Source organism: Panthera leo, chromosome C1 (genome assembly GCF_018350215.1).
Source record: "Panthera leo isolate Ple1 chromosome C1, P.leo_Ple1_pat1.1, whole genome shotgun sequence".
Lineage (NCBI taxonomy): Eukaryota > Metazoa > Chordata > Mammalia > Carnivora > Felidae > Panthera > Panthera leo.
The window spans coordinates 4,168,035-4,273,262 of record NC_056686.1 but is presented as its reverse complement, the minus strand read 5'-3'; the positions used below and the strand labels follow the sequence as shown (position 1 = coordinate 4,273,262).

At 59.7% G+C, this 105,228-nt stretch overlaps 4 protein-coding genes and 1 long non-coding RNA gene across 15 annotated transcripts; 3 read left to right on the top strand and 2 right to left on the bottom strand.

The window, feature by feature from the left end:
* Nucleotides 1-19,414: 19,414 nt before the first annotated feature.
* LOC122226931 lies at nt 19,415-25,133 on the bottom strand. Its single transcript, XR_006205818.1, has 3 exons — nt 25,083-25,133; nt 22,154-22,437; nt 19,415-19,696 (listed from the first exon to the last, which is right to left on the bottom strand). It is a non-coding gene; the product is annotated as an uncharacterized LOC122226931 (long non-coding RNA).
* Nucleotides 22,972-50,795, top strand: PLEKHG5 (pleckstrin homology and RhoGEF domain containing G5). 5 transcript variants are annotated; one of them, XM_042950927.1, is made up of 22 exons: nt 22,972-23,023; nt 23,890-23,966; nt 39,383-39,512; nt 40,703-40,805; nt 41,183-41,240; nt 41,599-41,690; nt 42,113-42,249; nt 42,530-42,675; nt 43,163-43,357; nt 43,435-43,629; nt 43,918-44,013; nt 44,618-44,668; nt 44,775-44,924; nt 45,229-45,339; nt 45,477-45,626; nt 45,716-45,853; nt 46,028-46,147; nt 47,801-47,933; nt 48,033-48,148; nt 48,231-48,418; nt 49,237-50,013; nt 50,298-50,795. In XM_042950927.1, exons 1-22 carry the CDS (start codon nt 23,020-23,022, stop codon nt 50,305-50,307), a joined length of 3,177 nt encoding a protein of 1,058 aa, XP_042806861.1. In that variant the 5' UTR covers nt 22,972-23,019; the 3' UTR covers nt 50,308-50,795. The 5 variants fall into 5 exon arrangements, with proteins under 5 accessions (XP_042806861.1, XP_042806863.1, XP_042806859.1 ...); XM_042950929.1 differs by lacking the exon at nt 50,298-50,795 and having other exon boundaries at nt 49,237-50,017; XM_042950925.1 differs by lacking the exons at nt 22,972-23,023; nt 23,890-23,966 and adding an exon at nt 33,545-33,658.
* Nucleotides 50,796-51,420: 625 nt separating this feature from the next.
* On the top strand, nt 51,421-55,738 carry TNFRSF25 (TNF receptor superfamily member 25). Of its 3 annotated transcripts, none has more exons than XM_042950937.1 (10): nt 51,421-51,589; nt 52,132-52,252; nt 52,446-52,580; nt 52,949-53,116; nt 53,216-53,294; nt 54,037-54,092; nt 54,188-54,295; nt 54,505-54,542; nt 55,040-55,214; nt 55,407-55,738. In XM_042950937.1, exons 1-10 carry the CDS (start codon nt 51,548-51,550, stop codon nt 55,736-55,738), a joined length of 1,254 nt encoding a protein of 417 aa, XP_042806871.1. In that variant the 5' UTR covers nt 51,421-51,547. The 3 variants fall into 3 exon arrangements, with proteins under 3 accessions (XP_042806871.1, XP_042806872.1, XP_042806870.1); XM_042950938.1 differs by lacking the exon at nt 51,421-51,589 and adding an exon at nt 51,775-52,050; XM_042950936.1 differs by lacking the exon at nt 51,421-51,589 and adding an exon at nt 51,826-52,050 and having other exon boundaries at nt 54,508-54,542.
* Nucleotides 55,739-56,244: 506 nt separating this feature from the next.
* Nucleotides 56,245-87,894, bottom strand: ESPN (espin). Of its 5 annotated transcripts, none has more exons than XM_042950931.1 (15): nt 87,508-87,894; nt 84,402-84,595; nt 73,691-73,877; nt 73,368-73,586; nt 73,087-73,218; nt 70,364-70,565; nt 69,207-69,475; nt 66,400-66,561; nt 66,111-66,309; nt 64,762-64,788; nt 63,428-63,573; nt 63,076-63,345; nt 58,506-58,585; nt 58,397-58,408; nt 56,245-57,151 (listed from the first exon to the last, which is right to left on the bottom strand). In XM_042950931.1, the coding sequence occupies exons 1-15, from the start codon at nt 87,799-87,801 to the stop codon at nt 57,004-57,006; spliced, it is 2,541 nt and encodes an 846-aa protein (XP_042806865.1). In that variant the 5' UTR covers nt 87,802-87,894; the 3' UTR covers nt 56,245-57,003. The 5 variants fall into 5 exon arrangements, with proteins under 5 accessions (XP_042806865.1, XP_042806867.1, XP_042806866.1 ...); XM_042950933.1 differs by having other exon boundaries at nt 73,368-73,550; XM_042950932.1 differs by lacking the exon at nt 64,762-64,788.
* Nucleotides 87,895-93,610: 5,716 nt separating this feature from the next.
* Nucleotides 93,611-94,562, top strand: HES2 (hes family bHLH transcription factor 2). Its single transcript, XM_042949576.1, has 4 exons — nt 93,611-93,678; nt 93,767-93,862; nt 94,127-94,226; nt 94,312-94,562. Exons 1-4 carry the CDS (start codon nt 93,634-93,636, stop codon nt 94,560-94,562), a joined length of 492 nt encoding a protein of 163 aa, XP_042805510.1. The 5' UTR covers nt 93,611-93,633.
* The last annotated feature ends 10,666 nt before the right edge of the window (nt 94,563-105,228 follow it).

The following is a 105,228-nucleotide window of genomic DNA, read 5'->3' as shown; positions in this document are numbered from 1 at the left end:
TTTATCTGATGACTGTAAGCTGAAAAAGTTGCTTTGAAATCCAGGAAACCTTTCCTGTGGCCTCTTTACAACTCTGTCTGTCCTAATTGACTTCTCATCTGAGGTTGAAGACCCACTGTGCACAGAGCTGCACACCAGGCTGTTGGAAGGACGGACAGGGCACCTGTGGGAAGCCCCATCTTGCCTTTGACAGCTGGACCTGAACTCGTATATAAGGACGGACAACTCTGTGTCACGAGCGCTTTCTCCTAGGGGCACTGGAGGCCGGCGATGACGCCGTTCTCCCAGATGGCTTTGGGGAAGATGATGGGAATCCATCCTTTGCCTTCTTCCCGGTTATCCCAGTTCCTGATCCCCCAGGGTTGGAAGTGGTTTCAGTAAACAAGGGTGTCAGGTGGGATCATGTCATTTGTGCACTTAGATCAGTGAGAATCTGATGGAGGTAGCATTTCAAACTAGTCTTGTGAATTCCAGCTTCCTACGGCTCGTGTGGAAGGCTGGTCGTTCCGATGTGAGTTTTAACATCTGTGTTCATCTGTGTTCATCGGTTATCACCATCCTGGTGGCCCCTCGCATCTCGGAGACCCGCACTCACACATTCTCACTGGAACTCTGCCACCCTCCAGGATTGGTTTTGATTCCCTAGACTGTTTAAGGTCTAACTTAGTTGCCTCTTACTTGATTCTAAATTTACCTTGTGTGTGTTTTTCTATCTTGGCCTTGCCAAGAATTTTAACAATCTGCCATCATCAGCTTTCTGCCTCCTTCCCTACTTCCTTGTGTCTTCACGGTGGTCCCCACTGTAGGTCATTGGCAGCAGGTGTCCAGAGGAAGGAAAGTGGGGCCCTGGCACTTGAGTTTTCATTCCATCTAGGCCTGCCTTTGGCCCGATTTCCCTTCTGCTCTTCAGGGCTGTCCATGAGTGACGTAAACAAGCGTTGCCGCTAGAGGGAGCTGCCAGCCACCGGTCAGATGGCCATCGGGCTAGCACGGGCCCAGGAACCTGCCTGGGACATTCTGGAGGCTGAGACCCTGGGGACTTGGCTCTCTGGCCAGCTCAGTGGGCCTGCTCAGACTGGCAGTGGTGCCATCCGCCCCGGATGTCAGTCCCTTTGTCAGTGTCAGCAGTATGGTAGGAAGTTCTATACTAGAGTTATTCTCAACACAAACTCCGTGTGTGTGTGTGTGTGTGTGTGTGTGTGTGTGTGTGTGTGTGTGTGTGTGATTCCATGCTTATTTAAGAAAAAGAAATAATGTGACTCAGAACTTGAAACCCCTAGTTGCTCCTTTTGCGGTTGTTTTAATGAGATTCCTCTACAGGAAAGATAGATGTGAAAATAGATAACAAGATTCTTGGATCCTGGGGTTTTATTTTGTAAACAAAGTTCAGCTCCCAGCTCTCCTCTGTTAGGCCTGGGGGCGGAAGCGGTGACCCCCCCCCCCCCCCAGAGCCGGCCATGGAAACGAGGTCTGAGAAAGGGGAGAGGGCCAGTTGAGCTGGCCCTTCAGGTGCCTTGAATGTTTGCGAAATCGGTCTGGAAGAGGCCTGCGGGGGTGGGGGGCCCTGGGCTGGGTGGACGGAGCCCAGCCCTCTGCTGGGACCCCTGTGACAGGTGGCTGCTTACCTGCCGGACTCGGGTTTCTGCCCAGCCGCGTGAGCACCAGAGGACACGGGAGCAGGTTCCTTCCGTTGTGCCAGACGGTGATTTTTTTTGTTTTTAATTGTCCGATTGCTAGCTTCCTTCCTTAGGCTTCGATGTGGCCGTATAGTGGGTAAGGCGGCAGGCTTTGATGTCCGAGCTGAGTTGGAATCCCAAGGGGCCACGGGCCAGCCGAGGAACTTTGCAAGAGATATTTGACCTCAGCCTGTTTACTTCTGAGATGGGTTGGTGGCTGTTCCCTCGGGTGCCTGTGCGTGGGGTGCATGAGACTTGTCTATACGTGGCGGGGCAGTGTAGACAGGGACCAAGATCGTGTTCCTTACGGTCACACTGGGTCGAAGAAACTAAATGTTTAAATCCACAGCTGTCTTCCCTTTCTAGCCAAGTATACTGTTGTCACAACCAGGGACGTGGGTTCCATACCCTCCACTGAGTCCCCGTTCCTAGAAGTTCTTCATAGACTTCCACTGAACCGCTTTTCAAGTTGTATGAACACGTCACACGTGTGGAACGTGGCTTTAGCCACACCACGTGGGTGATCACTGTCTCGTCTGGTGTTTTTCTAAACGGCACGTGTGTTCTACAGAATTGGGTTCCTGCCATATGTATGGTTTTCTATGCAGCTCTTTTCGGTTAACACGTGAACTTCTGTATCATTAAAGATTTTTGAGAACATGAGTTTAATTGTGTACTTTTATTACGTATGCACAGATAGACCATTTTACTCCAGGGAGTTATTTGAACGCAGGAGACGTTGTGACGAACACTGGGGAGAATAAAGCATTGGGACGTGGGATCTGGATGCCAGAGCAGGGAAGACAGAAAATCCTAGCAGATGCCGGTGCCCTTTTCCAGCACAATATTGAGCGCAGTGGGAGTTTAAGTTTTGTTTGGGCCCGAGGATGTAAGTTAAGAGAAGACGCTATGTCCTTTCCGCCCCATCTCCGAGAGTGTGTTGCTGCCGGAGAGGTTCGAAAAGAGGAAAACCAGCCTGGGGTCTGTGCCTGAGCGCAGTGATGCGAGCCCAGCAACTCCCAACTGTGTCCTCGCTGTCCCCACACTGGCCTGGCGGAGGGGAGGAGCCTGGGCCGACCAGCGGAGCCCGAACCAGGGAGCCAACTGCTGTAAGGGGGAAGGAGTCCTTTTCAGAGAGGCTTTGCCTGGGAAAGTGGGGCAGGGGGTAGCTGCGGGCAGTCACCAAGACCCACTTGGAGGTGAGGGGTGGCAGGTCCGATCTGGGAATGCCGGGAGCTGAGGAAGCAAAGTCTTGGGAGTCAGCAGATAGAGCTGAGCCGGCTGGGAAGCCAAGGGTTGCCATGGCGACAGGCCCTGATGCCACTGTGGTGCTCAGCCGACCGTGGTGTGGGTTTTCCCGAGGCTTTGGAAGGTGGGCTGTGAACGTCTGTCGGGTGGGGAGAGGCCACCAAACTGAGAATTTCCTCTCAAGGAGGCCGGCCAGCTGCTGGCTGTTGGGATTGCGAGATGAAGGTCTTCGTGGAGTTGCTTTCCAGGAAAGGAGGGAAGGCACCCGGCGAGGCAGCCGGCACCGCGAGAGCCCTTTTCCAGGGAGCAGATGCGTACTTGGGAATGGGAAGGGAGAAAACCAGCAAGGAGCCGGTGTGAACCATGGCCACAAAGTCCATACCATCAAATACGCAGCACCCAGGGGGCCTGCGTCCAAGGCGAAGCAGGTTGGCGGGGCTGAAAGCTCTGGTTTTCTGTGCAGACGATTCAGTTGGACAGATTCAGCCTGGGGCTGAGTCTGGGAGAAGCCCTCTGGTGTTGGCTCTAGGTGGGCAGAGACGTGTGTGTGTGTGTGTGTGTGTGTGTGCGCGCGCGCATGTGTCTGACACGTGGCTCGAGGGCCAGGCAAGGTGCCACCAGAGGGCAAGTGTGAATCCAGTCCTGCCAGAACGTGGGTTCTGGCTCAGCCTCCGCCCAGGAAGTGGTGTTTTCTGCCTCTTTGTCCAACAAGGGTTGACGACCCAGAGCAAGAAGAGGAGGCTTTGAGGCTTTCCGGGTCTCAGAGGGGCCACCACCCCACGCTTGCGGAATTAGTCTGAGCCCTGGAAGAAGCTCTCGGGGCTGGGCACTTCTGTCCTTGTTAATTGGTGAGATGATGAACTGAGAACATGGAAGGCGGGGGTTGTCCAGCCAGTTTTAGCCGCCAGCTTTGATTTATGGCTGCAGGTAACGTCCTGTCTTCTGAGAAGGCGGGAAGGGGAGGCTTTCTGTCTCAGCCATCCAACTCCTGGCAGGGCGCCTGGGTGGCTCAGTCGGTCAAGCATCCGACTTTGGCTCAGGTCATGATCTCCTGGTTCGTGGGTTCGAGACCCCCGTCTGGCTCTGTGCTGACAGCTCAGAGCCTGGAGCCTGCTTCGGATTCTGTGCCTCCCTCTCTCTCTCTCTCTTTCTGCCCCTCCCCTGATCACACTATGTCTCTCTCTCTCAAAAATAAATAAACATTAAAAAAAAATTAGTAGTGGGGCTCCTGGGTGGCTCAGTCGGTTAAGTGTCCAGACTCTTGGTTTTGGCTCAGGTCACGATCTCACGGTTTGTGAGTTCGAGCCCCGCATCTGGCTCTGCGCTGACAGTGTAGAGCCTGGTTGGGATTCTCTTCTCTCTCTCTGCCCCTCCCTTGCTCACTCGCTCTCTCTCTCTTTCTCAAAAATAAGTAAACATGAAAAAAAAATGCTCTTGTGGCAGAACTGACAAGTTGCCTCAGAAGGGCCAACGGTGACGGATGGTTATCCAGCTTCCTCTGTGCGAGATGGAAGGTGGGGGGTAAATATGCTCCAAGACCCTCCAAACTGCCACGTTTTGTGCATTACAGTTGTGTCCCCACTGCTAGAATGGTCTGGCCCAGGTTCCTGGGCCTGGTCTTTGAAGCTCTCAAGAAAGGCCTTGAAAGTCCTCTTAAACCATCAATATCTTTAAGTACTCTTTTGATACACGCCGTGACACATTTTGGCAGCGGGGGTCAGGACTGTGAGCGTGGAACCAAATAGCATTCCAGAACCCCAGAGCCGGAGCCCTGGCCCGGGAAACACCCCGTTCCTGGCCAAAGAGAAACGGCCCGGGGACACGTTGGCCACTGACTTCCGCGTGCTCAGATGAGAGCACCCGTTCTGGCCCCCGACCCCTGTCGCACCCTTGGCTGGCCCGAGGCAGGTTTATGAAGCAGGCCGTCGTGGACAATTGCCCCTAATACCTACGTAGGCCCTTCATCGCAGGGTATCCCCTACTAGGAAGGGGTCTGCACTGCTGACGTTTCCTTCGTCCGGCTCAACCCCGCAGCAAAACTCCCCTATCGTGGCTGGTGTCTCTGCTGGGGGGGCAGCCAGAGAATAAAATACAAGCGTGCCGGCCACGTTAGCAGGTCTATCATACTGATATACGAGTCCCGGTGACTGATGTCCAGTGAGCTCAAGGTCCATCACCGCTTTCTCATGAAGGAGATTATCTCCAGGCATGAGTGAAATGTAGGCTACAGGCCATATGCAGTGTCCCCCACATCATACCTGCCACACACGGACGGCAGAGAACGGCCCCCTTTTCTGCCTCAGGGTACTCTTGATCGTGCCTTTAAGCCCTTTAAAATTGTTTTCCCTTTGGGGAAACCCTTTGGGTCGCTCAGTCAGTTAAGCATCTGACTCTTGATTTTGGCTCAGGTCATGATCTCCTGGTTTGTGGGTTTGAGCCCCACCTCACACTCTGTGCTGACAGTGCAGAGCCTGCTTGGGATCCTCCCTGGCCCTCTCTCTCTCTCTCTACACCTCCCCTCCTGGAAATAAATTAACTTAAAAAAATGCTGATACATAAAAATTCTACCTCGTTCTTTTTAGTGGCGTCCTGATATATATTGGCTATACCTTGATTTTAATTTTTTTTTATTTAAAAAAATTTTTTTTAACGTTTATTTATTTTTGAGACAGAGAGAGACAGAGCATGAATGGGGGGGGAGGGTCACAGAGAGAGGGAGACACAGAATCTGAAACAGGCTCCAGGCTCTGAGCTGTCAGCACAGAGCCCGACGCGGGGCTCGAACTCACGGACCGCGAGATCATGACCTGAGCCGAAGTCGGACGCTTAACCAACCGAGCCACCCAGGCGCCCCTATACCTTGATTTTTAAACTGGCCTTTTGTGAGAGCACATTTGGAGTGGTTTCCAATGTTTCACCCCTGTAAATGACACCATAGTGGACGTCCTTCCACCTGTATCTCTGTGCGCTTGTGAAAGACTATAGCAGCTCCTGGAGGGGAATCGCTGGGTGGTAGGGTGTGAGCATTGGCACTGTAATGCCTGTTTCCAGACTGTCACCCAGAAAGCGACTTGTTCTCTCCTTGGTGGAGTATTTTGGTTCTTCATCTGCTCCCACGTGCGTTCATCATCCTCCAAGAACCTGTCCCTGACGCGTGAGGGCAGGTGGCCGGGCAGGTGTCCCTTTGTGTGGTCCCGGGCACGTCTGTTCTTTGTTCCCTCCCATGATGGAGATGCTGTGGCTCTTAGCCGTGGCACAAGGTCAGCTTTAGGCTCTGTCCTTGTGCCTCTAGGACTCTCTGAGGAGAGCACAGAAGGCACATCGGGCATGATTCCTTTCTCCTCAGTTTTCCTTTCTTTTTTTAAAGATTTTATTTAAAAAAAAATTAATGTTTATTTATTTTTGAGAGAGAGAGAGAGACTGTGAGCAGGGGTGGGGGAGGGGTAGAGAGGAAAACAGAATCCAAAGCAGCTCCAGGCTCTGAGCTGTCAGCACAGAGCCCGATGCCGGGCTCGAACTCACGAACCCTGAGATCGTGACTGTGCCACCCAGGTGCCCCTAAGATTTTATTTTAAAATGATCTCTGCACCCAATGTGGGGCTTGAACCTACAACCCCAAGATCAAGAGTTGCAGGCTCCACCGACTGAGGCAGCCAGGCACCCCTCATTAGTTTTCCCTTCTAAGGACCCTCTGACGTGGTGAGTTTTTAGGGACACAGATGAGAGGCAACTGACCCGTGCTGAACTACACCCCTCTAGTGGGGTGATGACCTTCGGCAAGTCCCTAGCCTCCACACCTCCATTTCATGATCTTCAAAGTGGGGGTAATAGTTGTGTCTACCACCCAGAGCTATTGTGGAGACCAGATAAGGAGGTATTTGAGTCAGTGTCTGATAATTCCAGTATTTCGAGTTTTTGTGGGTTTCTGGTGGTTTTCAACCATGGAGCCTTTTTTCCTTCTGTGCCTCGTTATCCTTGATTCTGTATTGGACATTGTATTTTTAAAATTATTTGTAGGAAAAATTTGAGGTCTAGGCAGAGAGAGGATTTTCGTGCAATTCTGCTATATGCCTGTGGACAACGCCAGTCTGGGATGCCCTTACTCTAAATTCAAGTTGAAGATTCTCTTCAACTTTGTTCCCCAGACCCCATATGGCCATTAAAAGTGAAGTGCAGTTCCCCAGCTTTTTTTTTTTTTTTTTTTTTTTTTTTCATAAATAACCTGAGGGTAAGACCATCTGATTTGACTTCCCTAGATCCTTCCTTCTCTTCTGAGTTTCAGCTGGGTTGATGTTTTTAAGATTAAAATATCTTAAAAAAAGTTTTTTTAATGTTTATTTTATTTGAGAGAGAGAGAGAGAGAGAGAGAGAAACAGAGACAGAGCACGAGCAGGGAGGGGCAGAGAGACAGGGAGACACAGAATCCGAAGCAGGCTCCGGGCTCTGAGCTGTCAGCACAGAGCCCGACGTGGGGCTCGAACTCACGAATGGCGAGATCATAACCTGAGCCGAAGTCAGTTGCTTAACCGACTGCGCCACCCAGGCGCCCCTAAAATGTCTTTGTTTTAATTCACCTTTTTCTTTGTCCCGAGTGGGAAGGATGATCTAATTTATCTAATCCACTGTTGTAGGAAGCAGAGTCCCCCCTGTACCCCCTAGGGTCCCCACAATTACTTCTGTGACAACAGCCTTTTAACTAAGTCAGATCACATCCCTCCTCTGTTAAAGAACAAAAACAACAACACAACTCTTATGGCTTTTGTCTCATAATAAAAGACAAAGTCCTCACGGGTCTTCATGGGACCTGATGCCCCGTCATGTGTCTGGCTTTATCTCCTCCCCCCTCCCCTGCTCCAGCCACACTGGCCTCCCTGAGGCTCCCTAGCTAGGGTGACCAACTCATCCTGCTTTTAATACTCAAAGTGCAGGGAATCCTCTCTGCCTGGGGCAAACTGGAGGAGTTGGTCATTTTAGCTTGAACCCAGGATACGTCCCTATCTGGGGGCCTTTGGCTTGCTGTTCTCTCAGCCTGAGATGCTCCTTCCTCGATATCTGCATGGCTAGCTTGCTCATATCATTCCAATCTCTGCTCAAAGTCACCTTCCTCAGAGAGGGAGACTGTAAAATAATGTGCATGTACCCCCCCCCCCCCGCCACTCTCTCTATTACCTGCTTTGTATTTCTTAGATACCAGTGAACAGGACCCAGGCAGAACCTCTCCAGCTCCATATGGAAGGCTCTTGAACACCAGCATCTGCTACAGAGCCAAGACAGCCTAAGACCCAGCAGCTGCCCTGCCCAGAAATTGCCTGTGTAGGCTGGGCTCGTATCCCGGGCTCCGAGGAAGGAGGGGTCCTTAGCCTCCATGGGCCAAAAAGGAGACAAGGCCTGTCCGAGGCAGCCTGAGTCACTGCTGGGGATGTGCAAGGGGGCAGTAATGATAGTTTCCAACCATCAGGATCGGTGTTTCAACGATGGACTAGATATTTTGAAATCCCAGCTGTCCTGGAAGTCTGGCCGGTCTTTTCTGCGGTTGGGAACCTGGCCCAGAAGCCTTTGTTCCTTGGACAGACTTGGCCCTTGAGAGGGCCCAGCCTCTCGGTCTGTCTGGCCAGGTTTAGCAGTCTGCAGTGGCCAGCGGCCGGCAGTGAGACTGGAATGTGGCCATCCTGCCAGGGCCACAGACAGCCCTGGCAATTCAGGCCCCCAGCTCCTCCTCTTCCCCCTTCCCAGGCCGGGAAAACCCTGGCACCCCAGCTGCCCGAGCTCCTGGGTCCAGCAGGGTCTCAGCTCCTCCCAGGGGGTAGCCGGATCTGACCCCAGGCTGGGTGTCCCAAGCCTGCAGGCTACCCTCTGAGCTGGGGTCTTCCTGTGAGGAGCCCTGCCGCCTTAACCTTGGAAGATGAGCTGGAGCCCAGCTGGACCAAACTTTGAGGAATTCAGATGTTGGCCCCAGAGAGAGATGGTTGACTGTGAATCGATCCAAGTCCCAATCAATAAGCATTTCCCTGGCACCTTTTCTGGGCCAGGCTGGGCCCGGGCCCCGCATCTGGGGGAGAAGGAAGCCAGTGGTGGCTTCAAGGGGCTCCCAGTCTAGATGGAGCCTGGTTTCCACCATTCTGGTGTGGTCACGTGCTACGGGGACAGGAGTAGGAGCCAGCCCGGCAGCTGGGGGACGGTACCATCGGCTCGACAGGGAGCAGTGGGTGGGGTGGGTCTGGAGGGTCAGAGTGGCCATGTGGGGGAGGGTGGCCTCGCCCCACAGGTGAGAGGAGCAGGCTTTTAATCAAAGCAGTGGCATTTTCAGATCTGCGGCCTGTTCTCATCGTGACTGAAAGTCAGTGTCCACAGAGCCCATGCCAGGAATGGAGCCTGAGTGTGAAGGCCGCTCTCCTGGATTAACTCACTTAACGCCCACAGCACCCCCACGAGATAGTGCTATGAATACCCCTGCTATCTGGGTGAGGGAACTGAGGCCCAGAGAGGCTAAGCAACTTTCCCAACGTTCCACAGCTGCAGGAGCTGGGATCTGGAAGCCAACTAGGAGGGGGTAGAGCGAGGCAGGGAACCAAGACTGGATGGGGGGGCCTGAGCGGGGCCAGGGCATTCCAGGGGCAGAGCTTAGAGTGGTGTGGGCACCTGGTCCATGACCAGCCCGGACTGGGCTCGACGCCAGGCTACAGTGGGCGGACAAGTGGGTGGTGACGGTTGGGCCAGATGCTGGACAGTGACTGGACCTCCCCTCCCATCACCTCTGGGGAGTGGCCCGGGTCAGAGAAGCCTGTTGTCTGCCTGTCTCCCCCACACTTGGGAGCCGAGTGAGGGACACGCCTCCGTTCAGGCCTGTGGCCAGTGGGCTCAAAGGTCAGGGAGGCTTGTCCCAGCCTGAGGTCCTCCCAGAGTCCCGAGGCAGGGTGCATCCGGGGCAGGAAGGGCCTCAGGACTCAAGTCACCCAGGACAGGTCCACCGGAGTCCCCGTGGCTTGGGGCTTGGCCTAGGGTGCTGAGCAGCAGTGGGCAGGAGGGGCCGTTAACTAGATCCTGGCAGCATGTGGAAGTTGAATGTCTTGGCCGTGGAGGGAGCAGCAGGTGGCCTGGAAGGTCATAGGGAAACGGGTGGCATCCCCCATCCAGCCCCTGGCTGACCTGGGCAGGTCTCTAGGCCCCTCTGAGCCTCGGCTTCTTGCTCTGCAAAATGGGCGTGATGTTGGCACAATGACAGGATCCTTAGGCAGATTGAGGGGCACCCAGCCCCCGTGGCTCTCGTCCAGAGAGCCTACCACACAGGTGTTCGCCAGGTGTTCGTGTCCCTGTGTGAGCTGGGCCCGGAGCTAGAGACAGAGGGACTGAAAGAGGGGCTCCAGCTGAGCAGGAGCCTCTGCCTCTGAGGGGTCTGTGTGGAGCACCTGAGCGAGAGCAGCACAGGCTTCCCTGGCCCTGGCCACGCGGGTCCAGCCTCTCCCGTGCCTGGCACGGGGCTCCCTGACAGCAGAATCTGTCCCCAGGCCGTGGCGATGGGTCACGCCCATTCACATCCCTGAGTGTCAGGGCTGCTCGGCTCAGGGGGTAATGTTGACCATCAGCAGCCTGCCGTGCCCACCCTGGGGACGAAGTGGAGACCCCCTGCATTGTTCTGCCCGTCTCGGTGCTGGGCTCTGCAAACCCTCCTGGGCCTGGACAGCAACTCACGTGTCACAGTCCCAGCTGCTGGGTTCCCCGGGGATTGGAGAAAGGGGTGTGTGGGGAGCAAAAGAGGGTGGCGGTCACCTCTTAGAGCCCTCCTGTCATGGTGAGGGCAGCGTGCCCTGGTGGGCAGTGTCCCACGAGGCTGTGGGCCACGAGAAGGTGTTCTGGGAGAGGGCATGGGGCTGGGGCCGGGTCGAGGCTCAAGGGCAGGACTGGCTTGTGGCCAGGTGGCCGTGCCCCAGCTTTCCACCAGAACCTCCCACATCGACGGGACATGGACGACTGAAGCTTCAGGCACACGTGTCCAGGCTTCGGAATGGTTTACTCTGCAGGGGACAGTGTATGCTGCTCATGCCAGAGACCCCACTGTTTCACCCCTCCTGCAGCTGCCAGACTGGATGACGGGGGGGGGGGGGCACTGCCTCCTGGCCAGGGGTTGGCTCCCATCATACCCTGGGGCCACCCCACCAGGGAGTGGTCCTGAAGGGTCCTTGGCCTGGGCCACCGGCAAGCGTGGACAGATTCTTGTCTTTACCTGGAGCTGGAGGTCCAGTGGGGGGGGGGGAGGGTGGTCATGCGAAGCATCTCCTCTCAGAGCTGGCTGATGGGGCAGAAACAGAATGGCGGAGGGCCGGGAGGTGGCCAGCGCCAGCCCCCCACTGGGTTATGTAATGGGCCTCCGGCTGGCTGGCCTGACTTAATTCCTAACAGGCTCTGCAGCCCGAACTGAGAGCACTTATGCAGGACACGGCCCACGAGGCCACTTCTCACGAGAGCCGGGTGGCTGGCCCTGGCACGGCCCCGGGGCACTAGCTCTATTCCCGGCCACCTCCACCAGCCCACACATCTGGCACTCACTCCTGGGCTGCCCTGGGGGTCCAGAGAGGCCTCCCCAAATGCCAGAGGAGGAGGGAGGGATGTGATCCCCTGCTTCTGGGGGGGGGCTTAAGGGACTACAGAGTGTCATAATGGATCTTGCCTGGGAAGGGGGAGAGGCAGGGCCCGTCAGCAGAATGCAGGGACCCTCCGTCCCTGTGGGGCTCTGTGCCAGACTCCTTGCTTAGTCCTATGCGGGCAGGATGTCATGGAGACAACACTGTGGGGGCCTCTTTCCTTAACCCATTTCACAGATGTGGAATCTCAGGAAGTATGTCTGGGGCTGCCTGGCTCTTGAGGCAGAGGCGGGACCTCGAACCAGTCCTACCTCTTAGGGAGCGGCCCTCAGGGAGCTGCAGGGCCTAGCACAGCGGGGAAAGGGATCAGCCGGGGTGGCTGAGGGGGAGGGGACATCTAGGGCCCAGGGACCACCCCTCCGCCCCCAGTCTGCTAGCTGAGGCAGGGAAGATAACTCCAAAGCCAAGGTCTCTGTTTGGCCAGGGCCTGCTGGGAGGTGGCCAGGGTGGGAGCTGATGGCTGGTTTGGGCCACCTGCCCTTCTTCCTCTTTCACTCCCTTACTCAGCGGGCCTGCGGGCCACTCAGGGTTCCTGCTTGGATCCTCACGTGGCACTTCTGCTCTCCAGGAAACGGCTGCAGTTTGCAGAGGGCTTAACCCTTTCCCACATCCAAGGCCATTGCCAGGCACTGGATGGAGCAGCCCCCAAACCAGCAACTTGTCCCTCTGTCCGTCCTGGCCCCCGCCCCTGGTCACGGGAGCCTCCCAGTGGTGGGGACAAGAGGCACACCTCTGGGTTCTCCCTGCCTGGGGCTGAGGCTCCAGCCCCAACGGGGCATCTTGAGAGAAGAGCATGAACCATTGGTCTCCTGGCTCTCCTCGGACTGTCCTGCCCAGAGGTCGTGAGGTTCCCGCAGGGTGGGCCTGGAGAGGTGGGCCTGGGACTTCGGGAGGACAGGCTTCCAGCTTGGGACTGTCCTGCCTCCCTCTGGGCCTCAGGCTGCCTGCCTATAACATGCGGTAACCGTGTTGCCAAGGGTCAGGCCGAGCAGACCAGGGGTGAGATGACAGCTCTGGGGTTCGTCCCCCTCCCACTTGACCTCTTCCAGCTCCGTGTGACCCCTGGGCAAGTTACTGGCCCCTGGCCTCAGCTTCTCCAGCCCCATTGTGGTGACAATGGCACCTGCCTCATGGGCGGCCGGGAGACCTAGGGGAGAGAGCATATGAGGGATGCTCAGCTCGGCATCTGGCCTACGGTCAGTGTGGCCGTCCCCACTCCTGACCTTCCTCGGGCTGGAACACAGCAGCATGCGAGACAGACGTGCCGTACCCCAGCTGTTTTGGAAGCCACGGCAAACCCCCACGTTTATAAGCAGCGTCACCAGCCATCTATTGTCCTGGCTGCCCCCAGACTGAGTAACAGGCCCAGATGTGTTGGTCCACCGCTGCCACTGACACCGACTGCCCCTCGGAGGTGGGGGCTGGTGCGGCGCCTGGAACACTGTGGGGGCTCTTTCCCCAGCCCGGGGCTCCCTCGTGCCCTCCTGCTTGGGGAGGATGGACGTGAGGCTGGGGATGCGGGCCTCTGGCCTGGACAGAAAGGGTGTCGATGGGGCGATGCTCCATGGGAGCCAGAGAGGACATCCAGGTGGAGAGGTGCGAAGCATGGACACATCTGGGGACAGAGAGAACCTGGAGAATGACGTTGAATGTGCCCTGGACAGCGGGAGAGGGAGGTCCAATCTCTCTGCAGCATCAGAGGCCTGAACACAAACAGCCGCCCAGTGGGGCCTCTGCAGGGAGTGGGGACTCCTTGAGCTGAGGGTGGGAAGAAATCCCCCCGCCCTGCCGGGTAGGGCCACTTTGAGGCTGCCTGTTCTGAAACCAGAACCAAGTGTGGCCCCCGCCAGGCCCGAAAGCAGAGGGATCTGGACCGGGTAACTGCTCCGTGACCATCCCCACTCTGTAGCCCTGGCCTCTGCCGGGTGGTCCCTGAGACCCGCCATGGCTGCTGGGGACAGGTTGTTTCACTCCCCTGAGCTTGACCTGATACCACACACCGGCCACCTGCTCGTCAACACGAGCTGGGCCGGGCGCCCCCAACCTCCTGTGCGCCCAGGCCTGGTGGGTGCCAGTGATAGAGGACCAAGGGGACCCAGATTTGTCTGTCCCTGGCCCTTTGCCAGAGGAGGAGGAGGGGAGGGGGGGCAGGCGGGCAAGCATATGGTTTGAATTACTAGAGCTGCCTCTTGGCACCTCAGCCCTCAGCTGGGGGCGTGCGGGCTGCTCGGACGGCCACCCCTACCACCGTCTCACCAGACACAGCCCTGGAGTGACACCCCCCACCCTCGAAAGCAGAGCCTTCTGCTGACAGCTGTGTTCCAGCTCTGCAACCCCCCGGGGCTAGCTCCTTCTCCGTCCTGTCGGCCTGGGGAGCCAGGGGAGGCTCAGAAAGGGAGGCTCGGCAACACGGCAGAGGCAGGCGGGGGCGCCCAGCACCGTGTCCTTCCCTCTCCCGTCGGGATTTCCGAGGGGCTGCCCCACCCCCCCAGGTGGCCGTCCAGGTCCCTAAGCTGGCTCTGAAGCCATACAGTCCTGGGTTCAAATCCAAGTTCTGCACCTTGTTAGCTGAGTCCCAGTCTCCTCATCTGGACCACGGGGTTTAATCCCACCTCCACGGGGAGAACCGAAATGACCAGGGAGGCACGGCTTTCCTGGATATGAGGGCAGAGGACTCTCCCCAGGAGGGCGACCATAGGTTTTGGTTTTGATTTTCTAATTAGATAAAAATGTACAAGTTTCACGGGGCTCCAGAATAACTGGGCCGGGGACCTTCATCTTCTGCGTAGCTGGTTTTTTCTCTTTCTCATGGTTCTCCTTGCGGGTGGCTCGGTGCCCCCAGCTCCTCCGCCCCCCCACACCCCCACCCTTCCAACCTCCTCGATGCACCCACCCCGGAGCCCACCTGTGCCGGGGGCAGTGAAGCTCCGTGATGACAGCAAAGCCTCTTTGGGTTTGGCCCACCCAGGGCTCTATGCGTGGTGCTGCCATTAGCGTGGGTGACCGACATATAGTCCAAGAAGGGAGTCGGGGTGGGTAGGCAGCCTGGTGAAGTGTGGCCAGCCCAAGGAGGGGAGAGGCCCTTGGGGAGAGCCCAGAGGGCAGAGTTTGGGCCTCACTGGCACCCTGGGGCTCAGGCTTGCCCAGCGGCTCCTGCCCTCTGGCCCCTGGATGCCCCCTTCAGGCCTTTGCTTGGTGGAGACAGGCCTGGAGCTTCCTGGGGGAGGGGACCCAGTCGGGCAGCTGAAGCAGCTCTGGGAGCCGTCCCATAGCACCCCCATGGGTGCTTGCACTCCTCATTGAGAGATCCTACGGGCCCCAGCTAGGGCTGGGAGCTGGGGTCAGAAGTCAGGGGTGGGGGGGGCTGGAATTGCTTCTGGGGCAGCACATTTTTCTCCTCTGAAAATTTATCTTCGCAAAGAGACCACGGAACAATTGCAGTCTTTTCCGGGCTTCTGCCGTCCCCAGACGGCCTGCCCATCCCCTTGGTGGGGGCTCCGAGGGGGCCGGGAAGTTGAAATTTGTAAAATGTCTGTAGGAGGGGAAGAAAGGCGCTTTGTGTGGGGCCGGGGCCCTGGCCATTGGTCAGCTCCAAGGCCCCCAGATGCTCCCAGCATGCTCCCTTCCCAGGGGAGGGCCGTGCTTGCCGGCCCAAGGCCAGCCCAGGGTCCCTGCAGCCCCTCCACAGCCCCTGTACTCGCTGTGTCCAGGCCTCGGGGACCTGGGTCCCCGGGGCCACCCAGCCTCTGAGGGCACGGGCCTGGTGGGGGAGCCCCCTCGGGCCTCAGCATGTTTCTCTACTGGAAGAAGCGGGGCGCCTACGAGCTGGAGGCCCTGCCTGGTGCCCTGGCCGAGCTGGAGCTGGGGGCCGCGGAGCGTTTCTCCTGGAGCTCCACCCTGGACATCATTGAAGACCTCGGGGGTAGGTACGGGCCCCCACTTTCCCGGGAGGGCTTTCGGGAGCCTCTGACACCCGATCCACCTGGCCACCTCCCTCTGGTCAGGGCCTGTGGCCCGCTTACCACGTACATGTTACTCTTGGTCACGTACTCGGCAGTGGTGTGGAGGCCAGAGCCCCTCCTGAGAGCCGCCGCTGGTGGAGGAGAGGGGCCCGAGGACCCTGGGAGCCATAGGAGAGGTGAGGGCGGGCCAAGGAGCTTCTCCTTCCTGGGGGCTTGCCTGACAGGCACGTGGGCCCCACGCCTGGGCCTGGAGCAGGGCAGCTAGAGCTGAGGACAGCAGTGACCAGTGCCGGCCTTCGAGCCTGGGTTCTGCTTCTGTCCTCTGCCTCCGAGATCAAGGCCATGTGGTAGGATGAATCCTTCTGGAATTTGTATGGTCAAGGCCCCAGGACATGTGTCCACGCAGACGAGGAAAAGAAGCAGAGAGAGATTAAGCTTCCCAAGAGACAGGACAGGTAGTGGGGGTGCTGGGCCCCACAGCCTGCGCTCGGATGCCCACATGGCCACTTCCTTTCTCAGAAGTGAGATGTCAAGAAAGCCCTATGAGTGGGATGATGACGCCAGTGGCACCGTGGAGTGGCCGACGGGTGGTACGCACGGAGCACTTCAAAGCTCCGTGTGGCCCAGGTCAAGGGCACCATTACCTGCTGTTATTATTGCCCTTGTTTTATCAGAGCTCAACTAATCAGAGGTCCAGAAGAATATTCAGCTTCCGGGTGGCGACTCCAGTTCTGTGGGGTCTGGCCTACAAAAGCCGGGCCTCATCTCGGGCCCCACGTGGTGGCCTCCCCAGGCCACGGGCCCAGAGGAGCATGGGGAGTGATGGGCAGGCCTGTGGTCCACCGCAGAAGACCACATGGGGCGTGGGTTCCACAAAGCTCGCTGGGAAATGCTCCTCCCAGAGAGCGGATGTCTGGTGGGTATACATGACAGGTGTCCCGTGTGTTATCAGCCCCCTTACTGCTTCCAGTCCCACCAGCCGAAATGGATAGTGGCGGCTTGGAGGGGAGGGGCAAGGACTGCCCACCCAGACCCCGGGAGCACCGGGTACCTTCGGGGCACGTGCAGGAGACCGAGGGGGCAGGACAGTGTGAGGGAGAGCTTGTGCCACGAGGCAGGGTGTGGAGCAGGAGGTGGGGCAGGCAGTGTGTGGTTGTGGGCCAGCCTAGAGGCAAGCCCCCCTTTTCTTTCAGTCAGGCACTGGCTGTGGGAGTCCTGTCTGCTTGTACTGACTCACCTGGCAAGTTCCCATCCACCTGAGGCAGGTAAAGTGGCCGAGGTCCCAACAAGGGCTGGAGATGTGCCTGAGCTCAAACCGCCTGTTCCGGGCACAAGCCAGGCAAACCCAGCAGGGACTGTGTCCCCCACTCCTATTTGTTCCCTCTGTCCCCGTCTTAGAGAGGAGCCCAGACTTTGCTGCTGCTGGGGACCTCTGCCTGGGATGCCCTCGCCACTCAGCGTGGCTCCGCGGCACCGTCTGCGAAGCCCGCCCTCCCCGTGCCCGCCCCAGGCAGACCACCCCTCCCGCCTCCGGGATTCCATAGCCCACCGCAGCGCCCATCTGCTTCCAGCTCTGAGCCCCAGCAGCTAACACTTAGAGGGGACCTGCTCCTGGCTTCTTCATGAGTACCCTTTGGGGCAGGGATGATTCTTTTTTTTTTTTTTTTTAACATTTATTTTTGAGAGACAGAGAGAGGCAGAGCATGAGCAGGGGAGGGAGAGAGAGACACACACAGAGAATCCGAAGGAGGCTCCAGGCTCTGAGCTGTTTGTTAGCACAGAGCCCGACACGGGGCCCGAACTCACGAACCGAACCGCAAGATCATGACCTGAGCCGAAGTCGGACGCTCAACCACCCAGGCGCCCCAGGGCAGGGATGATTCTTGATGTCCCCTTTACTCTGGAAGCAGGGTCCTGAGTGGCGGGGGTTGGGGGTGGGGGTGGGGGGCGGGCACACAAGTCCCGCCCTCACACAAGGCCTGCTCACAGCTGGGAGGGCGGCCCTGGCACACAGTGGGTGGTTCGAGGCGCGTGAGCAGACGTCGGGAGTGAGCCGAGGCAGGCTGGGTGGGTGAGCGGGCACACAGCTGTCTGTGTGGGCTCTGTCCTCTGCAGCCAGCTGGCCCCTGGCCTGAGCCCATCAGGGTGGGTGGTGAGCCGGGCGCCAGAACCGCCCCGTGATGGGGGTGGGGCTCAGGCACGGAGTGTGACCGTCCTGAATTGGAACCTCAAACGGGGTTCTGCAGCCCCGCTCCGATTTCTCCTCGGTCGCTCTCGGTTCCTCCAAGTCCGTGGTGGGCAAATGGGCAGGTGCCCACAGCAGCCTCAGCCGGAGGAAGTGGCTGGTGGCTCCAGGCCTGCGTGTTCTGTCCACATGGTTTCTCTGGCCCCAGAAAGGAATTCTGAGTGGGTCCTCCCACCCCTTCTCACTGAGCCTGAGGAGTGTGGGCGCGCCCGACAATGGTTGGGGTCTCCGGACTCCAGGAGATGAGGCCATCGATGGTTCTGGGCTTCAGGCAGGGGCAGCGTCGGAGGCCACGGTCCATGCTCCTTCCTCCAGCTGGGTCCCCACTTGACCGCCCGACACCAAAATGCTCCACGGGGCTTTGGGGAGGACACCACATGTCTTTCCTGGGCCACCTGTGATGCTCTGACCAGGGTAGGGAGTGACAGATGGTTTCTGGGGCCAGAAGCCAGGTGCCCGGGACATGCCCTCTGGCTCTAAGCCAGCTTTGGGCCAGATCAGGCCCTTCCACAGGCTGCCTGGTGAGGGGGCTTTATGCAGCCTATGGCGGCTGCCCCAGCAAGGACAGGCTCCCAAGAGGGCTGGGTCTGCGTGGGAGCGGGCATTTAAGGTCACAGCTGCTTCCTGGGAGGGGCAGCCTCTGCAGGGCCAGGCCTGGGTTTGGGAGGTGGTGGGCAGGAAAGGCATGGCCTCCTTGGGGCCGAAGCGTTCATTGAAGTGGGGGCTCACAGTGAGGGGTGTCTCTGAGGAATGAAAAAAAGGTGGTTTCTTATATCCTCAGGTCAGCCTGGGGCCAGCTGGGAAAGGGGGCACTTATGTGACAACGGGGGCATGAATTCATGTGTGCCAGGTGCCATGGGGGCACCCTGGGGCAGTGCTGCCTAATGGTTAGAAGTCAAGACTTTGAGTCTTGAGCCTTACCACCCACACAGCTGTGTGACCTTGGGCGAGTCTCCCGATCCTCTGAGCCTCAGTTGCCCCATCTGTAAAACGGGCAAATGATCGTACCTCCCTCTCCATTGTTTAAAACAGTGCTCTCCAGGGGCGCCTGGGTGGCTCAGTCCGTTAAGCGTCCAACTTCGGCTCAGGTCATGATCTCGCAGTTTGTGAGTTCAAGCCCCTTGTTGGGCTCTGTGCTGACAGCCGGGAGGAGCCTGGAGCCTGCTTCAGATTCGGTGTCTCCCTCCCTCTCTGCCCCTCCCCGACTCGTGCTCTCTCTCTCTCTCTCTCTCTCAAAAATAAATGAACATTAAAAAATTAAAAAAAAAAAAAGAGCAGTGCTCTCCAATAGAGCTTCCATTGTTGCAAGTTTCTTTTTTTATTAAAAAAACCTCTTTTAACATTTATTTATTTTTGAGAGAGAAAGAGAGACAGAGTGCGAGTAAGGGAGGGGCAGAGAAAGAGGGAGACACAGAACCCAAAGCAGGCTCCAGGCTCTGAGCTGTCCGCACAGAGCCCCATGTGGGGCTCGAACCCACGAACCACGAGATCATGACCTGAGCCAAAGTTAGACACTTAACGGAGTGAGCCACAGAGGCGCCCCATCATTACAGTTTTCTAATAGCCACGCTAAAAAGCAAAACAAAGACTAAAAACCAACAACCAAAATTAAGTTTAATGATCTTTTCATTTAACCCAGTGCATTCCAAACATTACCATCACAGCTTGTAATCAACGTAAAAAATCATCAATGAGATTTTACACTCTTTTTCTTCCCCCCGTGGAGTCTTCCAAGTCTGGTGTGTTTCACACGTACAGCGCATCTCAACCTGGACTGGCCTCGTTGCAGGTGCCCGGGAGGCACAGACCGTGTGGCTGCCATTTGGGGTTAGATCACACCGCAGAGGGCTGGACAGTGAAAGGAGACCAGGTCTGGAAAGCCAAGAGCGCTGAGCAAGTCAGAGAGCCCTGTGTGGGCAGTTGCTCCTAAAGCCATCGGGTGGGGAGGAGAGGTCAAAAGTAATAGGTCATTTCAGAAGCCCATCCCGGGATTGTAGGATCTAGCAGGCAGAGAGTCATCTGCAATTTGGATATGTTGAGACACAGAGGCCTTGGAGAGTGGGGGGGACATCAGTAGACAGTGATGTGAAGGACGTGGCAGGGGGCAGAGGGAAAGAACCAGGAAGGGCCGGGCTGGGGTCAAAGCTCAGTTCCCTTGGGGTGGGGGGTGGGGGGCGCTGCTGTGAGGTCATAGGGAGTGGTAGCGGTGGGGGTGGGGGGTGGAAGGGTGGGTGCCTGTTTAAGGCACATGCAGCTCGGGTCCTGGAGCCGTCAGGGATATGGGTCCAGAGCTGCCAGACTCCTCTGGTTTGTCCATAGAAGCCAGAAATCCGGATTTTTATGTGAAATCTGACTTTTCAAAGCTGGCAACCAATTCAAATTCTTTTGAGGCACCGTGCTTGGCCAAACAAAACATGTCTGCCGGCCGGCTTCTGCCCAGGCGCCCTGTCGGCCAGTTGTGGTAGAGATCATGTTGGGAGAGACGCAAAGGCGGCATCTCATGACTAAGATAGGAGGTGGGGGGAGGGCTGGAGGGTGGGCCTGTCTGCCTGGCCGAGGGGGCCCCTGACTTTCCAGGACGGAGGGAGCTGGAGGGGCCAGGAGGGCTGCTGGGCTGTCTCACACCCAGGGGGGCAGCCTCTGGCACCCTGGGTGTGGGGGGCAAGTTCAGGGCTCCACGTCTGCCTGAGGTTTGGCTCAGGAATCGCAGCCAGACACCCACTCAGGTTAACTCAAATCAGAGGGGATCCTACAGGAGCAGGCGGTGGAGATAGGCCCCCGGGAGCTGTCCCACAGTCACAGGGCTGTCTTCTCCCCTCCTTTTCTGCTTTAGGGTCCTCCCCACTGACCAGCTGCTTCTATGGGTCCCCTCATTCTTGCTCTTTAACAATTACAGGGCTCTGCACCCATGCACACTGACTTCCCACGATCGCAGGGCTGCAGGGCTGCAGGGCCCCATGGGTATTGCCCGTCTCGATTCAAATTCTCAAGAGAGCAAACCCAATTGAATGGGCTAGGCCAGGTGGCCACCTCTGGCCTGATCTATGTCCAGGGTATGATGTTACCTGGTACAGTGTCCCCCTCACCAGGCCGACCCTTCCTCCAGGCTGTAAATGGGCTGGCTTGCTGGGAGAGGAGCTCCCAGCAAGCCTGTGGTGGGGATGGCCTATGCCCGTGCTGAGCCCTCCCCGGGCCCCAGAAGCCCCTCTTACCGGGACCTTCACTGATTTTCCTGTGTTTGGGGTCTCTGGGAGAGAGAAGCACACCCACAGACCCCAGGAGGTTGCAGCTTTAGCACAGAGAAAGCTAGCCCCCAGGGGGGTGAAGAGCAAGCAGTCCAGAGAGGGGGTCTAGAAAACAGATGGAGCATCTCAAGAGAGCTGAAACTGGGGGCTCAGAGGCTAGAGAGTTCAGCCAGGTAGAGCTCCAGCGCCTGGAAGAACCAGGACAAAGAACTCCAGAACCACAAGTCAACAACTCAGCGGCAGCTGCGGGCGGATCAGGCTGTGCAGGGGCTGTGGCCTGACCCAGTCATGGCAGGACATAGAGAGCTGGGAAAGCAGTTCCAGAACGTTGTGGTGGAGGAAATAGCCCAGAGCCCCCAGAATTTAGAGCCAGAACCCAGAAGTCTTGGGGTCTAAAGGTGTTAGAGCCTGACTCCAGAAGTCTAAAGGTGTTAGAGCCTGACCCCAGGCCTAGAGTTATGACCCAGGGGACCTGAATTTGAGAACTCCCTTACAGGGCACAGGGGAAATAACCCCCAGTCCCCAATATGGCTGAGGGCCCCAGGTCCCCATGGAAACCCAGAGGGCAGAGGGGGGTGGGCAGGGCCCTCGGGACCCCTGACCCCCAGGGACCCTGTCAGGACAGGCCTTACTGGCCCTTTGTACAGCTGAGGCCACAGAGCTTCTGATGGGGAAACCAGAACTGTGTGCTTCTGGGAACGGAGTGAGCAGCACAGGCCTCAGCGCCCTGAGAATTATGGCAGGCGGGCCTGGCCCTCCTCAGAAGCCCCAGCTTCAACTGCACCAAGAGGAAACTGAGGCCCGTATGTCATTGGCGCCCTCACCCAAAAGCCTCAGGGCACCAGTTAAGCCCTCAGGATAGATGCTTCCGGACGTAATCCCTCAGCCTCTTCCGGGAGAGCCCCCTCCCCACTGCATGCAGATGAACTATCCCTCAAAGGGCCCACGGGAGCTCCCCAAGGCTTGTCAGGGTCACTGATGGGTCCCCAGTGCCCAGCCTGGGGCTTGGCATGTGGTGGCCCCTCAGGGGACTCTCGATGTGTATTTGCTGAGTGAATCTAGAGAACCCAGAAGACCTGGACCGATCACACTTTCCTCTGCCAGGAGTCCTCGAGGGCAGGGGCTGGGTTCTGGTCACCTGTGGGTCCCCAGGGCTGGCCCACGTAAGGGATACATGCAGGAAGGCAGTACCCCACTCTGGCTGAGATGAGATGAGATGAGATGAGATGAGATGAGACGAGAGGCCAGGGGAGCCTTTGGGAGAGGGAATCCCAGCCCCACCAGAAACCGGATCTTCCACTCCTGGGTCGCATCCACGGAGGGCCTCCTGGGACTATCTAGCCCATGGGGTGGGGTCTAGACAGGCTTGGGAGCACCTTCAGTCCCTCGGGGCAGTGCTGGCCACCTCCCGAGGCTCCATTTCTGTAGTGCAAAGTGTTTTGTAACCATTAAAGTGCTGTCCAGGTATCGAGTGATGCCATTTACATAAAGTACAAGACCAGGCAAAACTAACCGATGCAGCTAGAAGTCAGGACAGTGTCCTCCCCTTGTGGGGAGTTCCTGGCAGCCCCGCGGGGTGGGGGGTTGGGGGAAGGGATGGGACGTCTGGGGGGCTGGTGATGCTCTGCTTCTTGAGCTGGGTATTGGTTATTTTGTGAAAATACATCCATCTTTGACACCCCGCGTGGCAGGGTGCAGGCGCGGCTCAGCCAGGCGCGGAGTAAGCATCGCAGGGCGGGAGACGCGGGAGGCGGGGCGCGGCGCACAGGGGCGGGACGGCCCGCGGAGCCACGCCCCACGCAGGCGGGGTCTCCCGTCGGGCTCCTCCTGCCGCCCACCTGCCCCGCCCCGCCTCCCGCCGCCGAGGGTCCCGCGGCGGCGGCGCTCCGGCCTTTCCCCCGGCACCCGGCTGGCGCCCGTCCCCCGCCGCCGTCGCCCGCCCCGCCGGCCGGCCCGTGGCGCCCCCCGCCCCGCCCGCCTCCCCGGCCGCTCGGCGCCTCCTCCATGGGTGAGTGCGGGGCCCCGGCCCGGCCCCGCCGAGCAGGCCTGCCGGTCGGCTGCCTCCGCGCCGGCTCGAGGAGGGGCGCGGGCGGGGGGCGCCGCGCGCAGGCGGGCCGGGCGGGGGGAGCGGGGGGGGGGGGGTGGGCAGGGCGCGCTCCTTCCCCTGCTCTGGGTAAGGCCTGCTCCCGGTGGGAGGTGGACGCCGGCCTCGGAATCAGGGCGGTGGGGTTCCAAACTCTGTCCCCTTGTTGGGGCCCGCTTTAGCAGCACCCCTTCCCCTGGCCCTGCACGCTGGCTGGCGCGGGCAGCCTGTCTGCCCCTTCCCTGCCCCCTCCGCTGCTGCACCCCAGCCCCTAGGAAGAGAGGCAGCTTGGAGGGGGCCAAATTCTGGGTCAAAGATGGACCGCGGGGTAAAGGGGACACCCCCGGCCTTTGAAGAGGAGTCCATCCACAGAGGCAGTGATGTGGAGGTCAGGGGGTCAGAAGGGACCGCGGACCCGGCAGCCTTCTGGGGATCCCCCAGGAAATCTGGAGCCCCGCAAGGTCACTGAGCTACCCCGCCCCCCACTAGTGGGACAGAGGGAGGGAGCAGCTCATTTCCAAAGACGTTTTCTCCCCGTGGAATCTGGATAATTTCCCTGGGGAACTGCAACAAGAAAAGGGCTCTGCAAACAGATTCCCGTACAGATAAGTTGGCATTTAAAAGAGAAAGGGACACTGACCTCCTTTGAAGGGAGGATTGAGGAGACAGCTCCACCCATCCTCTAGTCTGGAGGCCACTGGGGCCCCAGGGCCCTCCTGGGTGCCCTGGCCTGGGGCGCAGCCTCCCTGGACCCCGCCCGACTGATAACCCTCTGCTTCTCTCCTCTGCAGATGACCAGAGCCTGGCGGAGGAAAAGGGACTGCGCTGTCAGAACCCCAACTGCATGGACAAGGGGCGGGCAGCCAAGGTAGGGAGGCTGGAGGGCCTGGGTTGCCGGGGGCAGAGAGGACAGGGCTCCAACCCTCTCTCTATTCAGGCATGGATACCCACAGTGTCTTCTGGGTTCAAGGGTGGGCAGGGCCGCAGGGCGGCTTGTTTAAGAGGCCAAGGGGCCGCCCTTGGCTCAGAAACAGCAAAATGGAGGGGACTTCTGTAAGAACAGGGAGCAGGGGTACACCAAAGCCCTTTCCTGCACTGCAGTCCTTGTGGCCACCCTGAGGTGACAGGAGCTGTGGCCCCATGTCACAGAAGAGGAAGCTGAGACCCAGGAAGAGAAAGGGCGCCCCTCCCTCCCCCCCCCCCCCCCAGCTCAGGCTGTGTTCCAGTGCCCAGCTGGCCCCCTTCCTGGAGCACTGGATCACTCTTCAGGCCTGGGCATGGGTCAGGGACACTTTGGAACTTGGTGAGAGTGAGGGTGCCATGGGAATGATAGAGGGAAGAAGGGACAAATTGGTCCTGAAGCGCCAGGCCTTGGGAGCCAGCAGCAGGGCAGAACAAGAGGGAGAATGATAAATATCGTCGCCGGGCACCTCTGTCCATTATGCGCCGGGCTTTGTGCCACATGCTCTCTGTGCCTTATGTGCTGTTTGTGGCAGCTCTGTTGGGCCGGCCTGCGTGCCCCCTTTTCCAGATGAAGATAGCAAGGTTCAGAGAGGTCCTGTGACTTGGCTGAGGCCCCACAGCTCATGAGAGACCAAGCCAGGGCTCAAACCCAAGCGTGGCCCCTTCCAGCACGCATTTGAGTGACCATGGTAATGACTGCCAGCTCTTACTGTGTCAAGCTGGGGAGCTGAGGACTCGCTGTCTCCTCCTTCTGGCCTTCTGAGATCTGTCCTGTCGTTATTATTTATAGATGAGGAAACTGAGGCTCAGGGAGCTAATGGCTCACCCAAGGACACATGGCCAGGATATAGTAGAGCTGGGATTCGAACCCAGAGCCCAGCTCTGTGTAACGTCGGAACCTGTGTTCCTAACCACCGTGTAGCTCAGCTCTGCCAGCTGCAGGAAATTAAAAATGCCACCCTCCCACCCCCCCACCCCAGCTCCCTCTCCCACCCCCCTCCGCCCAGACACATGCTCATACATTCTGCACAGGAAGACCAGGTTAGAAGGAACACGGAGGACTGTTCTGGGGGCGGAGACAGGAGGGGGAGGCTTTCAGTTGCCGTGGTCACCGGGCAGGGGGGTGGCTGTGATGTCAGACACAATCTGCTGGCACGGATGGTGCCTGGCATTGGGGCTCTGGTGTTGGCTGGTTGCCTCTTTCCCAGATGGGGGCTCCTGGCAACAAACTGGCCTCAGCTACCCCCAACATACATCCTGCCAGGGGCCTGCAGAGCCCTGGGGCCCCTCCTTGGGTAGTTGCTCCTGGGGCAAGTCCCCAGGCTGCTGCAGGCAGGGGCAAGGGTAGGAGGGCTCGGACCATGCAGAGGTGAGGCCTATGAGTTGAGAGCTGGTCTCAGCAAGTGGGGGCCCTCTGCAGCCTCCCGGTCCTAGCTCCAGCCCAGCCCCGGCCTGCCTGGAACTCAGCATGACTGCCATGGGCCAGAGGGTCACCCAGACTGCCGTGGGAGACACCAGGCCCTGGCACTCATAGGACCCACTTTAGGACAAATGGCACAGACTCACTTTGGGGCCAGGGATGCCTGAGTGATCAGAGAGGCAGGGGGGCCAGTCTTGCCAAGGGGTCGAGCAGGCTGAAGCAGAGAGCGAGAGAAGAGGCAAATGACATCCTGCTTTGCCGAGGAAGAGGAACAAAGAATGTCCTTGATGGTGACAATCACCACCACCGACCAAACGCACTTGTGCCCTAGGTGGGGTGTCAGGCCCTGATGCTTGTGTCACTGAACCCTCGAGAGGTCAGGAGGAAAGCGTTATTCTCGCATGACGTGAGGGAAATGAGGCTCAGGGAGGAAAGAGCTTTTGCCCACCTTGCACAGCATGGCCAGCAGAGCTGTTTCCGGAGGGGGATCAAGGGCCTCATTCTTGTTCCTCCCCAGCCACGCTCAGAAGGCTAGCAGGGTAGGACTAGCTTTTTATTTATTTATTTATTTATTTATTTATTTATTTTATTTTATTTTATTTTATTTTTAATTTTTTTTGATGTTTTTATTTATTTCTGAGACAGAGAGAGACAGAGCATGAGCAGGGGAGGGGCAGAGAGAGAGGGAGACACAGAATCCGAAGCAGGCTCCAGGCTATGAGTTGTTGGCACAGAGCCCGACGTGGGGCTCGAACTCACGAGCTGTGAGATCATGACCTGAGCTGATGTCGGACGCCCAACCAACTGAGCCACCCAGATGTCCCAGGACTAGCTTTTTAAAGGAGATGATGTCATTCATTCGTTCACCAAATGAGCTTATAGCGTCTGCTGTGCAGGGCCCACTTCTAGGCCCAGGACCTCCTGGAGCGGACATCCTAGGAGGGGAGAAGTCAGCACTTGGGTTTGACAAGCCCGTCTCCAGGCTTTTTAAATTTCAGCCTGTCGTGGGTGCTGGGGCTTCTGAGATGAAGCAGCCGCCCCGCCCCTACCTCCTGCCCTGGGGGTTCTGGGGCACAGGCTCCTGGAGGAGGCTGCTGGCGTCCTGAGGAACGAGGAGGTGTGGAGATGGAGGGAAGCTGAGTGAGCAGAGGGGCAGGAGCCCCCCGAAGTCAGGGCCTCGGAGATCACAGGAGAGAAGTTGTACCCCTGCCCCTGCTCTGGATGAGGATGTGTAGAGTGGCTCCAAGGTCAAAGCCTACTCCTTTCCAGCTGTGTGACCCTGGGCAAGTCACTATACCTCTCTGATCTCCGTTTCTTCATCTGCAGACTGAGGCTTCTTGAGTTGTGGGTAGGATTAAACAGGGCTCAGATGTGAAGTGCTTGGCGTGGAGTGTGGCATGATGTAGGTTCAAGAGAATGCTAGCTGTTCATCCGCCATGGAAGGGGAGAGAAACCCCTAGGCTTTGGGCGTGCCCTCCTTCCCCTCCCTGAGATCTGAGACCTCCCCAGATTCCAGCCCAGACCCCAGCCAACCCCACCCAGCATGGCAAATGTTTATGGCACATCTGTCCTGTCCCCAGGGCAGGTGGAGCTTGGAGTCTTGGGAGGGGTGGAGATGAAGGGAGTGTTTGTTCCCTCTCTCAAGGGGGGCCTGGTGATGATATAGTGAGTATCCAGCCCTCCTGCAGAGTAACCACAGGACAGATGGTGTCCGGACTCCCCAACTCCTCGCCGGGCCCCCTTGAGCTGGGTGATCTGGTCAAAGTCTGCAGGGCACTCCAGGTCACAAGGGGACATGGTGGAGGGCTTTCGCTGGCCCAGGGGACATTGGACCATCACTTCAGAGGGAACTGAAGACTCAAGGGTATTTATCCTGGAGATGGGACCCTCAGGGCATCATCATTCTCAAAGGTGATGCTTCTAGCAGCCACCACTCATGTATTCAGCACCTACTGTGTGCCAGGCCCTGCTTTCTATGTCTCCCCAAAGGGACCTCCTCTGTCCTCACACCCTCCCTATGCCATAGGGACCACCCCATCTCCACATGAGCGATAGGATCCCATGAAGCAGGGGGGTAAGTGACTCACCAAGGCAAGGCCAGGACTTAAACCAGACCTGTCTGTCCTCAGAGCCTCCCATTTCTAAGGAGCTATCAGGAGGAAAGGGAGGTGACTTTTTCTGCTTGGCTCCAAGGGCCCAGGCAGGATGGGAAGTTTCCAACAGCTGAAGCTGCTCCCCAGTGTACAGGTTGTGAGCACCCCATTCCTATAAGCATTCAAGCAGAGTGGACGTTGGATTTGATGACCTTAGAGTTCCCTGCCGGTTTAACAACAGGTTGTGAGGTGGCAGGGATGAGTCAGGGGGAGGTGTGTCTAGGGGAGTGGTGGCCAGCTGAAGACCAGCGGACACAGGGCAGAGGAAGGGGCGGACTTGAGATCCTTGTGGGGAAAGAATGGGCAGGATGTAGTGAATAATGGGAGAGGGAGTCACCTATTCTCCAGGGTGGTGCTCTGGGAGTGCGAGGTGGGAGGCCAGGGTGCCCTTGAGAGTGGCCAGATTCTGGGGATTTCTGGGGGTGACTTTTAGATGCTGGTCAGCTGTAGGCAGGTGGCAGTCCAGTCTGCAGCTGGAGGAAGCGGCAGAACCAGAGTAGCAGGGCAAACGGAAGTCCTGGGCTTTGGCTAAGTAATTCTGGGGGCGGTGGGTGACGGCATGGGGCGCCAGGCCCAAGAGGCAGGGACAGAGGATCCACCATGTGTGATGTGGCCAAGATGAGCCGTCCTGGAGTGGACCCAGCCCCAGTGAGGTCAGTGCTGCCAAAGAGGGCAGAGCCTGCTAGGAAAGAGAACCGGCAGCCTAGAGGCCTTGGCCTGGTGACCGGCTTGTGGGAGGGGGTTCTAGGTTTGGAAAAACGCTGGTGCGCCTGAGCCCAAGATCGGCCCCAGGCCCGCCACTAGTAGTGATAATTAGGGAAGGGGGTTGGTGTGCTGGGGCCAGTTCCTCTCGCAATACTCCTGTATCCTCGCCGGTGTCCTCGTGCACTCCCCGCAACCCCCGTGCCCAGCGCGGAGTTATTCTGAACTTAGGCAGCCGGGAGAGGGAAGCTGGGAAGCACCAAAGGGCCGAATGGCCCCCTTTTCAGCCATGCCAGGCACGGGCTAGGGAAAAGGAGGGGGCACAGAGATAGGCGGGCCCGTTTCTCAGGCGCCGTGGACGGCACAGTTCAGAATCCAGCGGAAGCGAGCCTGGCTTGGGGCGATGCCCGGCCGGGCTCGGCCTGAGGGTCTCTGCGCCTGGACCCCCCGGGGCCTCCCTCTCTCAGGCCGGGACTGCTTCCCGCCGCGGGCCCTCGCCGGGGACCGGCGACCTCCCGTCTTCAAGCCCAGGTTAAAGCCTAGGGACTTGGAACTTCCCGCACATTTGTGAAGAGCCAGCCCCCTCGGGGACAGTGACGACCCCTCCCTCCCGGCCCCGCAGCCCGGACCCTAGATTACCCCCCAGCGCCGGCCGCGCTTCCTTCCCGGGCTCCCCGCGCTCCCCCTCGCCAGCCGGGCGCGCCGATGGTACGTCCCGGCCCGCCCAGGTGGTAGCGCCCGCGCCGGCCTACCGTAATTCCCCTACGTCCCGCGCCCTACGCCGGCTCAGAGCCGACTGAGCCCGCCCCGCGGCTCCGGTCCCCCTGGCTCTGCGCGCCCCTCGGGGCTTTGGCAGCCTTGCCCGAGCCCCAGCCACAGGGGAGGAGACTCGTGTCCCTAAGGTGAGTCTCAAGGGGAAGCTGGGGACGAGACGGGGCTGGGATCGGGACGGCTGTGGTTCCGGCGTCCAGGACTCCCCCCGAATTAATGGACAGAACCGGGAGTAAAGGGACCGACGCAGTCCCAGGGCTGCGGGGGGGGGGGGGGGTATCGATGGGCTCCACTGGCTCTACCTCCATTTACTTGAAGGTGGAATGGGCTCAAGCTCCCGCCCCCACCCCAATGATTCTAGGGTGGGGTTGGCTCGGCGCTAGGGCAGTGTGGAGCCAATGGGGACCCCTCTCCGGTGTGAGGATTGTTGACTGGGCGAGAGGATCCTGGAGTGGGGCTTGGCGCGGGGTGGCTGGGAGGCTCGGGCGACCCTGCCCAATCTGGGCGTCCGAGAGTTGGTCCGAGGCGGAAAGTCGTTTCGAGGCCGGCAGGGGGCGCGCGAGTCTGAGCCTCAGGCAGTCTGGGCCGGCTGGGACCCGATTGGGGGAGGGGAGAGGGAGAAGACCCATGAACCTGGAGAGGCCTTGGCTTGCCATGATGAAAGACGAAGAAATGGAGACCGAGGGGGTCCTGGGCCCTACAGATTCCCCAGTAACCTTCCCCAGGTTTGTGGGGCCGTAGGAGGATTTTACTGTTCTTGTGCCCCTTGGCCAGGGTCCAGGCACATATTAAGGCCCAGGAGCCATCCCTAGGTAGAATATTCTAGAGAACTGGCCAGTGCCCTCTTTGCACAGATGGGCAAGGGCAGGGGTAGGTGGGACCCAGAAGCAGGTCTTCTGTAGCCCAGGCATGTGCCTTCTTCCTCATTCCCTCCCAGGGAGACTTTTATACAGTGCTGGAGAGAGAGGTATCAGGAGAAGACACTGGCTTCGATGCTGGCATCTGGGGCTCCAGGACCTGGCACATTCGTGCAGGGACTGGGCAGGGGGTGAGGTTCACTGACCACAGCCTCTGCCTCTGTCCCTAAAACTGGGTCCCAGCTGGACTGCTCCCTGGGGTGGTAGGGGCCTTGCTGACTTCTGGGGCCCACGTGGTTAGCTGGGCCTGCAGAGAGGTTCCCTGCATCCATCCAGCACAGGGCAGGGCCTCAGGGCAGGCTCTGCCTCCAGGTGGGCCCCAGAATCCAAGGACAAGGGGTGAGGCCCAGGCCTAGGGGAAGGGAGGGGCTGGGTGGGCTGTTTGGAGAGAAGCCTGGCAGAGTTGGCCCCACCCTGGCCGACCTGCTCAAACATGCAGCCTCCACCCTTGGATCTCCAAGGAGCTAGATGGGGCCTTGGGGCCAGTAGGCTCCCAGGGGAGCTCAGCCCGGATGGGGAGCCCCTGGGCAGTGGTGTCCCTCTAGCCAAGGTGCTCCAGGCCGGTTGTTGTGGGCAGAACATGGAGCTGGCCCCAGATCTATGGTCTCTCCTCCTAGACAGGGAGCTCCTCTGTCTCACCGAAGACCAGGCCGGGTCCCCCACCTGCTGTGGGGGTGGACTGCCCACAGTCCCCTGCTTTTCTGGGTTTGGGAGATGGTGCTGCGGCGGGGGAGCGGAAGGGGGGCTTCTGCCTTGGAGACTCCATTATTCATCAGCCCCAGCATCTGGTTTCTGGGTATCAGTTTCAACAAGCCAGTCCTGACTCATGAGCCTGGAGCTGGGGCTGGGCTGGAGAGGGGCCCCCTCCCCAGGGAGCCAGGGCCGAGGACTTCTTTGTCCTGGGCATGGGCTATTTCAGCTCCCTCCTCTAGAGGAAGTGGGGACCCAGGAGACTGCTGAGGCCTTCTCCCTCTCCTGGCGCGAGGGCCAGGGGCTCCTTTCCTCCCCTGACTCTGCAGCTTCCTTGACCCTCCTTCCCTCTCGGCCCTGGGGCACTAGGGCCCTGGCCTTCTGAGGAGCAGGCCCTCTGCCGTGGCTGGAGGAAGCAAGCAGCAGCATGACTGGGGAATGGCCAGGGCCTGGTCACTCAGGTGACCTCCGGTGACCTACCTGGCCCAGCCCCCGAGGTTTCTGCTTGATGTGACCTGCTAACCCCAGGCCAGTAGGATCCCCCTGAACTGGCTTTGGGACCTGCCCTGTTCCCAAGCCGGTAGAACTCAAGGCCCTGCTGTTAAACCACCACTTAGCTGGTCTCCATGCCCCCCACCCTGCCTGAGGCCCCTGGATAGTGGTCCAAAGCACAGGCATTCTTCTGTTTCCCCACTTTGCACCCGGGGCAAGCCACTTAACTTTTCCAAGCCTCAGTGTCCCCATCTGTTAAGTGGAGATGGTAACCGTGCCTCTTCCTTTGAGAGTAGTGAACAGGATACTGGCACAGGCCTGGCATTTGGGAGTGCTCAGCTGTCAGCCTGTAGGGCAGCAAGAACAGAGAATTTGTGGTAGAAACCACCGCCCAGGCCAGCAGGCCCGAGGTCACGTTTGCTAGCAAAAAGAAGCAATCCTACGGTCAGGCAGTGGGGAGGGTTTTGTCGACCAGTGGCAGCAGGAAGGGACACCCTGGCAGAGATCTTCCCTGCCCTCGTGGCCTTCTCTGGCATGAAGACCCTTCCTCTGCTTTCATCCATTTGTTCTCCTAGTCTACACTGACCACCTGCTGGGTGGAGGGCGCCGTGTGGGCCAGACAGCTAAGGACCCTGGGCTCTGGAGAGGATATTCAAGTGGGGAGGGGTGGTCATCAAGAAGTGAACAAGGAAGTCAAACAATTTCAGGTAGTTTTAAATGCTTAGGAGGAAAGAGTTTAGTTTAAGAGGATTGGAAGTGAGACATGTAAGGGGCTACTTATTTTGAGAGGAGGTTAAAGCCTTGTTGAGGAGGTGGCATTGAAGCCGGGATCCAGTGCCAGCCGTGGCAAGATCAGGGGCCCAGGGTTCCAGACAGAGAACACAGAGGTGCGGGTGCTGAGCTTGGTGAGTCGTGGGGACGGACGAGGCAGGCTAGCATGGAGACCACCGTGAGGGACCTGCCGGGAGGTGAGGTCGGGGCTAGCCATGTTGGGATTTTATTCCAAATTCCTGGAAGGTTTTAAGGGAGGAGCGAGGTGTTCGGGTTTTAGTTTTCAAAAGATCTATCTGCCTGTGGTGTGGACAGTGGATGGCTTGGGCTTTGGGAGTGGAGGTGGTCCTTGAAACCTCCTGATTGGAGTAAACTGCTACCTCCTCAGAGCCATCTTCAGAGACCCTGCCCTGTTCCCCTCCCCCCCCCCCCATGGAGGAGGAGCTGTGTAGGGGATGGGTAGGGTGATGACATCATGTCCCCCCTGCAGCACCAGAGGTACTGAGATGGGGTCCCAAGGAGGCCATTCCAGAACAACAGAGTCAGGACTGGGTTTCAGTCCTGCCTGTAGACTTTTGAGTCACTCCATAGTTGTGCCCGCCCCCCACCTCTTGGGAGTGAGTGTAATCTACGGCGGGGACCCCACCATCACCCTCCACCCCCCCCCCCCCCCCCCCCCCCCCCCCGCCCAATCCTGGTCCCTCTAATCTAGGGCTCTGAAGAGCGCCTCCCTGGCCGTGGGGCTGGTGGAAGGGACCCAGCCTGGAGCAGCAGAGATCTGGGGGGAAAGCCGAGTTGGGCTCCCAGGTTTTCCCGATGCTCCGTCTCACCCAACTCCTGGGGGCTCCGGAAGATCTACCATCACTGCCCTTTCCACCCACGTGCCTGCCTATCGCCTGCCGCCTCCACCAGTGGTCGCCTGGAGCCCTCCGCTCCTCTGCCTTCACCGCTGGCCTGGGCAGTGGGAGCAGGGTCCCCCAGGCCCAGGCTCTGAGGCTGGGGTCTCGAGGACTGTGCGCGGGCGCCAGGGTGACTCCCCGGAGGGGCTCTGAGCGCTGGATGTGTGGCCCGGCCAGTTGGAGGTCAGAGCAGAGACAGGTGTCCCCGTTCTGCCCCCCACCCCCTTCTGCCACCAGCTTTCGGAGGGCTCCCTTGGGAGAGGGAGAAAGCGTCCCGGAGTTGAGGTTCTGAGGCGGGGTCTCCAGGACTGAAGGGAGGGGCCTTTGGGCCCCAGACGTCGGCGTTGGGGGTGGGGTGGAGGGCCGGGCGGAGCGGGGCGCCCGCGGGGCTGGGCGGGGGGTCGGGGCTCCGCAGCCGGGGCGGGCCCGGCCCGGGCGCCCTCGTCCTGGGAGCTCCCCGAGGCCCAGAGCAGGTCCGACGGGGACGCCCGAGCCCCGAACCTTTGCGCCGGGGGCGGGGCTGGGGTCGCAGCGGAGCCGCCCCGGGATGGCCGAGGCGGGCGGGGGCCCCGGGGTCCCGGCGCGCTCGGCCGGGGGCGGGCGCGGCCGCACAATGGCAGGAAGCGGAGCCCCGCGCTTTGTCCGGCGGGCGGCGCAGACCGCCGCTTCCTCCGGCCGCCATGGGGACGGGCCCCGGCGTCTCCGGGCGCCGCGCGGCCTCCAGGCCGGGCCCCGGGCTGCCCTGTCCGGCGGAGGGTCGCGCCCGCGACGGCGAAGGCCAGGTACGGGGCGTGGGCGGCGGGGCGGGGGTGCGCGCGACCGCTCGCCCCTGGGGATGTTTCCCCACCCTGCGACCGAAGGGCCCCGGGGCGGCGAGGTGGCCCGCCAGCCCTTAGCCTTTTGTGTCTGGGGCTGCCTCCCGACTCACCTGTGGGTGCCAGGCCCTGCGCTGGGGCCCCAGCTCCCTGTCCTTCCTCCGTCCAGGCCCTGCCCACCCTCCCCCCATCCCCGCTCCAGCCTCTGGCTGGTGTGTGAGTGGGGAAGTCTGACTTCTGGTGCCCCATCCCCACCGTGCTCCCCAACGGGCCCCCTCTGTTATTCGTAAAGCTGGGGTCCATTCGCTGCCTTTGGAGGTGCTGGGTGATCTGGCTGTTCCATCCGGTGGGCTCTCCTCTCGGTGGGTTGAGTCCCGGGAACTTTTTTCCTGGGACCCTGCTGCCCCTCCCCCACTGGCAGGGGTGGTGCCGCTCTCAGAGGGTGGCCGTGGTGGGCAACAAGGAGGTGGAGAATAGGCACCTCGGTCTGAGAGAAGGTCCAAGAGTCTGGCTTTGGGAAGGGGCTGCCCTGTTTTAGCGCAGGGGAGACCCTCGCTCCCAGAGGGAGCTGCGGACATCCAGCAGTTTGGTGGGGATGGAGGTACCAGAAGGGGTGGGGGAGCAGATTCAGAGCAAGGGGCCTCTGCTCACCCCAGTCTGAGCCTCCCAGTTGGGCTTGTGGTTCTCTCTGGGGGCTCCTGGAAGCCGTCATCAACCAGACTCGTTGAATTAAGTAAAGAAACACCCACCTGGTTCAGATCCTGGGCCTGACCCTCACATGCCCCTGGTGTCCCTGAGCCTGGGGGCTGCTGGGGGGATGGAAGCAGAACAGATCACCATGGCGGAGGGGCACTGGCTCCCATCACCATTAGTAGTGGTAGTAGTTAGTAGTAACGGGAGGAGGAGCGGTGGTGGTGTTCACCAGAGCCCAGCACAGAGCTGGGAAGTGAATCCTCCTGAGCCTCAGGGAGACCAGTGCCTCCACAGGGCGGGCGCCTAGTAGGTGCTCAATAAATGTTTGCGGAATGCTGAATCTGCTATCGGGAGTGACTCTGTGTACAATCTGCCGCCCTTACGTTAGATTGGTTTAAAAACAGGATTGTGGCAGAGAGCCAGGGACTTGGGCTGGAGGGGTCCCGGAGGCCCTCCGCAGGACTCTTCGAACCTCGCATGGCCCCTGCCATGTCACCTCCCACCCACTATGAGACTAGGGCCTGGGTAACCCGCAGGTCCGCAGTCCCACCGCTCTGTGCCTGGGCGCCAGCAAAATGAAGCCAGCGGGGAAATCACAAGAGGCCTGGAAGGGGTGGGAGGGGCCATCTGTGCCAGGCCGGCTGCCAGGCTGGATGCAGAGGCGGGGGATGGCCGCCTGGCTGGCAGACTGCGGGGCTCCTCGGGAAGAAGGGGCTGAAGTGGGGTGGGTGCCTTCCCCCCGAGTCATTGTCAAGAGGAGATGCTTGCAGCTGGTGGGGGGAGGGGCGGGGGAGGGGGGTCCAGAATCTGCAAAGCCAGGGCTGATGTCTGTCGGCCATGCAGGCAGAGCCATGGCGGAGGATAGCGGTTTTCACACTGTTTGGGAGTAGGTGAAGTGAAGGTAGAAACAGCTGCGCTGGCTGAGGGGCGCCCCTCACCCCTGCCCAAAGCCCCACGGACACACTTGAAGACCGCTGAGAAGGATGTGGGAGTTGGGCGCATGTGGCGCTCAGGCTGCCTTCGGGAGTCTGGGCCATCATGTCCACGCCCCGCCGCTCACCCGGGGCCCAGGCCTGGAAACGTCAGACCCCCTGGAGCCAGAGGAGTCCCCAGTCTGCCCCCTGCTGGCTGTCGTTTCTCTGCCCACGTTTTTTGGGTGTTCTTGTTTTGTTTTGTTTTCTCTCTGACGGAGGCCTAGGAGGCCACAGGAGCCCAAGCAGGCAGCATCAAACTATGACTGCTTCCCTCTTCTCTCTGTAGCACTCCCCCACCGGCCGCCCGACTGCTGCCCCCGGGCCGGCTTCCCCCGCTCCTCTCTCCCTTCTTAGCCACCCAAGAGATAGACGGTATGAATATGCTGGACATCTAGGCACTGGAGCTACACACGCTGGGCTCAAGTCCCGGCTTCGCTGGCTGTGTGACGCCCAACAAGTACCTCGCAACCTCCCTGAGTCCCACTTTCCTCCTCTGTAAAATAGGGGCAGTCGTAGCTCCTGCCTCCTCGGGGGAGGGGCCCTCTGTGCGGCCCCAGGCACACGGTGACCCCGAGTTGCAGCGATCAGACTTGTTCTTCCTCCCTTTGATTACTTTCTCTGCTGTCTGTCCTCACCCTGTCTGTCACCTTGAAAATCTCTGATGGGGCTCTCCCCAGACAAAACTCTTCAGTGACCCTGCATCACCCTGATTAGTAGACCGAACAAGTATTCACTGAGTGGCTAGGACCTGAGCTAGGGCAGTGAGTCGGACAGACTAAAATCACTGTCCTTGCAGGGCTGGCGAGCTGGAGAGGCACCAAAGTGAAACAGGCTGGTCCACCGCGGAAAGGACACCGAGGGGACAGAGAGTGTGGAGGGGCATTGACTTTAAAGCACTGTTGTTGTTTCTTAAGTTTATTTATTTATTTTTGAGAGAGAGAGAGCAAGAGCATTCCAGCCGAGCGAGTGGCAGATGGTCAGGGCTCAGAGGCAGCGAGTCGGGGTCGCCAGGGGGCGGTGGGGAGCAGGGTGAGCCAGGACGGGAGGGCAGGGCAGGGGGGCCCCTGCAGTCACCATACGGGACTCTGCCCTTTCCTGGAGTGAGATGGGAAGCCATCGAGGGTTCTGAGGAGGTGAATGTGACTCCTGGTTGAGCAGGGGCCACTCTGGCTGCTCACGGAGATGATGCTCAGGGCAGGTGGAAGCAGGGAGACCGGTTATGAGGTCACTGTTGGAATCCCACTGGGAGGTGACCGGGACGGCCACCGGGGGCAGCAGTGGGCTAATGAGCCTGGCCGGGTTGAAGCCACAGCTATTGAAGGGAGAGCCGCAAGCGTCGTCCCGTCGTTCCATCGACTGGATGGGGGTGTAACAGAACGGTCAGAGGTGACCCCAGGGATTTGGGCCTAATGTATTCATTCCCTAGGGCTGTGGTGACAGTGAACCCCGATTGCGTGGGAAGTTTATTCTCCACATATGGAGAGCCACACAGTGTAGTCTAAGCCAGTTGCCTCATTCCCACGTGTCCCTGTTTCTGTCTCTCCTCTTCTTGTGTGAGGACCCCAGTCACAGGATTACCCCATACGCCGCTTGGTGACAGACTCCAGCATGACCTCATCTTAACTAAAGGCATCTGCAATAACCCTATTTCTAAATAAGGTCACATTCTGAGGGACCCGGGGTTAGGCCTTGACCTGTTTGAGGGACGCAATTCAGCCCATACTCCCATGCAGCTGGAAGGCACTGCCATTGACTGCGGTGCAGGGAGGTGCAGGTGGCAGTCTGGCAGCACACGAGAGGACGTGGGCAGTGGGAGGCGCTTCTCGGAACCCAAGGGGGGCATGGAGAAGGTTGGTCTGGTGTCCTGGGTGAGGACCTGACTGAAGATTTACCTCCGGGAGCCCTCGGCACGTAGATGGCTTTTCGGGTCACGAGACTGGCTGAGTCCCCAGGGGTATGGGATGCGGATAAACGTGAGCAGGAGGCAGGCAAGGGAGCCGAATGCTGCGGGGGAAGCCGCAGAACATGGGGTCCTGGGGCCCACGGAGGAGACGGTGTGCAAGAGACCACCTGTGGCAGTGCTGGGTCCTACGCGTGGACTTAGAAACATGGTGGGGGGGAGGGAGCGCTCCTGGGTGTTGGTTAAGTGTCCAACTTCAGCTCAGGTCGTGATCTCACGGTGTGTGGGTTTGAGCCCCGCATCAGGCTCTGCGCCTGCTTGGGGTTCTCTCTCAATCTCTCTCTCTCTCCCCCCACCCCAAATAAATAAATAAACTAAAAACAAACAAACAAAAAAAAACCCAGTTATTAAAAAAAAGAAAACATGGTGGGGGCCCAAGATGGGAGAGGGTCTGAGAGAGAAGGGAAGAATTAGAAAATCTTCAGTTGCAACCGTCGTAGTCATGTTTGATTTAGGTAGACGTCACCAGTGGATGTGAAAACCCTGGAGTGTGAGATTGCCGGGAACAGGATGTCTCGAAGTTATCTCCCCATGGGCTGCTTATTCATTACAGAGAGAAAAAGGGCCTTTACGCAGTACCGCGAGGCCCCCAAGGGATCCAGCCACACTGATGGGCGCACTGACGAGGGCACAGTCCACTCTCTCGTGTCGTTGCCCCAAATGCTCAGCCCGAAACCATCCAAGGACCTCCAGAAAGATCCCCGTGGAGGGGCTTTCTCCCAGACTGCTGGCTTGAATGCTTCAAAAACGTCAGTGTGATGAAAGAAAAAACAAAAAGGACAGAGAACTGTTTCTTAAAGGGATAAACAGATACAAACGAACGCATGCGCGAATCCTGAATTGGCTCCCATATGGGGAAAAAAGCTATAAAGGCCATTGTTCAGACAGCGGACCTTAGACGGATCATATACCAGCGTTCAGTTTCCCGAGGGTGCCCATTGTTTTGGGGGTTTGTAGGAGAACGCCCGCGCCCTTCGCCAGGGGAGAGGTAGGTGACAGAGAAGGCCAGTGTGACAAAATGTTCGTGACCGGGGAAGGTAGAAGGGTGTGTGGATGTCATTGTACCGTTCTTACAGTTTTCTGTAGGTTTGAAACATTTAAAAATGGAAAGTCAGGGAAAATAAGGTAACAAGTACTGGGAGGGAAAAGTAGGAAGTGGTCAGGATGGAGACCTGTTTCACCGGGCTTTGCAGAAAGGGAACGGGGAACGGGGAAAGGGAGCCTCAGATGGGAAAGAACCTGTCTTGAGCCAATAGACGCGGAGCCTGACACTATAGGGGAGGGGAGGGCTCGCTGGGAGGTGGCTGGGACCGGAGCACGGTGACGCCCCCAGTGTGGGGCAGGCGGGTGGACGTGTTGGGCTGGGGTGGGGGCAGGGGACAAGGAAAGTAGGAAGCGGAGGGGTCAGAGGTAGGCTGTGGGAGCCGGAGGGCAGAGGAGAAAATGGGACAGTTATCCACAGGGATGGGGGAGAACGTGTACAGGGTGATACGGTAAATACAGTAAATACTGGTGTGTGCGGGGGGAGGGGTACTGCCTGATCACCCAGACTGCCAGCACCTGTCCCTAAGTCCCCTAGAACCCCCTTCGTCCCATGTGAGGTTGGCCATGCAGGGGCCAGACAGGTCATAGAACTAGAGCAGAGGGTCTGGAGGGGAGGACAGGAAGGGCTTGCCGTTTCCAACACTGAGCTGGCAGAAGCAAATGGCAGCCTTGAGCATTTTGGGGTGCCCTTCCTGCCTGCACCCCAGGAAGAGACCCTGGTAGCAACAGCCTCGTGGTTCCTTACAGGAAGTCTCCCCTCCACGATCTGTTCCTCGAGGGCAGGGATCTGCTTTTCTCTGCACCCCTCAGAATGGAACCACGGTGGAGTTTGGGAAAGGTCTGCAGAGTGAATTCGTCAGCACAGGGCACCCTGTGGGGAATGGACGGTTGGAAAATGAAGAGCAGCCCTCGGACGGACCGCAACCCCACTTGTGCACTGCAGTGGTCGGGCCACAGGCCCGCCTGCCTGACCCTCTAAGGGGGCCCAGCCCGACCCACCTTTCCCTCCTTCCCCACAAGGTATGCCACCACGCTGACTGCCAGCAGCTGCACCGCCGGGGGCCCCTCAACCTCTGCGAGGCCTGTGACAGCAAGTTCCACAGCGCCATGCATTATGATGGGCACGTCCGCTTCGACCTGCCTCCCCAAGGTGAGCGTGGGTAGGGACTCCAGCCGGGCGCATAGGGTTCCCAGAGCAGCCCTGAACTCCCTGTTTAGGGGCACGGTGTCTTGGTAGCTGTTGGAGCTGTGACGGGCCATCAGAAGGACAAGAGTTGGGGCACCCGGGTGGCTCAGTTGGTTAAGCGGCCGACTTGACTCAGGTCATGACCTCACGGTCTGTGAGTTTGAGCCCCACGTCGGGCTCTGTGGTGATGGCTCAGAGCCTGGTGCCTGCTTTGGATTCTGTGCCTCCCTCTCTCTCCACACCTCCCCTGCTCGCACTCTCTCTCTCTCTCTCTCGAAAATAAATAAACATAAGAAAAAGAAGAACAAGAGTTAACTGTAAATCATGAAACCGAAGTACGTTGTGGCTCCTTCTGTGCTACAAGTTTTTAAACAAGAGAAAAGGTTGGGGGACTGTGCCCCATGTTGAGAGCAGGCCTGTCTCTTCCGGGTTCTGGGTCCTTGTTGTTGGGTCTGCACATCCCATACCTGCTCCTGCCTTTCGCCCCGGGCCAGCATGGAAAAGGCCCCTTTCTTTTCCTCAGGGTAGGGGACTGCTGGGCAAATCCTCCAGCCAGGCTGCTGGCGAGCAGGGGCCGTGGGGGTGGGTGTGGGCAGGTCAGAAGGAGCTTGTAGAAAGGAACCAGAAACCCTCCTGCTGAGTGGGGACCTGGCCCAGGCCCAGCACCAACTGGCTGTGCTGGGGTGACTTACAGGCATCTGAGCCTGGCCAGAAATGCCAACCCTGTGTCTCCATTTTTAGCTGGTCAGATGGACAGAAGGACTCTCCCCCTCTGCCAAGGCCCCCTGGGACTCTGGGTGTGTTCACAGTGGTGGGGAGGTTGTGTGGAGAGGAGGCCTGAGAGAAGGAGCCGTAGACTTTGGTTCCTTCCTGCAACAATCCCAGAGGCAGAGCTTCCTTATCCCTATTTTATAGAAGGGTAGACTGAGGCCACAGGTTTGGGGGCAGGGCATCACCTGGGGTGTCATCCCAGGGTGCTTGTGTCTTTTTGAGTCTAGGGATGGATGGGTGATCAGCAGTGACTGAGCCCCTCTCTGCACAGACCTGAAGGGCCCTAGTTTGTTGGGGGTGGGGGGTTCCCAGGACTGGTAGCAGGCTAAGAAGACAGCCAGGGAGGGAATAGGCATGACCTTTCCTCCCACTTTACCCCAAAGGCTCTGTTCTGGCCAGAAACGTGTCTACCCGGTCATGCCCCCCACGCACCAGCCCTGCAGCGGACTTGGAGGAGGAAGAGGAAAGCTCTCTGGATGGCAAAGGGTAGGTGGGCAAAGCGGACACCTGAGGGATCCCAAGGCTGGATCTCAGATCCGAGATCCAGGGACAAGAGGCTTCAGAACACCCGACTGGAGACCCCTCCGTGCCCCTGTGGATGCCCTGATTCCTGGAGGAAGCTGCCCAGCCTGGGCCAGCCTCCAGCCTGGCGCAGCAGACTCCTGTCTAGGTACCACTGGGTGTGGCTCCTCGGTTGACCACCAGAGGGCACTCAGCCCCTTGTGGGCCCTGGCCTGCCTGAGCTGCACCTGAGTTAGTTATCTGATCGCCTGGGGTGAGCAGAGAGTGGGCAGCCGGGGCCTGTTCACATCCCGCCCTGGTGAGGGCCTACCCGTGCCTCCAACCTCTGCCCTGTCCTGCAGGGACCGGAAGAGCACAGGCCTGAAACTCTCCAAGAAGGCAAGGAGGAGACACACAGATGTAAGGAGCCCCTGGGCTGTCAGGGGGGTTCCTGTCAGCCTTCCTGGGCCCTTTCCTTTCCATCCCCAAGACTGGGCCTGTCTGCTCTGAGCTCCAGGACCAGGAACGGGGCCTGGAGTGAGTGGGTCCCTCCCTGCCCACCCTGCCCTGCCGCCCACTACTATCCACCTTAGCTGGATGGGAGATGCCACAGGAACACCTCCCTTGGGCAAGAGGGACACTGGGCACCTCCTTGGGACCGAGGCAGGCTGGGGAGATCCCTGGGTTCACTCCCATGCTGGGGTTCCCATCCTGCACCCTGGTAGCGGGGGAGGCGCCGAGACAAGGGGTGCAGAAGCTGAGACCCACACCCTTTCAGGACCCCAGCAAGGAGTGCTTCACCCTGAAGTTTGACCTGAATGTAGACATTGAGACAGAGATCGTACCAGCCATGAAGAAGAAGTCGCTGGGGTAGGGCTTGGTGGGGCCGAGGCAGGGGGAGTGGGGCCGGGGGTGCGGGTGGCTCCTTGCAGGCGTAACTGTGTGTGTCTGTGTGGTGGCCGGTGAGTGAGCGGACCCACCCATGGATTTCAACACGTGTGCGCATGGCCCAGTTCCTGGATGTGGACCAGCACGTGACAGTGTCCACCCTGGTGGCAGACACGGAAGCGGGAGGGCATGGGAGCACTGGTTTGTGTGTCGACCCATGTGGGAGCGTGCGAACCTCTGTAGGCAGCTGTGTGTGCACGCACACCTGTGTGTCCTCGTACCTGTGTGTGATCCTGCGGGTGGCTCCCTTTCCCACTGGTAAGGTGGGGTGGAGCTGGAGCTGGGCATAGGGTGGGGGTTCGTGTGCCTGCCCCCTAACGGCCACCCCTCCCATCCTGGGGCAGGGAGGTGCTGCTGCCGGTATTTGAAAGGAAGGGCATCACGCTGGGCAAGGTGGATATCTACCTGGACCAATCCAACACGCCCCTGTCCCTCACCTTTGAGGCCTACAGGTTCGGGGGACACTACCTGCGGGTCAAAGGTGAGCAGTTAACCTGGCAGGTGGGGCGGCTGGGGCCTGACCGGGCCTCCCGGAGATGGCCGCTTCTTCCCAGGCTCAGATTCCCATCGGCCATGGCCCTGAGCTGGCTCATTACCATACAGGTGTCTCTGCTGGGCCCTGGCAATGGGTGCTGGCAGGGCGGGGCCTCAGGGGAGGGCAGCTAGGCCTTGGTTGGGATCCAGGAGAGAGAGGTCTTGGGTTCCCTTCTCCACCGGGCCTGGATGCTGAGGACCTCTCCTTGCCCCTACTGCTGCCCCAGCCAAACCGGGGGACGAGGGGAAGGTGGAACAGGGAGTGAAGGACTCCAAATCCCTGAGTCTGCCAATCCTGCGGCCAGCCAGGGCCGGGCCCCCCTCCTTGGAGCGCGTGGAACCCCAGAGCCGCCGGGAGAGCCTGGATATCCTGGTGAGGGGCTGTGTCAGGGCTGGGGGCGGGGAGGGACCTTAGAGGGGAGGTCAGCTGGGCCCCTCGCCTCTTGGGATTTAATTTCCCCTTCTAGAAAATAGGGGTGGCTCTGAGGATAGGGAGCCCCAAGAGAATGGGTCTTGTCTCTGAGAGTCTGCTAATGCCTGAGGAGTGTGTGTGTGTGTGTGTGTGTGTGTGTGTGTGTGTGTGTATCCATTTGGAGCTGTGTTTATAAGCTGTGCATCTAAGTGTGCCTGTGACTGTGTGGTGCTTGGGGCTGGGGGCTGGGCGGTGGTCCAGCTACACCTGTGCCTGGATCTTCAGCCCCCAGAGCATCTACGGGTCCTAGAAGAGGTGGCATCCCAGGGCGGGGGTGCAGAGACCCTCCCACGTCTCAGCTTCCCCGAGGTCCAGGAAACCCACCGTGGGGTAGGGGGGGGTGTCAGGGTCAGGGGGGCCCTGGCCTTGATCGCCCTCTCCCGGCCAGGCCCCTGGCCGCCGCCGAAAGAACATGTCGGAGTTCCTGGGGGAGACGAGCATCCCTGGGCAGGAGGCCCCCACGCCTTCCAGCTGCTCTCTGCCCAGTGGTAGCAGTGGTGGCAGCGACAGCTGGAAGAACCGGGCGGCCAGTCGCTTCAGTGGCTTCTTCAGCTCGAGCCCCAGCACCAGCGCTTTGGGCCGGGTATGTGGTCCCGTGGGCCCTGGGGCAGGGTGGCTGGCGAGCCCGTCCCCTGACCCCAGCTGTGGGTCTCCTTCCAGGAGGTAGACAAGATGGAGCAGCTGGAGGGCAAGCTGCACGCCTACAGCCTCTTTGGGCTGCCGCGGCTGCCCCGCAGGCTGCGCTTCGACCACGACTCATGGGAGGAGGAGGGGGACGAGGAGGAGGAGGAGGAGGAGGAGGACGCCTGTCTGCGGCTGGAAGACAGCTGGCGGGAGCTCATTGATGGGCCTGAGGTGGGTACAGCCGCGGCCCTTCCTCCCTTCCCTTCAGGGCAAGGGGACACTTCCAAGGACCCAGTGACAAGGTGCTCTACAAGGTGTTCCCCACCAGGCTGTGGGGAAACTGAGGCGAGGAACATGCGGTGTGCCGCTTGGCTGTTTTAGTGGTGGAGGAGGGTGCAGAACTTGGGGGACCTCATGTTTCCACGGGGAAAAGGAGGTTGCCTGCAAGGTGGCTCACCCCCTCCCGGGTCATCCGGGCACCCTCTGGGACTCCTGGCCAACCTCCTGCACTTCCCACAGAAGCTGTCCCGGAGGCAGTGCCACCAGCAGGAGGCGGTGTGGGAGCTCCTGCACACAGAAGCCTCCTACATTAAGAAACTGAGGGTGATCACCAACGTGAGTGTGGGTCCGCACCCTGCCTCCCTGCCCCCCAGGGCCTCCCTCTGGGGGCCCCTGAACAGAGTTTGGGGCTTTGCAGAAGAACAGGGGAAAGAAAGCTTTGGGCAAGTTTGCCAAGTTAGCTGAGCACTAGGCTCACTCTTGCACTCGTTCATTCAGCCACTGTCTCTGAACACCTGCTGTGTGCCAGGTGCCCAGCAGCCCACACCCGGCCTGTGGAAGTGGAGTGTGAGAGTGTGTGTGTGTGTGTGTGTGTGTGTACTTCACCCTGGGGAGAGCACCTATCTTTGGCTTGGGGTTCAGGAAGAACTCCTTAGCTGAAACTTGGGGCCGAGCCAGGACAGAGCTGGAGGAGAGAGTTCCAGGTGTCACTGCAAGGCCAGTCTCCCAGAGCTTTCCCTCCAGGTGGGGACGAGGCAGGATGAACCCCCGGTGGGCCGTGGAGGTCGGGCCTTTTCTGAAGGGGTGAACCGTCTCTGTCCCAAGCTGTTTCAGGGCTTCCTGGGAGGGGTAAGGGGTAGAGGGGAGCCTAACAGCCTGGGGGCGGGGGGGCGTCGGGACTGGGACGCCCCCCCAGCTGCAGCGCCCCCTGCCCCCACAGCTGTTCCTCTGCTGCCTCCTGAACCTGCAAGAATCCGGGCTGCTGTGTGAGGTGAGGTGTGGCCCCGGGGGGCGGGGCGGGGGCGGGACACAAGGATGGAGCCGGAGGGGCGGGGCCCGGCCGGGGGCGGGGCCGAGCGCACCTCCCGCCCCTTCAGGTGGAGGCCGAGCGCCTGTTCAGCAACATCCCCGAGATCGTGCGGCTGCACCGCGGACTGTGGGGCAGCGTGATGGTGCCGGTGCTGGAGAAGGCGCGGCGCACGCGGGCGCTGCTGCAGCCCGGGGACTTCCTCAGAGGCTTCAAGATGGTACGGGCCGGGCCGGACACAGGGGGGGGGACACCGCGGCAGGGCTAGGGCGCCGATCCCGTCTGCCCACCACCCCAGCCTCCCCGCGACCCTGGCGCCCCGTGACCCCTAGTGGTCGGAGGCAAGGAATTCCGAGGCGGTCGCCCGGGTTTGAACCCCACCTGGCCATCTGCCCTTTCTGTCTGGCGGAAGTTCAGCCTGGGGTGGTCGCGAAAGTGCGGTGAGGGAGGGCTCGTGAGGCTCCCGGCGCAGGGCCTGGCCGCGGAGAGCGCGCAGTAACCGTGCCTGTTCCGTCCCGGGCCAGTTCGGCTCCCTCTTCAAGCCCTACATCCGATACTGCATGGAGGAGGAGGGCTGCATGGAGTACATGCGCGGCCTGCTGCGCGACAACGACCTCTTCCGGGCATACGTCACGGTGAGGAAGGGCCGGGGCGCAGGACAGTTGGGCCCACCGGGGCAGCAGGTGCACTGGGGGCGGGGGGCGGGCGGCGGGCGTGACCTGGGACCCGGGGGCGGGGCGCGCCCTGAGCCGCGTCCCCGCCTGCGCCGCAGTGGGCCGAGAAGCATCAGCAGTGCCAGCGGCTGAAGCTGAGCGACATGCTGGCCAAGCCCCACCAGCGGCTCACCAAGTACCCGCTGCTGCTCAAGTCAGTGTTGAGGAAGACCGACGAGCCGCGCGCCAAGGAGGCCGTCGTCACCATGGTAACCGGGGAGGCGCGCGGGTCCCTCCGCAGCTCGCGGCCGCCCCCAGACCCTGGCCCTGAACCTGCCATCGCCTGCCCGCCCTGCAGATCGACTCGGTGGAGCGCTTCATCCACCACGTGAACGCGTGCATGCGGCAGCGGCAAGAGCGGCAGCGGCTGGCGGCCGTGGTGAGCCGCATCGACGCCTACGAGGTGGTGGAGGGCAGCAACGACGAGGTGGACAAGGTGGGAGGCTGCCTGTGCGGGGGACCCTGGCCCCGCGGGAATGGAGGAGGGGCCACCCTGGCAGACAGGCGCCTAGGCCGGGAATCTTTCGCGCGGACTTCCAGTGGAGAAGGGGAGTCAGACCGTGACCTCCCTACACGTGCCCCCCCCCCCTGCCCCGCCCCCAATCACCAGCTCCTGAAGGAATTTCTGCATCTGGACCTGACAGCACCCATCCCTGGCGCCTCCCCCGAGGAGACACGACAGCTGCTGCTGGAGGGGAGCCTGAGGATGAAGGAGGGGAAGGACAGCAAGGTGAGTCTAGGGACCACCTCACGCCCGGGGCCCCTTCCGCACCCCCTCTTCCCCTGTGCGTTTGGACCACCCTTTCCTGGGGACCTTCTGGGCCCTATTTAGTGGTTCTCAGCTGCCCTGGCAGTTGGGTGGCAATTCAAGAAAGGATGACTTTGTGGTCACACGAGGGCTGATGATCTGCCTGCCATTTACTCTTTACAGATATGGCAGCAACCACACAGCCCGTGGGGTGCTGGTCTTGCCCACTTGCTGGTGCCATGTGGGTTCCTGGTGGGAGGGAGGGGGCCCATTCCAAGAGCAGGCCAGGAACAACCCGGAGCCTCGCTCCTGAGCTATTAATCCCAGGTGCTTAACCCAGAGCCTGCAAATTGTGGTTTTAAAATCACTTCCCTCTTTCTCTTTAATGTAAACCTTTTTTTTTTTTTTTTTATAACTAAGGTACAGTTTATTGTAATAACACCTATAAACAAAAATAACAGGCACATAGTATTGTTTTTGAGAACAAACTGAACTAATCTCTGAAAATACTTACAATCTAAACTACTACCATAGGAGATTCTAGAAAGTACAAAAATACACAAGCAGAAGTCCATTAGCCATCACAATGATATCATCACATGTCCTGTAGCCTCTGGAAAGCTCTGCTTTTTCACTTCTGAGGGGATCAAAGTAAAAAATACAAATAATATCTTAATATTATAAACATAATTTTTTTTAAAGGAATTATTTGGTACACCTGAGTGGCTCAGTCGGTTGAGCATCTGACTCTTGATTTCAGCTCAGATCTTGATCCCTGAGTTGTGAGATCGAGCCCTGCACGAGACTCTGTGCTGACCCTGGAGCCTGCTTGGGATCCTCTCTCTTCCTCTGCCCCTCCCTGTTTTCTCTCACACAGGCACGCACTTTTTCTCTAAAATAATAATTAATTAAAACAAAATAATTTGTTTTTATTACATTTGTTTATTTTTGAGAGGCAGAGAGAAATGGAGCGTGAGCGGGAGAGGGGCAGAGAGAGAGGGAGACACAGAATCTGAAGCAGGTTCCAGGCTCTGACCTGTTGGCACAGAGCCCGATGCGGGGCTCAAACCCACAGACCACGAGATCATGACCTGAGCTGAAGTCGGACGCTCAACCGACTGAGCCACCCAGGCGCCCCTTAAAAAGAATAATTTTTATACTGTGGACTATCTAAAAGTGAACACTTTCAGCACTGCTGCCCTGGACCCCTTAATTGTTGGCTGATAGTCACTTAAGCCTCAAAATCTTCAGACATGCTTTGAACCACCCAAATGGAAGCAGTCTTTGAGCCTCGTTCAGTTATTCTCTATCATTTTAGAATATTATAATTTCTTGTGGTTTACCAATTTCTGGAATTATTTTTAAATTATAATGTAAACCTTTAATTGAAATAAATGACAAGTATGTTAGCTCCACCTTGCTTTTCATCTTAATTGTATTCCCAGATTCATGGGGGGCAGGGAGCAGGGAAGGCGTTTGACCAAACCCGGGTGCCCCCAGCAACATCACCAAAGCGCAGGCAGGAAGGGGCCCAGCCCAGGAGAGGGCGTCGCGGCAGATAGGCTGAGGTCCCAAGACCCTGGCCCTGATCCCGGGCCTGGCCTGCTCCCCTTGCTCCCCCCACCCCCACTCCAGATGGACGTGTACTGCTTCCTCTTCACGGACCTACTCTTGGTGACCAAGGCGGTGAAGAAGGCCGAGAGGACCAAGGTCATCCGGCCGCCACTGCTGGTGGACAAGATTGTGTGCCGAGAGCTTCGAGACCCCGGTGCGGAGGCCGGCCCTGCTCCCGGTGGGGTGGGGAGGGGGCCCTGATGGACAGGGGCTGTGGTCCTAGCTGGCACTGATGGGAGCCCCTCCTCACCAGGCTCCTTTCTCCTCATCTACCTGAACGAGTTCCACAGCGCTGTGGGGGCCTACACGTTCCAGGCCAGCGGCCAGGCTCTGTGCCGTGGCTGGGTGGACGCCATTTACAACGCCCAGGTGAGAGCCGGGTGGTGGGCGGGTGGGTGGCCAGGGTGGCCCGTCGGGGGGAGCCGCTCACCACCCCCTCCCCCACCCGCAGAACCAACTGCAGCAGCTGCGCACCCAGGAGCAGCCAGGCAGCCAGCCGCACCTGCAGAGCCTGGAAGAGGAGGAGGACGAAGAGGACGAGGACGAGGACGAGGAGGAAGCGGGGGAGAGTAGCGCTTCTGCCGCCAGCTCCCCCACCATCCTGCGCAGGAGCAGCAACAGTCTCAACTCCCAGCACTGGTATGCTCGCCCGGGGCCGCTCTGCGAGCCAGAGCAGGGCAGGTGCTGCGGCCCAGCCCTCCTGACCCCGAGCAGGGCCCTCTTGACCCTGAGCAGGGCCCTCCTGACCCCAGGGCCGCTGACCCCGAGCGGGGCCCTCCTGACCCCAGGGCCGCTGACACCGGGCAGGGCCCAGACTCCCCACCTTCCTCCGAATGGCTTCGTGCTGTGACCACAACGTGAGGGAGAGGGCTCTGTCTCCCACCAGAGTCCCGGCGGGGATGGCAAAAGGTTTTGACCTTGAGCGCGGACTCTGATCCCCCAGTGCCAGTGGGGTGGAGCTGAGCGGAAGATTCTTTTTTTTTTTTTTTTTTTTTAATGTTTGTTTATTCTTGAGAGAGAGAGAGAGAGAGAGCGTGAGCAAGCAAGTGGGGGAGAGGCAGAGAGAGATGAAGACAGAGAATCCCAAGCAGGCTCCCTTCGCACTGCCAGCGCAGAGCCTGACACGGGGCTCAACCTCACGAGCCATGAGGTCACGACCTCAGCCGAGATCAAGAGTCAGACGCTCAACCAACTGACCCACCCGGCATCCCTGAGCTGAGGATTGTTGCACTGTGTCCAGCTGGAGGGAGGAGCGTGGTGGTGACAGACACCATTATGGGCGTCTGTGTTGTAGGCCCAGGTTGGGAGCTCTGGCTCACGGGCCACATGCCTTTGCCATCTCTGAGCCTCAGGTCGGGAGGGTGGAGGCTGTGGACCTCTGCGTTGCCAAGCACTGGCTGTACCAGGCCATCTGGGCCTCCTGAGGCTGGGCTGACTGTCCTCTCCCGGCCCCACAGCGCCTCAGATGGCTCCACGGAGACCCTGGCCATGGTTGTGGTGGAGCCTGGGGAGCCGCTGTCCTCTCCCGAGTTCGAGGGTGGCCCCTTCAGCTCCCAGTCGGACGAGACCTCTCTCGGCACCACTGCCTCATCTGTCACGCCCACCAGCGAGCTGCTGCCCCTGGGGCCCGTGGACGGCCGCTCCTGCTCCATGGACTCTGCCTACGGCACCCTGTCCCCCACCTCCCTGCGAGACTTTGTGGCCCCAGCCCCTGCGGTGGAGCCAGCGCCCCGGCCCCCGGAGTTACCACAGGCCCCTTCACCCCCACCCTCACCCCGTCTCCGCCGCCGCACCCCTGTCCAGCTGCTGCCCCGCCCGCCCCACCTGCTCAAGTCCAAATCTGAGGCTAGCCTCCTCCAGCTGCTATCAGGGGCCACTGCCCGTGGAGCGCCCCCGGCCCCCAGCCGCAGTCTGTCAGAACTCTGCTTGGCCGTTACGGTCTCTGGCACGAGGACTCAGGGCTCCCCTCAGGAAGCCGGGCCCAGCTGGGTTCACCGGGGGGCACCCAGCCCTGGCAGTGGCCCCAAGCCATCAGAGCTGGAGGGCAGAACCAGGTGCCCAGCTGGGGCGCCCGAAAGACCCACCAGGAGGAGCAGAGAGCTGTCCTTGGGGGCCTCACCCAGGGTGCAGCCCGAGCCCCACCCAGGGATCTCTGCCCAGCACCGGAAGCTGACGCTGGCCCAACTGTACCGAATCAGGACCACCCTGCTGCTTAACTCCACGCTCACTGCCTCGTGAGTGGCCTGGGGAAGAGGGCTTATGGCCCAGTGTGTTGGCCTTGGGGGCACTGAGCCCTGGGAATGGGTAGGGGCACTGTCATGACGGAGCAGATGGCATTAGGAGGTGGGGATGGGAGAAGGGAGCCTGAGACCTGCTTCAGAGCCTGAATGGCAGTGTCTATAGAGGGTGGTGGGGAAGGGGCCTAAGGAGTCTGGTGGGGCAGGAAGGGTGACCAGAGCCCCCTCTGGAAGTGGCATCAGCCAAGGAAGGACTGTCTGTCCCTTCCCTTCTCTTGCAGGGAGGTCTGAGCAGAGGGAGGCCCCCGAGGGTGCCACTGACCAAGAGACAGCAAACAGCATGCCTCCTGGGGCATCCGGGTCCCTGCTCCGGCTGCTGCCTGCACAGTAGCCAGAGCGCCGGGCAGGACCCCCGATTTGCACTTTGCCAGACTGGATGGAAGTGGAGGAGGGCTCAGCAGAGCTCCAGGCCCAGGCCGCAGTACTTCCTCAGGACTCCCCCCAAGGCCACCCCCACTAACCTGTCCACCCGACCCCTGCAGGGTCCCTTGTTCGCTGCTCCCTGAAGTCACCAGCTCCAATCCTGGGGTGGGCTCCAGGGCGGCCTTTCCCACCTCCACCCTCATCCGGCCCCAAACGGGATGTTTGCTCTCCTGTCCTTGCCTCCCCCTCTCCCAGGCCCACTGGCCACCCCAGGCTCGGGTTGGGCTCTGTGTAAAGTTGCATATTTATTGAGCTTTTGATTCTTTTATAAAGACTTGTATATACTACCAGAAGAAGTTCTTTGCTTTTGGAACCAGCCCCTTTCCTGACTCAGGTGCACTTGAGCCGGGGGGGGGGGCAGGGGCCTCTCACTCCTGTCGCCCTCTGTCTGTGGTAGGGCACCCCCGGAGGAGACTGTGGAGAAGCATTAGTGAATTAACAGGACAGAGGTGACCAGACCAGCACCCCCAAGATCACCCCCCATCCCCTGCCTCAGCCACGAGGGCTACCCAGGAGCCCCCCATGAAGTTCTCCCTCCCACGAGGTGCCTCACGGGCCCTGCCCTGGGTGGTCCCCGTAAACTTATGCCAGGGCGGGCGATGCGTCTCAGGCTCTACTGAGAATGCCCGCTGGGACTCCCCTGCAGGGGCGGGGCCCCTGTACCCACACCCAGGCAGTATTGGGGAGGCTGGGTCTCCCAGCTGCGTCGCTGTCGCTGTGGCCCAACCTCTCATGGCTGAGGGAGGGCTCTGAGGCCCAAAGGAGGGAAGTCACTTCACCTGGAAGTTGTAGTCTCAGGGCCGGGGCCAGAACCCAGGCGGGGGGACCTGGATGCTGCCCTGTCCTGCGTACGCCTTGCTGCCCCCAGGCCACCTCAGGTGAGCTCAGGTGCGCAGGGGCAGGCTGCGTGGGCTGGGGGCCCCGCCCTGGCCCCCACCCCTGAGGCGGGCTCCCCCGGGGCTGGCTTGGGGCAGAGCGGGCGGAGCGGGGGAAGCCCCCGGGCTGGCGCACGCCTGTCATCCGAGGGCCCAGCAAGGCGCCAGGAGCCATGGAGTTGCGGCCGGGGGGCTGCACGGCAGCGGTGGCTGCGGTGAGTGGGAGCACGGTGGAGGGGGGCGGGCAGCCTGGAGCCTGACCTCAGGCCTGGGTCGCTGCGCTAAGAACCATGGGGCCCCACTTCGCGGGGAAGTGTGCCAGCACCACCACCAACCCCTCTCCACTTAGAGACTCCGCTAGTTAGAGCCTCAGCCGGGCGGGGCCCTTCCGCTGAGAGGAAACCCCCGCCCCGGGGGCCAGAAGGGTCTAGGGGCCCCAGGCAGAGGAGGATCCGGGTCCTCCACCTTACACAAGCCAGGAGTGGGGACGGGGCCCCCCGGTGCCTGCCCTGGTGCCCTGGCAGAGGGAAACGTGTGTGGGGGGCCGGCTGGAGACCTCGCTCTGCCTCTCCTGAGCCTGCTCTGTGCACGGGGGGAGGGAAGCTCGTCTTACCCCACATCCATGGCACCTCCCGCCCAAGAACCTGAGAAGAGGGCCTCTCTGAGGGCAAACGCGGTGGGGGGCTCGGAAGGGGGGGAGGCCGGGGAGGGCCCGCACGGCCAGCCCTGTCACAACCAACAGCCACCTGTCTTCCAGGTCCTGCTCCTTGCGCTGCTGGGCGCCCAGGGCCAGGGCGGCACACCCAGTCCAAAGTGTGACTGTGCCTCCAACTTCCAGAAGAGGAGCGGTCTGTTCTGTTGCAAGGGCTGTCCAGCCGGTGAGCAGCCGAAGGGGTGGGAGGGATGTGGAGGGGAAGTGAGGGCAGACAGAGGGAGATGGGGTTCAGGCGGGGTCAGGAGACAGGGGAGGTGGGCAGGGCTGGGGAGGAAGTAGGGAGCCAGAGATAGGAGAGGAGGGAGGGGAAAGAGGGAACCCTCTTTGACTGTCTGACCCGGGTCTGGTTTCCACAGGGCACTACCTGAAGGCCCCCTGCCCAAAGCCTTGTGGTGCCTCTACCTGCCTCCCGTGCCCCCGCGGCACCTTCCTGGCCCGGGAGAACCACCATGAGACCCGCTGTACCCGCTGCCAGGCCTGTGATGAAGAGGGTGAGGGGCCTAGTGCTCAGTGGGGGGACTCCTGAGGACAGGCCATGGCCAGGCTGTTTCTGAAGGAGGTGGCTGGCTTGGGCTTAACCTCTGGTGTGACAGCCCTGTGTCCACCCATCCCAGGCCCCTCCCCCCTCGATCCCACCCTAGGATTCCCTTGCCCCCTCACTTCCCGATGACCCTCCCATCTCTATATATGCCTCAGCCTCTGATCTGGGGCGATCTCCATGCTCCTCTCCCTTTGGGGGTGGCCCCGTCTTTGGCTGCCCCCATCTCCATTCTCCAGGGGATCTGCCCAGGGTCCCCGCGGGGGGGTCTCTGGCCCTGATGGCCTCCACTCTCCCCAACTCCCTGAACACTCTTGCCAGTTTCCCAGGTGGCCCTGACGAACTGCTCAGCAGTGGCAGATGCCCACTGTGGCTGTGACCCGGGCTGGTTCCCCGAGTGCTTGGTCAAGTCCTGCAGGGACGGCTCCCCCTTCCGCTGCCACCCGTGCTCAGACTGCAGGGCCCTGCACCGCCACACACGGGTGCCCTGTGAGTACTCCCGCTCTGGGCTGTCTACCCCTCCACACCCCCCCTCTCCCTAACTCCCGCTCTCCCTTCCTGACACACAAGCCATCTCCTGGACTGCAGGTTCCGTCAGAGACACCGACTGTGGGACCTGCCTGCCTGGCTTCTATGAATATGGCAACAGCTGTGTGTCCTGCCCCACGTAATGTCCTGGCTGCCCTGGGACAGGGAGGGGGTTCTGGGAGCAGAGTGGGGATCCCGGGAAGGTGGAGGGAGCTCGGTCCTGTGGTGGGTGGGCGCCATTTCAGGCAGACATTGGATACTGAAGGGAAATCTGCATTCACCTTATGCCAGATAAATAAGGGGTTGTGTCCTTTAGTAATCTTTCCAGCTGTAGGTTAAGGAAGCATAGGATTTGGCCGTTTATAGAGAGTCAGGTTGATACAATTTCAAAACTATGATCTGCCACTCATTCTCTGGGAGATCTTGGGCAAGTGACGTCACCACTCTGATCTGTGGCTTCTCCATGTGCCGATGTTAGCAGGTTCTGCCCCCCTATCCCCGGGGCACAGGTTAAGGGGTAAAACACTTTATCCATTCATTTGCTCTGCAAGTGTTTATTAAGCATCTACTATTTTCCAGAGATGTTCTAGGTGCTGGGGATCCAACAGGGAACAATGTAGGCAAATCCTGGTCCTCATGGAGCTGACATTCTAGTGACCCTCAATCTAGTCTAGAAAAAGCTCCATAAATAGCGGTTGTTGCTGTTGTTTCTGGGGACACCAGTGAAGTTTCAGCAGTCCTTTGGGAACATTCCAGGGTACTGTGGTGCCCAGGGAAGAGACCTGGGGAGGGCAGGGCCTCCAGGATGGAGAGGACGGGGAACCTCTCCTGGTGTCTAGTCCCTCACGCCCCCCACCCCACCCCACCCCCTCTTCTTGCAGGAGCACCCTCGGGAGCTGCCCTGAGCCCTGTGTGACTGTTTGTGGCTGGAGGCAGAGTAGGTGGTGTGCTGGGAATTTGGGCAGGATTATTGGGATGGTTGGGGAGGCTGGGGTGTGGCTCCTATCCACCACCCACCGGCTGTTCTTTCAGTGTTCTGGGTGCAGGTGCTCCTGGCTGGCCTGGTGGTCCCACTCCTGCTCGGTGCCACCCTGACCTACACGTACCACCGCTGCCAGCCGTGCAAGCCCACGGTTCCTAGTAAGTACACGCACGCGCACACACGCACATTTCTAGGGGCATCGGGTCCGCACGGGTAGCCCAGAGCCCACTCACCCCTGATGCAGAGGGGGGAAACTGAGGGAGAGAGTGCTGGGGGCAGGGGTGGCACAGGAACCCAAGAGGAGCTGGACCAGCACCCAGGTCTAGGAGTCTTGCCTGGTTGCTAACGAGATGCTCTTGTCTCTCAGCAGATGAAGCTGGGTTGGAGGCCCTGACTCCCCTGCAGGTAAGAATATTAGTAATATTCAGGGAAGAGAGTGAGCAAGAACCCAGGCCTCAGCCTTCTGGAGCTGAGAGGCTGGGCCGTATTATAACTCATGGTCCCCCACACGGGGCACAGTGGCTGGCAGGCACAGAGTAGGCCTAATGAACACATGTGAATTCCCTGAGTAGTCGGTGAATGAGAGCAGCAAGGCACCTGTCTCTTAAGTGGCTTTCAGTCTGGTGGGATCCAGACAGGTAAACAGAAGACAGTTCAGTGGGATGAGTGTCACCATAGGGAGGCCTCCGGCAGGGTTGGGGCCACAGGGGAGGGCAGCCAGGACAGGGGTATTTCAGGCAGAGGAAATAGTTCTTCTGGGCCACCCAGTGAGAGATGAGGGGGGACTTCGGGAGGCAGCCTTGAAGAATGTTTGCTGACTGATCCAGGGAATGGCCACTCCCGGCCAGAGACCCCAGGAAGGAGTGACCCCAGGCTGACCTGGGGCCTCTCTTGGCTTCCAGGCCACCCACCTCTCGCCCAGGGACAGCACCCTTCTAGCTCCAGCCAGCAGTATCGAGAAGGTCCGTGCTACCCATTTGGTAGGCAATGGCTGGGCCCTTGGCTCCCCTCAGATCCAGGAGGCGCCCTGCGCGGAGGTGACGTGGTCCTGGGACCAGCTGCGCAGCAGAGCCCTCGGTAAGAGACCTCACTGGCCTTGACCCCATTCTCCTGAGCCTGAGATGAGAAGTAATGGTTTCCTGAGGCACCACCTGCCCACTTCCCGTCCCAGGCGGACGGGGTGCACCCCCCTGGTCCCCCGCTCTGCCCGCGGTCCCGCCTCTGGCCTCCGTTCTTGTTCCCCACCGACTCTCTCTGGCCCGTCTCCAGACCCGCCGCCGCCCACGCCCACGCCTTCGCCAGCGCCCCCTGCGGGCTCCGCGGCAGCCACGCTCCAGCCCGGCCCGCAGCTCTACGACGTGATGGACGCGGTGCCCGCGCGGCGCTGGAAGGAGTTCGTGCGCACACTGGGGCTGCGCGAAGCGGAGATCGAGGCCGTGGAGGTGGAGGTCGGCCGCTTCCGCGACCAGCAGTACGAGATGCTCAAGCGCTGGCGTCAGCAACAGCCCGCCGGCTTGGGCGCCGTCTACGCGGCGCTGGAGCGCATGGGGCTGGACGGCTGCGCCGAGGACCTGCGCAGCCGCCTGCAGCGCGGCCCGTGACGCGGGGGCGGGGGCCCACACCGGGCGCCTCTGGGCTCCGGCGGCCCTTGCAGAAGCCCTAAGTACGGTTACTTATGCGTGTAGACATCTTATGTCACTTAATAAGCTCCTGGCACGGCCCTGCGTAGCAGCGCCTGCCGCGCGCCCCCTGGGGTTCTGGTTGAGGCCAAGCGGCATCGACAGATATCGGGAGGGGGCAGGAGATGGCTCAGCAGTGTCTCGGCCCGACTTTGGCCGAGGCCTGGGTATTAAATCTGTGAAGAAAAGCTACTGCTTGGTGCTTCCGAGGGGCTGTGGTGTTAAGTGGCCCCGGCTTCGTTTCCTGGGCGGCGTCGTCGAAAGGCCCGGAAGTCTTAGCGCCCCTGGGTCGGGGACCCACGGTGGAACCCAGTGTGGCCCCTGGCGCCCGGGCCGCCCCCGCGCCCCGCTCCCGCCCGGCCGCGGCCTAGTTACCCGACGGAGAGAGGAAGTCGTGGCGACAGCGCGAGAGAGTGCACGTCAGCCGCGGCGGCTGAGAGAGCTTTAATGGGGGTGCGGGATGGCGGGGACGGGGAGGAAGCAGGTGGAGACACAAGCGCAGGGACCCTTGCCTCGCACTCACGCCACCAGCGTCGTGAAAGTGTCTGGGAATCGTGGGACCCGGGGGGAGGGGGGCGCGGACTTCACCAGGGGGAGGGGGAGGGGGGAGGCAGAGGTTGGGCCCCCGGAGCGGCAACTCGGTCCCGACGGGCAGGTTGCCGGTTTCATCGTTTCTGGTAAACAAATGACTGAGAGGAAACCCTCGGCGGGGATGGGAAATGCGGGCCGGGTGCAGATCTGGGTCACGACGGGAGGAAAACCCCTTCCCCAAGCGCGGGGCCTGCCTCCGCCCAGGATGCGCCCGCCGCGTGGGTTCCGGGGTGCGGGGGAGGGGGCTGCGGCCGGGCGCGCGCCCCGCAGGAAAACAAGGTCGCCACCCACGGGGCTGGGGAGCACTCTGCGCGACCCTCCACCGAACATGCAAATATATGTAAATAGGCATGCAAATAAGCAGCATCTTTTTGCGTCAACGGCTTGCTTGGGCACTTTTCCTGGGCGACGGCGGCGGGTGCGTTCCAGCGGCGCCCCGGGCTGGGCATGCGGGGGCCGGAGCGGGGTCAGGGAGAGGTTCCAGCGCGGGAGGGGAAAGGCAGCGCGGCTCCCAGCCCTTTCCGCCGGAGCCGGGCAGGCCGGGGCGGAGACTGGGGCCCCCAGAGCTCACGAGGCTGCGAGCAGGAGGGCGGCACCTAGTACTTAGCGATGTCCCCCTTCTTCAGGATGATCTGTCGCTGCCAGGGCGCCAGCTTGCTCTCGTCGTAGCCCAGCGTCCGCAGCTTCTCCGACTGCTCTTTCTCTCGCTGCAACTCCTCCTGCTTCTGTCGCTCCTCCTCTTTCCTAGGCATGGGGCGGGGGGCAGAGCCGCGGGCAAGCGTGAGACGGTGGGCCAGGCACCGTAAGGGGCAAGTAAGGCGTTCCTGGGGGCAGGAGCTGGGCGGCCAGGGCAATGGGTTCTAGGGGCAGAAGGGCTGGGGGACTGGGGACTGGGGTCGGGTCAGGAGCCACAAGGATAGGGTGGGAACAGGGAGGGGCTTGGTTGGGGGCAGACTGGAGTCAAGGGGGCACACACAGGAGCTGGGTGAGGGAGAGGCTGTGGCTGAGTTATTTCTGGCTGGGGTATTACTGGAAACAGGGGTGCTGGGTCAGGAGTGTGGCAGAGGGTGAGCGGGGAGTGTCCTGGGGGACCACATTAGTGGGAGGCAGTGGTGGCTAATTAGGGACGGTTATTATAAAATAGGGGCTAGAGGGGCGCCTGGGTGGCTCAGTCGGTTAAGCGTCTGACTTCGGCTCAGGTCATGATCTCACGGTCTGTGAGTTCGAGACCCGCGTCGGGCTCTGTGCTGACAGCTCAGAGCCTGGAGCCTGTTTCAGATTCTGTGTCTCCCTCTCTCTCTGACCCTCCCCCGTTCATGCTCTGTCTCTCTCTGTCTCAAAAATAAATAAAAACGTTAAAAAAAAATAAAATAGGGGCTAGAGCTGTGCTGACAAGGCAGCCACTAAACTCAGGTGGTTACTAAGCATCTGAAGTGTCAGAAGTGAGATGTAGGATACGTGTGCAATGCGCACGGCATCACGAAGACTGCTTTTTAAAAGACTGTAACACATCTCGCTAATGACTTTTACACTGGTTACGTGTTGAAATAATATTTGGATACTTTGGGCTAAGTAAAATGTAAATGGTAAATTCACCTTTACCTTTTTATTTTTCCAAAGTGCCTTCTAGAAAACTTTACACAGTGGCTCGTGTTATATTTCTGTAAGCACTGGGCTAGATTACTGGGCAGAAACCACGCTTTGAGGGACAGAGGTCAAGGTTATTGATACTGAAGTTGGGTTATAACTGAAGGCTAGGTTAGTGGGACACGAGGGGCTCGGTAATCCAGGCCGAGGTTATCAAGCCATAAGATCTAGACTTTGGGGCAGGGGCTAAGTTGCTGGGGGAGAAGAGTCTGGTGGCATTAGTGGGAGCAGAGAGATTGTGCTACAAACCAGACAAGGGGGTGTGCTCAAGATGGGGCTGGATGAAGGGGCAAAAGGACTGTGCCTAAGCCAGGGAGGGGCAGCAGGTCGGCCCACACTCACCGCTTCTGCTCCCTAGAGGAAAAAGAGACAGCATTATTTGGTGCCACCACCTCAGGGGCGTGATCAAGACACCCTACCAGGCCCTGAAGCTTCCGGTCCCCCGGCTCACCTCTCCTCTTCTAGCTTCTTCCGCAGGAGGTCTCGCCTCCAGGCAGGCATGCTGGCCAGCCGGGCCTCCTCCTCTTCCTCCTGAAACACAAGCACAGAACTTCAGGACCAGCATGCGCTGGGAGGTGGGGTTTGGGGGGAGGTGCACCCCCAACCCCGGGAGACCCACGCTAGTCAGGGACAATGGGATACAGACGTCCTTCTACAGAGCAAATAGATGAAGGTGCCTGGCCACAACCCCCTTAGAGGGGGCCTCCTGTGCTCTACCCCCTCATAACTCAGGCCCCCTGTGTTCTAGAGGTGGTGCCAGACAGGTCAGAGCTAAGGTGCAGGAGAGGAGCAGAGAATGAGATTTCCCACTAGGGCAGGCTGACGGATGGCTCCAGGGCCCTGACCTCGACTCTCTGGGCAGACCCATACTTGGGCCCCCACAGATCCAGCCAGCCCGAAGGGGCTCAAGCTGGCCTCCACCGCGAAGGACCTTCTGGCCTATGCACGTCCTGTTCCCAAGTGGAGTAGACACTACCTCTACAACTGTGTGGCTTATCGACTTGGCAGGGGCGGAGGCGGGCATCCAACACAGGCAGCTTACAGCAAAGAGTTTTATTACGTGGATGTTACACAGGAGAACACGTCACACGGAACACTGCACATGTGGCTCCCTTGACCTCAAAGAAGTAGCTGTGAATTCCAGTGTGAAACCAAAGAGAGGAGAGCCACACTGCCCCGGGGGGGACCCACGGTCCCTCACTCAGAGGAGCGGCTGCTTCTACCTGCCTACCATGCAGAGCCGGGCAAGACTGTAGGCCCAGAGGGGGACACCTGGTTTGCCCTGTGCCCTGCCCACCGCAGCCACTGCCCCACATCTGGTCATAGTGGGCTTCAAAGGCTCTGGCAGCCTGGTCCTGGATACTCTGGGTTTTCCAAGGCCACCCTGCTGGCTTCTGGGTTTTTCCTGTGGGCTTCTGGCCTCCAGAGGGCATCAGACGGGCATCCAAGCCTGGGTTAAGATGCTTGAGGGGGAAATTCCGATTTCTGCTGCTCAGATGTCAAAAAGCTCTGCCTCCTTCTCCTTCCAGAAGGAGAAGCTGCGGTCGATGTAGCGGCAGATGTCCTCGTTGCTGAACTCGCCCATCTCAGACACCAGCTCCAGGGGGTCTTCGACAGGGGCTTCGGAACCAGGAGGGTCCCACGTCGGGGGAGGCGCGGCTGGCGGAGGGGGGCTGGGGGGCTGCGGCGCAGGAGCTGGGGCCTCGGGCTGCCCCTCTGGCCAGTCCACCGTTTGACCCGGAGGGACCTTTTCCGCCGGCTCTCCCTCCTCCTCCGCCGCCTCCTCCCCCTCCTCCTCTTCCTCTTCTTTTTTCTCTTCTTGCTCCTTCTCCGCTTCTTCTTCCCGGGCTGGCTCAGCCTCCGGGCTGTCTCCAAAGAACTGGCGCCTGAGGTCCTCGAAGCCGTCGCTCCAGGTTCGTCGGCCAGCCTCCACCTCCTCGAGCACCACGCGGTGGAAGAGGCGGATGAGCTCCCACGGGTGGCTGCCCAGCCGGTCGAACATCTCGTAGCACAGCAGGTGGCGGAACTTGCGCTCCTCGCGGCTTAGGCCCATTTCCAGCAGCTGGAAGTAGCCGAGCATGAAGAGGTCGAGCGTGAGGCTGTCGTAGCGCGGGGGCGCGCCGCCGTCCAGGGGCGGCAGAAAGTGTTCGGGCCAGTACAGGCCGTGAGCCAGGCCCGAGCCACACGGCGGGCGTCCTGGCACCTGCCGCAGCAGGCTCCGCCAGTGGCCCAGCAGCTTGCCCACCACCTGCCGCTGCTTCAGCAGGCGCAGCAGCCGCGCATCCGGGCCGTCGCCGGCCAGCGGCTGGAGAGCGTCGGCGGCCTCGGGGCCCGGGCCCGCGCCGGCGGCCACCACGCGGGGCAGCAGCCTGCGCAGGCGCGCCTGGGCGTGGCGCCGGGGGCCGCGGAAGGTCCACTTGCGCCAGTGCTCCAGGAAGAGGTAGACGATGCGCTCCTTGCGCATATCTATGTAGTCCTGGACGCCGCGCAGCTCGGTGGAGAGCGACGGCTGGCGCGCCAGCTGCTGGGGCTCGGGCAGCGCCGCCTGGTGGTCCGGCGCGTCGGGCGGGCCCAGCGCGCCCACGGAGTCCCAGGGGGCCGGCAAGCCGTTGGCTACCGGGGCGCTTGGCTCCCCGGTGCCGGCCGCCACGTAGTCCTCCTCGAGGATGGGCTCTCGGCCCGAGGCGGCGGCGGGAAGCGAGAGCTTGCGGCGCGAGCCGCGCGAGGGCGCCGAGCCCTGGGCGCGCAGCTCGTAGACGGCGCGGAGATGCTGCACGGAGACGCCGCACTCGAGGATCTCGCGCGCCACCGCCTCGCGACACCAGCTGAGCGAGTGCGAGCGGCCGAGGCAGAGCGGGCCCGGCCTCCAGGGCGCGTCGGGCAGCGGTGCCAGCGGCTGGCCGGTGTCGGCGGCCAGCAGCTCGGCCAGGTGCGCGGGCCGGCCGCCCAGCGCGGCCAGCAGCGTGGCCATGCTCTTGAGCAGCGTGGAGATCTTGCTGCACCAGGCGGGCAGACTGGCTGCGCGGCCGTGCATGCGGCGCGGATCGACGGTGAAGCGCGGCGCGGAAAGGGCGGCCGAAATCGGCAGCAGCTGCTCCAACTCCAGCTCGAGCTGCTGCAGGCGCGCCTCCAGCTTCTGCGCCTTGTGCAACACCTGCAGGTTCTCGATTTGCTGCTCGATGCGGAGGATGTCGGCTTCGGTCATGAGCTCGCCGAAGGGCCCGAGGATGGCGTTGTGCGCGCTGGAGTACCTCCAGCCCTCGCGGGGGTAGCAGCAGGAGCTGGCGGACGTCAGCTAAGGCGGGGAAGACAAGAGAGGGGAGGGAGGCGCGTCTCCCTCTGGCCCGGCTCCCGCAGCGGCCGCCGGGGGGCGCCCTTTGCATGTCCTGGGTGGTGTAATGGCTCCGCGGGGCTCTGTTGGCAGGGATGGGCCACGCCCGGCCGGCGGGTGATTACACTGGGGCGAGACTTCGGCCCAGGCCGCTACTCCGGGCGCTGGGCAGTGTCCACTTTGGTCGCTGGCGGGGTCGTTGGGCGCTGTTGCAGAGACCGAGCGGGCAGAGGGAGTCTCCACACCTGGCTTGGTTGCTCATTACACCACCGAAGGAACATGCAAAAGGCGTTGAAGCTGCGACGCCAGGCTGCCCTTTCCCACCCCATCTCAAGGCTGCTGTTTGGAGGCCACATCCCAGAGGGACCTCGCGCATACTGAGGACCTCTTGTCAGCTGTCCCCGCAGCCCGAGCCCTCCCTGTGCACGCTGTCAGTGTTTTACTGCTGAACCAGCTTGAAGCCTCAGCTCTCACCCCTTGTCCCCGGCACTAGGGATGATAATCAATTTTATGAGCTAGGTGTGCCAGGAACTTCTGAGAGTTTCGTTCATTCCTCACTTTAGTGCTGGGCTTCTGCAGCCTGGGCTGGGGGGGGGGGGGCGTCGTCCTCACATCCTCCCGGTTCATCTTGACCCACTACAATCAATCCGTTCCCTCACAGCCACATAGGATGATGCTAATTCCCTCACTTAAACCCTCTCCCAGGCTCCCTACCGCTGCAGGAGAAAGTCCATTTTCTTCAAGGCCAGGGCTTGGTCATCTGCCCCCACTGATCTCTCCAGCTCCGCCCCTGTACTGACAGGACAGTCACTGAGCCTGCTCTTTGCCCCACTCTGTTCCCAGCCCACCTCCTGCTCATCTTCCAAGTCCACCTTGGACTTCACTTCCTCCTTCATAACACTGGCCCCACCCCAAAGAGGACGGTGGGTGCAGGGCAGCCCCAGGCCTCTGCATGCCCCATCCCGGTGAGGGCAGCGTTGTTAACAGCCCCGTCACTGGCTTCCCTGCTCACTCAGGCTCTCATGTTACCTTGTTTTGTATTCTTGGGGGCACTTATCTCTCTACTAAGATGCTGTGTTTGCTTGTTGGTTGACCCCCTCCCGCCCCACTCCCCAAAGCCACCTTGAAAAGGCCTTGAGATATCCATCGCGAATCCCTAGAGGCTACAACGGTGCACAGAACACAGCACCCAGGAAACACGTGCTGAGCCGGTCAGTGGCAAACCACCCTGCCAGCCAAAGACGGTCAATCATCTGACAGATAAGAAAACTGAGGCTAGATGAGGCTCAGTCTCGAAGGCTGGAAAGTGGCGGTGCAGGAGAGGGCCCAGGCCAGTCTGACTGCAGCCCAAAGCCTGCTGGCCACGCAGAGGGCGGTCCCTGGACCAGCAGGTCAGTCTCACCAGGAGCTTCCCAGACACGCAGAATCTCAGCCCCACCCACAGCTCCTGAATCAGAATCGGCATTTTTACAAGATCCCGGGCGACGTGAAGCACATTCGCGTTTGATGAGCTTTGCCCGTCTCACGGAAGGACAGTCCCCAGGGCAGGGGAGGTCCTCCAACCCTGCTTCCCACCCCCCAACCCCCGCCCCCCAAGGACCGTGGGAGCCGCCTGAGGTGGAAAGGCCCCCCGCAGGCCGGGCGGCGATGTGGGGGATGGGCCCGGGTGCAGAAGCCCCGCCCCACCCACCTTCCGTCTCTGCTCCTCCTCCTCCTGCATCTTCAGCTGCAGCTTGCGCACCATCACCTGGCGCTTCCACTCGGGGATGGGCCGGCCCTGCTCATCGTGCGTGGGGACGAGCGCCTCCACATCGAGCTGCACGCCTGGCGCCGGGGTGGCGGGCGGCGCCGGCGCCACGCTGCCGTTGAGCAGCGGCTGGGGCCCCACGGCCGGCGGGGTGGGGCTGCGGGCCCGCGACGGCGCGGGCGACGCCTGCGGCAGCGGCAGCGGCGCTTCGGGCTGCGGGGAGAAGCGGCGAGGCTGAGTGACCGGCCGGCACGGGGGAGGGGGGCCGGGGCGGGGTACCCGTCGAGCCGCCTACCTGGGAGATCGGCTGCCCGCTGCCCGAGAACACCGTGGTCAGCCCCTTGCTCTGCGGCGTCGGCTTCAGACTCTTGCCGGCCTTGATCTCCGCCAGTAGCTCCGAGTTGTCACCCGTCGGGGACATCATGTTGAAAGACTTGGTGCCTGCACGGAGGCAGGAGAGGAGGTGCTGGCCAAGCGGGGGTGGGGGGGGGGGTGGGGGTGCGAGGTCTGCATCCCCGCCGCCCCTAGCCTGCCCCTCTGCCTCCCTCTCCCCAAGTCGGGAAGGGCCGGGCCCCAGATGACAGCTCTCCAGATCCCAGGCCCTGGGGGCGGCTCTTGGGTACCCCAGAGGCGGGCTCCCCGCTGACAGCTCACAGAGCCCCACCATCTTCCCGGCCCTACTCACGGGGCATGGGGGCCCTGCCTGGAGGCCCCTGGGAGTTCATGCTGGCTCTTGGGCCGGCCCTGGGGACTCCGGCGAATGTCTCCACCCAGGACACTGACTGACCAGCTCTAAGACACTACCTGTCTAAGGCCAGCCACCCGACCTTTGTCCTGGGTTCGCTGGCTCTGCCAGCCAGGGTGGAGTCTCCCTCCAGCCCTCTCTGCATCAGCAAAGCTCAGTGACCCTTGGACTGAGTTGCCTGGGGCCTCCGTGGCTATATGGGCTCAGGACCCTGGATACCACAACCAAGCCAGTCCCCTCCCCACCTCCCACACAGACAGACAGACAGACAGACATGGACACAGACACACTGGTTGCAAGCCCGTCGTGTAGCAAAGCGCTGCTCAGCCCTGGGGGACCTAGGAAAGCGGAGCCTTTACTAAGGATACGGGGTGAAGTCACCCAGGAAGAAGGGCCAGGTGAAAAGCATGCAAATAGGCAGGTGCACAGAGTTTGCATTTTCTGACAAGGCTCGCGGAGGCGGCTGGGGTTTGGGAAGGGCTGTCTTTAGAGACCCAGGGAGGGGTGAGGGCTGGGTGAGGGGAACAAAACAGGCCAACAGCTCTTGGGTTCCCCAGGTTGGGGATCCCTGAGCGAGCGGCAGGAGGGGTAAAAGGGAAAGCTGCCAGGCAGGCACTGGCAACAGGCTCATTTATTTGGGCAAAACTGAAAGCCATGGGTAGAATTTGTGGGTGTGTGTGTGGGTGTGGTGGAGGTAGGAAGGTAGCTGTGGGGCCAGTGGCCCCACCTGTAGTGTGGAGGACCCCTGGCCTGCCAGCCCCTTGCCCTGCCCCCTCCTTTTTTTTTTTTTTTTTAAAGCCCCAGGTCCTTGGCCTTGCTTCCCCTGAGCGTGCCTCGTTCCCCGCCCCGCACCTCAGCCAGGAGCCCCGCACGCAGCTACTCACTCTTCCTGTGTCTCAGGACTCTCACTTCTAGGGATTGAGAGGAGAGAAGTGACAGCAAAGTTAGGACAAGGAGGAGGCCGGGGTGAGGCTAGGACAGTGGGGGGGGGGGTGTGGATAGAGAAGGGAGGGCAGGAAGAGGGGAGGGAGACACGCAGAGGAGGGGAGACAGGAGAGGAGGAATTTTCCAGCTCATCTGACCCTGGCTCAGGCTGCTCTGGGGCTCCACAAGGGTGGTCCACCCAGTTCCGGGCTTTACTGCTGTCCCTGAGGACTGGGCAGGGCTGCCACTGGCCCTGGTTCCCCCAGCAAGGGCCTCAAACTTGGCATTGGGTTGGGATAGGGCACCCAGCCCAGGCTCTGCTGAGAAGGGGTTTCTGGAGAAGCCCAAAGTCTATTTTTCTTCCATTCCTAGCATCAGCCTTGCTCCAGAAGGAAAAAGCTAACCCCAGAGCTAGGGCCCTTTCTGGAGGCTCAGCTGGTGGTGGACAGGCTACGATGGGCCCTGGTCAGCAGGGGCTGAGGCTCCATAGGGATCTGAAGGGAGCCCAGGCTGGCCGTACCCTGGACCCGGTTATACCCTTGCACGCCTAGTGAGGGACATGAAGCTTTGGATGTCACTAAACATGGTCCCTGCACTGAGTGGCTGGGTGAAGAAGGCGTGTGCACGCGCACACACACACACACACACACACACACGAGGCACCACCTCCTGGGCCTTGCAGGAGCCCTGGCATGCAAGAGACTGCCCCACCTCACAGAAGAGAAGCCAGGAATCTTGTTCACCAGCCTAGACCTTAAAAGGATGCCCATGGGGGTCATCAGGAGGGAAAGGGCAGAGCATGATGGGTCACTGGCCTCGTCCCCATAGCCGGTCGTAGCTGGCCTGGGGCCTTTGGGGTATCTGGCCAGGAAGAGCCCTTGAAGCATCTGAGAAAAGCTAGCTAGCTTGGAGGAACAAGAGATAGGGGTGAGGAGCAGAAGAGAAGCTCAGGATAGAGAAGGGGCAGGACGAAGGTTGGCCCTGCCTCTTTGAATCCAGTTCTACTTGGAGCTGCCCAGTTAGCACCAGCCCATTAGAAACACCAGCCGCCAGAGCTGGGAGGCCTTCCCTGCTGCATGGGACGTGGGCCCAGAGAGGTCACTGAGGTGCGCTGAGATCACACTGAGGCAACCCAGAGCCTCCGCTTAGGGTTAGGTCCTCACTGGGGTAGGGGCTTGCCGCAGGAAGAACGAGTCGGAAAAGAGGGAGCACCAGGGCGGCAGCAGCAGCTGGGGAACGAGCGATGTCTAGGCTTCCCTCCCCTTCAGGGCTGGCACCGCCCCCCACCCCTCAACCCGCCCCTACTCACTGCCAGTGGACGAGGAGGAGCGACGCTGCCCGCAGCCAGGGCCAGCGCCCTCGAAGGGCAGAGGTGGAGCCGGCGGCGGCGAGCTATGGGCCTCCGGCAGGGGCGGCGGCGGCGGCGGGGGCGGCGGGGGCAGCTCCCTGGACGCCTTGGGGTCCGCGGCGCAGCCGTTATGCACGTGGTTCCCGGGGAGCAGCGCCGCCTGCGGGGGAGCGGAGGGGCTGGCGAGTGAGAAGCGGGCGGCCGGGCCGGGTCCCGGGCGGCCGGCGGGCGCGGGCTGGCAGGCATGCACCTCCTCGCTGTGCGCCATGCCCGGGCGTGTGGCCAGCGGCTCCCCGGGACAGCGGCCCAGCTGGCGGTAGTAGTCCCCCGTGCTGGGCTGCTTGCTGAAAGCGCGGGGCTTGCGGCTGGAGTCCTGCCTCCGCAGCCCGTTGTGGCCGTCGCGGGAGCTCAGCTGCGGGAAGACAGCGGCGGAGGGGCTTCAGGCGCTGGTCCCCGGGGCCTCCCACGCCCCGCCCCCCCAGCTCTTCACTTTCCCGGGGCTCATGGCCAGCGGCCGTCGAGGGGTGCAGGCAGCCGGGTTCCCAGGCCCTCCGGTCCTCCGAGCGGGGATGGGGCGAGGGTCCCGGGGAAGGGTAGGCTCGGTCGCCCCCCCCCCCCCAGGGAGGGGTTCTGGGCGCAGGCCAAGGGCCACAAGGGCCCCCACTGAGGCTAGAAGGGGCGGGACCAGGGGCGGGTTGACCCAGCCCTGTCGCCAGGGGGAGCCGGAGAAGGGGCAGCTCGCAGTTTTAAGCCAGCGCGAAGGCCTCTGCCTCACCCCACGCCTGGCTACCCGGCCGTCCCGCGCGTCCCCAAGGCTCTGCCGAACCCTCTCTTTCAGGGACCCCGACCCCGAGGGAGCCCTCTCAGAGCCCTTGTCCTGTTAGGCTCCTGGTTGCCCAAGGCTCTAAGCCGCGCGGTCCCGGGGCTGCTCCTACCTGCGCCAGTGCCGGTGGCCCCCGCTGTGCACCTGGCGGCGGGGGCGGCATGGACCCGACACCTGCGCCACCTGATCCTTCCTCTCGGGTTACAGCCCAGCCCTTGCCCGCCCGCGCCCAAGAGCGCCTATGAGCTCTGTCGCCCTGACATCACCCAGGGCCAGCCAATCCCGCGCCGACCCACTCCCAGCAAGGGGGGATGCCACGGGGGCTCCACCTGCGTCGCCACGACCGGCCGCAGCGCCTCGCCTGCCCCGTAAGCCAGATGTGGCCCCGCCCCTGCTCCGCTCTCCCTCCGCTAGGTGTCGAGCACCCCAGCCCTCACCCCCCTCCTCCAACTTGTCCCCTCCATACCCCGTGGACGGAGTGCAGGAGCCACCCGATCAGTGGAGCCCCGGGTGTTTGGTACCCCCGGGTTCCGGGTCACGCCCCCGCCCTTCCCCTCCCGCATCTGGAAACCATCGACATCCGCGTAAGCGACACCGACACCCGCGCCTAAGCCTCGGGTTTCAGGGGCGGCAAGGCGGGCTCGGATGACAGCGCGGTGGCCCGCCCCATCGCAGCTGCCCCCTGCTAAGCCTAGCCCAGGGAAAAGGACATGGGGCGGCGGGGCCAAAGGCCGAGTCCCTGTGCGGGGGCTGTCCCCTGATCCACCCACCCCCCCACCCCCCGCCCGTGCGTCCCCGCGGTGGCCCCGGACCTCCAAGCCCCACCCGAACCGGCTCTCGTTGCAGGAAACCCGACACCACAGGATTTGTTTTCTGGGCCAGCCCGCCCCTCGGCGCCCCCTGCAGCCCCAAGGCGCGGATGCCGCGACCCTGCTCCCGCTGCGGTCAAGCAACGGCCAGGCCCAGGGGGCGGAGGCGGGGGCGCCAGGCGCAGTGGGCACACAAAGGGCCCTTTGTGGAGCTGCCTGTCGCCTGCGGCCCTGCACGCACACAGCGGGTAGGGGCACGGGACCTCAAGATCCTGGGGCTCAGGGGAGTGGAGGGGGCACAGGCTGTGCTTTGGCCAGAGCCCACACGGCCGGCCAGGAAAGTCCGCCCGCCCTTGGCCCTCTGCAGTCCTCTCCTGGGCCCTCTCCACCTCACAGAGATGAAAGGGGAACCCGACTGACAGCCTGGCCGCAGATGGCATGAGGGGAGGGTGGAGTCGCTGTGGAAATTGCCCCTCCCCTCCCCCACCCAGTGGCCTTGTGACCTGGGACACCTGTGGGCAAATTGGTTACTCAGCTTGGCTCTGGAGTGGTTTGCCTTGGGCTTGAGGGAGAACTACAGGTCAGGGCTCCCACAGGACCCTCCGGAGCCTAGACCCCATACTCAGCCACCTGTGGTCTCAGGCTGCCCGCCATGTCCCAGACCAGCGGGCTCTGCCCTGTTGGCCAGCACCCCGGGGGCCCCCTGGGGTGGCTCCCCGACTAGCATTCTCAGCCACTGAGACTAGCCCTCTGGCTCCAGAGCCTCAGCCAGGACCCCAGAGGCCCTGACATCCTGGGCACCTCACACTCAATGTGCCCACACTGGACACAGCCCCCCTCCCCACAGGCTGGCTTCTCCCCCACACCTCGCATCTCAGGACTGGCCCTTCCATCAGCCTGGGCACTCAAGCCTCAGACTGGGTAGCCGACCTCAGCTTTACCCTCCCTCAGCCCCCACTGAGTGCTGAGTCCCTCTCTCCCTTCCTCCACCCTCCTCCTGGCCCTCACCTTCCCTGCCCCCTCATCTCCCACCTGGAAGACAGCCCCTTGGGAGCCATTCCCCACCTGAGCCTGGGGCTCTGGGCGCAGGTAGGTCTGCGGAGGGGGCAGTCTCTGCCAATTCCGTGACCGCCCCACCACGCTGTGCGAGAGGTCGGGGAGGACCCAGCTCCCTGAGAGGCCCGGCTGTCTGATTATATGTTCCTTCACCCATCACCAGTTCCCGAGAGGGTAGTGCCTTCGTCTGACTCATCTCCCTGTCCCCAGTGCCCAGCCCTGAGTCCCCCACGGGGCTAGCCACGAGTTTATACTCTTGAATAGGCCACTGGCCCGGGCCCCCCCCCCCCCCCCCGTGTCCATGACCCAGGCAGTCTCTTGGCCTCAGCCCAGCGCTGGGAGGCAGGCAGCTGGGAGAAGGTTCACTACCTCCTTCTTGAAGGCCTCCTTCTCCACATGGCGGAGTTTGCTCTTGGTCTGCACGTAGATGTCCGCGGCATGTGGCTCCACAGGGGGCTTGGGAGCCGGATAGCCTGGTGGGGGTGGGGGCAGTTGGGTGCTTGGGGGTGGGGGCGGCGGAGGGAAGCTGGGTGGTGGTGGTGGTGTGGTTCTCCCCATCTTGCCCTGGGGTCGGCCCAGCTCGGGGCTCAGCATGTCCATGTAGCTTTGTATGTCTGCAGCTCTGGAGCTGGCAAGGCCTGGGGAGGGAGGGAAGGCGGGGTGTGGGAGTTTGCAGAGTCCCCAAGACTGAGACCCCCTTCCACCCAGAAGCAACGCGCCAAGGGGTGAGGTGGGCTTAGGGATACGGCTTCTACGGCTCACTGGGAGCCCCAGCAGCGCAGGGCCCAACCGGAGGGTGAAGGCGTAGCTCCTGAGCTCGGACCTGACAGGGCCGGGCGGCAGGAGTCCGCATGGCCATGCCCCAAACTGCCGGGCCACCCCACCATCTCTGCGGCCACCACCTGGCAGCAGGAAGCAGGTATCACAGGTGGATGGCCACCTAGGCTCAGCGTGTGGTCAGCGCGTGAATGCTCGCGTGCCCGCCTCTGCCTAACATTTGCGCGTTGGTGTGTGCAGGTGTGCAAGCATCTGCGCATTTCTTTGTATTTACAAATGTGTTTGCATCGGTCTGTGGACGTGGGGTGTGCGTGTGTTAACGTGCACACGTGCCCGGATATGGGGACGGAAGGTTGTGTGTCTGTGCTGTAGCGCAGGTGCGTGCGTGCATCTGCACGGTGTGTGTGCGCGTCCCTGTGTGCTGTGCAGACACGTGGGCCCTCTTGAGGGCACACAGGTGTGTGTCACGTCTGGGGAACATCTGTGTGTGTGAGCGAGTGAGTCACCTGCAGGGGGCTCGTGGGGTTTGTCCCAAGGAGAGTACGTGTGGGTGCACAGGTGTGCTTGCGAGCAGCACATACCAGGACAAGGGTCACCGGCCTCTCACCGGGACCAGCAGCCCTTCCTGGTGACCTGGGCAGCCTCCGGCGTCAGCTGTGGGCAGAGTGGGCCTGGGGCTGGCCCTCAGGGCCCGGTGGTCTGTCCCGGTCTGCGCCCCCTCCTCCCTCCTCCCGGCCTGGCCCGCTCACCACGTGGGGGGCGCCGGCCCTTGATGCTGGAGTGGCTGGAGGAGCAGGAGTCATAGTTGGAGAGGGTGCTGGCGGGTGAGCTGAGGTCAAAGTTCAGCGGCTGGACCGACACGGTGGTATCGGGTGAAGACATGCCCGAGTCGGGCTGTTTGGTCTCCAGCTCGGCAGACGGATCCCGGGACAGCACGCGGTGCTCCACACTCTGAACAGGAGGGAAGGCAATGAGGTCGACAATGGAGACCGGTGCGCTCGGGCCAGGGTCCTGCTCCGGCATGTCCTTGCTGTGTGACCCGGGCCGAGCCGCTACCCTTTCTGGGCTCCCACCCCATAATGAGAATGTCTGTCGGGTTCTTCCCAGGCTAAGATTCAAGCCCGGCCCCCTCGCAGCAGGACCCGGGGTTCCTGGGAAACTCCCACCCCAGCCCCTCTTTGCTCAAGGGGGTGGAGAGATGGCCGGAAGAGGGGGCCCTGGTCTGGACCCCGAGGGCAAGACTGCCATGGCACCAGCCAGAGGGGTGGGCTCCAGTGTATCTGCGGGGAGGGGCTCAGGAGCTGCAGCTGATGGGAACACCTGGGGCAGGTGGGGTAGGGGAGGCGGGTGGGGCCCCACAACTTGCAGGGAAGACTGATTCCCCATTACCCGGCCAGCAGCCCTGGTCTCTCCCTGCCCTACTGGGGCAAATCCCAACACCAGCCCAGCCTGTCTCCTGATGGGGCCCTTGGAGAAAGGGCAGGGCCTGGGGTGGCCCGGCTGAGTCTGGAGGGCAGCCGGGCTCAGGCCACAGGCATGCTGTCCCCACCACTGTCTATGCCCCGCCCATGGGCCTGACCCTCCCATGGGACGGGAGCGGGCTGGGGTGGGGGCTCGCTTACATTGCCCATGCTGGCCTTGCTGCTGGCAAGCCCGCTGGCTGGCTCCGTCTGCTGCCTCCTGCCCAGGCCTGCTCCTCCCTGCCCCGCGCCCCCTCCCCTGCCTGAGAAGTGTCACAGGCCCCCTGGGAGCGGGAGGCAAGCCTCGCACCAGGTAACAGCTCAGCAGCCCTGCTCATTGGCCCTGTAATTAGGGGCTCTGTGGGAGTGTTTGCCTTTTCTGGGCCAGCATTCTGCATGGCTTGGATCTGTCTCTGCTGCAGCTGGGCCTGTCTGGGTGAGGGGGCCGAGGGGCCCACAGCCCACCCAGTTGAGCGGGGCCGGGTCGGGCCCTGCTGCCTCTTCCATGAGCCAAGGGGAAGCACAGGGGCTGGGCTTCTGGTAGGGGGCAGATGAAAATGCTCTTTTCTTGGCCGTCAGCAGTGGGCAATGGGGGTGCACAGTCCTGACCCCACGGATAGCAGAGGTTAAGGGCCCAGGCTCTGCAGCCCGGAACACTGGCTTCAAATTTCCCCTCTCCCACCTACTAGCCAAGTGACTTCGGGCAAGTCACTTATCCTTCCTGTCGGTGGGGATAACAGTATCTCCTGCCCCATTAAGGTATGAGGAAGATTTTAACAGTTAGTGAAGGGCCAGGGTATGGTAGCCAGTACATGCTACACAATGTCAGCTGTTAGTATTAATTTACTGTGGAGGCTGAGATTACACTAGAAAGCGCTGGCAGGCTGCGTGCCAGAGTGAGGATTCAAGGGATGGTGTTTATTGCTTATTTATTGCTTACTTAGAGACAGAAGGGCTGGGGCTTTGTGCCTCCTGCCATCCCACCCTCCAAACAGAATCGTACCCTCTCTCCGTGGGAAAGAGCCACCTGTGGTGCAGAAATGCCCCTCACAGCATCCACCCCTGTTTGTATACCCTGGTGACAGGGTGCTCACTGTCTCTTGGACCGTTACTCTCTCTGGGCGGCCCTTTTGGGGGGACAGTCTTCCTTGGGTCCAGCTGCAGTTTCCGACCACTGGGCCTAGCTGTGCTCTGGCGTACCCAGCGCCAGGGTGCCCCTGTGTGCTTGCAGACAGGGCAGACGGTGCTGTGGGCAAAAGGCCATCCCACCTTCTCCCCTCCAGACCTCATTTCCTAGTCCCTCTTCTGGCCAGGCTGCCCCCTGGAGCTGAAAGGCACCTGGGAGGCCCACCCTCTGTCTTCCCTCCTGTCCCAAAGGCATTACACCAGATGAGGCAGTGCCCTGAACTTGGAACCAGCCGCACCTGAGCTCAAGTCCCAGTAGGTTACTTCCCAGCTGCGCAACCATAATAAAATAATTTAAACAGAGTAACAGAAGTTTCGTTATGAAGCAGCCATGAAGTGAGCAAACATACACTGTCGCGGTCAAGAGCAGTGGCTCCAGGCCATGCCTCTCAGACTCCACCACTTAACAGCTGTGTGACCTTGGGTGAGATGGGGACATTAACACCACCCACCTTAGAGGTGGTGGAGAGTTAAATGAGCTACTACTTGTGGGCTGTGGGCAGGTGAATGGACTTGACCATTCCCATTGGTATGTAAGTGTCTTGCGATTTCTCCAAACCTTCCTTCTTACCAGGAGGACGCTGGTCCTCTTCCCCTTGACCCTTTTCCTTCACCCCCTCCCTCCTCAGTGGTCAGTGGCTCTGGGCTGGGAAGGGTAATGGTCTAGGACACTTCCTCATTGTGTGACCTCGGACAAGGGACAAGGGGCTTCATGTCTGCGAACCTCAGCTTCCTCCACGGTAAAGGGGTAACAACACCTACCTCTGGGGGCAGGGAGAGGCGGGGTGGGGGACGAGATTAAGCAGGGGGCAGCGCCAAGGTCGTACCAGGTTCTCCACGGTGCGCAGGTAGCGGGTGCAGTGGCTGTGGCCATTATAGTCCGAGAGGTCGGCCGCCGTGTATCCGTCACGGTCGCGGACGTCCAGCTCCGCGCCGTTCACTACCAGGATCTGGCAGCACTGCGGGGGTCGAGTACTGAGGACCCCGGTCGCCAGCCCGGACCCCCCGGCCCCCCTCACCGCCCGGCGCCGGGGCAGGGTTGCGCTGAGAGCTCGGCGCCAGCAGAGGGCGCCCGTCCCACCCCCGTCCGCTCCGGCCCCGCCCCCACCTCCAGCTCCCCGTTTTCAGCGGCGTCGTGCAGAGGGGTCCCGCCCCACAGGTCGGCCGTGATCTCGCCGCCGTGCAGCAGGAGCCAGCTGAGCACTTTGGCGTGGCCGCGGCTGGCCGCGAAGTGCATGGCCGTGGCGCCGTCATTGTCCTGCTCCGAGAGGCTCACGTCGGTGCAGCTCACCTGGGCGGGAGGGGGCGGGGGAAAGACGGGCGGGGGCTGGGCGCCGGGCCCCTCCAGGCCCCGCCCCCGTCGGTGCCGGCGGCTGGGCGTGCAGACCCCGCCCTTCCCCGGGCCCCGCCCCGCCCCGCCCCGGAGCTCACCAGCCACACGATGACCGGGCAGTGGCCCATCTGCGCCGCGGCATGCAGCGGGGTCATGCCGTCTTGGGCTCTCACGTGCGGGTCCGCGCCGCACTCCTGCACCAGGTACTGCGTCACCTCCAGGTGGCCCTCCTGGCACGCCAGGTACAGGGGCGTGGCACCGTTCTTGGTTTGCGCATTCACTCCCCTGCGGAAACACAGCACCCACCTCGGGCTCTCAGCGCCCACCTGCCTCCAGAGCTTCTTAACGTCCCTCGCGCTCTTTTGGGGAGCTCTGGAGGGCCGGGGGCGTGGGTTGGAGAAGGTTTAGTTACCGGGTCGTGCTATACCTGACTCCCTCTGGACTCTCGGTCCTGTGCCAGCCTCCCTCAGGGGGGCCCCTCTGGCCTGGCCACTCCCCTCCAGCAGCCTCCCTGCTTCCGTGTACATCTGACCGACTTAGTCCCTGTCCTCAGTAAATAGCTCAACCTCTTCACCAAGGTCTACAAGGATGTGGTGAGCTGGCCTCTTCTTACCTTTTCAGCCACACTGAACCACTGTCACCGTGAGCCCCCAAGTCCCCAAACCTTCTGTCTTATCTTTATGCCTTTGATCAGGTCCCTCTCTATCCAGAATGCACTTCCTTCCTCCTCCCTAGGACTCAGTCCAGATCCCTCCTCAGTGAGGCCTGCCCTGATTTCCCCAGGCAGAGCCTGCCTTTCCTACCTCTGTGCCCTGTACGGCCCTGGGCTCACTCCACGGACTGCCTATCATGCTTGATTGAACGTAACTGATTTTGGCCTCTGCCTCCCCTGGAAGACTTAATTCCCAGAGGGCAGAGTAGTAGGGTTGCCAGGTAAAACACAAGATGCCCTGTTAATTCTGAATTGCGAAACAAGAAATCATCTTCTAGCATAAGTATATCCCAAACAAAGCATGGGGCATACTTATACTAACGCATTATTTGCCATGTATCTAAAGTTAAACTGGATATCCTGTTGTTAATCTGGCAACTGTACAGGAGGCCACCATTCACCAAGCACCTCTGGTGTGCTATGTATTGGTGGGCGGGCTGGACTTCAAGCTGTATGACAAAGCTGTCATCATCAAGACAGTATGGGACCGGCACAAGAACAGACACTCAGATCAATGGAACAGAATAGAGAGCCCAGAAATGGACCCACAGACGTATGGCCAACTAATCTTTGACAAAGGAGGAAAGACTATTCAATGGAATAAAGAGTCTCTTCAGCAAGGAAGAGGGAAAACCTGACAGCTACATGCAGAAGAATGAACCTGGACCACCTTCTTACACCATACACAGAAATAAACTCAAAATGGATGAAGGACCTAAATGTGCGACAGGAAGCCATCAAAATCCTCAAGGAGACAGCAGGTCAACCTCTTTGACCTTGGCCGCAGCAACTTCTTACTCAACACGATATTGGTGGGCAGGTTCTCATCGAATGCCCCAGCTTAGGTCCTATTGTCATTCCCATTTTGCAGAGGGGCAATTGAGGCTCAGGGGCTTTGACTTGCCAAAGGTCACATGACTGGTAAATGGCATTGGAGCGTATGTTTGTGATGCAGAGCCTGGTGCATGCAGTAGGCACACGGGGAGTGAAGAGGCCGCTCCCTGTGCTCACTCCTGGGGCTTCCCTGAAGCTCAGCTTGCGGGTGTCATTGCTCCTCGTGCCCGTTCCCCAGCTGCTGAAGAAGAGTCGTGACCGGGGAACTGGGAGTCAACCCCATGAAGTGGAGTGCTGCTGGGAAACAGGGAAGCTGACCCTGCCGCTGACGGAGTCTGGGTGTGGACAGCCCAGAGCACAGTTACCACAGTTGGGCACTAGGTGGAGCCACAATCCAGGACCAGACACAGGAGCTGTGTGCCCACCACCCTCCGCGCGGCGAGTCTCAGAAGCTCCCTAGGGGCTGAGCCCCCCTGTGCTGGGTCAGCCCTCTGTGCCCCAGGAAGTGCAGTTCTTACCTGACTTCACATCTTCCCGCCCATCTGCCTCCCCAATCTATCTGCTGGCGACATCAGTCACACACTCCGCCAGTGTCCGTCCACGCCCTCCCTCCCTCATCCAAGTGCTCGCCCAGCTGTCCGTCAACATGGGCACCAGGCCACCCAGTCCTCTTCTCTCTGCCCTCTCACCCACCCTGTCATGACATGACTTGGTCCCTTTCCCAGCTGACTTCTCCCTGCCCCTAAAACCCTGGTCCCTGTCCACTTCCCAGACCCCTAACCCCACGCCACCTGCAGCCCCACACTGGGCGCCTCCCTGCTCTCTCCTCACTCCTGACCCGGGCACCTCCTCCCTAGACACAGAGCTGCCATTTTCTAGGGCTGATGCGGAGTGTGGCACTTCACACATTTGGGGTGGGACAGAGACCATGCCTGGCTGCCCTCCGTGACCCAACCCGTGCCAGGGCAACGGTGCTCACGAGCTGACAGGGCACACGGTGACAGAGACTCATCCACACGCTTCTCCCCAGAAACAGTCTGGCTTGCGGCCACCAGCCTCCACACCCCAGTGCCATCGTCACCCCCCACACATGCATTCACATACTGATGTGACAGTAACAGCCTGTTTAATATTTCATGACCGACACTCAGTGGCCTGAATTATTCACCCCGTAACCAAGGCACAGTGAGTGCTGGGGTCCTGGGGATCAGAGGCTGAGGGGGCCACCACCCAGGACCCACTGAGACCTCTCTGGGGAGGTCTGAGGCAATGGCGACACCATGGGGCGCCAGATACGCCTGGAGCCCTGCCCTCCCAGCACCCCCTGCTTGGCAGGTATCCATGATCCAGGGGTGGCCAGCCAGCCTGGGAAGGTCTGAGAAGGTCTGAGAAGCTGGCACAGAGCAGGACCTGAGCAGGAGGGGGCAGTCCTGCGCACAACCTCCTGCCAGGCCAGTGGCCGACACTCCCCGCTGGAGTCCCTGGGCCAGAGTAAACACTCAATAAACATTCCTGCCTACCAGCCTTCCAATCAGCATTTCAGCCTCTCCCGTCCTGGAGCCACAGCCTCCAGCCCAGGAGGCCCCAGCACAATGAGGCAGATATGCTGATGGGCGAGGGTGAGGGCGAGGGCGGGGGAAAAGGGGTCCCTGGCCTTGTCACCTTCTACTTTGGCCTGGAGGCAAGAAGGGCGGGGGCACCCTCATGCTCACTGGGGGAAATCAGAAAAATATGGAGGAGCACAAGGAGCAAACTTAATTAATTTCAACGGAGAGCTGAATATATCATAGTAGCGACGATAATCGATACCAGTGAAAGCAGGTCTGTTTCAGGCACCGTGATGAGCACAGAGCTTTCTCACCACGTCCTCTCAGCGACGGATGGGGGAGGTGCTGGCATTGTTCCCATTTTCCAGATACTGTGCGAAGAAGCCTAGGACCGCTCGATGAGAGACAGGCAGAGAAAGACCTGGGCACAAGAGGGACTTAGGGGGACGCCTGGGTGGCTCAGTCGATCAAGCGTGTGACTTCGGCCCCCCCGTCAGGCACGGAGCCTGATTGGGATTCTCTCTCTCCCCCTCTCTCTGCCCCTCCCCCACTCACACTGTCTCTTTTTCAAAATAAATAAATAAACTTTTAAAAATTAAAAAAAAAAAAAAGAGGAACTTGGGGTATGAACGCCGCCAAGCTGTGTCAGCGTCTTGCCTCTTGTCTCTTTGATCTCAAAGCTGTCTGCAGAGGGGGCAGTAATCGCCCAGGAAACATGCTTGGAGACCCCTCAGCACAGGCCTGTCACCTGGCAGGAGCCTGAAACCGTTGTTATATTTTGGGATCCCTCCTCCCTGTACCTCTGTGGGGACACCGCTGGGCTGGGGTGTCTGGGCTCAGCCCAGCACAGGTCAGGCCAGGCATTGTTTCTGTTGTGGAGGGTCACCCAGAGGACGGGGCTAGGGTCTTGCGGGGGTACTTCTGGCCTCAGGTCCCACCTGCTCTAACCCATCGGGTTCTAGCCAAAGTGACACGAAGGGTAACCATTCCAGTCCCAGCCCCTGCCCTTGGCCCTGGCCTCCAGCCACCACCCTGACTCTGTAGCTCACTGGGTAGGACCCTAGTGGGTTATTAAGCTCCTGAGCCTCAGTTTCCAAATATGGCAAATGGGCATCATAATTGTCCGGCATCTCCTTGCCTCTTATGAGGGAATGGAAGAGGAAGCTTTGGAAGGTTGCACATTTCCTTGGAGGGAAGGCGGCTCTTTGCCTCCTGGTGCGGCAGCCGTATCCTGACCAGCCAACCCCCTCCCCCACCCACTGGGTCTCAACTGTCACTCCCTGTGACCAACCCCAGGGGCTTCCCCATGCTCCTCTGACTTGGTCATTCCCTAGCACGTGCCCCTCCCCCTTCTCCGGAACACCTGCTCCTCCTGGCTTCCTACACCAGCAGCCGACTCTCACGCCAAGCCTCCTAAGCCTTCTTTGCTGGGCCCTGGCCTTCACCTGACCTCCAAATGTGGGGATACCCCAGGGCCTCCTTTCTGAACACAGTCTCCCCCCCGGTAAGGTCATCCACTTCCCAGGGTCAAAGGCCACCTGCACCCCCATGCTGCTCCTCTCTCTAGCTTGGACCTGGAGTCTCTATCCGGCCCTCACCTCCGCCCACCGGTCCTTGTGTGGATTGCCCAGGCCTCTGGAACCTTATGTGCCTAGAGCAGATCTCTTGCCTTTCTCCCTCAAACCCTCCCCGACCTGCCAACCCCATTTTGGCAAAGGACACCACACTACCCTCCCTTGAGCCCAAGCTCTAGGAGTCTTTGGAGACCCCCAACCCTTGACCTCTTTATACGCCTGAAACTCCCTAGCAACAATCACACGAACCCTATTTTTCTCCCTCTTTGGAAAAAAGAGGACACGAGTGAACTGCGACAACACAGAAAAAGTGGAATGCTTGCTGGAAATCTCCGTCCAGGACCGGTGCCGGCTTGCTGTTGCCACTGCTGTGGGCAGCAAGGAGCGACCTGCCCACAGAACCAGATTCAGGTCAAAGAACAGCATTTCCGGTGGCCAACAATTTCTGCTCCAAGGGAGGTCAGGAAGGAGCTGATCCTATGAGGATCAGGGGTAAGGCTGCCTTGGATACAATCATGGATCCTTTGCTGGCCCTACGTCTCTTTGCCTCCACTCACGCCTCCTGGCTTATTTGAAAAGATCCCAAATTCGGCTTGATGCAGGGAAGAAATACAGTGATGATTTCAGGGAGGTTCTAGGACAGCTTTACGCCCAATCCATCCGGGCTGAATACCCTTCCCTGCAACTCCCCCAGCCTCCCAGGCCTTCCTTCTGGTCCTCAGCAAAGCCAAACTTGATCCCACCTCAGCACCTGCCTCTGCTGGTTCTTCTCCCTGCGATGCTGCCACGCCAGGTTTCTGCAGGGCCGGCCCTTCTTTTTATCCAGGACTCCGATGAGCTCTCACCTACTCTAGGAGGCCTTCCTTGACTCCCTCAATTTATTTCTCGTGTGTGTGTGTGTGTGTGTGTGTGTGTGTGTGTGTGTTGAGATTTTTGTCTTTAAGTAATCTCTATTCCCAACGTGGGGGCTCAAACTCACAACCGAGATCAAGAGTCACACACTCCACCGACTGAGCCAGCCAGGTGCCCCTTGACCCCTGAATTTAAAGAAAACCCCATTGGTTTCTCCCAAACTACCCTGCTTTGCTTCATGGCGCCGGTCACTGGAGACGTCTTGTGTGCCTATTTGGTTCACTCCAGGGACACGTGTCACCAGGCTGCCACACGCCAGGATGGGGCAGCGCCACGCAAAGAGCAGACCCCTGCCGTCAGAGTTTGGTTCCCCTGCAGCTCCCAGACGGCAAGCCAACACACATGCAAATAAATTTCTGTGAATGAGGCACGTGCTGTCCACCTGTCCCCTTGTTTGCCCCGGAGCCTCCCGGAAAGTGGGCTCCAAGAAGCTGCGAGGGCTCATGACACCCCAAGCTCTGACGGCGTGCCCAGTTGCTCGTTGTTGAGTAACCGTGGGGGTGAGTGAGACGGGCAGTCAGACGGGGAGCTCTGTGATGTCCCCTCGCACAGGGCCTCAGCTGGTCTGTTTGCCAGGTGGGCCCAGGGAGGCCCAGCTCGGGGTGCCATCTGAGGTCACTCAGTGAGCTGCACGCGGGGCCGGACGAGCCCCAGGGCTTCCGGCCTCCTCACGCTTTCGACCAATGTTTAGTGCGCGTCAGGCACTGGGCCTCCAGGATGGGGAAGACAAGGTCCGCTCTCCCCGGCTGGGGAGCTGCGGCAAGAGAACGCCCCCAGATGCACAGAACGTGATGTCAGGTGGTTACGAGGGTGCGAGGGAAAATAAAGCAGGCGAGGGATGTGCTGCTGGGCAAGTGACAACCTAAAGGAGGCCGTGGGCAGGCCCTGCGGAGGAGTGGGGGTGGAGGAGAGACTCCAAGTTAGGGAGAGGGTTCCAGGCGGCAGGAACAGACAGCGCGAGGCTGGAGCATACCAGCCTGCGGGAGGAGCAGCAAGGAGGCCCGGGAGGTGGAACGGGGTGTGGAGGGGGGAGCGGCTGGCGGTGGGGCCTGCGGGCTGGGCCAGGGTGAGGAGGGCCCCCGGGCCGTTGTGGGGAAATGGCCTTCTCTATCCGTGATCAGGGAGACTGTGGCCAGTCCGGGCATCTGACTTGCATTCCCAAAGGCAGAAGAGCTGGACAGCGAGAGGGCCAGGGTGGGGAGACCTGAGAGATTAGGGACTGGACCAGGAGTGGGAGACAGACCTGGAAAGGGGATGTGGTTTGATCACGGCCATACAGGGAACCGGGGAACTGGTGGGGCCTCGGCTGCTCAATTAGCCTCTCTGAGACACCATGTCTGATTCTGTCAACACTGTGTAGCAGGGACATTTGTTTAATTCACTGACGTATCCCTGGCACGTTAAAATATTACCTCGCACGGGGGCCCTGGGTGGCTCAGTCGGTTGAGCATCCAACTCTTGATTTAGGCTTAGGTCATGACCTCATGGTTCGTGGGATCGAGCCCCGTGTTGGGCTCCATGCTGAACATGGACTTTGCTTAGGATCCTCTGTCTCTCTCTCTCTCTCTTTCTCCGTCTGCCCCTCTCCTCCACTTGCATTCCCTCTCACTCTAGAAAGAAAGAGAGAGAGGGAGGGAGAGGGAGAGGGAGAGGGAGAAAGGGAGGGAGAAAGAATGAAAGAAAGAAAGAAAGAAAGAAAGAAAGAAAGAAAGGAGGGAAGAAGAAAGAGAAAGAAAGAAAGAAAAAGAAAGAAAGAAAGAAAGAAAGAAAAAGAGGAATGAAGGGAGGGAGGAAAGAAGAAAGAAAGAAAGAAAGAAAGAAAAGAAAGAAAGAAAAGAAAGGAGGAGAGAAGGGAGGAAGGAGAAAGAAGAATGAAGGGAGGGAGGAAGGAAGGAAGAAAAGAAAAGAAAGAAAGAAAGAAAGAAAGAAAGAAAGAAAGAAAAAGAAAAAGAAAGAGAGAAAGAAAGAGAGGGAGGGAGGAAGGAAGGAAGGAAGGAAGGAAGGAAGGAAAGAAGAAAGGAAAGAAGGAAGGAAGGAAAGGATATTGCCTGGCACAGAGTAGATACTCAATGAACATTAGCTGAATAACTCAATCTGCAGTCAAATGCTCTACCACTGAGCTCAATCTGAATCTCAATCTACCCCTGAATAACTCAATCTGCAAACTGGGCTGCTTATAGAGCTATTGCCTGGGGTGGTTATAAGGCTCAGACTACCGGTGGGGGGGGGGGGGGGGGGGTGCGGTGCTAGGCACTTAGTAAGCACTCAGCAGGCCAGAGCTCATCCGGGTTTATCCTGATCCCTGGCCAGGGCACTTCCAATCTCTGCCCCGGGGCAGGGGAGGCCTCAGGCAAAGGAGATACTTGCAAGGAGGTGGAATTGATGCAATTCTTTGGACAGACTGACTTTCCAGTTTGCTACGTCTGGCAGAGCATGGGGCCCCAAAGGAAGGAAGAGCCCAGAGCCCCGCCACCCTCCACTATTCTCCCCAGCCTCAAAACTCAAGCCCAAGGGTCCGAGCTGAGCCTGGCGCTCCTCTCCAGCTGCACAGACCCCAGGTGAGCAGATGGTTGAGGCCAAGCAAGCATGAGGTAGTTCCTGGGCCCCAGCACCCCGCTGGCAAGGTGGTCAGGAGCTCTGAGGTGACATATTGTCTGCCCCGACCGGAGGCCTGGATAGCTGGTTCCCCTCTACCAACCACTAGTGCTCCTGGCCAGGAGGGTCGGTGCTCCTGGCCATCGCCCTCAGACCCAGTTCCTGCCAGCCTCCATGCTGCCAGCTTAGGGACCCTCCTTCTGCGGGGAGGATCCCCACGGGAAAACAGCCCCAGAGGCCACTGTAGCAATTCCTTCACCTCTGGGAAGAATTCGCCCGATGGATTGGGATACCCTGGAAGAGAGGCAGGTGGGCGCGGGGTGTCCCTGCAATCTGAAGCCTTTTCTAACACCGTAAGGTGCAGCCTGGCTCTAGCAAGGCCTCCCCCGAGGCTGTCCAGCCCGCCCGCTTCCCCGCAGCTCGGCACGGCCATGGCCCGCTGCTGCCCACAGCCTCCTTGGGCGGGATCGAGTTTCTCACTGGTAGGTCTGGGAGCCCTTCCTCCCTCACCAACCGCCAGGGAGAGCTGAGCCCTTGTGAATAATTCACTGTGCTTCACAGCGGGCCCGGGAGGCTCACGAGAGTGAAAAGCGTGGAGTCACAGCCTCCACAGCCAGGCTGCCAGGGTCCCGGGTTAAGCCCTGTGGCCTGGGGGACAGCCTGGGCCTCTGCCCTCTCCATGCCCCGCCTTGGAGAGCAGGAGTCTCTACCCCGGAGATAGGAGTCTAAATGGGCACTGACCTCCAACCCCCAGCAGGCCTCCCAATTCCCAGCCGCCCCCTCCCGCCTGAGGCAAGCACATAAAAGCATTTTCTTATCAGCCAGGTCACACGCTGCTGCAGGGAACGGGAACGGACCCAAGTCCTCTGACGGCCTCTGTGAGATTTGTAGAGGCCTCTGAGGGGCTGATGGCTCATCAGCCCAGGCCACCTGGCCTCCAAGTTGGCCCCAGGACCCAATCACAGCCAGCATCTGGCATGGCCTGGGAGGGGTCAGCGTTCCCAAGGCCCGGAGGCCACGATGGTGCTCCATGGCCTGGCCAGTCTTCCCGAGGCTGGGATCGCAGCCCATGGAGGGCTCCAGCTCATCCCAGGCCCCAGGCTTTTCGGTGAGGAGGGGTTCAGGGGCCAGCCTGGGGCTCCACCTCTACCCCTCCCGCCCACGTCCCTCACCAGCGCTGCCAGGGCTGGGCTTGGAGCCCTCTCTCAGTTTACACCATTTGGGCTAAGTTGGCATTGCCATTAGCCTGGCTTTTGGGGGCCCATTACGTGTGCTGAGGGAGGCTTATGGGTGCAGAAGGGTGGCCACGGCCCACTCGTCCCCTTCTAGGGCCTCAGCGTCCTCTGTGTCACGTGACAGGGTGGAACAGAAGTGTCGCGACCAGGTCCCCCAGGGGTATTGCTGATGGTGCCAGGTGGGGAGCACTCGAGGGTCTCTGGGGCCCTCCTCTAAATCCCAAGGACTCTGATGTGACCCAAGCCTTAGCTTGTCCAGAGCAGAGAATTCATGCCGAAGTGACACCAGGCGGCCTCTGGCAGGGACGGCGGTGGGAAGTCCCGGCCCGTGCACCTGCTGGGCTCCCACCCACCAAACCAGGCCATGCCTGCTTAGCAAGGCGACTGCAGGCTGAGCTGGGGGTCTTAGGACTGCCCAATGTCACCCCGATGGGGCCAGCCTGCCATGGGGCCATGGGTCCGGGCAGCCCTCCTGCCTCCTCTCTGGCAGCCAGCCACCCTGCAGGCTCCCTCGGGTGTGGAACCAGTGGTAAGGATCGACCCTCTGACTTCAGGGCTGCTCTCCTCCTGAGACTCGGTCCTCTGTCACTGCTTACACCACAGGCACCCACTTGGACTGACAAAGGCCACTGATCAGAGCCCCCATTTGTCAGGTCCCTGGGGCCACTGTTGTCCCACTCTCCTGAGACAATCCTCTAGGACCCCTGCTTCCCTCCAGATCCACCTAATACTGGCTCCCTCCCTTCCCCCAGGGACCTCCCAGGACTCCCCTGCTCTGCACTGAGCCCCATTCTTCCTCATGCTCCCACCCCACCCTGGGGAGCTCCCAGCTCACTGCTCAGCAGCTCTCTCAGAACTGCCACTCAGGCTGAGGACCCTGGGAGGATTGGGGGCCCCACCTCCCATGGTGGTGGGAATGGGCTGAGGGGCCACAGGAAGTGACAGGTTGCTCTGTGGACGGCCTAATCAGGGGGCAGGAGGAGGCTCCTCCTCCTTCTTGAGTAGGGGTCTAGGAAGCTCTCCCACATCTTCACCCCTGCCCCCATCCCCCCATTAGAATAGTCTCGCAAACTGGCACAGGCCAGAGCTCAAGAGAGCCACACGCGTAGGCTCCCTGGAGAGGAGCATGTGACCTTGGCCCACGTGCCCAGCCCCCCAGGGGCAGCTGTGCTGGGGGACACCTGCTTGCAAAGCTCTGGGGCAAGTGGCTGTGGGCGGCCCGCCAGGAAGGGAAACATTGCAGCCTGGGTAGGAGCTGTCTCCGGCCTGGCCCTCTAGCCACTGGAGTGGCCCAGAAGCGGTCACTCCCCTGGAAAGCTGGAGGGGCAGATTCCAGGCAGTCCCTGGAGGCCTCGCCCACCCGCAGCACCCAGAAGACGGGCGAGGAGGGTTGTCCTTACTCAGGATAGTGCCCGATGAGGAGCCTCAGGGAGGGGAAGTCTCCTTTGGCGGCAGCATAGTGGATGGCCAGGGCGCCTGTGTCTGTGGTCGCGGTGGCCTCCCCACCGCCATGGCGCAGGAGCCATTCCACCAACTCGGGGTGGCCGAAGCGGGCGGCCAGGTGCAGGACTGTGGCACCAGAATTGTCTCTGTCCTGTGGGAGAAGAGCGCATTAGTCCCGACGCCTTGTCCTGCCCCACATCCCGCCGGCCACAGGGGCCGTTCTGTCCTCGGGCACCTAACCGGCCCCAGTTCATTAGTGGCACCCATCCGTGCCGGGCTTCCTGAGGCTGCAGGTCACGGCTGGGAACTGCTTGCATATAGTAGACTTTGAGGACGTAGCACTCTCGTCCTCCCTGCCGGAGAAACTGTCCCCCAGATGCTCTGGGGACACCTGAAGGAGTGAGCAAGCATGGCTGGGGCAGGAAGGGTGGGCTGTTGGGGTTCTACCAAGTTAGCATCAGGACTGTGGGGGGCAGCCCCTGCATCTAACCCTTGGTCCCTCCATTTCCCTCTCCCCAAGTGTCACATGAGAAAAGGCCTCCAGCTTGGTGTACCTTCAATACCCCAACATCAGTGCAGAGAACTGTCCCTCCCGGCCCCCCAGCAGACTCCCTGCTCCTGGCCCAGGGAACAGGCTGTGTTCTTGCTCTATGGAGGAGGAAGCTTCTGGGTACCGGTGGCAGGGCCTGGACAGTCAGCCAACAGTGGTAGGTGTGGGCTCGAGGCAGCCCCTGGGAGGGGCTTGGGTAGGACACCTTCCCGGGCACCCCCAAGGGGGCAGGCTGATGATCACGGCCCGGAAGTACTAAATGTGTCATCCATGAACACCCAGGTGTGTGCGTCTCTGTGGCGGGAGGGGGTTGGCAGGTGCCGCTGATGTTCACCTGGGCTGGAGGAGGAGAATCACAGAGAACCCAGAAGTCTGGACTCAAAGGCCGGCGAGTTTGGGAGCGTGGGCACTGGTTCGAGAACAGCATGAGCTCCCGGCACCAAGCACGTGGGATGATGGAGAAGCAGGCAGGGAGGGGGTGCAGAAGCAGTGAGAGGTGGGCATGGTTTACTAGGATCAAGGAAGGGAAGCCCCTCTGCCCAGAGAGAGGCCCTGTGGGGACAGGTGTGTCCAAGGAGGCTTGAGGAAGGTGAATCTCAGAGGCTCTTATAAAACAGGCACAAGGAAAAGAGGGCACAGAGGGGACAGGGGCCACCACCAGTAAGTCACCAGTCAGCTTCTGGGGGTGGCTGTGGGGCTAGGAAGGAGGCAGGAGGAAGGTGAGGGGGACCAGGCGGCACAGAGGCGGCTGAGCACAACACTGAGAGCCCTCTGTGTGCTGGACCACCCAGGCAGGGGCTGAAGATTGCTTCAGTCTGTCCCCCTGAGCCCGGACCTCTGCATGGGGAAGGGTGGGGGTGGACAGTAAGGAGAGAGCCCTGGTCTATGGGCTCTGGCCTGTCCCCAAGCCTCCAACAGCTGCTTAGGCCCCAGGAGCCTCATGTACTGCGGCCCGCACCCTAAAGCTGCTTATCTCTCTGGGCTGAGGAGGGCCAGGGATCGAGGTCATCCTCCCCCCCGCCCCCCTTCCATCCTCAGCACCCAAGCTGGCTGGGGCTCGAGGGAGGGAGACTTGATAAGCCAGGCACAAGGCCACTTGTTCCTCTACCTCCTCTGCAGTGGCCAGGGAGGCTTCCGGCCAAGGCTGGACCCTGGGATGAGGGAAGCGTACCACCTCCCAAAAGAGTGGGTGTGGACCATGTGCCAGGAAGTCCTGATAACAGAGCCAGCCAGCAGATAAGCAATCCGTCCATCTCCCAGGAAGGGTAGGAAGGGGGGTCTTGCCATCCTGAAGTTGGGGGGGGGGGGTTGGTCATCCTTAGGGCACAACCAGCCAGCTCTGGGCCACCCCTGCCTTCTCTCCTTCTACATTCAGTTAACCCAGTGGTCTTGCTAAGTGGGAAATTAGTTCTGGGTCCTCTCTCCAGTGGCTTTTCCCCACAGCTAGAATATCATCCAAATTCCTAGCCCCGGCCTATGGTGGCTTCTCCCAGCACCCTCCCCTGCCCCCCATGCCCCAAACATGCCCTCCTCCTGGCTGTTTCTGCAACAGGATAAGAATGTGTGTGCCTGAGGGCTTTGCACTCCTTGTTCCTTGCACTTAGAACTCTCTGATCGGCACCTGCTCACCTCCTTCTCATCATCCAGGACTCCCTGCAGAGGCCACTCACTCCTAGCCACCTCGCCCAAGCAGCTAGCTCCCTGACACCCCACTGCATGGCCCATTGCCCCAATGGACTGGCAGTTCCAGGAGATCAGGAGCGTGTCTGAATCCCCAAGCCCGGTACCTGCTGGATGCTCTAATGCCAGCAGGAGCGAAATGCAGAGATACACTTAGGGCCGGGAGCTGCCTCCTCCTCCAGCCCAGGAGGGGCCAGGCTTATATCCGCCTGAGGGCCACTGAGTGAGACCAACCAGGTGGGGTCTTGGGGCAGGAAGACTCAGGCTGGGCTGGAGAAGCAACTCGAAGCTGGAAGGGAGGAAGGCGCTGGTGTCCCAGGGTCAGCTAAGGCCCTGGGGAGGCCCCATTTACCACGCCCATCACCCCTCCCCCACGCCCTGGCCTTGGGGACACCTGCATCTCTGCCTGGGGTGGCCTGCGGGGGGGTGGCCCTTTGCCCACCCTCTTCCAGACCTGCTCCCAGGAGACCTGGGCTTCTGATTCCGTGCCCCACCTACACTCCAGGACTCCCCTGGATCAGTGCTTTGCTCTCCTCCCCATCCTCCCCAGCCCTGTCCCAGATTATATACTGGCCCAGGTAAGCCCAATTCCCTCTGGCTCCCCATTACCCAGTGCTCTTCTAGGCAGTGGCCCTAGCTTGCCGGGGCGTCTTCCCGGCGCGCTCTCCATCTGGGGAGCCCATCCCACCCCAAGCCCTTTGGAAGGAGCTCGGGAGCAAGCTCAGTCGGTAGGTGCCCAATCTCACCCACCCTGGAGCCAAGGCGGCTCTGCGCCAGAGCTCCCCCCCTGGGGAGGAAGCCCCCAGGGCGCCCAGGGAGCCGCGCGGACCCACCTGCACTCCGCAGCCGCCCTGCGAGAGCAGCCACTGCAGGCAGGCGAGGTGGCCGGTGGCGGCGGCGTCGTGGGCCGGCGTGGCTCCGTTGCGCGCGCGGGCCGTGGCGGGCAGGGCGGCCTCCTCCACCAGGAAGCGCAGGCAGTGCAGCTTGCCCGCGCGGGCAGCGTGGTGCACCGGCAGCGCGTCCAGCGGGTCCCGCTGCGAGGGTCTCAGCTGGCCGGCGGCGTGCAGGGACCTCAGCACTTCAAGTTCGCCCTGCCGCGCCGCCTGCAGCGCCAGCGCCAGGGCCATGGTGCCGCCCGCGGCGCCGCGACCCGCTCAGCGCGTTCCCCCGGACGCCATGCACCTGTCCTGCCCGCGGCGCGGCCGTCGGGGCCCTGCGGCTCCGGGGGGCGCGGAGCGGCTGCCGGCCGGGTCTCGGCCCGCACTGCCTCGCCCGCTCCGCTCCGCCTCCGCCGCCGCGGCGCTCTGGGGCTGCGGGGCCCCCCGCGGGCGCCCGGCGTGAGGCTGGGGCCCGCCCCCCCGCGCCGCCTCGCCCCGCCTCCGCCGCGCCGCCCCGCGGGCTGGCGACAAAGGCCAGTGCGCCCGGGGACTTCTCTCCTGATTTGGCTCACGTATAAATAGAGACCCCCGGAGGGCGGCCAAACTGGGTTCGAATCTGAGAGCCGTCCAGGCGCTGGCGAACAGAGCCCCCAAACGAATTAATTCATCAACCCAGTGCCCACTACCTGCTGTTCCAAGCGCTGGAGACACAAGCCAGCAAATAATTACCACCATTCCAGAGAGTGACGAGTGTCGCCAGCACGGAAATATGGGGTTAGAGAGCGAGTTGTAGGGGCTACGTGGGTGGTCAGGGAAAGGTCCGTCTGAAGAGGTATGGTGGGCTGGGTTTTGAATGATAAGAAGGGGCATTCCAGGCAGGGATGGCTGCCAGGGCAAAGATCCTGCAGCGGGAACAGGCCATACGAGTCCTTGGGGGGCTCTGGGTCTGTTTCAAAGTGGGTGCAACAGGTGCTGGGCCCTCCAGGCCCCAAGAATTGTCCTCAGAGCCTCCTGGAGGCAGAAGAAAGAAGAGGAAGGGGCACGAATGCCCGGTACATTCAGGTTTCTGGGTCTGGAGGCTGTGGGCTTAGCCCCCAGAGCCTGTGTCTGTGGTGTGTGTCGGGGGGGGGGGGGGGGACGGGTGGTCAACAGTGAGCTTGGGGGCCTGGGGCTGCCAAATAGGGAGAAAGGAAAGTAGGAATGCAAGGGCTGGGGGCAGTGGGGAGATCAGCAGAGCAGTCACCTGGGGAGCAGGGCCAGGACACTTCCCCGAGGGCTCAGGAAAGTTCCAGGAGGCAGGGGGGCAGAACACACGTGTGCCAAACCAGCCTGCCTGCATAGCCGGAAGCCTTTCGTGGGAGCTGGAGGGAGGCGTAGCCCCCTGGACAGGAGGACAAGCTGCCAGAAGGCGGGGGCCGCATAGTTGTGGGAGCGCAGTCAGCACGTCTTGTGAAGTTGAAACAGCCTGTGCCCTTCTTTTCCCAGCCCTCCCCCCCACCCCCTCCCCCTCCCCCACCCCCCACTGGAGCCCTGTGAGGGTTTGCTTCACCCAGCACCTAGCTAGGACCAGCTCAGGGATGCCCCGAGCTGCAGACATGCCGTAGAATGAACCTGCTTCCAGGAACAGTGGGAGTCCTCGTGTGGGACTCTGGGGCTGACACCTGGTGGCGCTGTGCACCATTACCTGCAGGGCTCCGAGGTGCCACGGGAAACCAGAGCTGCTGGGCCTGAATGGCCTGGTGGGTTTCCACTCGTTTCCAAACGGCCAGGACGACCTCACTCCCTCCATGGGACCTGCGACAACTGGGGCCTGGGACCCCTACCCAGTGGTTTGCAGACAAGGGGAGGGAGGGAGGAGTCTTCTCCTGGCATCCTCGGTGCTTCAGCTGACTCGATGCCCACTAGAGCTGCCTTTCTCTAGCACACCCAGTGGCAGGCACACCGTGGGGCCTGCAAGTGGCAGGGGGTGCTGTGAAGAGAGAGAGCTAAAACGGCTGGTCTTTGGGGCCCCCCGCCCCGAACCTCCTCCGTGACTAAAAATCCCTACCGTTCATGTTCTTCACTCCCAAGGTGGCTCCCCTGGTGCTGAACACCCTCGCGTCTCACACGAGGTTTTGTCATTTGGGGGCCAGATGGGGGTGACGTGCTGTCGCCATGGCAGCAAGGCAGAGGACACACCCTGAGCCTCTCTCACCGTGGACAGGGACAGCTCCATAAAGGTCGCCTGTGAGCAGCCGTCCTCGCTGGCCCTCTCCTCTGACCCCTCTCAGAACACCGCCCAAACTCAGGCTGAGGCCCAGGCCTTCCCTGTCCTTTCCGGGCTCCACTAGGTCCTGCCCGGCAGCCCCAGGGAGCCCACGCCAACAGGAACACATTTGTGGAAGCCCTTCTGCTTCCCAGGCACTACGCTAAGCTCCGCCCATGCATGTGAACTTTAACACAGAGACATTGATAGTTAGAAGGGACGAATCTTACCCTCAAATTGGTTTTAACATAAACGCATCAGAACAGAGATGCACTCGCCCCCACAGGTCTTTGGCTCCCTCCAGCGCAGGGCTCAGTTACACTGCTTTCAGGCACCACCGGTCCCTCTTCTGCGCAAGAGAAGTTCAAGTTCCTCCCTGTTACCCAGCAGCTGGAGGGGACAGAGTATGACAGACTCTGGAATGCCGCCTGCCTGAGCCCCACCTATTCTCTAAGCTTCAGGGAAACTGGCAAGTGCATTTTCTGAAAACGCTGGAGGGAGTTATGTGACATTCCTTTGCTTAACAAGCAAAACAAAAGCGATGGGTTTGGGGAGTTGATGCCCCAGCAGGATCTTGCAAGGGGCTGGGGGTCTTCCTTGGGAATTGGGGGGCACCGACAAAGCGCCAGGCACGGAAGACCACCTCAGAACCTCTGCTCAGAAGTTGAGGAGGCAGAGGGGGGCCAAGCCAGCCAGAGAGCGGGGTCCCTCCCTGGTTGCCTTAGGATTGTCTCTGGTCTCCAGGCCCCAGAGAGGCCTCCCTCCTTGGTCACAGGTGAGGGAATGAGCTGCAGCTACAAGTTCTCATTCTGGAAGGTGCTGTTAAAAGCCAGTCGGGGAGCCTCCGAACAGACCTATAGCTCCCACTGCTGTGATGCTGGGAGAGTTCTGTGGGGAGAGCCCGCCAGGAACTTCCTTGGTAGAGATGGCCAAGCTGATCAAATGCTTGGGTTTGGGCATTTGGGTCCAGAAAACGTTCTGAGGCTGCCTTCTTAACAGCAGGATCTGCTTTGGGTGATAACAGGTGGAGGCATATATTTACCTGTGATGGGGTTCTCCTTCCCTTTTTATTTTTTTAAAGCAATTTGGTAGGGATTCTTTAATGTTTATTTATTTATGGGGGGGGGGGCAGGCAGAGAGGGAGGGAGACACAGAATCTCAAGAAGCCTCTGCACCGTGAGTGCGGAGCCCGATGTGGGGCTCCAGCTCACTAACCATGAGATCACGACCTGAGCCAAAAGCAACAGTCGGACGCTCCAATGACTGACCACCCAGGCGCCCCTGTTCTTCCCTTTTTTTTTTAAATATTTTTTAACATTTATTTATTTTTGAGACAGAGAGAGACAGAGCATGAACGGAGGAGGGGCAGAGAGAGAGGGAGACACAGAATCGGAAGCAGGCTCCAGGCTCTGAGCCATCAGCCCAGAGCCCGACGTGGGGCTCGAACTTGCGGACCGTGAGATCGTGACCTGAGCTGAAGTCGGACGCTTAGCCAACTGAGCCACGCAGGCGCCCCATGTTCTTCCCTTTTTAATTTCAGATGAATTTTCACTTAATTTCCCTATTTTGTGGTTTGAGCTGCACGTGTAGTGTGCCCATCTTGTGCACCCCATGGTTTTTGTGGGCCACACTTTGTTTGGCAGACAGGATGGGTGATATAAATGGCCACGGTGAAAGGTGGTCATTTTACCTTCACCTATATACCTAATCTCCACAGCGACACTTATGAGAGAGGTACAATCACTATCCCCATTTTACAGCTAGGGAAACTGAGGCACCAGGAGATTATTGTTGTTTTTTCTTTTTTATGTATCTTGCCTGGGGTAACACAAATGCTCAGAGCACCTCCACTGTGCCCTCCAGATGTCAGCTCCCTCCCCACCAGGAGGCTTTTTCTCATCCCCCTTCTGGGCTCAGGCCAATCACCCACCCTGTTCACACCTCTCCCCCAGCCCAAGGGCAGGGAGCCAGGGCAGAGTGTGACCCCACTGTACCCTCCCCTAAAGCCTGCACCCCCATACTCTGCCTACTCAGTTGTCTTACCTGTTCCCCTGGTCATAAATAACTCCTGGCTCTAGGTAACCAGCGAAATCTCCAGAATCCTTTGGTTGAAGGGAACGGCGGGCCAACCTGGCCAAAGTCCATCACAGCAATGGGAGAATGGAGAAAAAAACCTTAAAATCTGGAGTAGCTGAAAAGGGAGTTTGCTCCCCCACCTTCAGTCTTCCAGTGGTGATCCACAGGCATGGAGGGGGGTGTTCTAGGAGCAATCTTCCTACTCTGTCCCCCCAGGAGCTACTATCAGGGTCTGTCAGCAAAGATACAAATGTTGGGGTGGGGTGGGCTCGTGGGCACAGAGCTGAGTCAGGCAGTGTGTGTGTGGAGGGGTGTGTGGGGGGGGGTGGGACACGTGAGGCGTCAGCGATGATGCCAGGAGGACAGGGGCTCAGGCATTCCCAGGCCTTGCTGGGAATTTTGTTCTCATAATTACGACTGCTATGGAGGTTAATGGAGGGGGGGCTAACAGGTGCTTGGCACACAGCACGTGGTCCATGAACGGTGACCAGTTGGTCCTTTGAGTGTCACAGATGAGGATGGGTGACCTGAGCTCCCCGGTCACCCCGACTGCTCCAGGCCCCTTCCTGATAGCCAAGTCGGTCTTCTCAGGCCCTGCTGGGGGGGGGGGGGGGGGATGGGCGGGGGGACTTGGAGCGAGCAGCGGGGGGTAGGGGACAGAGATGGGGTTTGGGCAGCGAGGGAGGACATCCGTCTAGTACCCTGGACAGCGCCTGTCGGTCCAGCCCGGGCGTACCTCTTCTTGGCCCTTGGTCTGTGGGTCTCGCCCCCCACTCGCCCACAGGTCGGCCGGCAGTCCCAGTCCGCAAGGCTGTCCGTTGCCCCGCCAGCCGGCTGGGGGAGGGCAGCCCCGAGCAGATGGGCGGGGGACGCCCAGCCAGTTTGGCACAGCAACGGCCACGCGGCGCGGAGGCGGGCCCGGCGGACCGCTGGGGCCGAGGCGGACAGCGGGCAGGGGGCACCCAGGACCGCCCCGCCCCGCTCGTCACGTGAACTCCGACCGTCCCGCGGGTAGGAACACGCCGCTGGAGCCAATTGAAATGAAAACGAGCCCAGGGCTCCTGGATTGCCTCGTCTTCTCCGGGCCTCAGTTTACCCATCCAAATCCGAGCACGGGAGAACCCAATGATCCCTAAGTTGGTGAGCCGTTGGAAGATTCTGTGAGGTCGTTAGAGCCAGGGCAGGCCTCCAGCGACCGGCCAGTTCCCAGAGGCTAGGGCCCGAGCAAGCTGACACTTTACTCTGGGCCTCGGTTTCCCCTTCCAGCTCAGCCCTTCAGTCGGCAGAGCTACTCGTGGGGGGAGTCCCTCCCCTTGTTTCGAAACCTACGTGGGAACTCCTGCCGCCGCTAGGTCCCCCGCCCCGGCCTGGGGCGGGGCTCACAGGAGGTGCTGGGCGCGAATGAAGGAGCAAGCTCAGGACCGCGAAGGTTCCGATGGCGCCCACATACCCCCTGCAGGTGCTCGGGTGCGCCCCCCGCCCGCGACCGCGCCGCAGATGGGATGCGAAGGCCGCACGAGGGCAGCACCTTGGGGGGCTCTGCAGTCACCCGCTCGCCCCTACCCTGCGAAGGAACAAAGACGGGAGGTGGGACCCCTGGCCGCCAGACTCCTTGGGGCGGGGCGGGGCGGGGCGGGGCGGGCGACACCGCCTCCTTAAAGCCGGGCGGCGGGCTCGGTGCGCCACCCTCCCGGGACTGCCCCCGCTGCGCGCTGCTCTTTTCCTCCCGGCTCGGTCTGCGCGCCGCTTCTCCGCAGAGCATGGGGCTGCCTCGGAGGGCGGGGGACCCGGCGGAGCTGCGCAAGGTAGGGGGGCTGGGGACTGAGGGCTGGGCGGCCGGGGCGGGGACCTTGATGCGACCCGCCTGACCTCGGCCTGGGCGCCCGTCCGCAGAGCCTGAAGCCGCTGCTGGAGAAGCGCCGCCGCGCGCGCATCAACGCGAGCCTGAGGCAACTCAAGGGGCTCATCCTGCCGCTGCTGGGCAGGGAGGTGGGTGCCGGGGCTCTCGGGGGCCGGGGGTGGGGACTCCCGGGGCGCAGAGCGAGGAGGGCGGGTGGGCCGAGGGGCCCTTGTCCCCGGAGCCGGCGAGGGGCCTCCGCGCGGCGCCCGAGGCCGAGCCCGAGCGTGGCTGGCGCCGAGGGGCCGACCCACCCCCGGCCACGCGCGCCCCACACCCCGGCGCTCACGGCAGTCGGCCGGAGATGTGTCTCGTTTGTCCGTGTCTCTGCCCCTCTCCCTCGTGGCCGGGCGCAGAGCTCCCACTGCTCGAAGCTGGAGAAGGCGGACATCCTGGAGATGACCGTGCGCTTCCTGCAGGAGCTGCCCGCGTCCTCCGGGCCCGCGGCAGCGCCCGGTGAGTGACCCCTCCGCCCCGCCCCGCCCCGCCGCAGCCCTGCCCCACGCCCCACCGCGTGCCTCACGCCTCTCTCCGTCCGCAGCGCCCTCCGACAGCTACGGTGAGGGCTACCGCGCCTGCCTGGCGCGTCTGGCCTGTGTGCTGCCCGCCTGCCGCGTCCTGGAGCCCGCCGTGAGCGCTCGCCTGCTGGAGCACCTGCGGCGGAGGGCGGCCGGCACCACCCCCGACGGGGGGCGCGCTGGGGACTCCTGCGGCCCTCCCGCGCCTTCCCCGCCGGCCGCGCCTGCGCCCGCGCCCCCTGAACCTCCCCGCGGCCTCTGGAGGCCCTGGTAGCCCCCTAGCCAGTCCCCGGACCCTGCTGGCTGCAAGAGACCTGGGGCGCTGGGCAGACAGAGGAAACCCGTGGGGCCAGCTGCCGTTCCCGTCACGAGGTAGCAGCCCAGCATCCACAGGCCGGAACCTGGATGTTTGGGATCTGTGTGGCGACTGAAGGCCATGCGGGCTCAGCTTAAGGCAATCAGTGGAGCAGCCCAGCCTCACCCCAACTTGGGTGCGTCTAGGTGGAGGCGAAGGGGGCAGGTGGCTGCAGAGGGAGGAAGGAGCCCCCCACTGCAGCGACTGGAGGTGGGCCCTGGTACTGGGCCAGCCATGCTTGGGCAGCTGGCACCAGCCCAAAGACTGGGCCAGGAGCTCACGTCTATTCTGACTGGTCACTGCCCTCCCAGTTGGGCCTGGCTCCTTAACAGCTCAGCTTTGGAACCTCTGGACACACAATAGCAATGGCCTGAGGGGCTCTACGGGCGGCAGCCATCACCTCTGCTCCTGGGCTCTCCTGTCCCATGCTTTCAGTTATAGGGACCGGGTGCAGCCAAGGCTCTGTGTTGCTGGGGTTGGGGGCATTGTAACAGGGCCTTGGACTTACTTGGACTTACTTCCCCAGCGTTAAGTTACCTCTAGGGGGTCTTGGGGTGTGAGGAAGGGGTGGGATAAGGAGGGTGCCCTGTGGCCTCAAGGAAGCTTGTCGCTTGGAGGGCCTGGGCCCAGCAGAGTCCATGCCAATGTGAGGTGAGCAGGGCCTGTGTGTCACCCAGAGCGGCAGAAATTCAGGGGATAAGAACAAATAAAGGAGCAGGGAAACACCTTTCCTCATTTTCTCTTGCAAACTGCTCCCTGCTACTCCTTAGGACAAGTTACTGGAAGCAACTTGTTCTTCGGGCTTCTTTTCCCTCTGCATGGAAACAAGGGGAGCCTGAGAAGACTCAGGGAGGGGACTGCGGTCCCCAGTCCTGCGTGCCCAGGAGGGGGGGTGCAGCTGCAGCCTGCTGGGCATGTTCCTGTTTTACGAGGATTCACTGGGCATTCGAGGGAGGTTGGCAGTCCTCCCGGCCATCCCCAGTCCAACATCCCGAGCAAGGGACCAGGGCACTAGGGACAAGAGGAGCTGACTTGGCAGGCATGTTAACTAAGTCCAACTATGTCACAAATCCATGGTGGCCTGGGCACTGATTTGGGTGGGACGCTGTGGGCATTTTCGGAGGAGTCAGTGTTAAGACAACAGGTGAGGGGCGCCTGGGTGGCTCAGTCAGTTGAGTGTCCGACTTCGGCTCAGGCCATCATCTCACCATCTGTGGGTTCGAGCCCCGCATCAGACTCTGTGCTGACAGCTCAGAGCCTGGAGCCTGCTTTGGATTCTGTGTCTTCCTCTCTCCCTCTCTCTGCACCTCCCCCACTTGTGCTCTCTCTCTCAAAAATAAAAACATTAAAAAAATTTTTTTTAATTAAAAAAAAGACAACAGGTGCGCCCCCAGCCAGAAGTGTTGTCCTGCCACCTGTCAGGCCCAGCTGGCTAGACTGTAAGTTCCTAGAGGGCAGGGCGAGGGCTGAGTGCGCCTCTGTGACCCCCAGGAACTCAGCACGTGGTGGCTGCCTAATAAACATCGCGAGCTAACGAACAGGCAGTGTGACTGGACCCCAGCTGTACGGAGTCCTTTTGCCCCGACTCCCACCCCTAGTCCCTAATGTCACTTTGCATATCGGCTCCACCAAAACTTGTGCGTCCGGGGACAAACGTGGGGGAGGGTGGGGAGAACGGAAAGAGCAGTTTCTGCTGGTTTTCCCTGTTCCTGAGAATGTAAGCCTGTTTTCCCGAGTCTCCAGGAGCAGGTGGATAAGGAGGGGCAGCCCACACCCACCACATGATGTCAGGTTTCCTCCTTGGGTTGAGGACTCTGCGCTGGGTGCACACTGAGCAGGGTCCTTGTTCCCAATACGTAATATCTTTTGACACAGGTTTGAAGACAGTAAGAACTGGCCGACCAGAGGCCCCTTTCCCTCTTTGGGTCATATTTGCCACTTCTCGCTTCTGAGCCCCACCTGGGTCCTCAACCCTGTGACTCCCGTTGACTTGACGCCAATCAAGCTATAAGACAAGCAGCCGGGAAGGAGGGGAGTGTAGACAGGCCTGTGACTCATGGGATCAGGCGTTCCGGGGAGCCTGGACCGGGTGGCTACCCCGGCCCTGGCAAGGAGCTGAGGCGTGCCCAGGCAGGTGAGGTTCTGGGCCTGCAGTGAGAAGCCGGTTTCCCAGTCGGAATAGGCAACAGCTGCCCACAAGTTCTCAGCTGGTCCTCTGAACTGGGCTTGTTGAAACAGGGATGATACCAGCCTCCTCCACAGGACCCCCTCAGGCTCCTCCCCAGGTGTTCCTAAAGGTGAACGAAGGGCAGTGCAGCCTTTTTCTACGTGGGGGAGGCTGCCTCACTCAGAGGGGCATTTAATGATCTTTAACAAGGCCCACATCGTGTCCGGTGACCAGCACTTATGATGTCCTCTCTGCTATGATCCCATGACTGAATCTAACTGTCTGGTTATCACGCTTGGTTGGACAAAAGTCTCCTGTGTCTCTCATAAACAAGTGGGTGAAATGATCCAATGGCCCAAGGATAACCAGAGCACTGAGCTGTCTGGGAAACTCGGGCCAAACCCCACACATCCCCCCTCCCCGGCACCAGTTACTTTGGAGAGGTCAAATCTCATTTCCATGAGGGAGGATAAAGAGCACGTTGCCAAGGAGGGATCCTCTAATAAACATTTACAAATTGCTCTGCTCTGCCTGTGAAGCCCAGACTCTGCCAATGAGTCTCCCACTGGTTTATCTGTAACAGGATCAGAATGAACATAGCCTGCGGGGAATGTCTGGAAAAAATCTACGGCTCCGCAGAACCTCCCCCGCCCCATGCTTTGGGGTGACCACTCTGGAGACAGCAGCAAGACAGAGGGGGGCTTCCCCATCATGGGCAACTATCTCCTATTTGAAACATCCATATGTGGCCATATTTTAAAAAATTTTTAATGTTTATTTATTTTTGAGAGAGGGAGAGACAGAGAGAGAGGGAGGCACAGAATCCAAAGCAGGCTCCAGGCTCTGAGCTGTCAGCACAGAGCCCGACTAGGGGCTTGAACTCATAGACTGAGAGATCCTGACCTGAGTTGAAGTCGGAGGCTTAACCAACTGAGCCATGCAGGAGTCCCTTTATGTGGATATATATATATATATATATATATATATATATATATATATATATATATATATATATATATGTATATTTATATTTAATATAATTTATTGTCAAATTGGTTTCCATACAACACCCAGTGCTCTTCCCAACAAGTGCCCTCCTCCCTGCCCATCACCCACTTTCCCCTCTCCCCCACCCCCATCTACCCTTAGTTTGTTCTCAGTCCTCAAGAGTCTCTTATGATTTGCCTCCCTCCCTCTCTGTAACTTTTTTTCTCCCTTTCCCTCCCCCATGGTCTTTGTTAAGTTTCTCAGGATCCACATATGAGTGAAAGCATATGGTATCTGTCTTTCTCTGCCTGGCTTATTTCACTTAGCATAATACCCTCCAGTTCCATCCACGTTGTTGCAAATTATGTGGCCTTTTTAAAAAAACAAAACAAAACATACTAGGTTGCTATAGACATCCCAGAAAAGAACTAACCCAGCCAATGGTGTTTTTTCCCTTGGTTTTACTTCTGGCCTGGCCGCTTACCAGTGTGGCTGTGTCTCTGGGGTACTGACTGCATATGTGTGTGTGTGTGTGTGTGTGTGTGTGTGTGTGTGTGCATGTGTATCCCTCTGCACAGCCAAGTGACCGCCCTGCAGGGAGCTGCCAGGGCATGTGATGTGCGGGAGAAGGCTGCCACCCACTGAGAGTTCCCAGTGAGCAACCAGTTTCGCTCTGGGTTTTGAGAGGCCCTGGCAAAGCCCCAGGCACTTTCAGCGGCGTGAGAAAGGCACTTAGTGGGCACACCCAGTGTACAGGTGGTGTCTTGTCACCTGAGATCCACTGGGGGGCAGTAGGGAGCAGGGGCCCCAGGGGCTGGTCACAGCTTTGTGAGGCTGGGTTCCCTGGTGAAGGAAGGAGATTCCCAGCCGAGTATGTGCTCACTGCTCGTTCTGTTGCGGAGGGTGGGCCCAGACCACCTGCCTTGGTGCTTGGCATACTACGAGCCTCAGGGAGAATGGGACCAAGTTATTAAAGAACACAGAGCCATTCTAGACCTCAGAAATCAGAGGCAGACCTAGGTTTTGTGGGGCTACATTCCAATATAAAATTGTAAATACAGACTCAGTATGAAAATACTCAGTGAAAAAATAAATCACATCAGACGAGTGGCGCTTGCAGACTGATGTCTATGCTTTTGGTTTCTCTTCAAGCAATTTGTCAGGCACACTTCCACAGAAAACCTCCCTGGTGACAACCCAGGCCTTTCCTCCGTTCCAGAACATTCTACTAGGTTATGCCCTTCCTTGGGAGCAGATCCAAGCTTGAGCTTCATCAGCTTCCTGCTAAATCCAGAGTAGACACTCCATGGTCAAATGTAAGAGTCCAGAATGCTCAATGACAATAACACGGTAAATGTCTTCCATTCACTGCATCCATTCATTATGGGCTATTATGTTACAAGCTATATATTTACACGAACATTTACAGTATTTACGGCATTTTTTTTTCCTTTACACCTTTCTGGGAAGCTTGTGAAATGCAGATTTCCAGCTCCCGCGTCCAGGGGTTCGGATGCCCTGTGTCTGAGTCAACAGCCTCGCACCATACACACCCGAGGCCAGGTTAGTCTGCTCGGGCAAAGACACCGCGTCTGAGGACTGTGGGTTCCCGGGGCTGGGGGGAAGGACAGAAGACGGAGTTAGTGTTCGGTGGAGACAGAGCTCCAGGATTGCAAGATGAAGCGAGTCCCGGGGACGGATGGTGATGCTGGTTGGCTAATAACGTGAATGTGCTTCCATGCCACTGGACCGCACACTTAAAGACGGTGAAGAGGGTGAATTTTCTGGGTATTTTACCACCAAAAACAAGAATGAAAAGAAACGGTATCTGAAACTGGGGCTGCCCCTTGATTGAGTTTGCAGAAGATCTGTCCGGTTCTCATAGGAAGTAGACTGGTTAAATTAAGCTGTGATAAACACGGCACCTGGCTGGCTCAGTCCATAAAGCTCATGGCTCTTGATCTCAGGGTTGTGAGTTTGAACCTCGCATGGGGCATCCTGGAGATGACTGAAATTAAGCTATGATGCACACTTTAGGCCTTTTAAGAGTGGCATCAATGTTTGCCACTTTGGGAATCTACACTGTTTTGATTTACTAGCCTATCCTGCTTGGGGGCAGAGCTTTGCACTTTTTTTCTTTTCTTTCCTTTTTTTTTAACCATTTTTAAAAATTGAGGTATAATTGACCTACCGTGTTCTGTTAGTTTCAGGTGCACAATACACTGATTCAAAAATTCTATACGTTATACAGTGTTCCCCATGATAAGCGGACTCTTAATCCCCTTTCTCTCACATCCCCCACCCACCTCCCCTCTGGCGATCACCGGTTTATTCTCTGTATTTAAGAGTGTGTGTTTTTTTTTTTTGTCTCTTTTATTCTTTGTTTATTCATTTATTTTGTTTTTAAGTTATTTTTAATGTTTATTTATTTTTGAAAGAGAGAGAGAGAGAGAGAGAGAGAGAGAGAGAGAGAGAGAGACAAAGCGTGAGCAAAGGAGGGGCAGAGAGAGGGAGACACAGAATTCGAAGCAGGCTCCGGGCTCCGAGCTGTCAGCACAGAGCCCGACGCGGGGCTCGAACTCACGAACCTCGAGATTATGACCTGAGCCGAAGTCGGACGCTTAACTGATTGACTGACCCACCCAGGTGTGCCTCATTTGTTTTGTTTTTTTTAGATTCTACATTATGAGTGAAATCATATTTGTCTTTCTCTGAGTGACTTATTTTGCTTAGCATGATACCTTCTCGGTCCACCCATGTTGTCACCAATGGCAAGATCTCATTCTTTCTTATGGCTGAATAATATTCCATTTATATATATATATGTGATATATCTCACATCTCCTTTATCCTTCTTTGTCGTCTTTATCTATGGGCACTTGGGTTGCTTCCTTATCTTTGCTATTGCAAATAATGCTGTGATAAACATAGGGGTGCCTATATCTTTTCAAATTAGAGTTTTGTTTTCTTTGGGTAGATCCCAGTAATGGAATCACTGGGTCATAATTCTATTTTTAATTTTTTGAGGAACCTCCGTACTCGTTTCCGCAGTGGCTGCACCAGTTTGCGTTCCCACTAACGGGGCAAGAAGGTTCCTTTCTCTCCACATCCTCACCGACACCTGTTGTTTCTGGGGTTGTTGATTTTAGCCGATCTGACAGGTGTGGGGTGATGCCTCGTCGTTTTGATTTGCATTTCCCTGCTGATGAGTGATGTTGAGCATCTTTTCATGCATCTGTGGTCTTCTTTGGATAGATAGCTATTCATGTCTTCTGCCCATTTTAATCGAATTATTTGGCCTTTTGGTGTTGAGTTGTATAAGTTCTTTGTATATTTTGGATATTAATCCCTTATCACATATGCTGTTTGCAAATACCTTTTCCCATCTAGTACGTTTCCGAGTCGTTTTGTTAATGGTTTCCTTAACCGAGCAAAAGCTTTTTATTTTGATGTAATCCCAAGAGTTTAATTTTGCTTTTGTTTCCCTTGCCTGAGGAGAATGTCGAGAAAGATGTTACGACTGATGTCAGAGAGATTACTGCTTGTGTTTTCTTCAAGGAATTTTATGGTTTTAAGTGTCACATGTAGGTCTTTAATCCGTTGTGAGTTTATGTGTGTGTGCGGTGAGAAAGTGGTCCAGTCTCATTTTTTTCATGTGGCCGTCCAATTTTCTCAGAGGTTTGCACTTAAAAAAAAATAATTAAAGGGATGCCTGGGTGGCTCAGTCAGTTAGGCGTCCAACTTCAGCTGAGGTCACGATCTCGAGGTTCCCGAAATCAAGACTAGCATTGGGCTCCTTGCTGACAGTGCAGAGCCTGCTTGGGATTCTCTCTCTCCTCTCTGACCCTCCCCCACTTGTGCGTGCTCTCTCTCTCAAATAAACTTAAAAAAAAAGGAAGAAAGGGGGCGCGGGGTGACTCAGTCAGTTGAGCGTCTGCATTACCCTCAGGTCATGACCTCGCGGTTAGTGAGTTCGAGCCCCGCATTGGGCTCTGTGCTGACAGCTCGGAGCCTGGAGCCTGCTTTGGATTCTGTGTCTCCCTCTCTCTCTCTCTCTCTGTCCCTCCTCTGCTCACTCTCTGTGTGTCTCTCTCTCAAAAGTAAATAAACATTTAAAAAATTTAAAAAAGAAAGAATTCGTTAGTAACTTAATGATAAGTTTAGTAACTTATTAGTATACATACTGTTAACAGATGCTAACTATCCTTCGATTCCAAAATTAACACCCTACTTAAGAAAATGATGTGAGCGCACACACACACACACAGACACACACACACCGTAGTGCTTCACTTCTAAACAAAGAATTGTGTGGGAGGGGTTTAAATTAAGGGACAGATATTTTCCCACTATGCTTTCATTCATCTTTTTTTTTTTTTAATGTTTATTTATTTTTGAGAGAGAGAGAGAACACGAGCAGGGGAGGGGAGAGAGACAGGGAGAAACAGGCTCCAGGCTCTGAGCTGTCAGCCCAGAGCCCAACGTGGGGCTTGAACCCACGAACCACGAGATCATGACCTGAGCGAAGTTGGACGTTCAACCTACAGAGCCACCGAGGCCCCCCAGTCTTGGTTGTCTCTGTTTCAGGTTTTTCTTTAGTTCCAGCTTAAAAGCATACTCTGCTGAGTCCTTCACTTTCCCAATCTCGTTAATATGACTTTGTCAAGTTTGGCTCAGGCACAGAGGATGCTATAATGTGTATATAGTTGTGCAAACAAAACCACAGTGACTAACTGTCCCGTGTCTCACCATTCTATAACCATTAAATAAACTTAAATTAAAAAAAAGAATATAGAATGCCGTTTATCACGTTTGTCACTTTGATTTTGTTTGCAGCAGGGGAGGGGCAGAGAGAGAGAGGGAGGGAGAATCCCAAGCAGGCTCCACTGTCAGCGAATTCACGTGCCCGATGTGGGGCTCGATCCCACGAACCGTGAGATCCTGGCCTGAGCTGAAACCAAGAGTCATATGCTTAAGTGACTGAGCCACCCAGATGCCCCTCATCATTCTATATTCTTTCTTTATTTTAATGTGTATTTAGTTTTGAGAGAGACAGCGTGTGAGCAGGGGAGGGGCAGAGAGAGGGGGGAACAGAGGATCTGAAGTGGGTTCCGTGCTGACAGCAACGAGCCCGATTTGGGGTTCAAACTCATGAACCGAGAGATCACGACACGAGCCGAAGTCGGACAATCAACTGACTGAGCCACCTAGGCGCCCCTCACCATTCTATATTCTCCTAACCCACACATCATAATACTGCTCCCTCCTAGATTAGAGGTAATTTCCTAAAGCCCAGGAAGTTTCTGATTGAGAGGTTTACACCTGACCTTCCCCTCTATGATAGGTCTTACCCTACAGACCACAGAATTAATGTGGGGGTGGTCCCAAATATCAAGTTTCTGTATTCCAGTTATACTTTGGGGGACCAGAGAAATGACACATGTGTGAAATGTTCACACATGTGTGAAATGTTCACACGCTCGGTGGACCCACTGTGAGCCCGACAGGACCAGGAAGGGCTCCATTAATGACCTGGCCCCCGTCACTCACGTTCCCATTCGAAGAGGGTATGTGACGACACTTTGGATCTTCAAGGATCCTTATGAACTTGGACTCTGTGTCCAATGGCCCAGGAAACGTTCACACATGCTACCTCCCCTAGGGCACAGTTAGCCACGTAAGGGCCATTGGTTCTTGGGGGGAAATCCAGGAGGAATCAGTATTATATACATTTACTTCGTGTTGCAAAGTCCTGGGGGCCCAGCCTTCCTTCAGTCGGTGGGTTCCACGCCCAAAAATTGTCTCAGGTAATGGAAGACAGGCAAGGAATCATTGCTTTTTATTGGGGCCGATGCCACAGGCCCCGGTAAGCATTCTTTATTTCCTCTAACTATACAGACGGAGCCACGCCCATGTTGGGACGCTGGGACGCTGTTTTCATGGCCATCACAACTCTCTGTGGCCCAGGCCTCCCTGGTGGCCACCTTGTCTCTGCCACTCAGTACAATCATCCCGAGCTCCCGGCTTCTGACGGTTAAGCGCTGCCATCTGGCCTCTCCTGTTTTGGAGTCCATCATCCTGGGATGACAGTGGTCCTGCTCCTGAAACGGCGTCTTCTGCTGTTGCCCGCTGCTCTGCCTCTTCGTGACGCAGGTGCACCTTTGCTGTGCCTTCCTTACGAACGTGTGTCCTCCGGGTACTCCCAAGTAGCCTTCTCATCTGGGGGCTTGTCCAGCCTTACATGGCACGTCCGTGGTAGCAGGGCCCCTCCTCTGAGCCTTTCAGGCGCGGCCGGCCTCCCTTAGAGTGGGCCATCACCTCGTCATGCCACCGAGAGCCACCTTAGCCACGTGACCGCACCATCTCAAGGGGTAAATGCCCGTGTGATACAGCCAGTGTCCTGGGATGATGCTCCCAAAGCAATACACGCTCCCTTAACCAACTCTATTTTCCAACTCTTCGAGCAACCTCCGAATCCGGTCCTGTGTGTTCTCTCCAGGACCTGTAGCTCCTTGGGGGTGTGTGGTCCCTGTCCTCTGTCACCAGGTCCAGCACAGCCCAGCTAGGCTCTGTAATAACTTTAAAATTTTTTTTTCAACGTTTTTTATGAACGGGGGAGGGGCAGAGAGAGAGGGAGACACAGAATCGGAAACAGGCTCCAGGCTCCGAGCCATCAGCCCAGAGCCTGACGCGGGGCTCGAACTCACGGACCGCGAGATCGTGACCTGGCTGAAGTCGGACGCTTAACCGACTGCGCCATCCAGGCGCCCCTGTAATAACTTAATCCTAGTTATTAACCTCATGGCCAGGCGGGGAGGCGGGCCGGGTCCTGAGGGGCTCCCGTCCTGCAGTGGTGAGGCCAGTTCCACCCTCCATCATTTCTAGTCCCCCCTCCCCCATATGACTTTACTTCCTGATATATCACTCTGCTCAGGGCATTTCTTTTCAGTAGTAAACTATTTGGAGTGGGGTCAGTAAAAATAGACTAAAAATTCACATCTATCTGGAACCTCAGAATGTGACCTTATTTGGAAATAGGATCTTTGCTGATGGAATTAATCGAAGACGATGTCATACTGGATTAAGGTGGGCTCTACATCCAAACATTGCTAGGGGTGCCTGGGTGGCTCAGTCGGTTGAGCTTCTGGTCATGATCTCACAGCTCAAGAGTTCGAGCCCCGCATTGGGCTCTGTGCTGACAGCCCAGAGCCTGAAGCCTACTTTGGATTCCGTATCTCCCTCTCTCTGCCCCTCTACTGCTTGTGCTCTCTCTGTCTCTGTCTCTCTCTTTCTCTCTCTCGAAATAAATAAACATTAAAAAAAATTTAAATCCAAGGATCGGTGCCCTTATGAGAAGAGGAGAGGACAGGGGCGCCTGCGTGGCTCAGCTGTTTAAGTGTCCAACTCTTGATCTCAGCTCAGGTCTTGATC

Excerpts from the sequence above, each read along its gene's own strand:
- TNFRSF25 (XM_042950938.1), top strand. The coding sequence starts at position 51,997 with ATGGCACCTCCCGCCCAAGAACCTGAGAAGAGGGCCTCTCTGAGGGCA. Across the intron at positions 52,581-52,948 it reads CCAGGCCTGTGATGAAGAGG|TTTCCCAGGTGGCCCTGACG; the intron begins GTGAGGGGCCTA and ends CACTCTTGCCAG. Across the intron at positions 54,296-54,504 it reads GTGCAAGCCCACGGTTCCTA|CAGATGAAGCTGGGTTGGAG; the intron begins GTAAGTACACGC and ends CTTGTCTCTCAG.
- ESPN (XM_042950930.1), bottom strand. The coding sequence starts at position 87,801 with ATGGCCCTGGCGCTGGCGCTGCAGGCGGCGCGGCAGGGCGAACTTGAA. Across the intron at positions 84,596-87,507 it reads AGGGCGGCTGCGGAGTGCAG|GACAGAGACAATTCTGGTGC; the intron begins GTGGGTCCGCGC and ends CTTCTCCCACAG. Across the intron at positions 58,586-63,075 it reads AGGAGGAGCAGAGACGGAAG|GAGGAAGAGGAGGAGGCCCG; the intron begins GTGGGTGGGGCG and ends CTTGTGTTTCAG.
- PLEKHG5 (XM_042950925.1), top strand. The coding sequence starts at position 33,557 with ATGGGGACGGGCCCCGGCGTCTCCGGGCGCCGCGCGGCCTCCAGGCCG. Across the intron at positions 40,806-41,182 it reads AGCTCTCTGGATGGCAAAGG|GGACCGGAAGAGCACAGGCC; the intron begins GTAGGTGGGCAA and ends CCTGTCCTGCAG. Across the intron at positions 44,925-45,228 it reads TCCTCAGAGGCTTCAAGATG|TTCGGCTCCCTCTTCAAGCC; the intron begins GTACGGGCCGGG and ends GTCCCGGGCCAG.
- HES2 (XM_042949576.1), top strand. The coding sequence starts at position 93,634 with ATGGGGCTGCCTCGGAGGGCGGGGGACCCGGCGGAGCTGCGCAAG. Across the intron at positions 93,679-93,766 it reads ACCCGGCGGAGCTGCGCAAG|AGCCTGAAGCCGCTGCTGGA; the intron begins GTAGGGGGGCTG and ends GCCCGTCCGCAG. Across the intron at positions 93,863-94,126 it reads TGCCGCTGCTGGGCAGGGAG|AGCTCCCACTGCTCGAAGCT; the intron begins GTGGGTGCCGGG and ends GGCCGGGCGCAG.